At 33.0% G+C, this 144,179-nt stretch overlaps 1 protein-coding gene and 1 long non-coding RNA gene across 4 annotated transcripts in view; one reads left to right on the top strand and one right to left on the bottom strand.

Moving 5' to 3' along the window:
* Positions 1–5,435, top strand: part of LOC106673434 — an 11,725-nt gene extending 6,290 nt beyond the window's left edge. Inside the window, exons 2-3 of the long non-coding RNA XR_001341388.2 lie at positions 2,036–2,238; positions 5,298–5,435. This is a non-coding gene — a long non-coding RNA (uncharacterized LOC106673434). The remainder of the gene's footprint in view (positions 1–2,035; positions 2,239–5,297) is intronic.
* A 37,563-nt stretch (positions 5,436–42,998) lies between these two features.
* Positions 42,999–126,000, bottom strand: LOC106673435. Of its 3 annotated transcripts, none has more exons than XM_014405539.2 (5): positions 125,891–126,000; positions 109,808–109,980; positions 108,833–108,955; positions 63,806–63,902; positions 42,999–44,741 (listed from the first exon to the last, which is right to left on the bottom strand). In XM_014405539.2, exons 1-4 carry the CDS (start codon positions 125,989–125,991, stop codon positions 63,814–63,816), a joined length of 486 nt encoding a protein of 161 aa, XP_014261025.1. In that variant the 5' UTR covers positions 125,992–126,000; the 3' UTR covers positions 42,999–44,741; positions 63,806–63,813. The 3 variants fall into 3 exon arrangements, 2 of the variants coding, with proteins under 2 accessions (XP_014261025.1, XP_014261026.1); XM_014405540.2 differs by having other exon boundaries at positions 42,999–44,738; XR_001341389.2 differs by lacking the exon at positions 108,833–108,955.
* Positions 126,001–144,179: the final 18,179 nt, after the last annotated feature.

Here is a 144,179-nt window from a genome sequence, read left to right as displayed (position 1 = left end):
CGCCGTGCTCAAGGCGGTAAATCGCGATTACGTCCCTAAGCCTGTAAATAAATTATGGGTGACGACATTGAGCCAATGATATATCAGTGACACAGTTATTAAAAAAATGCCGATAAACGGCAACTCTTTCTCGTCCTGAAAATATTAATTCTGTCTAAATAAGTTGGCAAGAATTGTACTAATAAACAGTTTATTAAACATTCGAGTGGATTTTTTGGAACTGAGATAAAGAAAAAAAAATTCTATCTTTACCGACTAGTAAATTCTAAGCCTCTAAATATTTTAAAGCAATTGTAAACCAACAAGGAAACACGATAAAGGAAAAAGTCGCAAATAAGTAAGAAAGTTAGGAAAAAATGTTAACACGACTACCACGGCACACTGCCGCTTTTCGACGGCTCGAAACTAACAACATCAATTACAAGGAGCACACAGACCTGCGTTTGCTCTCCCTTTGGCCCATTAATTATATATCACACTTGTGCACACTACCCTACCCCTTTCTAAAATATCAGCCCCCCCAACCGTTTCCAATTTTTAATAGAAGAGGAAAAACTAAATTCACCCATTATGTAACAACCTTCATAAACTTATTACTTTTCAATCCGACAGACTCAACATTTTCTGTCAAATTATATAATGATAATTGAACAATACAGCAAAAACTCAATTTTTTGTTTTTAAATTGTAACTACTGCACAAATTGAGAAAGATGTAACATTTTCTGAAAAATCCCGTCAAAACGTGCATGTTGATTAAGAAAACATGAAAATTATAAACAAAAATGAATTTCCTCACAAACCTGATTAATATTCATCATATGGGAATAATGATAAAACAACATTCGACACAATTTTGGTCGATATTAACAACTGGCAAATACAGATGTGTTATTTTGAAGGCTAACAATTAATTACCATTAACGCTTATATGGGTAAATATGTTAAGTGAATTGCAAATTTGGGCTCGAGTTATCTACGCTATTCTGCCCCTATTTTGCTCTGAGGCAATTATGGAAAACTGAATTCGGCAAATCAGTACAACAAAATATTATTAAATTAAAGTTGGTTTTTATATATACATAATATTACATTTGTCTCTTCATTTAAACATTTGTAAAATGTCTATCATGATTTAATGTGATTAATTATTTACTTATGATTTTTTTATGGTTTTAATAACTAACAAATTTTAAAACAACTATTCTGCCCCTATTTTCTTCTGAGGACAATATGGAAAACTGAATTCGGCAAAACAGTACAATATATATTCAATAAACAAAAAATTTATATTCACAATATATATTCGACAATACATATATTTAACGTGTGTTTTTATATATACATAATGTTACATCCTAATTTATCTTTGCATTTAAACCTTTGTAAAATCGCAATGATGTTTATCATGATTTACTAACTAACAAATTTTTTTAAAACTACTATTCTGCCTTTACTTTCCTCTGAGACAAATATGGAAAACTGAATTCGGCAAAACAGTAGAATATATATTCAACAAACGACAATATATATTTACAATATATATTTACAATATATATTAACAATATATATATTCTTTTAATGTGTGTTTTTATATATACATAATATTACATCCTAATTTATCTTTGCATTTAAATATTTGTAAAATGGCAATGATGTTTATCATGATTTATAGTGATTAATTATTTATTTATGATTTTTGTATGTTTTTAATAATTAACAAATTTTAAAATAACAGTGATTGGGACAAAGTAAGTTATTTTTAATTGAAACATAGTAATTGTCTTAGTCCCATAGGAACGATTTGATCCTGCCTAGCGGATATTTTTAAAGATATACTCTATGAGGATATTTTCACTTGGTTGTCAGGTAGGTAAATTCTAAGTAGAACATAATCAAAATAATGTCCCTTTCATAATTAGAATCATTACAAGCATTGGATGTTAGATAATTTAAAAAAAAATTAATTTCAATAAGGCATAAATACAGGTTTTGTTAAGAATTTTTCATTATTTTTAATCGCTGAATGCTTTCAGTGATCATTCGATTCTCGATGTGGTGCGAGAAGCAGTGAGTATTTTCAAATCAGCCAGGAAAGAAAGCTTTTGTCCTAATGGAGTCCCAGAAGGGAATTATGTTGGAAGGTTGCGGCTCCTCTGCTTTTTCCTTCCTTCTGGGCCTTAATGGCATCTGGAAACCAATAACCGCTCGAATCAACTAAGTGACGATTCAACATCAGGTGAGTATCAAATAAGACGGGTTTAATTACTTCCTATTTGCTATGAGAACGACGCGTGATTGATAAAAAGGATTATCCTCTGGGAATTCTGTACCATGTTTTAAACGGTCCAATGACTAAGTGTGTTCGTTGACAGATTAGGCGATACGACTGTGCGGAAAACAGAATGTTACGGTTATCCGAAATATTTTTCAACCTAAAATGTACACGCGAGATTCGCGGGAATGGCAGCGAAAGAGGACGTAAGAAAGATGGAACGAGCGAGCGAGAGAGAGAAAACGAAAGATAGATTGATGGATAGATAGATAGAAAAAAAACACTGTTTTAAATGGAAAAAACCATAAGGTTTTAATGAAACCTATACGTGATGAAAATATTTTATTTATGTATCGGTTTTTTATGATATATTAAAACAGTAAGAGTAAAATTGAACATCAAGAGTCAACAACAATGAAAAGAAAACAGTATTATAAACAGTTACTAAACTAAAATTATATTAACAGAACTCGATTTATTTGAGTGAATTTACCAGTTTTTTAATAAGGGAAACATTTGTGTCTACATGAAAACATGAATAAAACCTTAGTTTATATAAAATATTGGTTTATGTAAGGTTCCAATCTTCGTACAGGTCATTAGTATTTTTTCTCTATTTCGAATGTAAATATAATGCATGATATGAGTTAAAACGTTCCAAATTTTTTTTTGAAATGTTCCTTTGGTACAATAGCTAAAGGTCGTCCACGTACTTAGTTAAAACTCCTATGGTGTAAGGGAGTTGGAATACCAACCATTCTAACAAATCGGTCATCACCAAATCCAGAATTGGGGATAATACCCCTCCCATGGCGACACCATTTTTCTGCTTATAAACATCATCTACGAATTTAAAATAGCCAGTCATGGATGTGTTGGAACATATCTCAAAAGGTAAACTTGGAAAGCACTTTTCCAACTCACCCCATTTCTAATGTACCATATACGTGATAAGACTCAATGGCACTGAAGTAAATAATGATTCTACGTCAAAGGAAACAACATCATTTTCGGTTAAGGTTAAATTTTCGAGTTTCAAATTTAGCTCAAGTGGATTTTTCACAAACTTATTATTTAATGTTAAGCGGCCCATAGACGGTCAATATTATTGTACAACATAGTTTGCACAATAATGTGACAGTTGCCCCTTAACGTTCAATAATATTGTACAAAATTTTGTTTGTGCAATGAACTTGAATAGTTTGATATTGAAGTTTGTGCAATATTTTCCATTTGTTGATACTTCACAAACTGACTGATATTGCGCAATAATGCCAACAGACGGTGCAATATTTTCCAGGTTGTACAATATATTTTCAACTTTTCGTCAATCATGCTTTCAATTTCGTCTACACACGATCAATTAAATTGCACAACCCAAAATATTGAGCAATAATATTGATCGTCTATGGGCCGCTTTAGGACTACCAAAACTTCTTGTACCCATTTTGATAAATTGTAGGCAGGAGATTGAACACATGAAACAATAGGGCGAAATAGTACATCCGATTTATGGACTTTCGGGAGTTCATAGATTTTGGGCCGAACAGTTGTTTTTATGCAAGAGCCTTTTGCCATTGAAATTAAATTTACATTCACTGACTTAAGTTTGTTATTAATATTTGGTAATTTTCAGTAGGATCCTCACTCCAAATTTCATATTTATTTCTTTCCTTAAATATTTGTTACCAAAAAATATTTTTCCGATCAGAATGATTTTAGCATATGATTTTAATATTTTTTGTTTAGTATTGTTTTAATATGAAAAGCAGCATTATTTCCCTAGATAATTAAGCTCTATGATAATATAGCATAAACTATGATGAAAAATTTCAATTTTTCAAAGTATAAAGAACAATACACTAAATATTTAAAAGATGCTCAAACATTTTGGACGCATTCAATTTCATGTTAAATTACTGACAACTTCACATTTCTTGTTTATTATTTCGGTTTTATTATCTAATTTGTGTTAAACTAGACATAATGTTAATTTAACAACGTGATACGAACGGACACTTAAATATAAAAATTTAGATAAACTGCAAAAAAAATAATTTAGTCTACAATTTAACTGTACTATCAAGCATTTAATTTAAAATCGTTTAACAAATATTTAAATATGCAGTTAAACGAAAAAGTCTAAAAGAACTTGCTAAACTGAACCAAATTTAATTTATGCCGCCAGATTCAATAAAGAATTTTTATCGTCATAGAAAATTCTTTTAAACCATGAAACTTTTAAGACTATTTCTTAATCATGAAATTAAAATTTTGTAAACGAAATAATATTTATTATCAACTGAAATTATAACAAAAAACCGTCTTAAATTTTTCCAGTGGCCTCATAACGAAATGTTTATTAAGAAGAAGTGTAATAGGTGAATTAGGGAATTTTCTCAGGGTTAAACAATTTTTTATGTTCTAATTTAACCTGTATTACTTCCATTCTTTCTACCCCACTAAGGACGAAAAATTATAAAAATGCAAATTTACGGGGTAAACTTGATAACGTAAAAAAGTCCTCCATCTTCCAATTTCTTTAGTGATTTATTAAAAACCGCCGGCTTACAAATCTTTCACACCTCTCTGCCTGCATCCCCCAAATACTTTAACGTAACGGAATTATTATGATCTTAATTTATATTGTTCAAAGTGGTACTGGTTGCCATAAAAGTCAAATAAATAAAATTACAATAAAAACACATAGACGGTAGTTTGGTTTTTAAATTATATTTCTTTAAGTATATAAAGCAAAACAATAATTAGAAATAAACGATTTAAGCGTTGTTTTGATAAAATCGATTTTTACTTGGAATTTACTTAAAGTATTAAAAAAAAACTAAAACGCCTTTGATTTATCACTAACAACAACTTCATCTTTCTTTTCAAGCAAATATGTCACGTCACTGTTAATCTGATGTAATATTATTTATACACTAAATTCACGAAAGAATTTCTACTGCAACTCACGAATGCTTTTTGCTTTCCTTCTTGTGTAACTTTCATTACTCTTTCTCCAGGGCTGCCAATCATTTGAGTGTCAGGAAGATTGACGAGATGGAGAGATTGAGAGAAGGAATGAAATGCTTGCGTCAACAGGTCCCAACAAAGTTGTTATAACTCTCTTTTTCTGCACCATTTGCTTTAGAAGAAGTGGAACTTATTGATCTAGTATTTACTAACTAATTCACCAAATAAGAAAATAAAACGTAGCACTTCGTTAAAAAAATTATGTTAGAATTAAAAAAAAAACTTTAAAAAAAATTCATACTAGAAATATTACTTATGTTTCGTTTAAAACAGAATCAAGGTTAAATTTTTTAATTCTGTACATAACGATTTAAGAGCAAAAAAGAGGTAGTTTAATGATAACAGTGAATCACAAAATTACAATCTACGTTCATTTTTAATGGCAGTAGTTTTATTTCGACGCGTCTTTTGCTATTTCTGCCCGAAACTATCCTGTATCTTAAATATTAAGATTTTTTAACTATTTTACTATTTTTAATTTTTTAGACTATTCAGATTAATGATTATTTGCTATGTTAGTTATTCATTAATCTTTAAAATTACTTATTTTTGAAAAATCTTGGTTTAACGGCGACAGCGAATGGCCAAGTCGATAGTGCATTCGACGCATTTGGCACGATAACAGTTGTTAGTTCGGATCCAACAACTACTTTAACGAGACATTTATTTAAGATTCATTTAAACAAATATTACTTATAATAAAAGTGACATAAAGACATGTCATGAGACATAAGGCATGAGAACATAAATTTTTTATCTATTATAATTTTTAACCCTTACTACCCAACTGTTGCCAAGGGCCAACACCAATTTTAAATTGGCTAATGCATCTTTCCGATCGGTATGTATTTTTTACGATGTGCTTAGCCACATTCTATGATAAAGTTTTAAAGTCTTATCACATCAGGCACGCCTTTTAATAGGTTTCATTTCCGGTATTCACACCTTTCCAGTCAAGTGGGATTTTCTTTGACCTCCTTGGGCAAGTAAATTATTTTTTATATCAATTTTTAACTAACAGAAATTACGTTCGTAATTATCTAACATATAAGTATTGGAAAATGGCGAATTGGCGAATGTAAAATTTATTGGGAATGAATAACACCTTTTGAAACGCCTCGGGTCAACGTTGGGAGTTAAATGGAACGATTTCAGTTGTTATAAAATTTCCTTGAATTTTATTCTGTTATTATTTCTCTTATTCGTAATTTTGAAAAAATGAGGATTTTTATGGCTGTGTAGTTACGAAAAATTAAAGAATAATTATTTGATTAGAACAACTATACAATATACTAATGTTAATGAACATTTGTTTTTGTAGTTATTATAATTGTTCGTCTATGTTTTACGATGACGCTTATTAAAGCCCATTGGAGGGGAATGAGTGTTCAGAAGTTATTTACCAAATACTCGCCGAAAAGGGTTTAAAAAATTTCGATGGTGATGATGGTATAGAATACTAGATCGATATCTTCCTCGAGAAAAGAGTACCAATAAAATTTAGTCTATATTATCAGGTTAAACAGACCGATTTGTCCAGTTTTATGTTTGTACTTTATATTTGTATATTATTGTACATTGTATATTATTTGTTATTCAAAATCGCTATATCATTTTGTAACCCGATTTGTGTAATTGATACAAAAAAGTAAACAAATAAAAAATGTTATTTCATTCTCTTGAGCAACGCAGATCTCTTGTATCCGCAGGGTAAATTTTCACATTTTTAAAATAGTGAGTCACAAAAACTGACAAATAAATTCAACCATCTTGTGACAGCCTTACAAGATTTGTTTAATCAAATAATAATTTGAAGTTGAAAGGGTTGAAACTGGACAAACTAGTAAAACTATTAATATTACATTGATAGTCTACAGTAAATTAGTTTTTCCTCTCCGGAGGACGCCTCACCAAACTCCGCAAGAGGAAGCCCCCCGACCCACCCCGAAGCAGTAGATTAGTATTATCCACATGTCTTTACTAGTATATTTAATTTCATTCGGAAATCTGGGAAGCAGGTTCGTAGGGCTTGATCTTTTTAAGACGTCTTACAGAGTGTTGTTGTCCCTTTATCCAGCTTGCTGTGATGTTTGAATGCCCTGAGAGACGGGATTTATGCTTTAGGGCATATGTCGTAACCTCAGTAATGATGTCACGTATTCTTACATTATGATAATATCACTCTTCGTACATACACAGAGGCATCAACCATGTTCTTTGATTATTTGTTCTGTAATTTTTGTAACAGATTTACGTTACACTTTTTTCCACAGATCCACTTTTGTAACCATATATCTACATCTGCTTAAGGATTTGATTGTTACTATTTTTCTTCTGGATTGACAATTGGGGATTTATTCCAGAAAACAATCAGTTGCCTATTTTTAATTGAGCAAGTGTGTTTGGATAAATATATTTTTAAAACGTGAAAAATTAATTATGGAGGCCATCACCGTTTTTTGATAAAAATGGTAATTTCATAATTAAAACTGATTTTTGTAATTATTTTAACAGCGTCAGCCTCACGGGTGCATGAACGAACATGTATGCTCCTCTGCTAGTTGGACAAACTTGATTTTGTATGTCTCCCAGGTCACCACTACCCGAAAATTCTTTGTATGTAACGTAATTTTGTGAATTTTTAACGAATGCTTTATAAAAATAATACTTTATAGTTAAATTCAATAAATTTATAGGGGTAACCAATTGAGAATATGCTATTATAACGTTTCAAAATACAACTTCTCGCTTGGAGAGATTTTTCAACTCGTGAGATTTACCTAGTTTCCCAAATAAAATCACGTCGTTGGGTCCTTCTTTGAGATATGCGGTATCGCGCTCCCGTTTGCTGGTCGCGGGTTTGTCTTGTGATTTTATGAAAGCTTTGAACACAAGCTATGAAAACAGTTTAATTTTTTTTAAAAATAAAATGGTATCTCCCTTAGAGTTGAAGCATCTCACTACTTTAAAGTGGGGAAACTGGAAGGAGGTTTGTTTGAAGTTAATTTCACTGTCATATTGATGGTTTACCGGAACCACCTCGCCAATGACCACTTCCTAATCCATACAGGCTTACGGGTGTTTTACCACCACGACAGTGACCTTCTCATACCTTACCCAACACTCACACACACACACACACACACATACAGAGAGAGAGAGAGAGAGAGAGAGAGAGAGAGAGAGAGAGAGAGAGAGAGAGAGAGAGTGAGTGAGAGAGAGGGAGAAAATATTTATTACAAAATACAACAAAATTATATGCATTAAAATTATAATCAAATGTAAATCTAGTTTTTTTTAAATTAAAATGCCAAATTTTCATCCAGAATATATAAACTTAATTTTAAACTGTTAAAAAAAATATTCATTTCTCTACTCACATTTGTTTTACCTTGATAAATAAAGTAAAATTTCTGTAATTTTGCTTGGTCAAAGGGTGAGATTGAAAATGTGTACAGATCGAGTGATTATGTGTGAGATAAAGGTCCGAAAGTTCATTTAATTAAAGTCAAAGTTAAATCAAATAAATTTTGGATTTGGATTTACATAGGCTCAAATCCGCACATGTACGTATATACCTACAAACATGTGCCGAGTTAAGAATATTCTCTTCTCGTATCCACCGGCAATTCCAGCTTTTACTATTTACAGTAAACTTCCAGCAGACTCGAGAATCGCACATCCGCAAGTTGGAAGACCGGGCTTAAACCTCAGTCTTATCCGTCCAGCCACTGAGCCAACGACCCATTCGTACTAACGTTCATTCTTAACTACATTCACTTCTGTAAACAAAACATTTATTAAATTAGGGGAATAGAGTACCCGATTCATCATGCTATACTGATATTATTGTCCATAATTGAGGGTCGATGGGATACTTGATATTCCGCCATCAAACCTCTCACATCACACATGCGCGCTAATAAGTACATTCTTTCTCAACACAAAGTAGGCACACACCACTACTATTACAATACTACATACAATAGAACACCGGGGGGGGGGGCCAATGGTTTGGGCGTTGTCACGGCGCTCATAACTAAGATAAAGGTCCCGGGTTCAAATCCAGCGGCCCTGCATTCGAAACCGACATACTTACAAATAAGCTTTTTTTCAAAAACACTGGCACTTTGAAGGTTTATATGACCTCTGCTGTTGCGAACCTTCGTAAATAAAAAACCTAAGTGCTAGCTGCCGTGCTCAAACAAGATTCTCAGTGGCATTCCTGTCCGCCCTCTGTATGGTGGCAAGGAATTGCAAGGAATTAGATGGGACAATTCGGGCACGCCTCACTTTTCTTTGCATGCCAGTTACATACGCGGGCTTTGGCAAATTAATTGATTTAAAAAAGTTTATGAGTTTAACGGTACATTAAAAGCGCTAATTCCGAATGAAAAACAAGATAATGTTATATTTGTGGGAAAATTTTTACGGATAATGATCACAGCCTTCAATTTTAGTCACCTCAATGGAAGCTACATTGGAGGAGCTCATAATTCGTATAATTCTAAATTAAAGCCTCCAGGTTTATTTCGATTTTCATACACAATTTAAGCAAATATGATAAAAATTTTGTATAAAAGCTTTAGACATAGATGGTAATAGAATTTAAATAGTGCCCAACTCTGAGGAGGTGTATATCATTTTCTCAAAACGAATAAATGGAATAAGAATTCGTTTTGTAGGTTCGTACAGATCATTGTCCAAGAGTTTACGATCGTTAGCATATAATCTGACTCGTACTCAATTTTACAATGTTAAAATGTTTTTTTAAACAATAATTTGTTGAAATTTGTTACTAGAAATGGTATTTATTGTTATGATGTTATTGTATCGGTCTGAAAAATTTGAACATCCATTTCTTCCGGCAAAGTATCACGTTTTACTTTTTTTGTCAACCTGCGTCTGATGAAGATTACCAACAGGCTTCTAATGTGTGGATAAATTTCATAAAAAAATTTACGTGAATATTTAATCCTCTATCTTCAAACTGAAGTTTTAATATCAGTCAACGTTTTATTATCATCGATGTTTGCACGAGAATATTTAAATGAATGCTGCATATTGACGGCGCCAGGATTAGACTGGGATGCAGCGCTCAAACATACTGATGTTGGATTGAATTGCTAAATATTATGTTATGCATGTGATGATCGATAGAGGTATGTCAAGTGGGGTAAAACAGGAGATTGCAAATAACCAATATTTACCGTTATACGATAATACGAAAGAAACTACATTTTTATATTTTAACGTTAACTATCAATTTGGGTATGGTCCAAATAAATTATATCTACAAACATTATCGAGGAAGGCGAAATGGGTCCGATTATGTTTTTCGAAGCACATGTCAACTACCCTCAGGATTTACATAATAATCATAAGGACCTCACTTTCTTACAGGAAACAAAAATCCCACCCCATGGAAATTGTAAACGAATAATAACAACCTAGAACATAAAAAATTATTTTGTTCATTACATAAATTAGAAACATCCATTCGTTTTGTTTGAAAAATTAATATGATTCATCTTATTCTTAGAATCAAACAAAAAAAATGATTAAAAGGTTATAGTGAATGTAATGTTAAAAAAGCAAGTTGGCTAAAATTAATTGTGAAAAGCCGCTTAAATTGATGATAAACGAAATTTTCGGAAAATCTGTGGAAAATGTCAGAGTACTAATGAAAATGAAGTTGGTGAATAACGAAGCAAGAGTGAAAAATTAATAGCAAAACCAGCTTTTAAAACCAAAAAAATTTTTTTTTCTGAATATTTGTGCATTGTTCACTGATTAGAGAATTTATATTTTTAAATAAACCGATATTTGTGGGTATGGTGATTCTCAATTCATGAAAAACTCGAATGGACGATTTCCACTACCAAAAATAGTGACTAAATACATGTAAAAACGGTGACGATTTCCGGCAAATAATTTTACATGCAAAATTCAAACATATAATTATCCAAATATCCTTGGTCAAACCCTCTTTTTTCAAAACTTACGGACCCACAACCGGCGTTTTTCCTCTACTTACAAAATTTGTTTTCGTTGGTGACAGGGCACTGATGTAAAACAGTTGAAGGATTGTCCCTGAACGTCCTAAGGAACACCATCTCCTTTTTCTAAATGTTCGTAAAAGTCTCTGTGTGAAAAACATGTATTTATTACGATTATAACTGTAGAACACAATATTTCACTCATTTCTGTTTCATTATTGATTTATTTCCCAACAGTAAATTTATCTTGTAAGCTAGTTCATTTAACATTATACATTTTACATTAGAGCGGACTGACCCATTTGCAGAGGATGATTTGAAAAGCGTGAGTATTTAATCATGCAGGCTACAATGCGCATGGTGCATTTATATCTTAAATAATTTACTTTATTTTGTTAACTTTAGCTCTTCAAAGGTCAGCTTGAAAATTTATCTCTGAAATAAAACAAATTAACGATTCTAACAATCAAAAGAACGAATTTTACTTAAATTTATTTACTGGTTTTTTCTTAATAACGCCTTAAAAGCAAATCCAATAAATGCAATAAATAGTTAAAATTTAATTTGTCAGGAAAGGATTTTCGTATGTTTTGTTGAATTTTCGTTCAAATCATCACAATTAAATAATTTTTATTAATAGTCATGAATTTCTGTTTTCGTTCAATCTGGTTTCCATTAAAATAATTTAATTATTATAATGACAAAAATGTATACAGTTTGCAATAAACCACAAAATATGCCCGTCTTTTCCTTTGAGTATATATTGTAATTAATTAGCAACACTGTTTCAATTGTGGCGTTGAAAATAATGTGAAAGCTATATTTTCTCATAATCTTAATAAAGGATAAGTGACAAATCATAAAACGTGGTACCAAAGCGCTTAATCTATATATATACATATTTACATAAAAATCGTTAATATAAAATAAGGAAATCAAAATCTTTTTGGTCTGCTAAGCAAGCTCTTTTCGAAAATGTTTTTACATAAAAATCGAAATAAAAATTATAACAAAATTGATAACGAATTTTGATGATGAAAGGATGAATGAATGAAGCATACACACACGCGCGCGCGCGCGTGTGTGTATGTGTCTGCGCGAAGATAAAGTAAAATATCTGTTGGAATCTATCAGTGCCTGCCCTTTCATTGGAATCGAATTAATTAGATTTTTAATAACGATAACAGTAATTGTATCCCTCTCATATAATAAAACTTTACTAAATTTTTTACCTTATGTTTTTGTATAAATTGTATTTGTAAAAATAAAATCCAAAAATATTCTAATATGAATATAAGATGCATGCAAATGTGCAGTTTGAAGAGCAATTTGTTGCATTATGGGTTTATTATAAATTCCCAGTTCTCTAGTTTTGTTGGCCTTGTGAAAAAAAAAACTCCAATTCGGATACAATGGTGCAAACTAATTTTTGCGACTATCTGATACCAATATAAAATTTAAAGGATATGATGCCCTCCCTAACAACCCCTCCTTTTGTAAGCTATACATTCCCCCAGATATGTCTCCACCATGCTTTATGGTATATGTAACATTTAGCTCTTTAAGTTCTTGATTTGGTTTCTGCCGGATATTTTTCCTATATCTTTCAAAAGTTCAAAATACTTATTGGTAAAAATTTTCCTTTTAATACTATGCATGCATAAATCGAACTTTTGTGTATATTTTTAGTAGTCAAATTACTCTTTACTGTGATTATGAGGAAAATATTGTCTATGCAAATTATTGTGTACATATGTGGAAGACGCCTCCGAACTGATTGATATCAACTTCACTCTAATGCGATACATGAACCAATCCGTTCGGTACATCTTGCAGCGTTTGCGATCGATTTTTGAGCGTGTCTGCTTTCAGTGCTCAAAGTTGTACTTCTAACGCTGGAGATATCGAAAACCAAGGCATGCTCAAGCATTCCGACTGCATCGCATTATCCAGATCCACCTTCTTCCAACTGCAACTAGCGCGAGTTTCTGAAAACAGAGGTTCTGCAAATTACAGAATCCTACAAAGTTTCAAGAACTAAAGAGAAATCACCGTCGATGCCAAGAGTGTGCGGCCATTCCGTCTTGAATCAATTCAAAGTAGGTTACATATGCGAGGTGGATGTGAAAGTTAAAGATCGTACGATGTTTATCCTTGGTGCCGTAAATACACATCACAAAGCAGCTGCCTAAGATGTCCAGTTTTTATATTTATCATCCAATCCTGACATATTACTTTACAAACGTATCATCGTCGAAAATTAGTCGGAAAACGTCATTTGTATCTATCATTGAATATCTGTTTTTATTAAAATAAAATTTGGTGGTTAAAATAAAATACCTCTCGTATTTATTTCCATACCATACGCTAAAAGCGACTTGTTGACACAAACGTTTCACGTTAAATGGCCGTGTCCCCTGTCACAGACCAACCTGATTTTTTTATTCCTTGATATGTTTTTGAGCTAGAAAACACAATTTGTAAATATAATATAAACATTATAAATGCTCCAGAAATAGAATAATTATAGTATTTTATGATAATAAAAACAATGCAATAAATTAATTTAAACAAATTGTAATTATTTAAGTTATGAAACAATAATTTAAAATATTTGAAAAAAAAATTGAATATAGGGTCGGTGGAGGAATATCAAATATTCCACCGACCAAACGGATTGAGTGCATTGTATGAATGTATTTATTTGTATGAATGTAGTGTATGAAAGGGTAAATAGAATATAGACATAGTTGGGGGTTGAAATGACCTAGATGTCGCAAGCCCCAGTCAAAAAAAAAAAAAATTAAAAGTTTGTAATTGCAGTTTTAATAAATGGTTTTTATTGGTATGCTGTATTAAAGTTCGTTCTGTAAAGGTGACAGTATTTTTTGACCTTCAATTCAAAACTACACTAAATTTTGTTCTTAATCATTAATTTTTTTAAAATTATATTAAAATTATTTTATCTGGGTTTAAAATAACACTTTGCCAAATTAAAATAATACTTCTTGCTTTATTTGTATTTCCAAATAATGACTATTTGACTGATAGTATTTCTGACGAAGTTTAGATAAATTTTGTACCCTTATCGATATCAATATGATTCAGTCTATCAATTCTAACATTTTTGTGTAAAAACCTTATCAATAAAGATTATTTTAGTTGTAACGTTTTTGTAAAGAGTCTTTTTCCATAATTTAATTAATCAAAGTGGACAATAAAAGAATATTCAAGTACTTTTATTGGGAAAAATTTCTATTATTTTTTCTTATTTACTAAATGTTAATATTGATACGAAATAAGAATTATTTCTGCAAAGGGCCGTTAAGGGTATACATCCGTTGTTGATATACAAAGATGACCCGAGGGTGTACCTAAATACACGTGGATATTGATGGCTCTACAGGTAGTATAAAGAGGAGTGGCAGGTCGTCCGTCTTTGCCGGGCAAACCAAGGCACAGGCAATTACCTACTTTCCGAAAATCCACCACTCTTTCCTCCAATTAGACCACTTGTGCTTCGGAACAAAAAAAGATTTGAGTTAAAAAAAGTGAGTGCTACCATTCTTTTCTGACCATATTATATGCATGGTTACGAAGCAATTGGTCCGTTTGTAACATTTAAAACGTTTCTTCAACACTGCACGTTTTTAAAAAATAATAATCTATTAAAAATGGGTTTAATTTTACTAAACTACAAAGAACCAAGTTTTGAGATCGTCTTGTGAAATGGCATATTTTGTTTTACAAGTGCTTTATTGTAAAATGAAATTTGTAAAATTTGAACAATGTTTATAAATCCCAGACCCTGAAGATGATCTCAATAAAGTTCGAAACGTTGGCACGATAAAGAAGATGTTTTCCTAAAACCTACGCCACACCAGACCACATCTCACGATCTCTGAATAATCATTATACCTTATATTAATTAAGTAAAGAAAATAATATTAGTAAGTTAAGTAAAGTAAAGTCAAGTAATTCGTTGCAGTCAAGAGGCTCAATGTCTAACCAACTGATAGATGTGGCTGACTAGAGTTTGGAACCACATTACAATTGTTTTCAAAATTAACATACACTAAAAGGTAAGACTTTTATTTTGTAGTTCATTTCAAACTATATGTACTTTAAACCTTATATTAAGTAATAACATTATTTTAATTCTAAACTAAATTAAACGCGATCGGATATTCCCCAGTTTAAATATAAATAATTTAACTATGCTGGTTTAAAAGAAAGATCACCCAAACAACGAAAAACCTTTAGTGTTATTATTACATTCCTGTGCAAAACATTTTGACAAATTATAATTTATAATGCACATTATAATTCCATTTTTTATTCATACGATTATGGATAAAGCGTATTTTCAAATTAACCTGTTTATATATTTGTAAGTTAAAAGTGAAAATAATGAAAATGTACACCACAAAAACACTTTCAAATCAATGTATTCAAATTTATTCAAATTTAATGAAGTGACTAAAACGTTATCTTGCATAATTATTTATAGCTTTACATAATCGAGACAAACGGACATTATTGTTTGTTTATTTTTAATTTTTCAAAGATTTTTCAATTTTAAAAATCAATTTTCAAAGGCATTTCAATTTTATTCTATTTTTTCTTTAATTTCATAATAATGGAAAGGGCTCTAGCTAAGAAATAGCATTACAGGTTAAAATTACAATTGAACCATCCATTAAGTGATTGAAAGGCAATGTCGCTTACTATTTTTCCTAAGGAGGTAGCTATTTTTTATACAGGTAAGTCTTGAATAATCCAAAAGAGACTTTAATTGACATAGTCAAAAACTTAACTACAAATTAGCATTTGACCTGATGTGTCATTTTTTGACATAATGATCATCTAAATAAATTTTAATAGTGTGTTAAGGAAAAATAACTAAAATGGAATTATTTTATTTTTAAAAACATTAAAAATTGCCACATAAAATTATAAAATATAGTTGCCAATATATGATTAAAAAATCACATAATTCTCACGCAAATGACAAAATGAGCAAAAATATTGCTAGAACTCATAAAACTCTCACGTTGTGTTAAAAATAAAAGTTCAGATTGAAAATGTTTGGCTGGAAGGCTGGACAGTGTTTGAATAACTGACAAACTATCCATTAATTAATTTAAGATTGTGTTGAAAGGCCGACTACTTGTAGAACGTCTTGGACAAAATCGCTTATTAACAAATGAATTTACACTCTGAGGGGTTGTTTTCGAGTTGAAAGTAGCTTTAGTTTGGCCAAGTTGCGTTCTTCGGGCACGCCCTCTATTCGCTCAGTTGTTGACATAATATAGCTGTAAATTACTTGAAGTAAGTACGTTAACTGTGCTCATTACTTAAATACTCGGGGAAAATAGGAAAGCCTTGTGACACCCTGGCCCCTCGTGTAGCGTCTGTTATGATTAAGCCGTACAACCAAGTTCCCCTCAACTTTGATAATGAGCATTGTGTTCTCTGGCAACTTTGTTACGCATATCTGTACTCAAGTTCATCTCTTATCTTTAAGTCGGGCATTCTTCGCCCATTTCGTCCGTTCTTAGCACAGTTGAAAACATTCAGATTTAATCAGCAGGTATATTACACCATTGCGTTCCGAGAGTAACAATTTTCGACTATTAAATACGTGTTTAAATTATTATGAATGAGCTTTGCAGAGCTTTTGCAGTAGCCATCTATCAAATGTTAACTTAACGTATATGAACATGGTTATTGTGCAATTGTTTTTAGGCTTTCAGTTCCAATCCTTTATAACTTATGGAAGTTAAAGTTGTTTTTGTAAAAGCATACTCTTACGGTGCAGCACCTGCATTATATTAACTAACTTTTAACTGAGACATTTTCTAAAATTGAAGAAATAACAAGTGTTAATCATATTTCATGCCTCTTTCTGCCTTTATATCTGACTGACTGTCCGTCGTCTTCGTCTCTTGGTTTCACTCATTCTTCCTCTCTCTTCCAACTCCAAAACTCCATTATTTTATTTACATATCCACTCTTCTTACCTTCTCTCTCCCTCTCTCGCACTCTCTCTCTCTCTCTCTCTCTCTCTCTCTCTCTCGTGTATTTGATAAATTATTTTTACGAAATTTGTAATTTAGTAAGTGCCGTATTTATATAATTATTAGTAGAAATACTTTATGTAGGACTATATAACAGTTGGTGACTCGAGAAACTTTGTTTCAATAGTGTGAACTACTACAGTAATTATACAGAGAAAGACAAAATAATCTACTTTTTTCAATATTACGGTCTAATCGTTTTTGTTCATATTTTACGGCGCACAATTCTTCAGTTTTACAACAACAGAGTGTAATGATGGTTTAACATAATGTTCGCCGTGAAGTCGACGGTCAATTTCTACTTGATGACTACGAATGCTAGCAATCTAAGGAGTAAAATTTAATTACTACTAAATTTATTATATAAGAAGAATATTAAAAGACACACGGAGGTACAAAAATGTCTGTCTCTCTGCCTCTCTCTGTCTGTCTGTCTCTCTCTCTCTCACTCACTCTCTCTCTCTCACTCTCTCTCTCATTCTCTCTCTCTCTTCTTTTATCTATCTATATATTTTTCTATTCTGCTCTGTTTGATATTTTAAAATTATAGTTAATTGTGTGATTTTTTCCATGCTTGGAAAATAATCATTAATGAATCATAAACGGTGTGTCAAAGAAAATCTAATTGTTGATGGAAAAACTAGAAACTGTGATTGACAGTATACAAAATTGATACGAAACGGTCAACTAGGTAAATACTGGAACTTCTGTGCACATTATTGCAGACGGGCCAAAATATTATAATTTACTCAATTAGATTGTGATAAAACAATGTGGAGATGTCATCAGATTTTTAAAAAAATTGTGACTACTACTTTACTCTGCCAGGCATTTGAAAAAATTTGTCTTGATGCACAGTAATTTTTTTATAATTGCGAATGGTTGTATTTTACTTATAAATCAATAAACAGACTTTTTTCGTGACATCTACTGACCTATTCTTACTGACTAAGTATTGATTTAAAATTTTAACAGAAAGGTTCAATGAATGAATCTTTCAATATTCGATAGCACGTAAACAATTTTATTATTTAAAGAATGTATTAAAAATCCTTTGCCGTTAGAGTAGGTGAATTATTAAGAAACGTCAACATTCCAAAGAGCTAGAATTCTTTTTGTGAGATGACAATGGCCAACATCACATCGACTCAATGACCTCACATTTTATTCTCCCCTCACGCTCACCTGATCTCAACTCTATTGAAAACACGTGCAATGCATTGAAAACAGTGTTTTTAAAGCATCAACCGCTGTCTAACAGTAACTAGAAAAGATATTTAAGATGAATGAAGGATATCATTAATCAAATTTCAGTAGTTTAAAAGTAAAGGTTTGAAGTTATTACCTTTATGTATGACCATTTAGAAAATTATAATAAACTTATAAATTGTTATAACCATACTGTAAAGCTATAAGTCTAAAATGTTTAAAATTATTATAACAGTTTTTAAGAAAAATTGCATATAAATTTTCGTGCAAAAAAGTGTTATTATTTGAATGGTGTACCTCACAAATGAATTTTACCGATGTTTTAAACTTTTCACGATCTTTCCTCTACCACATTGCCAGACAAATAATTCCACTCCAATTAAATCTTAATAGAAAGAAGAAAGAAAATAGGACGGCGAGAATACAAAGCAATAACTTGGTCGATGTGTATCCAGCTCATGTATTTTATAGAGGGTCCGGGAGCAATCTAATCCCAACGTCTTCCCAAGAGCTTCCGAGGATATAATTAAGTTATAATATACCGCAACTTGCAGCTAAGATAACATCTCGCCTCACAATGTCTTGTTAAATATTGAATCCGGCCGCAAGAGCTCACTCGCCTTTTATATAGAAGCATCGTACTGGGTAGTAAAACGTCCAATCGTCTGTTGGTATTAAATTTTCAATTCGTAAATGTTTATTTCGATATTTTTTTGTATGTGATAAATTATTTTTACAAAATTTGTATTTTAGTAAGTGACGTATTTATATAATTATTAGTAGTAATACTTTCGGACTATATAACAGTTGGTGACACTAGAAACTTTGTTTCAATAGTGTGAACTACTACAGTAATTATGCAGAGAACGACAAAATAATCTATTTTTTTCAATATTACGTCCTAATCGTTTTTGTTCATATTTTACGGCGCACAAGTCTTCAGTTTTACAACAACAGAGTGTAATGCTGGTTTAACATAATGTTCGCCGTCAAGTCGATGTATCATTTCTACTTGATCGAAGACTACGAATCGTAACAATCTAAGGTACAAAATTTAATTGTTACTAAATTTATTATATAAGAAGAATATAAAAAGACACGGAAGTACAAAAACAATAAAACGATGCGTTAAAATATCCAATAAAAGTACTTTCTGTATCTAAATATACTTTTCTCTCTTCTCTCTCTGTCTGTGAGCCACTCTCCCTCTTTCTCTCTCTCTCACTCTCTCCTCTCTCACTCTCTCTCTCTTTCTCTCTCTCTCTCACTCACTCTCTCTCTCACTCTCTCTCTATCTCTCTCTCTCTCTCTGTATATTTATAACTATTTATATTATTTATATATTATTATATTAATATATTCTTATATATATTATTATTAATTACAATTAATTAAGGTTTTTAGTTGAGATAAAAAAGTCAATGGCACGACCGGGATTCGAACCCACGATCTTCGGCTTGATACGCCGCTGCTCTATCACTTGAATATTCGTGACCTCGATCCACTCGGACACCAACTGATCCATAGCGGTTGAGATGGGAAGTTGGTGTCCGAGTGATACAGAGCAGCGGTGTGTCAAGCCGAAGATCGTGGGTTCGGATCCCGCTCGTGCCATTGACTTTTTTTATCGTTTTTATCAACTAAAATTAATTGTAATATATTAATTGGTCAAGCGGACCACGAAATTAGTGAATTTAATTATTATTAATATTTATATATGTGTATATATATATATTTCTCATTCCACTCTTTTTATTGACATATATTTTACTTTTATTGTAAAAAAATCGTAGCCTTGAGGCTTCTAAAACATACTACAATATTTCAATAAACAATGTGTATTTGAGTGATTGTGCAAGAAAAACATGATGTAATTGGTGGACAAAACATCACTGCATGTACTGTAATATACGACAGTTCTATGAATTAAGTTACATGTTGATTATGACGCGCCATAATTTATTACGTAATTTATTACATGTATAAATTTAATATCATACAACAAAACACTTGCAGATTAAATTGCATTCATCATAAAGAAGGACTTATTTTTCTTGTATAGTTGTATGTTTAAATGGTTTTCAACGAATGTTGAAATTTCTGTTTAGAGCATTAATTAGCAAAACTATAATTGGTCTGAAGTTTCAACATTTAAGTAATATGCAAGTGTCATTCATTGGTGTGTCAATGTATTTCCCGGAAAAATAAAATTAATCTAATTGTCCATAATTAAATTTATGAATTTAACTTTATTTCAAAAGAAACAATTATTAATATTTTCCATCTAACTGATTTTATAACGAATTATTAACAAAATTGTATTATTACCCTTTAGGTCAGCCTTTTTGAATAGAAACTCTACAAGTGACTTTATACATTTTCGGCATTCCAGTTGGATGGCGAATATTAAGTATGGATGTTTTCGGATTAGGGCCAAGGGAAGATCTTGACTGATATTCACCATCCGTACAGTAAGGCGGGGTTGGAAATTCTTCTGAATTTCTAACTCATTGGACACTAGAGGAAGTGGAACGAAATAATGCCAAGACTTCAGACGCCCTTCCTCCAGGCCGGAGCTGCTGTTTGGTGGAAATAAGGAGTTAGCGAAGCATGAAGAGCCTCATCTGTTATAGACCAAGCTTTGTATTCCCACAAATTTTCCGAGCGGCAGCCCATCCGTCCCGAACGTCACAGATACATTGGTTTCATTCCGCTGATAATTAGCCTTTGAAATTTAGTTCAAAACTAACGGTTTGTATGGTATCTCAATGTTGGCTTTGCTAAAGTAATTTGTTTGCTAAATACCAAATACTGGCGATTATGCTGACAATTAAATATTAACAGGTTGAAATAAGTTGAACTCTTACAAACGAAACGCTTTACTTTCGTTTCGTATGAAGTTGAAAAATAAAATCCCCTAGTTGTGTTAATACAATTGACGAATATACACGCTTGAAAATTAAATCATATAGTAAATTTGTTTACTTTACAAAGAGGCGATTTTTTCAATATTATTATATTCCGTTTAACAACTGAGTAACTGGACCAGTATTTATAGAACAAGACAATCCAATAAAACGTTCTTTCAAAAAAGTAAAAAATGTTTTATCTTTATTTTAAGATCTGTTTTATCTCTATTTAAAGAACTACTGAAAATTTAATGAATTATACAGAAATAATTAAATAAAGAATTTGATATTTAAATTTTGGAAAGCGAACCGTAAAAAAAAACTTACAAATAATTACAGCATGGACTTGCAAACATCGGAGAGCATCGTACGCTCGGTTACGAGGTCGGGTTCTTGGCCAAGCCGTGGCATCCTCTCGCTATGGCGATTCTCGAATGCACGTATAGAAATACCAACGACATGTTTTGCAATCGGACGCGATCTCTCATGATGCACTTCGATGTGGCTTTAGGGAGGGTTGAACGAGTCCTGGTGTTACAGCTTCCTTACTGTGGCTGCACGTACGTTGGCGTAGCTCAGTGGTCAAGGGGGGGACGTTTCAAGGGAGAGACAAGTGTTGGTCGATGAGGAGGTGAAAGTTTATTTACAGGTGTTATGTTGAGCACCACGGTATTTTTGGAGAAGGATAATTACTGAAACCAGAGGAAAAAAGGAAAAGAAGGGTAGAACAATAAAAAGAAAGGGAAAAGGAAGGACAGATACGGTTTCCGTGTTACGCCCCAGACAACCGATGTAGCGCTTCTGGCTCTCTTCTTTCTGCTGGTGCTTCCACCCAGGGTTATGATGGGAGCTAAATGAAGAAGTTCTTCCTTCTTCTATCCGAGTTAATTCGTTAACACAAGAAACATATCATAGGGTATTTAGCTTACTCAGGGTTTAAAACTACGATTTAAAAGAAAATGAATACTAACCACAACTATTATATTTACAATTACATAGACAAATTCTTTTAAATTAAAAGCTAACAAAAGGGCGAAACTTATACCTTCTTATCTCAGGCCTGATAAGAAATTGGAAATGAACCAACTCAGATCAGCACGAGTAGGATCACAAGCCACACCCACCCACACACACACACACACGCGCACACACACACGCACACACACACACACACACACACACACACACACACACACACACACACACTTTTTTAAAAATATGTTCTTTTCCTCGCTGAGGCCACCTCTTCCTCGGAACGTCTATATCGAACTGACTCTCCTTGCTTTTTTTTCCAATCTCGAATCCACTGCCCTCCAGATCGGGATTTTGCAGGCCGCAAATTGCTTCCTGCTTCTCGTGCTTCTCTTCTCGGTTCGTCCCGCCACTATTTAATCTTTATTAATTTTATTTTCCGAGAAGAAGAAAAAAATGTAATACTGGAGGGTGCTTTGGCTAGACGACCGGCCGACACCCTGCAGGATGCTCGTCCACTACGATAGTTGTATAAAATTTAGGTATATGATGAAATGATTAATTTTGAAAAGTTATATAATGGAGCAATTACAGTGCTCATGACTAAATAGAATGTAAATTTTGTTAATTTGCATACTCCGTACATGTATAATAAAGAACCAAAAAAGCCAAGAGCCACAATAGAAAATTTTGAAAATAATCAATAGACGACAGTGTGGCATGAAAGTTCATAGAGTAACGACGCCTTTCTGTCCCTCTCTGTTTTTCTTGTCAAAGTGTGTAGTTTAAAGTGATAATTTTGCTTGAAATTTACGCGGTACTATCTCTTATTACACTTTTATTTCAAAGTATTTTATGTTGATTGAACCTGAGTGCACGATATATTATAAATAAATTTTAAGTTGGGGTTAAAAATTGTTGAAAGTACTTCGGTCGGTCGGTCTATAAACGTGAGTTGCAGAAGAACAAAGTAGCCGGCTCACCAAGGAGAGAGGCTAACACTATTCTCATCATCTACGATGCATTGCAACTGGGCCTCCTTAGTTCTGTATAGTTTATTGCTAAAAGAAACAAAAGCCAAATAATTCGCCAAAAATGACCAAGAGAACCAACGATGGGAGTGCAGATTCTACATTTCGCTCTCGTTCTGCAGAAAAGACGAGAAGAGCAAATATGCCAACACTACGTTTTTTACCACGCCAACAGAGGAAATTTACTTTTCACAAGCGAATGGCCAAAAACTACTCTAACCGACATGCTCCAACCCTGCAGACAGCAACTGGGTCTGTAGATACTGCTCCTTCGGGAGTTCTTTAACCCGCCCGTTTGCTGCACTGTCAGTAACAAATAACGATGAAACAACCGAGCGGACCCTAAAACCGCTATTCGTTATTCGCTTTCTCCACTACAGCACCCATCCAAAAGTCATCAAAGAAGAGATGGCAACACTTGGGTTTGCGATTGGTCACATTGCGAGAAATGTGACAAATGTGGTCTAACCAGCTACCGGCAAGCCACTTCCTCTGTTTTTCGTTGACCTTGAGCAGCACTATTATATTAGAAATGCTCCTATGTATGTGTCCAAGCATACACTTTACCATGATATCAACATCCCTTATGTTTCCTATGCCATCCAATCAAGATACAACTAATTCCACTCCTCATTCACAGGTCATCCAAATGCCTTAATATTCCAAATTTCCTCTACCACACTTCCCGATACGGCACTCGACTGATACGCCAATGGCTTCGTGATCTTAAATCGAGTGATAGCAAGTGACAAATGTTTACCTTAGGTTTATCTACGTTGGAGTGTCACTACTGAGTGACTTCTCCGCTCATGACAATACAGGCCAATTATTCTTTATCAACATTATATTTGCGTGTTTTAGGTAATTCTACAGTTGTAAATTTCAAATAAAACGAAAAAAGAAGATAGAAAAGAAACAGAAAAGAAAAATAGAAACAGAACAAAATAATGATTATTTGGAGATCGTGAGATGTGGTCTGGTGTGACGTAGTTTTAAGAAAAACATTTTCTTTATCGTGCCAACGTTTCGAACTTTATTGATATCATCTTGAGGGCCTGGGTTTTATAAACGTTGTTTAAATTTTACAAATACACGTAGGAAGGAACATTTTTTCAAATCCTATGGGTATTTGTAAAATTTAAACAATTCACTAGTTTTCGTGGTCCGCTTGACCACTTAATAGATTTTAATTAATTAAGTTTTTTAGTGGAGATAAAAAAGTCAGTGTCACGACGGGATTCGAACCCACGACCTTCGGGTGGTTACGCCGCTGCTCTACCACTTGAGCTATCGTGTAATTTAAACAATGCTTACAAATCCCATGCCCTGACTATGATCTCAATAAAGATAAAAACGTTGGCACGATAAAGAAAATGTTTTTCTAAAACCTATGTCACACCAGACCACATCTCACGATCTCCAAATAATCATTAACTAACGGTCACTAAACACCACACAGAAAAAAATAATATTATAATTTTATGTTAATTAATTTTATATTCAAATCAACTCAAGCTTTGGTCTTATAATTATTATTTTGTGCATATATCTGATTTTTTGATTATAATTAATAATAATTTTTCAATTGATTCAATCTTTGTTCCTGCCATACTACGGGCATAAAATAATTTTGGGCCTGACGGCTACTACACAAAAAAGAAGGCGGTTGGAATTTAAAGTAAATACGATAATAACAATTTTTTTGTGAGGTATTTATTATTAATTATGAAAAAATACGTTCAATTGAAACTTAGACGCCGTTGCGTACAAATACAAAATTTTTCAAAGAGGCGTGGAAAAAATGCTTCGAAATATAATAATTAATTATCATTTATAGTTCAATTAATTTTTCCATAACTAACCTAAACATTTCGACGGTTTTCACAAAAGATTCATATATCAAGAAACAATGAATTTATGTGTCTAAATGTCTAAAGAACTAAACTTTATAGTTTATTACAATTTATCATTTTGAGAATGTGTTTTATTTTGTCTATAATGTGATGTTGTTTACTTTATTGCCTAATTTTATTGCAGAACATTTTACCACTATGTCTCATTAATTAAAAATTTTGAGTTAACTATTTTAAGAAAAAAATTATTATGGACAATAATATTGAAATAAGGCTAATTAAATAGACAGTTTTTTCTTTTAAAAAGTATATCTAAATCAGGAACGGAATTAAATGTAAACCACCAAAGGCAAGGAGAGTCACCAAACTAACGGGAAGCCACTTGTTTTGAACTGCACAATTTGCGGAAGGCCGAGATTGGCCGTGCACCTGGCAGTTGTGTCTGAACAATAAAAAGAGAGGAGGTAAGAAAGTGGTTGATCCCGAGGGTTAATGGCAACATCCACCCGTTCGCCGGGGCTCTCAGCCTGATTGTATTCCCCGGCTATTGTATGTAAGCAACCGGCACCCACTAACAAATTCTTCTTTCCCTTACGGGCAAAATCTAACGCGATGTGGAATTGGAGAAACCTATTAACGGATACCCGTTGAAATAACGATTCTGACCTTTCCCCATGAAAAGAGAAAAACAAGTTGTTTAAAGTAAAACCTTTTAAGTTTATTTAAAAAAAAAAAGAAAAAACAACAAAAAAGAAATAGGTACTTAGTTTAATTTTTTATTTCATGTAAACAAGCTCTAAATCTGACATAAATCTGATCGTCTCCTTACAATATACGAAGTTCTGCGTGTGCATTCATATGAAAATTACTATATAAGAAATAATGATACTATACCGATATTATAAACTAAAAAACCGTTTTTTCTGTGAGCCTTTTTTTAAATCATGGGATTCGTTGATCATTATTCTATCAATTTTTAAATTTCTTAGGATTTTTCCTCTTTAGCCAAAATAGTTTATAAAAAGGATAGTTTGAAATAAGAAATAAGTTAAGTTATAAAAAACATTGAAATAAACAGGCAATAAAGTATATTCGGTAGTTCCTTGAACAATTGATTTATTATAAAATTGGAGATTAGTCGTGAGAGGTAAACTCGCTGCGACGGAATTACAAATAGAAATGTTTTAATTGCAGTCATGCATGATTATCAATAAGAAAGATAACGTGAAAATAAAGTGCAAAATTAATAACGATACACAACTTGATGATTTGTTTATAATAATTATATTTGTAGAAGGTAAAAAATGTTTAAAACAAAATTATCTTTGAAAACCAATAAATAGCAAACCCTGACGGCTTACTAAACCATCTTGTATTTCCACTTATTTAACACGAATATACACGTTGAAGAGGGAATTACAGGTCATTTCAAATTAGGCCTCCCGGGCTCACTGTTCAGGCCACAAATCTGGTTAAATTCCACCACAGGACTGGACTGACTGATCGTAGCCACGCATTCTTTGATCTATAAATTAACTTAATCCTTCGTACGGTCCATTTCTCTGGTCTGTGTTAAAATTAAACCCAGAGGCGTCTACTCGTAGTAAAAGCCTAACTAACCTTTGAACTACAGTCATTGTGATAAATTAATCTTTTCGTTTATTTTCCTCAATAAACAATTTATTTGTGACATCAGGGCTTAATACACAAATATACAAGGTGTAACATGCTACCAAATCAAAAGTATAAATTAATAAAGTAAATTAAAATAATATTGCTACATGTTTGGTTTATGGATGATATAAAATATAAACAAATAAACCTATAAAAAGTACTATAATTTTGTGGAAGTTTATTAAATTTTTGACTTGAGTTTAACGTATTATTTGTTTTTATGGAATCCAAACAAATCTAACTCATCAAGTGGTTATTTAACAAATAATCAACGTGAACAAATACTTCCAATTTACTTTCTTCAAGGCCTATTTTTATATGGTCTGGATGCTGTTTTTGTCTGTAGGACATGTTTTAGGTTGTTGACATTAGGACTTGTTGGTCTACGTGACACTGATGACACACAGAAGGTAAAAAGAAGCCGAAACACTTCTATCAGGCAAAAGCAGCTGGGTAGGCCGACAAAAGTAATCAGCTAAAATGTTTCATGCAAAAGGCTAAAAAATAAATATACATTAAAAATGATTTATTTTTAAATTGTATATTTCAAACAAAAAAATGTTATAACTACCATTTCGTTGAAACATAACTAATTTAAATCCATTAAATTTAGTGGTCTCTTGACCAAATTACTTCTTTCGACTTCGATTCTCTCGGACACCAACTCTCCATCTCAACCTACAACCGTTCGAATTTTCCCTCCTTCAGCCATTTTTAAGAGAGTTGCAGCCCGAGCGGATCGAAGTCACGTTAGCTCAAGTGGTAGAGCAGCGGCGTATTTAGCCGAAGGTCATGGGTTCGAATCCCGCTCGTAAGACTAACATTTTAATTTCAACTAAATAATAAAAAGATTAAGTAATTGAAAGAATGTATTAAATATTTAGTCATAAAAATATCCTATTACAACCAAATTCGTAAACAATCTAACAAATATGGTAAATTGGAAATAGGTAGAAATTGAAAAAAAATTCATTTTTGTACTTGTATTTTCGTCATTTCTTCTATGCATGCCATACAATTGAAGGTCACCCTTTCTAGAATTCCCATGGACTAAATTGGCTTCATTTAAAAATTTCAAGTTTTATTTTTTATAATTTCAAATAATTTCATATTCATTAATAATTCATTTTTCCAATCAATTGATACATAAATGAAACAAATATTTCTCTTTATCTCAAGTTTTCGGCTTAAACAGCATGTTAAACTATTATAATGATAAACAATTGTTCAATACAGATGAACCTCCCTCTCTGTCTGTCTGTCTGTCTGTCTCTGTTTCTCACTCTCTCACTCTCTCTATCACTCTCTCTATCTCTCACTCTCTCTCTTTTTTCTTTATCACTATCTAATTTTCACAGCTTCCCTCTCTATTGCTCACACACACACATACACACACACACACACACACACACACACACACACACACACACAACTCTCTCTGTCTATATCCATTTATTTTTATATCTTTCTACATATCTATTTGTCTGTCTATCTCTCAATGTATTTCTTTATTCATCTATTTCTAATCTATCCCTATATTTATCATTCTTTATCTATCCTTTTTTAATTTCTCTATCTCTGTCCCTCTCCTTCGTTTTTGTATATAGTACATATTAATTTAGCGTATTTTCTCCAGCATGAAATACTAACAAACTAATACTGCTTAATATAACATTTTTAGACCATAAATCATTTTAATATAATAATTACTGAAAGACCTGTACTTCACTGCCATCTCCCCGTGGTTCCTTCAAGTTCCTCGAGCATCCAAACGATCCAAACGATTACAGGTAATTTGAATGTAACCAAAAGGAGGGGAATTTGAAAAAGTTGTACATTATGATGATGAGTTGGTGTCCGGGGGTACCGAAGTCACGCTAGTTCAAGTGGTTGGAGGAGCGGCCGGTATTGAGCCAATGGTCGTGGGTTCAAGCCTTTCTTTATCTTTTCATCTCAACCACACTTTGCATAAAAATTATAAAATCTCTTTCAATAATTGTTCTTTGGTCAACTAAGACCAACTAAAATATATTAATTTAAAAATTATATTTGGAAAATATCTAAAGAGTAATTTAATAATTATTCAGAAATCGTGAGATGCGGTGTGGTGTGATGTAGGTTTCAGAAAAACATTTTCTTTATCGTGCCAACGTTTCGATCTTTATTGAGACCATCTTCAGGGCTCAAAGTATTTGTCTTCTGTGTAATCGTGTCATTGTTGCGTGTCGTGTTGAGAGTGGTGGGGCACTATAAAACAAAGAACACTATAAAACACTAAAGATGGCACGATAAAGAAAATGTTTTTCTGAAACCTACATCACACTACACCGCATCTCACGATTTCTGAATAATTATCGATTAACAGTCACTAATCACCACACACGTAATTTAATAAATTGATTCAATATTCTTAATTGTCGGCCTACATTCTGAACCTGAAAGGTTTGTGGCAAAAATAAATTTACTCCAAAAAAAGGCCAGCTCTGACAAAAGTGGTCCTTTTGTAGTTTTATTTTTCATTGTGTCCTAAGATACGAAGGACGAACCCCTTCTTATTGTTAAGGACAAATGGAGAGGAGAAAAAGAAACCTGAAGGTCGTTTTGAATCGCCCATTCATGACTTGGCTATTGTAGAAGTCACTGCCTATCTTTTTAAACTCTGTGCCACTTCCATCCTGAGATCATTTTGTTCGAATTTCGTAGGAAAGGCTTTGTATCATTAACCAGCACCATTTTTTAAAAATAAATATGCACACATTGTTTGCAGTACAAATGAAATTGATATCTGATTTATTTTGATTGTGTTTTTAGTAATTAACTCTTAATTTAATCAGTTTGATTTATTATAGCACAGTAAGTAACACTAGATTGATAAAATACGGAATAAAACGTAAATTCGTCTGCTTTAAAGCATATTAGTCAACCTCACATAAACAAAATGAACAATCTGGATCTCCGATGATGTTGATGAAAAGAAAAATTCAATTTTTGCTGCTAAGTTTTCGACTTATTGTAAGGTCATTATCAGGATGAATACATATTTGAACAGTTAATTCAACAATCAATAAAACCAATCTTAATTATGTCTACAAATTTGGATAATTAAGTTTGTAATAGATGGGTTTCCAATTGTTTTGAAGACAACTAAGTCCCAACATTGCCAATGACAGTAACACTGGAACCCCCCCATCTTTTTTAACATTAATTAGTCTTTCATAAATTATACTTAAGCGCATAGTATCTGTCTGAAAGTTACAATTATTATTAAAACTCGGAGATCGGGGTGAATCCATGATGGTAAATAACGTGTTTTCTGATGTCGACCTTTCTCGGGTGGTTTTGGCGCCTTCCTCGGTACTTTGAAAACCTATTTTAACAAAGTTGATGAGTTACAATTATTATATTCCATTTTAGTATGAAGAGCCTCTTTTATTCTTCTCTTATTCTGAGTAATCCAGACTCTTTGTCAGTTATTACAATATTTGAAAAATCAAATTGATACCCACTTGTTAGTGAATGAAGGTACTCCAGTACGATTTCTGGATCTATTACCAAAATCAGAAACGTGATCGTAAATTCTGTTTTTCATGTGTTGTATGAAAAATTTATTTTGTTGGCTACTTACTACACAAATACCTATCTTCAACGATAAATTCCACATTTCGTCCTTATCCTTGAATTTAGTAACAAAAAACTCATTACATTCTTATACCTGAAACAACAATTTTCGGTCTGCATTGTTTTACCTATTATTAACTTGGGCCAATTCACTGAGTTAATGCTATTGAAAATGATGAAGGTTTGAAGTTAAGTTACATACTAAAATGGAAAATAATAATTGGAATGTTTTGCTGTCAATTGTGTTTGTCAATTGATCAAGTTACTTCTTTCAATTAATTATTATTTTTATGTAAGGTCTTGGTTGAGATAAAAAAAGTCAGTGTAACGAGCGGGATTCGAACCCACGACCTTCAGCTAAATACGCCGCTGGTCTGCCACTTGAACTATCGTGACTTCGATCCAATCAGACACCAACTCTCTTAAAAATGGCTGAAAGAGGGAAAATTCGAACGGATATAGGTTGAGATGGAGAGTTGGTGTCAGAGAGAATCGAAGTCTTGATAGCTCAAGAGGTAGAGCAGCGGCGTATTTAGCCGAACGTTGTGGGTTCGAATCCTCCTCGTGACACTGACTATTTTATCTCAACAAAGACCTTAAGTAAAAAGAATAATTAATTGAAAGAAATAATTGTAACGTTCAGAAAGACACTCCGGATTTAAGTGCAATTTATAAAGTTATTATTAATTAAAAAAAGGCAGTGTTTGATAACAAGAAGAGAATTTACGGGATAATGTTGCAATGGTGTTGTAGTCCTTTGCAATGTTGCGACTAAGTCGTTTTCAAAACAATTTGAAACCATATATTTAAAAGCTTAATTATCCTAATTTTTAGACATATTTAAAATTGTTTTGAAAGATATATTACTTATATCGATTTTTGAATTAACTGTATAAATATATACTCATCTGTGTAATTAAGATATGCTCTAATGGTTCTCTTCTAACCTTAAAATAGTTCAGAAACATAGCAGAAAAGACTGAATTTTTTTTTCATGAAGAGCATACCGAGATACATATTATAAATAAGAAAGTGGTCAATACATCTAACAAGTTAATCAGAAAAACAACCGACAACAATTAGTTTTCGATATTGGCAAATTTTCGTTTTTGACCGTTTTTACGTTTGTCGATGAAAAATATGTAATTAAATGAACTCACTGATAGTGTTATTGAGTGACGACAATTTGTTATCACTTACCACTTAATTTGCAAACTTAGTTAACAAGAGGTAATTAATTCTACCGTTGGATCAACAGAACCGACTTAAAATTATTATCTGACGAAAACTTCGATACTAACGTCAATCTAAGAACAAAGATTATTTTCCTACATCACGAAAAATGTTGGTTGAATCTTTAAATCAAACTAATTTGGATACACAAAGAGAATTTGGAAATATAAATTAAATAAACATTTTTTAGCCCAATATTTTTCATTACATACATCTATTAAAAGAGAAGCAAATAAATGTTTTGGTTGAATTATTCCGTGTGTATAAAATTTATAAAAGACATGGCTTCTTTTACGCTGTCTATTTCTTGTAAAACTAAGCATGGTTCAAATGTTAATTATTGCTAGGTTTTTTGAAGATTCTGTAACTCATTTTTGTTATTTAACGTTATGTTTAAAAGTGGCATTTTCATATTTTATTCAATTAAATTTTAAATGTACTTCTTTTTTAAACCAGTTACGCGATAAAATGAACTTATAAAGTTCTGAAACAAGGCTTCATTATTCCCGAACGAGTCGATGAATTTATCAATAAAATTAGCAATAAAACAAATCAATAATCAGGTCACCTCAACATACCAACTGCTTATATTTCTAATATCACCAGGGGATTGTTCATGACAAGTTAATTAACTTTGTAAAATGTTTATGTTACTTTTTCAATAAAAAAGGCAGCGGAACTGTAATAGCCAAGTCTTAAAAAAAAAAAAAAGACAGGGTATTTTGTGTATTTTTTAACCATTCACAAACCCGCCGTGCCATAGGGAGACTCTATACCAGTGAATCACGCCCAACTAAAAACTGGGTGTGAACCATTAAAAGGGGAACATTTTTGACCTTATCTTCCTCCTCGGGCCTTCCCTCATGAAGGTGAGCTTCGATGAGGGAATGGGGATCTATTTTACTTGAATTTAACTTATCCTACGCCAATGTATAAGGCCTCCCCATGCTGGTTTCCTTATTAATTTTTAAAATTAAAATTATATATACACCTTTTTTTCTAGCATGATCACAATGTTTACAAAATTGAGGAGGTGAAACCAGCCCGGACTAACCTTTTAACAATATAATTTAATATGTACGTGAACATGGTAGGTTTAAAATTTAATTTACTTATAACTAAATTATTTACATTACATCATAGAGGAGCAAACCTGTGAATCGAGATCAGGTTTGGTCTATTGTGCATCTCCATTTTTTATCTAAGGTTCCTCGTTAAGCTCGAGGCTTTTTACAAGACCCCAAAAACTTTATCGAGGGCTCCCTTGTGCATCCTTCATGCTCTGGCTTTTCCATTCCCAGGATTAGAAATCTCAGCCTTCATAGGCCTTCGCACGAACAGAGGACGGGTTCTGCTGTTTTTTCTTCTTCTTGGCAATATCTACGCAGTCTTGTCTTTTGCCACTCCGAGTTTACAGACATGCCTCCGGAGTCTGCAGTCCGACTATTATTTCATTCCTAGCACCTCTTAGATTTAATAGTTTTGACGTTAGTTTCTAAGAATGTCCGTTGATAAACATTTTCGCAATGCCTCTGTCCCGGGCTAGATTCCTTTTGAGCGGAAGACTTATTGTCCATTGTCTAATGAACCCGCGTTTTGGCATTTTGGTAATCCACAAAAGTGTTCAGGGTCAATAGGTGTACTCATTGAAAATCCTTGGCCAGTTTATCGGCCTCTTCGTTGTCCCTCTGCCCTGTGAGCACGTATTGCTCCCACCCTGTAATGACTTTGGCAAAAATTCCATTCACCAGTACCGTCAGATCTTCTGCATATCATAGGAAATTAAAGCCTTCATCAGCCTTTTCATGAGATCATCAACCAATCCTTGCCACGGTAATGGTGACAGAACGCCACGCTGCGTCTGGTTGTTCTCGCCCATATTTTAGTGTGGCCGAGGGTTAAGATTATTCTCTTAGGATGATTTAGCCTGAAAACAATGGTGCCATCGGATTTTAAATTGCTCAAAAAATGTCAAATTAACGGTTAAAAGTTCGAAAAGAGAACAGTCATTTGGTTGGCTATTTATTAACCATACTGTATGTTCCAATTGCCTGTTTTGCATGACAATGCAAACATCGGTTGATTTTTAATGGAATAATGAAGGTAAAGAACAGGTACTATTATAAAATTTATTTATTTCCAGGAATTAAGATTTGCCTCATATTGCGCGTTTAACAAACAATGACAGAATGTAAACAATAAGGCATTTAATCTTTACTTTAGTGAAGAAGTAGATGATTTGAATTAACAAGGAAACAAACGAAATGCGTTTTTTCAAACTATTTGCCGTAAATTTGACAAATTTGATCAATTTAAAATCCGATTTCACCGTTGTAAACAATCCTTTAAAATGATGTGTCACGAAGTATAGGATCATATTTGAAGTTTTAAAGTTGAACTGGGCCTGATATACCCTGAATAATTTATCTCCAAAAATTAGTAAAAACTTAAAATTATACTAAAAAACATGAAAAACGTTTTTTTTATAGTGTCATTGGTTCGAGAGACATTTAGCCGGGCCATCTAAAAAGAAAACCCTGTAGGTATACAATTAAAACTGGTATGCACAATTAATTCAATAGTATATTTTTATAATCAAAGTTTAGAATGGATGTAATAATTGGTCTTATGAGAGTTGAGAATTAAAAAATGAGAAAATAAAAATACTTGTGAGCCAGATGAGAATAAAATATCTATTCTATCACTCGTACATTATTTTAAATGTGTGGTGTTTAGTGACCGTTAGTTAATGATTATTCGGAGATCGTGAGACGCGGTCTGGTGTGACGAATGTTGTACAAAAACATTTTCTTTATGGTGCCAATGTTTTGATCTTTATTAAGATCAAATTCAGGGTTCAAAGTGTTTGTTTTTTGCGCAATTGTGTCATTGTTGTGTGTCGTGTTGAGAGTGCCCGACGTTTCGATCTTTCTTGAAATCATCATCAGTGTCGGGCACTCTCAACACGACACACAACAATGACACAATTGCGCAGAAAATAAACACTTTGAGCCCTGAAGTTGATCTCAATAACAATCGAAACGATGGCACCATAAAGAAAATGTTTTTGTACAACCTTTGTCACACCAGACCGCATCTCACGACCTCAGAATGATCATAATTTTAAGTTTGCACTACAGTGTTTTAAAGTTTTCTAAATGGCTTAAATAAATTAGATAATATTATACGTGGTAAAAAACCACGTTTTCTGCCTTGCTTTGAACTGTCAAGTTAACGAGGAAATAAATAAGGTTTCCTTCGTAATAATAAGAGAGGATACAGTGTATCTCTGACTGTACCTGGCCTCTAAGTTCTCCACCTTCCAAGTTTAAACCACAGACTGGGGGAGATATTAAGAAAGTGGCCGGCTCACTTATCACTTACCACTTAATTAGGAAAGTAGGTGAAATATAGTACTAACGGAATAATACTAAAAGTGAAAACGTGCTTTGATACTAGATTAAAGATAAATACAGTTTGCGTAGATAGGAGGAGAAATGAGGAACCACGTTCCTGGCTCAAACTACAAGTCCTTAATGAAAGTCTCGTTACTAAACGCCCTTTAATGTTCAGCCCATTAGCAGTAATTCTTCGTCTGGGTCATATGGGCATCTTGTTTCTGTAACTTCCCAACTCAGTCAAGTAGCGAATTTGGAAATGATGGTAATTTTTACTCGTTCCACGATCGAACAGAGAAAAACATTGTAACCCCTTTGGGTATTTGCTTGACCTCAAAAGGTGTACCAAAAATTTATGGTCCGGCTCTTTCGCCAGTTTTAAATTTAAAAAAAATAACAAAACAAAATCTCAACTCAAAATGTATTTACAAATAAAATTTCAACTTCAAATTTTAAAGAAACAAAATACGTTTTCTGGGACAAATAAAAAAAACCTTGAATAACTAAGGGGGAGCCTTGACTCACCTTGAAAGAAAATTTCTAATTAAAATCGTCTGGACAGCACCAAAGACAGGGCAGGAGTGAGTTCCCCCGCTCTGATCATAAGAGACGGAAAAGATAATCCGCCCCCGCCCATCGGTACTGGCGATTAGAGGCGTGACANACTTAAAATGAAAAGACCCTTCACATTTATTACAAACGCACCCTTCATCTTTTTGCACAAACTTGGCACATGTTAAACACTGAACTGGATCAGACATCTTTCCTGTTCCTTAGAGAAAAAAAATTAAAAGATCTTACTTTAATAAGTTAAAATTTTAGTTATAATCAACAGCAAAGTTTAAGCGCTATTTGTTCGCTCTGCTACCATGTAACCCCTTTGGGTATTTGCTTGACCTCAAAAGGTGTACCAAAAATTTATGGTCCGGCTCTTTCGCCAGTTTTAAATTTAAAAAAAATAACAAAACAAAATCTCAACTCAAAATGTATTTACAAATAAAATTTCAACTTCAAATTTTAAAGAAACAAAATACGTTTTCTGGGACAAATAAAAAAAACCTTGAATAACTAAGGGGGAGCCTTGACTCACCTTGAAAGAAAATTTCTAATTAAAATCGTCTGGACAGCACCAAAGACAGGGCAGGAGTGAGAGTCCCCCGCTCTGATCATAAGAGACGGAAAAGATAATCCGCCCCCGCCCCTGCCCATCGGTACTGGCGATTAGAGGCGTGACAACATTCTGAAACCTACATCACACCAGACCGCATCTCACGATTTCTGAATAATTATCGATTAACGGTCACTAATCACCACACATTGAACAGAGATTTTTTTTAAATTGTATTTTTGCTTATATTATTTTTTGGTATTGCTTCAAATTTGCAAGTTTCCAACTAATAGAAAAAAAAATTTATTTAAACTTATTATAAAACAGAAGGATTTAGAAAAGTCTTTATAATTTTTTAATTATTTTCTATATTCCGTAAACAATTATTTCCAATTTCCAAGATATTGCATATTAAAGTGATCGTTTACAACATCTTTTAACCATAGAAGTATAGTTGTACAAAAACAGAGATTAATTTCCAAATATTCAAAGAAGATGCTTGTCGCATCTTGATGGATAGGGTTGCCTTGTTGATGGATGTCCTGACGCAAGAAGCATACAAGCATGCTGACCAGAAGAGTAAACCAAGATTACACATTACACACATTAACAAAATACATCCAGTTTAAATAATAAATTCACTTGGCATTTTATTTTACGCGTCGCTTAAAATACATACAAACAATTGATTTATAAAGTGCTTATTTAATTAGTCATTAAACTTACATATACATTGTCTTTTTCTATTTCAGTAGGAAAGAGATGTTCCAAATGTGTTTTTGTGGGATTTGCCAAGGGGTTTCCAAAACCTTTTAACGCTGCTGAAGGAAGACAGGACCTAATCCTTTCTAATGTAAATGTTAACATTCAACAGGCAGAAAATTACTAATTGTGCTAAATTTTACACACGTTTCTGAAACTAGACTCATTATAAAAAGTATTAAATAGAATTTCATAATGATAATTTTTATTTACGAACTTAACCGACCAATGAATATTTGTAGATCGTGAGATGCGGTCTGGTGTGACGTAGGTTGTACACAAATATTTTCTTTATCGTGCCAACGTTTCGATCTTTATTAAGATCAACTTCAGGGTTCAAAGTGTTTGTTTTCTGCGCAATTTTGTCATTCTTGTGTGTCGTGGTGAGAGGGCACTCTCAGAAAACAAACACTCTGAGCCCTGAAGAATAGCTCAAAAAAGACCGAAACGTTGGCACAATAAAAAAACTATTTTTCTAAAACCTACGTCACACCAGACCGCATCTCACGATCACCAAATAACAAAATGTATGTTAAATTGTTGACAATGTATTTATGAATCTTTAATATTAAGTTACGGCGATTATAATTTTTTGAAGTACCAAAAAGGCAGTTTTTTATATAAACTGCTCAAACATGAATAAAGATATTTGTAATCTATTCTTATTCTATAATTTTAATTAAATTAACCGATATATATATTCGATAAAACAAAATAGAAAATGCAAAAAAAAATTGTCAATCTTAATTTTTACGGATTTATTTAAGGATAGTAAACTTGAATTTTAATCATTTTGTAAACAAACAACTTTTCTCGACTTTTCTACATTTTAATGCGGTTGTATTCTCTTTAACCACGAAAAGAATCATCATGAACCAAAAGTTCGCAATATTATTGTGAGAATGAATCGTCTAAGTCACCGCCAAGTGGATATCGCACAGGCCCTTGGTGTTTCTTAGAGCTTGGTCTTGTGTCTAATGATTAATGTGTTATTAAAAATGAGGATTTTTTTGTTTTTGGCTTGTATTTTCTATTTTGTTTTCTCCAACTAACAAGAATATATCGGTTAATTTAATTAAACGTATTACAATAAGAACAAATTATAAATATCCTTATTCATTTTTGAGTAGTTTATTATGACTTTTTAATATTTGTACATTTTTTGATGTCTTTTAATTTTGAGGGTAGAGTTAATTTATTCTTAAAATACATTATTATTTATTTCAATTTTTTTAAAAGCAATCATAAATTGTAATTAGATGAGGTATAATTATATTTACAAACTTAATCGCTTTCTAAAGTTATAAGTCATAACTACGTTGTGTTTTTACATCATAAAACCAAAATATCCAATTAATAATAATAGTAATCTGATGATTATGAAACGATTATATCAGTTAGATAACCAATTAAAAGATAAAAAATACATATATTGTGCACTGACAAAAATGCAAAGATTGACACGTATGATAAAAAAGTATTGTATTCACTAAATTGAATCCAGATTTTAACTGCCAGATTGAAAATCAAAATTCTCTTTGAACAAAATTCCGAAGTCGTTGGAACTTATCAGAGTATGCGTTCATCCCTTTCTTTTTTTATTTCTTTGGCTTGCGTAATCCGAGAATAAACGAAGTTGTGGTACAGTTGCATAACTGTTTACGCAAGAACGATTGATAAACATGGCTGCTATCTGTGTATATATTTTTACCTCGCACCCTGTTTCCCACTCTCATGCTCTATCACTCTCTCTCTCTCTCTCTCTCTCTCTCTCTCTCTCTCTCTCTCTCTCTCTCTCTCTCTCAATTTATTGTACATGAAGGGCTTACAAGATAATTCACAACTTCTGTGAATTTACTTTAAAAATTTGGAATAACAAATAACAACGGTACGATTGATTCCATGTCTTGAGGAAATTTCAGGTGCTAGGCAGCAGAAATACTAGCTACAAAGGAATTATTCTGTGGCATGAACCTGAGCCACACTATAAAACAACTTGAATCTTGAGTTGCAAAAAGACAGGAAATAACTAGAACGTATGTCAATCCACGGGAGAAAAGCCTTTCAAGCCTATATTTACATATATATATTTACGGGTCATGCTCGAGTAAAATTCTACTTCATAACAATGGATCTTCGAATACCAATGTCTACCATACAGAAGGAAACATTGACATTAGAACAAATTTCTATGACATTGAAATGGAACAGCTAGGAAAATATTTCTTTTGTTATTTAGATCCGGATAAAGTCTCTCGATAAAACGGCAAGTCGGCTTAAGAGTTCCATTGAACCGGACATAGCATTTTGCATTTCGTTTTATCTTGTCAAAGGGCTAGATTGGATTGGGTTCACTAGTGTTCTTGTAAGTTACAGGGTGCAACTAATAGGGTAGTGGCAATTTCGCATCCAGCCGTTTCCAATCAGTGAAAATCAACATACAACCCTCAATTTCCAATTTAACAATTATGTTAAATTATGTACCTATTTAACATATAAAAAAATATTTTGTAATACAGGCAGGAAATAATGTATAGTGAAAACTTTGAAATGAATTAATTGTGACGATATTGCTGTGTGTTTTCAAGAATATTTGTTTGAAATAAAACTTCTCAGAGTTATATTATAGAACTTATTTTGCTTTTCAAATTTTAACATTTTAAATTAACGTAATTAGTTTATGAGAGTTTTGTTCTTTTCGAAAGATTTAAGAAAATACCACAAATCGTATTACATAAAAGATTTTTATTTTTATTACCTTTTCAATAGCCAATATAGTTTTAGAAACTGATTTAGTTTGTTGATATTGCTTTTGCTGGTCAATACAAATTTTAATTTTACACCACTTTTCTAAATTTAAATCACGTTAGAATTTCAATTCTCTGGTCATTTTGATACAATACAGAAGTACATTCAACAATAAAATCGAACGTCATCCAACTTAAATATTCTAATAGTAAAACATAACAAAATATAATATAATAAAATATAAGATTATTGTAAAAAGAAATTATTAATAATTAATAATGATCATTATCTCTTATATTCAGAAGGAAAGAAGACGAAGCGGCTAAGGCTGAGACGTCTCAACATCCGGATTTATCCACCGCCATCTTTGACACAAGAAATGCAATAAAAATATGATTAAATATAATGTTGCAGCGACAATTGTCGGGACAGAAGCATTCACGTTTCAGTGCGTTGTCTATGGGAGGACCTTAGAGAATCTGACCTGTTGAAGAATTGTTCATCCTCACCTGGATAAGACATGAGAGGTTTACCCACGGACACTTCTTTTTGCGGCAAAGCCCTCGTATGTGTCCTGCATTTATAGAAAGGCACCTCGATGAGTCCCACCTGTTTGAACGATGCAATTCCTTGTGTACATATAGAGAGCTCGTAAGTATGCCACCCGATTTGATAATTATGCTTGAGCACGACAGCGACTATTTGGGTCCCCTTTTCCGATTCTTGGAGGAAACAGTTATATTTTTGTATACAGTTTTGTGTCGTTAGCATGTGTTGAAAAATGAATACATTTATTAGCGTGAAGTGTAGAGTGAGAGGGCAGATGGTGGAACACTGAATATACTCCATCGATCATCAGTTACTTAGTTATACTAAGTGATTGTTGTTTTGCATATGGTAATGTGAGTTTTGTGTACCTAGCTTGAGTTAAGATTGGATGTATTTATTAGCGTAAATGTATATTGTGAGATGGACTATGACGTGATGTTAGTACCCCATCGACCACCAAATAGGTTAATTGTATAATATGTGTATTGGGTGATGGAGGAATAGCTCTACCACCCCAATTAAACGAATGATATGTAAATAGAAGAGAATGTAGTCAAGAATGAGTGTGATTGTGGATGTGTTTGGAAGTGCTTGCAGTGGGTGCTATATTAACATTTCTGTTGACAGCTTCCGGAGTCCAACCCCGGTGGATGGTCGGATAAGACCGAGGTCTGCCCCCGGACTGCCAACACTGGTGGGTGATTCTCGAGGTAATTCATTCTAAATAGCAAATGTTGGAATTGTCGGTGACTGCGAGAAGAGAAATGCTCAACTTGGTACATGAGTATATATCCGTACACATGTTTGCCAATCCAATCATAATGATAGCCTAAGAGGATTAGGATTTACCATAGGAAAATGGTCCGTTTTTTGGCATAGAAAAAAATATTGCATGAGATTCCGAGCTTCAAAAGTGCTTCAAATAATGTTTTTTTTTTATTTTAACAGGAATGAATTAACTGTTTTCATTAACTTATTACATTAACTATTAACTTGCAACTCACGAATCCTTACGCTGTTTGAAGATGCTGATATTTTATGTATATTTTGTGGTCTAAATTAACATGGAATTCTATACATCGTTTATCAACTGTCTACTAAAGAATAATTGGTCTGTTTTTATGTCGTAAATTTGGCTGCCGCCGGGAAATTTATGCTCGACCAGAAAATATCTTCTCCTGAAAAATATTTTTTCACTTTTACCTACATTTTTCATTATCTTTTATCATATTAAAAAAAAAGTATTTTCAGCAGGAGTAATAGGCAAATAAACGTGGTGAGCAATAATCTCTATAACATTGCTAACCAGGAGCAGAAAAAAATTCTTATTGATGCGGGTCTTGTTTTCACCAATAACTAAAATTAAGGTAAGTTAAATTTTAAAAAAATAAAGTGAAATAATAAAATTTAAACAAAGAATAATAAGTTTGGAGCATAAGATTTTCCAATGGTACAAATATACATACAAGACTTTCGGGCGCGAAATTCCTTGCAGCTCGGCGTGCTACAGCGTACGGATAACTTATAATGACATCTCTCTGGTAATTTAAAATAAAACTTGTAACTTTTGAAAAAAAAAGATCTGTATTAAACGATGTATATGAGATTTGGAGAAATCGCGAGAGGAAAAATTGGAGAGAAGTTTGTTATGGAAAGACTTGAAAGTAATATTCAGAAAAAACATGAACTGGAATAGGATAGAGTGATGAGGGATTATTGAGAAAAATAAACAAAAGGTACTTGACGTTAACATTTTATAAAAAAATTTGTAAAATTTTGTCTCAAATTTAGGTTGTTGCGCAAAATTAACAGCCCACTATTTTTAAGTAGTTATAAATTTATCTATAAGGTACTTTGTTATGTCGTAGTTCTAAGAAAAATATAAGAAAAAATATTGATTGTTTCGGACCAATTAAATTGTACGGAAAATGGAAACGTTTTTGTTGTTTGTTTGAGCAAATAACAGATTTGCACATAGTGGTAAAATTTTAGAGTTTATTGCTAAAGTAGAAATTACAGACCCTTTTGGAAAAAAAATTCAGATCAAAATTAAAATCCTTTTAGTAGGTGTTGAGTTGAGTTGAACAAAAATATAGGAATAAGACATCTCACCGTAAAAAATAATAAAAGAGAGAGAGAGGGTAAAAGGGAGAGTTTAGAGAGAGAGAGAGAGAGAGAGAGAGAGAGAGAGAGAGAGAGAAGGAGAAGGAGCGTTTTTGAGGAATCGCTAACCTTTCAAAAGATAAATTTAATTTAATTAAAAAATAGGATAATCTTCATAATAATATATAACATGGTTACCCGTATTTTAATATGTCTAGTAGTCAGAAATTCCGAAATGTTTTATAAATGTATATCTGTACGAAACATATTCCATGTATTAAATTGTAATAAAATGACAGCTGATGGCAAATTGTTAGATTTTGATTGATTCAATGATACTGTATAAATGCTGAAAAAGTCTTTTATGGATGTGTTTAATGATTCATCGATATATGTATATTAAAGGAAAAATAAATAACAATATAGGTAACAAATTAAAAGTAACTACATATTAACATAAATTTATTATAGCTATACACATTTACACGGCAATACAAGTCATACATTTTTTACATATAAAATTTAAACACCTTATTGAGGTTGACAAAAATAGGTAAACATAGGTTATCATTATATTCATTATGAGTTTGCAGAAAACAACAATTAGCAAAGATTGGTAACACTTTAACAAGTTTAGGCCAAAGAATGAAATGAAAAAACAATTATAACATTTTAATAACTTTATAATATTTAACATTCAAGTTTAAAAAATTATTTCAGAATTAGGCTTGACTCAATAATAGCATATTTTTTTATTTTTTTAATCTGACACATCGAAACAGCAATTTATTAGTATTTTAAATTCATTTTTATTTAAATTAACAATCCTTAAAACCACGTCGAGATATGCACATTGTGAAAACTAGAGATGTATGATTTTTATATATTTACAATGTCGAATAAAGTTCGTTTATATAATATGTATATTATTTATATATATAGTTTTCATAAATGATAAAAAAGATGTGTTTAAATTTTCTGTGTTTATTTTACATTTATTTAAAAAATCTGATCACTTTGGCTCCGTTAAAACAACCCCTTGGGTCTAGTTTGAGCATTTCTTTGGTTTTGTGTTTGTCGTCTTTGGCTTGGCCGTTCCAAAGGACACTTTTTCAATCGACCAGAATAACAATTAAACCAACGCGTCCCTTAAATTTAGACATATTCACGTAATGTAATTATTTACAAGTGGGGTTCATTCTAACCCACAAAACTTCAAATTTTTGTACAATGTAAATTAGAAATTTTGATAAATAAACATTTTCGTATTGAGTTATTATTATTAATCAAAATCTATACATATCTATGCTGATCAAAAATATATATGTTTACGCTTCTGAAATATATAATAAGAAAATAGCGAACATTGTTTTTTTTAATTTAATTCCAGCCTTCAATGTGATAATTTGAAATCATACACGAAGGTATAACAATTTTTTTGTCTCTTTACAATTGTAATTTTAGTAAAATATCAACAATAGCAAAACTCTCTCGCTTTAGTAATGACTAGCACAGCCACGGTAAATTGCAGAGAAAAAACTTTCGTGGCTGTGCCATCGAGAAAGTTTGTTATTATTTGTTGTTCCTGCTAAGAATAAACACTCAAAATGGAAAAAAACACGACTAGACAAACACAAAACTATAATACAAATAACTTTATAAACTCTGAAATAGACAATGATTTTTTTGTGATTTTAAAAATTTTTAAATACGCCATTAATAAATACTAAAAACTAAATTCACGAAAATTAATGTTAGTAAAATAAGCGAAATATTATTTTGAATCTGAAAGAAACAGGTCAGGTGGTTTTGACGTGTTTCCTCGCTTAAACATCCTTAGTGCAAAGATATTAAAGTACACAGACAAATATTTTACAGAAAATATTATGTTAAAAGAAACAAACTATTATGCATTCAGGTAGCCTTGGAGGTTCCTCAAATGTGATATATATTATATATCTATATATATATTTATTTATTTTTTAAAAGTTTTAAATGACCCTGTTGATTGGTTGCGCGCACGCCGGGATCCTGGGGAAGTTAATAGTGCCGTGTGTTTCATTTTGCAGTGTTGCCCCCCAGAAATGCGACGCAGTTCCGACGACTCGAATTGTTCCATTTGTGTATATATATTTATTTTAAACTGATAGGTCACCGGACGGGGGAAGACACTCCTTACTCCTCACTTCTGAAACAAAAACAAAAACAGTTTTAGTTCAACATTAAAAAAATCATATATAAATATTTTTTGCAAACATTTCTAAATTGTTGATTTCAAACATAACCAATCTAACCTAAAATTCTGAATATACATGTATTAATTGTAGAACATAAGAGAAATATAAATAAATGCACAGAACAGTAATGAGTTTTTCATCCAGATCATTAACGTTTTTTTATGATTATGGTATTTAATGAAGGAAAGTTTTATACGAAACTAAAATTTAAATTCCTGGACTAAATGATATTGTACTTACAGGCGTGGTAAGCAAACCGTATGAGAGCCCAGGGATCCTAGACATTCAACAGCTCAATGATTTGGGCACATTCGAGAATAGACCCGAGGTGTAATAGACGAATCTCTCCTAAAATCGAACACTCAGCTAGGAAGTGAAGAACTATCTCAATAGACTGCGCGTTGCGGATTCCCTCCCTCTTATCCAAATTGAGTTCAAATGGAGGACCTCGCAATGAAGTTTTAGAAGCCAACGCAACTCAGAAGATTAAAACCGACGAAATTTCTTTCTTTTAAATTAAATGAACTACGAGAATGTAGAGGTCATTAAACAGGAAGAAATTATCTGAGGATAGAGCACGACTCATGCATCAGTGCTATGATGCTCTTTTATTGCCTACAACAAAGCTGAAAAGAGATCTGGTCATTTATCAAGGTTATCAAGGGTTGGTGTGGTTAGGGAGAATTTATGGAATAGATATAGCCAATGTGCAAACCAGAAAGTCTTCAACCGTATGATTTCTAACGCTGTTATTTATACAAGCCTGGAATCAGAAAGATGTGAGGTTATGCGGATGAATGAGAAGTGAAGCTGTAGGGGGTTGAAATTGGTAATACAAATAATTTATGGACAAAATATCTTAGAACTTTTTCTAATGAATGAAATTGTTGCTAGCAATAACAATTATACCTGGCAACCGTAACTCCAAATCGAACGGCACACTGAATTGAATACTTGATACTTGAATTTTAATGGAATGACCTCTTGTGTGATTAAAAAGGACCACGTGTAGTTGATTGCAATCTGGGGGAGAGAAGAGCACCAAGATATTTCTACACATTAACCACCTTTATTCTTTCCCATTATTAATACCAATGGTCCGAAGACTTAAGTCTACCACATTTTCTGAACACCATAACCTTTTGAGGTTCGCCGTTTAATTCCATTGGACACAAAAAGCTTTTAGTGGCTTTATATTCTTTTGTAGACCATGTATTGAGTCAGCCATTATAACTATGTCGTTCACGTAAATTAGAATTTGTGTTGCCTATTCTCACAACACACTCAAGAACGGAGTCAAGGAACAGGGCGAACAGAATAGCGCTTAGCAAGCACCCTTGCCTAACCCCACTAGCAGAAAATAAGAGAGGAACAAAAAGCGGCAAAAGATGAAAAAATAAAATAGATTGATAGTTGGAGAGAAAGAGAGAAGGAGAGGGAGAGAGAGAGAGAGAGAGAGAGAGAGAGAGAGAGAGAGAGAGAGAGAGAGAGAAAGAGGGAGGGAGAGAGAGAGTAAAATATTTACAGTATTCCCACAAACAATGGATAATTTTTTTTTAGTTGATTGAACCAATTTATCGTTTTCTAATGTTACGTTACATTACACATAAAATAAAAATGTTAATATAATGCAAACTGTATATAACACTTATTTAATAAACCAGCCCTTTTTAGCCTTTCAGTAGTTTCACTTGGATGATATTTCATTTGAGTTAATGTATTACAAAGAGGGTTGAATAAAAGTTTTGTACACAAAACTGTACACTGATAAAATTGTACAACATTTTCAAGCAAGTAATGTAAAATAAGTAGATTTTTTAACATATTTACTTGATAATTGAAGCAAACTTATAAGTTGAGTAAAAATGCGAAAAATTTTTATCAGGCTCTTAATACTAATTTGAAATTACAACACTTTTCCGTGAGAAGTACCTGATTTCTTGTACGTGTACCAGTTACTGAAAAGGGAAATAAGATTCTCTTTTAACTTTGCGATTCTTCATTTGTGGCATTTTCTGTTATTTCTGAGCGGATTTCTCTGCAAGACACAATAATCCGTTGTTCGAATTCTAAGACATTCAATACTGGAGATGGATTGGCATACACTCAATTCTTCAATGCCCCCCTCACTCGTTTTATTCGGGGCATAACTCAGAAATGGTCGATCCTATCAAAAGTTTCCTTTCAGTAAAAGTGGCGTAAAATAAGGCCTAGAATCGGATTGTACAATAAAAATGTGAAATTTTTATATAAAATAACAAATTTAGTGTCATTTCCCAGCTGAATAAGAAAGCTATGTTAAATCTGTTACCACCAAGCGATTCATAGCCAAAATTAACTTGGGGTTTGTATAAGACCATTTTTGCTAAAGTCATTTCCGAATTAAATTGGTGGACTGCTGAAGTTGATATACCCTGAATATGATTGGAAGAAAACGAATCCTCCAAAGCTGTTTCATAGTTTAAGTATATATAAATGTTTATAAATTCGTGGTCAAAAACGATAAACATGATAAAAACGATTATGTCATTTCATGTCAGGCAAAAACGTCGGCCGACGTTGGCAAGCGTTCGCCGTCCGCGGCTGTATTTTAGGGCAATTTCTGCCGCCGCTGGCAAACTTATGAAGCCATTAGGTGATTGAAATTGTTTAATCTTGCTTACGCAACAAATGGGCGTGGGGCACGACTGGCAATAAAGTTAAACGTGACAAAATATGCAAATGGATATAACACTTATGTGGGGGTGGGGAGTTATTTACTTATGTCTAAGTCCTTCCCCTTCGCTAAAATCGATCAAGACCGTTTATCCGTATGTGTAGTATTATGAAAGTACTTCAGTCTCCAATGAATATTGATTCCCACTCGACACAGGTTCGCAATCGTTGGGCTCAAGGCCTCCCTTCGTTCCCAAGGATTTTCGTTTAGCAATTTATCAACCTGGATTTTACGGTGAAATTCGTTCAAGAATGACTTTTATTAAATAAATAAACCACTAACTTCTAATGATTCAAACTGTCAAATAATTATGGTATTTTGTTCAACCACTCCGGGAAGAAATATTCCTCTGGGAAATTTTTTTAACGTCCTCGTTAAATACTTCCTCCAATTAATTATAAAACCCTCCAAATTATGTTGGGAATCAACTTAGAAGCAAATTAACCCAGAAACAGTATTTAAAAAAATTACCTATAAGGATGTTTATTTTGGGGAAATAATAATTAACATTTATTTATTTTCACTAACTGTTTGATTAAAATTTTGAATTTTAGTACCGCTGATTTATTGACAATATGGCAAACGTAAGGGTAACCAAAATAATAACGATAGGTACATAACAACATTGTTGATAAATCTAAATATGTATTCATAGTCATAATTGACACTATTAATTATATTTCTTTTTTATCCACTTTTATTATAAGTCTTGGTTGAAATGAAAAGCGAGTGGGATTCGAACCCATGAACTTTACCTATTAGATGATATTTGGAAATGTGGCCAAAAGGGGGAAGATTCGATGGTTCAGTTTGAGATGGGAAATTGGTGTCCGCGTGGATCGAAGTCGTAATAGCTCGAGTGGGTTATAGCTGCAAATTGAGCCGAAAAACGTGGGTTCGAATCCCGCTTGTGACACTAGCTTTTTCAACTGAACTGAGATCTTAGATAACATGTATAACTAATTGTTGATAAATGACAATTAATTAAGGTTTTTAGTTGAGATGAAAAAAAGTTAGTGGCACGAGAGGGATTCGAACCCCCGACCTTCGGCTAGATTCGCCGCTGCTCTACCACCTGAGCTATCGTGACCTCGATCAACTCGGACATCAACTACCCATCTCAACCCCACCTTATGAGTTTTCCCTCCTTTTGCCATTTTTCATCTCAACTAAAAACCTTAATTAATTGTCATGTATCAATTGGTCAAGCGGACCACGAAATTAGTGAATTAATGATTTAAAAATGAAGTACACTTCACTAAAGCTCTCCGTCGCCATTTCAATTGTCGTCGAGAATCCAAACCGATTATACGACATTTGAAAAATGGCAAAAGGAGGGAAAACTCATAAGGTGGGGTTGAGATGGGGAGTTGATGTCCGAGTGGATCGAGGTCACGATAGCTCAGGTGGTAGAGCAGCGGCGTATCTAGCCGAAGGTCGTGCGTTCGAATCCCTCTCGTGCCATTAACTTTTTTTCATCTCAACTAAAAACCTTATTTAATTGTCATGTACCAATTGGTCAAGCGGACCACGAATTTAGTGAATTAATTGTTGATAAAGTTGATTTGTAAAGTTGTATATGTTGTCTTGCAGGAGGGATTAACTTCCACATAGGGTGTTGCGGTTGAGGGGTCAATTTACAATAAATGTTTCATACCAATATCAACTAAAAAACATTGGGTTCTGCCGGGATTCGAACACAGATATTCTAGCATGGCAAATACTATTCGGACATAGTTGTACCGTGGTCTCGTTATGATATTAAATATCTAGAAAATCACAATCACTCAATAAAATTGCTTTTTATACGTAATGTACATAATAAAAATTGTGATTCAACGAAAAGCTACGGCACTTACTTTGCGGAATTCAATAATGTATTAATATGTGTGGTATTTAGTGACTGGTAATTAATGATTATTTGGAGATAGTGAGATTCGGTCCAGTGTGTCGTAGATTTAGAAAAACATTTTCATTATCGTGCCAACGTTACAATCTTTATATTATTATTATTATTATTATTCTGTTTTGTTTTACGAGGGTTCGCTACAGCAGAGGTTATATCGACTCTCGGGAATCCGGTGTTTTTGAAGAAAAGCCCATTTATATGTATGTCGAGTTCGAATGCAGTGCCGCTAGATTCGAACTCGGGACCTTTACCTTACAGTGATGGTACTGTTCTTCAAACAAGAGACAAATTAATTATTTATTATTTTAATGAGTAAGTAAAATTATAATGTAATAATAACAAACTATTTCATTTATTTGTTCTCGAATCATATAATAAAATATCATTTCACAGATCAAATAACCCTATTCTTGTTGTAAAACCACATTTCTGCTAGTATTTTGAACTTGAACAATGAAAAGACAAAATACGGTGTTTTAACTAAACATAATAGGAAAAGACTAATGAACCGCGCATTATTCGAAAGACTGACTTCATTTAAAGTTCGTCCCACGCTAGTTAGGTAAGTTCAACAAGAGAAAATGTAAATTACTTCTTCTGAAGAACGACTATGATTCATTTGAACGAGTACTTAAGAAACAACTCCCTCCTTTCTAAATGAGGGATATGAACCAGTTCTAGAGATTTCAAGAAAAAAAAGCCGCGTTTTCTTTGTTTGTCGAGACTGGTGGATTAGTCAGTGGTTTTTTTATTGTTCGGCTCGGTTTTAGTGATCGTCGGTACTTTTTTATTTTTAATTTTTGTAGTAATTTTAATGATATAAACGCAGTATATGACCTCATTTAATTTGGGTGTTTTTACGAGTTTTTAGTTTTGAATGTGTTGTCTTTTCGATAGAAAATCGTGTAGATTTTCGAGTTTTCGAAAATATATAGATATTTTTCGACTAGTGCTTACATTGTTTACGAGTTTTATGCTTGTCTATATGCTGACGGCTCGTGATGGTTTTCTATGGGGTGAATCTTCTGATTTAATTTTCCACCGTTGCCCCTAAGTCATATCTATAATCTGTTTTTGTGGTATCATTTCGTTTACTGAACGTGTTTGTGTTATACATGTAATTTCGTGCAATGGTTATTAATTTTTACATAGTATTTTGTATTTCTCTTTATCAGTTGTACTGATATTAGTCGGACATATATATTTCTGGTGCCTTTTTGTGTCGTTGGGAGGAAGGAGTGATTTGAGTTAGCTTGTGCGATGTTGATGTTCTGTATATGCCGAATTGCAGTTTGTTGTCCGTTTTTGTTATTGTTAGGTGTAGGAAATTCAGACTAGTTTATTCTTTTTCTGCTGCGTAAAAATTCAGGTCTGTCATTATGTGGTTTATGTTGTTCATGTCGTGGATGTTGAGTAATATAATGATATCGCGGGTATGGAATATGTCTGAAATTGAGTTAGCCATTTCTCGTCCGACTCTCAGAGGGAATTTTTTAATTAATTTATTTCTTTTTTGTGAATTACGTCGTCCTTCGTTTTCTTAAAAAGTAGGCAAACTCAGAAGGATAGCCGGAACAAAATGATAGGGAAGTATCTACTATCGAACTATACAAAAGAACATAAAGATTCATGTGTGCAGAAGGAGACGACACTTGATCGGCAGTATTCGATTTTTAAATTTTAGTTATTTCATAAATTTATTTTATTTATTTATTAAAATATTTTTTTAAGGATTGTTGACGGAATATGAACAAGATATCACAGGAAAACTTGTTGTATTTGTTATCAAAATTTACACATTTTTATCTAATTGTATGATTTTAAGGATTTGCACATGTTTTACTAAAAAAAATATTTATACTAATTTGTCAAAGATTACGAAAAATTGCCAAACGAATCTTTTTTTAACTATACGAAACAAATAATTCCAATATTATAAATAACACCAAACAATAATGGTATTTTTTCTGTTATTTTTATTTTGTGAATTTTATTTATTTATTAAAATATTGTTTTTTTAAGCATTGTTGACGGAATATGAAAAGATATCACTGGAATACCTATTATATTTGTTATCAACATTTACACATTTTTATCTGATTTATGATTTTAAGGATTTGCACATATGTTTTATTAAAAAAAATATTTAAACTATTTTGTCAAAGATTACGAAAAATTGCCAAACGAATCTTTTTTTAACTATACGAAACAAATAATTCCAATAATGTAAATAACACAAAACAATAATGGTATTTTTTCTGTTATTTTTATTTTGAACAATTGAATTTTATGTATTTATTAAAATATTGTTTTTTTAAGCATTGTTGACGGAATATGAAAAATATCGCAGGAATACCTATTGTATTTGTTATCAACATTTACACATTTTTATCTGATTGTATGATTTTAAGGATTTGCACATGTTTTACTAAAAAAAATATTTATACTAATTTGTCAAAGATTACGAAAAATTGCCAAACGAATCTTTTTTTAACTATACGAAACAAATAATTCCAATATTATAAATAACACCAAACAATAATGGTATTTTTTCTGTTATTTTTATTTTGAACAATTGAATTTTATTTATTTATTAAAATATTGTTTTTTTAAGCATTGTTGACGGAATATGAAAAGATATCACTGGAATACCTATTATACAATATTTGTTATCAACATTTACACATTTTTATCTGATTTATGATTTTAAGGATTTGCACATATGTTTTACTAAAAAATATATATTTAAACTAATTTCGCACAGATTACGAAAAATTGCCAAACGAATCTTTTTTTAACTATACGAAACAAATAATTCCAATATTATAAATAACACCAAACAATAATGGAATTTTTTCTGTTATTTTTATTTTGAACAATTTAATTTTATTTATATATTAAAATATTGTTTTTTTAAGGATTGTTGACGGAATATGACAAGATATCACAAGAATACAGATTGTATTTGTTATTGAAATTTTCACATTTGTATCTGATGTATGATTTTAAGGATTTACATATATGTTTTACAAAAAAAAAAAATGTTTAAACTAGTTAGTCACAGAGTACGAAAAATTTGTCAGACGCATCTTCTTTTTAACTATAAGAAACAAATAATTCTATTATTATAAATAACACAAAACAATAATTGTACTTTTTCTGTTATTTTTGTTTTGAACAACAAATTTTGTTATTTTAAGTAAAATTTTCCTAACTAAAACCATTTATAATTAAATCGTTCTAGCTTTTAAATCGATTGGGAATGAAGTGGCATCTGTACGTGAAAATGTAAGTTTCTGCAGAGGGATCATGAAATTGAATTCCAGCTTTCTCCTGGGGCCTGTGAAGATTTGACACTTTGAGCCAATTAGTCGCGCCGAGCGGCGTTTTAGTCTTAAATGAGCCTGGTAGGGATTATTCTCGGATGATAATGATTTGTCACCCCCGAGCACTGGGCAAGACCACCCACTGGCCCCAAATTGGTATTGAACCTCCCCAAAATATAACCCTGTTGAAATTAACTGTGGGGGTAGGTTTATGTGTACGCGAAGGGAGGGAGAGAACGATAATCCCTCAAGCCTTGATGAACAATAAACGCAACCCCTAGCGAGGCGAGGTGGACCAAAAGTAATCACTGATAACCCCACTGATTTACTCATTAAAACCCCGAATTTATGAAGCTATTTAACAGAATGTCAATACACAAAGTTCCCGCTTCGTATTATTTTGTGTTTATTTACCTCTTTTTTGCACAAACAAATACTTTAAAAAATGTACTTAAAAATGTGCAATAATTATCCCAGTTTTGTTTCTAAGGGAGACGACTTGGACCAATATTACAAAATAAAAGGTGACTGTTGGAAAGTTTCATAATAAAATTCTCATATTCCGGGTAAAAACGTCAATATACTCAAGTGATAATATTTTCTTACACTAACGTTATTAAAGATAAATGGACCAAAATAACACCACACACACAAGTCTATCAAAAGCACGTTCATAACTATGGTTCGACACTTCTGTATTAACGGATATTTTACATATAACAATCAATTTTACAAACAACTATTTAGCATAACAATGGGTAGGAACATAACAATTATGACACATCTATTAAACACAGTTATACCACGACTTCCTTTTACATTACCCTTCCACACTAAATACGTAGATGATATATTGACAGCAGTTCCCACAGATCAAATTAAAACTACATTAGATACATTTAACAGCTTTCACCCACGCCTACATTTTACACATGAAATCGAAAACAACAAAACAATACCGTTTTAGATACACTCTTAATAAAACATCCAGATGGCAAATTAATCACAGATTGATATCAAAAACTAAGAAACACAGATCGCTATCCAAATTTTACATCTCACCATCCACTTCATACAATAATAAACACGGCCAAATGACTATTTCACAGAATTATTACCCTAAGACATGAGTCTTTTCACTACAAGGACATAATGATATACAAACATATCCTACATAACAATCTCTACCCTAACCACATAATCAACAGAATGATCAGCAATACAACTCAGACAATTCAGATTTGTTTTTATTGGTTCTTACTTCAATATACACCATTACATAAATTTTATTGCTCAATGATTGTTGTTAATAATTTGCAGTAGAGAGAAACAGGACGCTGTAAAAACAACGAAGACCTTCAATAAATTACAACATTAAATTGGAGATTGTAAAGATTTAACAACGAATGTTCAATCTTCAATATAATTTGTAATGGTCTCGAGGTTTATATTCCTTGTGAAATTTAAATGAATGGTACGAAGTTAGAAGGACAGAGATTATCAAGAAAATCTGCTCGGATATTACAACATTATCCCAATTGATAAGTTTGTTCCAGTGGTAAATCAGACGACATAAGATTTCTGATGACGTGAATCAACCCTACATGTGTCGCCCGTTTGTCGTAAGAGGTCTTGGAATTTCTCAATTTCCCCCTCGCCCCATCACCGTCGTAGGAATCTTACAAAATGCGATAGTTGTCTTAATTCAAGCGGGAGAGGAGCGATATATCTTTTTCACCCTTCAGCCTAAACACGAAATAATCTTTCATCCTCATTCCTCACAGAATGATGTCAGAGGCGTTTATGCTTGTATACTTCCATCAATTTCATCTATTGTCTTTGATCATTACACTTCACTTTATACATTATTCAATAATAAAGCGACAAATATTAATTTTCAGCAGGATTTGAGTTATTGTTTTTTGACCAACTCGTGTTGTACTTATTTCCGATCAAGAAATAACGGAATTATTATATATACCCAATTTCCAAACTAAATGGTTTTTAATTACATAAAAAGTAATGAAAGAAACATAAAAACATATTAATAAATAGCATATATATGTCAATTAAGCTCCGACAATATTTTTCTCTTACATAGTCACTCCTAAACTGTCTACAGTCCTATCAGTCTTTCCATGATTTCGAAATTTTTGAATATTTTTTAACGTTTCTTAACTATAAAGTATTTTCAAATTATTTTTTGAATTAATTGATGCTCCCATTTTCCGACAGGTTTCTGAAGTTGTTAATCGAATTTCATCTAATAAAGATAAGTAATTGTACCGGTCGGTTTCTTTCCCAGATATGGCCCTTTTGTGTTTTGGTGCCCAGAAATCATCTTTAGTACTAGTTACTAAATTATTTTTCCTTTTTAGGGATCTCGTTTCAAGAAAGGTTTGTAATATATTTAATTCTACAATCTTACCGCTGGTTGAAGCAATGTGATAGCTAGCATACGTACTCAGAGGTATATTCTATTTATACTGGTTTCTTACTTATCGCAATACCACATAACAGCCAACGCAGATAAATATTATATATAGTTAAAATTAACAGTAAACTTGTGACTAAGAAGGCCATTAGGCATCAGGATGAAGGAGATACTGGCCTGCAGGAGAGCTACAATTCTTAAAGTTAAGGAAATCAATGAATCCAAGAAGGAACCTTTGATGCTTTCCTCAATACCTATAAGGGTAGATATGGCGGAATGGAAGAAAGAAGAGACCCCCCCCCATATGTATTCAAAGCTAAATTCCTGGCCCTCAAAGTAGAATACAATGAAGGAACCTTCATTTATACAGACGGTTCGAGGGTCAGTGAGGGGGTCGGCAGCGCAGTTTGCTGGGAAAAATAGGCTAAAACAATTCCTCTCCCAAAGGCTGCAAGTATCTTTTCCGCAGAGTTGACCGCCATATCATCCGCGCTGAGTGAAGCTGAACACATTGGGTGCAACCAATATGTCATTTGCACCGACTCACTCAGTGCAGTCTTAGCCATCCGTAATATCTTCACCATGGACCAATCGAAGTAATACAAGAGAAAACCAGGGAAATACACGAACAAAAAAAAGAGGTAGTTATTGCCTGAATACCGGGCCATGTAGGCATAGAAGGTAATGAAAATGCCGATCAAGCTGCCAAACGAGCAGCGATAATGCCACATGACCCGGAAACTCCCGTGAGCTCAGCGGACGTCAAAAATACATGAAGAATCTCTGTCGGAAAGAATGGCAGAACCGCTGGGACAAAATGACCGACAAATCAAAAGAACTAAAATAGTCGGTCAAACCGTGGGCCATGGATAGTATGAGCAAAACAGAGAGAATAATGTTGACCCGACTGCGAATAGGCTACACGAGACTGACGCATGGTCATCTCTTGGCGAGAAAAAGTCCACGGAGGTGCCCATTGTGCGACGCACAAATAACTATTAAGCATTTACTAACCTAATGCAAGAACAAAGTGTGTCGTTTCCTCGAGTTTAAAAGAGGTTTTACAACACAGTAATGACAACAGCAAGAAAGTAATCGAATATCTGAAGCAAATAAATGCATATGGTCGCCTTTAATGCTTCTCCGCACGTGGTTTCCTTTCCCATTCCTGAAGTGAGTGTATTTATTGCCGAGAATGTGTGAGTGTATGGGTCGGAATATCGAGTACCCCACAGACCCACCAAACTAGGATCGATATCTCTTTGTATGTTTTGGGTAGAATGAAGGTGTTTATTGGCGCGAAAGTGAGTTGTATGGGTGGGTTGTGCTGGAATATCGAGTGCTCCACAGACCCACCGTTTTAGGTTATTATTAGGCTATAATATCTTTTAGAGTGAGTGGGCGGAGGCACTGTTGTAATATTAAATGTAGAATGATCGGTTACAGTTTGAGTGAATGTATTTATTAGTGCGATAGAAGTGTATGCATGGGTGGGTCTATGGTGGAATATCAAGCACCCCATAAACCCACCAACCTAGGTTAATATTTTAGATTAATTGTAATTTTAATTGTATATAATGTATGGATGTATTTATTAGCGTGAATGAGGGCGGGTCTTCAGAGGAATATCGAGTACTCTGAAACCCGCATATAGGATAGGCTAGGATTGAATGTTAGTGAATGAGATAGTTTTCAGAGCCTTTTCACCACGTGTGAGAGAGCTAAAAATATAGAAATAACGTCCCAGAACACAACTAGAAAGATCGCCAGTCTTCCTACATAAAAGCTAAGTTAAAAAAAATATATATATAAATAAATAAAAATAAAATAAAATACATTTTTAAAACGTGAGGTGGAAGGAATGCGAGGTGCCGGCAATAGCCCAGGCAGCTAGCCGGCCGAAAAAAAGGCGTCTCGGACCAAAAGCAGTTATGCCCAACAAAACCCAATTAACTGCATTCAAGAAACTACTGTGATCGCTCTGGACACGCATGGACAACAGTGGCCAATTGGTTATGGCATCCGAGTCGTATTTGCCATTCCAGCGGTCCTGGGTGTGAATATCGACACAGCCCTTGAAATTTTGTGGCAATAATAAGTAAATATATAGTAAATTGTTGTGATCACTCGTCCACAAACCTATAGGGTAGTTCGTCAAATATTCCTTCCCTTCTGGCAATGTAAAATTTTCATACTAATCTTTCGATTAGTCATCATTGTCTCTCAAAAAATCTTGATCTCAACACCTCTTGGTTTATATTTAATAAAAGTATATTATGTATTATGTATATTGTAAAAGTATATATATACAGTGTCGTATATTGTAAAAGTATACATAAAGTGTAGTATATTGTAAAAGTGTGTATATATATATATATANTTATATATTATTTATTTTTTATTTTTTACTAGGGTTCGCAACAGCAGAGGTTATATCAACCCTCGGGGTGCCAGTGTTTTTTGCCGCGGCCCTGCATTCGAACCCTGGACCCTCACGTTACAGTGATGAGCGCCGTTTTAACGCCTAAACCGTTGTGGCCAGGGACGCCCCCCCACATTATTTATTATATATTATATAATGTTCACATTTTATTAGCACATTTATTCTGATAATAAACGTTTATAAAGGATAGAAAAAAATTTGTCGGACAGAAATTTGGTTTCTTTTATGGGGGAAAGCTGACAAAACGTTGCCATCTATTTCAACTGTATTGAAATAATTATATTTCAACCGTTTGAATACATTCTTTAATTGATATATTGCCGAAATAAGTAATTAAAAATCCAGCTGCCCTGGTTTATTGTTAATAAAAACTTATGACCAATTTATAATGAAGAGGGGGAATTGTCTCACTCAATTATTATTCAACCATAAAAAGTGATAAACATGGAAACATAAAGGCTTATGGGTAAAAATGTGGTAGTGTGGGAAAATACTGACCTTTTTCTAACAAAATTCCACAATCTTTACACACACAATTGGCGACACTATGATGTTTAAAATTTTGTAAGTTACCATGATAGTATGTATAATAATTATAATTTTTTATTATAATTAGTAAATTAAGTGACATAGTGCTTTAAGCGACAAATTGGCCTCATATTTTTGGAGGGGGGAACTGGCTAAAAATTTCCGGTTCAATAGGTTCAATAGTGGGAACCTAATATACGAGTGGGATATCAAGGAGCAGTGAGACTGACATGCTAATCTCTCGGCTACCACTACTTCAATAGAGCATATATATATATAATATAAATCTATTATTATTATTATTATTTTGTACGAACAGACAGAGGGTGTAAAAATGGTAGACATTTCAAAATAAAAAATAATTGCATCTCACGATCTACTGTTTAAAAGAAATTGTAATTCCTTGAATTAAAAATTGAATAATCATATATTTTATATGTCCAAATAGTACATTAAATGTATAAGTTATGTAAAATTTTATAAATGGAAGATTTATAGAAGATCGGCCAAAACGTGACAGATTTATGTATTTAGCAAATATTGTTTTATGCGTGTAATTGTGTATATATTTATATATATTTCTTGGTCCTAGAAGGGGCACAATAATTTATAATTTATTATTATCGTTTTGGTGGTGAAATTATAAACAAAATGAATAAATAACCCACCGGCTTATGTCATTTTTCCGAATAGATTCCCTGCAGACGTTGTCATTTATCGGATCGATTACAGCCAATTAACCGTTTCCCTTAAGCCCAGTTCATCAAACTAAATTCCAGCCACCGTTAAGTGTTTAAGTCGGGGTTGTAGGCCTTGTCGGCCAGAGGGGGCATAACTAAGCCAGTTATGCAGAAAGTTCCGTCCAACCAGTCAAATGATGGCCCGACTGCATAAACTAATTTCACTGTTTAAACCAATTACGGGATTAGTTTATCAATGGATATCGGCTTAACAATGCATAGTTTAGGTTCGGTTCCTTTGTTTCTGGCTTCGATTTTCGCCTAAATATTGGCAATTTAATTGAAAACTGGGTCCCATTTCATGTTCATGGGAATTGAGAATTCTGTTATAAACCATTGCAAATATTTTATTAATATAACTGGAGTAACGTTCATAACCGGTGAAGTGGGTGTAAAAAATGTAACTTGATTGAAAATCTGTCGGTAGATTGGAAACTGAATTAAAAAACAATACAATATTTATTAATAACTAATTCCCTTTACTAACGCTCTTACTCTAAATTTCTCTCTCTCTCTCTCTCTCTCTCTCTCTCTCTCTCTCTCTCATTCGTTTTAAATTTTCATTGTGATTATTCTTTCATCTTTATTTTTAGGATCTACTCATATGGAAAAACTTCAAATGGGCTTCGCCCTGCAAATGGATTTATTACAGGACGCAAGAAACTTTTACTTACGAGAAAGAGGCCTAAGCAAGAAAAAGAGGTGGTTAGTCACTTTTCTTGTTACGTTCATCCAGCGAAATGTTTCTCCTCGCCCACCATGTAGAGAACATATTTTAGCCAAAGAGCAGCCGTGGAAAAAAAGAAGAGAAAAAATGGAAGAGAGAACTCCTCTTGAAACAAAGACCTTCCTAAAAAGCGTTCTCTTGCCTGGCGAGGTGCGCTCTAATACTTGACACTTCCACACATATTTCCATATATATATAAACTGAACCTTTCATCTTTTATGTTGTCATTTCGCACCCGACACTTTCCATCGGGGCCAAAAGTAATCTTTCGTCGTCTACTTTGTGTCATAAGTCACAATTAAGACTCCCCTCAGGCTAGAAGTTTTTCAAATCACTCCCATGAGATCCATTAGAAAAATTATAATACGCAAAAATAAATTACATTGGAGGAACGCCTTTTACAATATCTGTATGCATATGAAATGTGAGATAAAAACTCTTCCAATGTTTTCTTTTATTGTTTGGGGAACGGAATGACTAGGGACTGGTGTAATTGTTGTTTATAGTAAATAAATTTAACCGGAAAGAAACATTAACTTATTATTCATATTTTTTCTCACGAAACAGAAATTAACTGTATATTGTTAATTTCTGTTTCTTGAGAAAAAATATGAATAATAAATTAATGTTTCTTGTGAATAATGAAATATGAATAATAAGTTAATGTTGTAAAAAATAGTAACTTTAATAATATATATTAAAATAGTAGTTTTGTAAAGCAAATTCCTTTTAAAAAAGTGTGATCTGAAGAAAAAGATTCCTAATGTAAATCTCGTTTGAAATGACAAAAACCCGAAAACGTGCATATCAATTTCAATTTTTGTTATTATTTTTTTAAACAAAGCAATAGGGATAAGGTAAAATAAAGTTTTGAATGAAATTAAATTATAAACAAAGACATCGATATTTATTTTTTATTTATTTGTTGAGTTAATCAACCTTTCTTCATGTAAGATTAAAGACATTTAAAAAAATAATTATTATGAAAAAATGATTTTATTTAGTATTATTATTATTAAAAGCAATGATATATAAGAAGCACTAATTGATGAAAATGTTTTGCAAGAATATTTACCTAATTAGGTTATTAATTATTCAAAGTTTTTAAAAGTACTCTGTAATTAAAATGTTATTTTTCATTTTAGTAAAAAATTTAACTGGTGAGCTTTTATAATTGGGTTAATGTACTGTTTGTCTAGTTACCACGAGTGTCTTGGAACGTACATTAAAAACTTCAGCGACTTTTAACTTTTATTAACATTTCTATTAACATTAAAAACTCGGAATGCTTTAATAAATTTAATGTTTTCCTAATAAAATACACATGGGCAATATGTGTTCCGACAACTCCTGTTGCTAAATCATTTCGTTACAAAACAATTGATTCATTGTTGGTTTGCCTTATTTTAAAATTAGGGGTAGTCCAAGAGGACGTGGTTTTTATAAAGGTTAATTTATTTCACATTCATTCTACGTTTCGGACTATTTTTTTCTGTCCATCAGGAAACCCTAACAAGGAGTACAGTCAAATTAATATACATTGTAGCATTAATAATTTACATAATTTACATTTTTATTTTTATTTTATGTTTAACAACTTGTTACTAAATAATTGATTGACTGTTTGGTAGAGGATTAAAATCTGTATGTGTCCAACCAATATAACATCAAAACAAATAAAATATGAATTAGGTGTTTTGGTGGTCCAGGATAAGACATTGCTCTTTCTTACCAGTCCAGCCAAGAAAGTTAGATTCCAGAGGCTGTAAACAGCTTGGTTATTTCAGCCCATTAAAGAATAAATTTTTCAGTTAACTATACTACTCAAACCTGAACGCATTATTTCTGTTTTACACACTTTTCATTCATGTAGATGGTATATTCTTGATATTCCTCCATTACCTTACACATACTGTCTATTTAATATCCTTCTCCCATTAAAAATGCACCCTAATAAACTCATTCACTCCAAATATAGACAAAAAGAGATACGATAAAACTATCCAATCTTGTCGACTAAATGTTCTCTGTAAATGCATCTTACTACTAAACTCAATTTCCAGGACGGCCTCAACATTTCATTTGTCAACGAACTGATCCGAACCTGCTTCCAAACGTCCTACATCAAGCTTTCGATACGTCCTAACACCTTTAATGACGATGACTTTTGAGCTCCTCAACCTTCAGAAACAGGGGTTTTCTCGAAAAGTTGAGTCGTTATCAAACGGCTTCCGTATATGGCCTACAGATTTGTGAGTCGTTTGAGAAAGACGGCCGAAATATTGAGTGCCAAAGTTGGCTGGTTTCTCTCAACATATCGCACACCCACAAGAAAAGTGACACAAATCGATTTTTATTTTTTTAATAATTCAGGAGGGTAGTACTACAGGAAAAATTACACAACTATAGGTGGACTCTTTGCTGCTAGGCGGGAAGGTACTGTCAACATTAAAGAAAGATGGTAAATCTTAATTCTGTGTCGAGCTGTAAAGCATTGGTGTGAGTATTTATCAGGAAAAGTGGCACATTTCGAATTACACCAGTTTTTTTCTTGTTCAGTGAAGGATTTTTAAGCTGTCCTGGAGTCACGGTTTCTCATTACGATAAACAGTTAAATCAATTGTAGAAATATGGTTTTCGTAATGTGACATTAATATAGGTCTTGATGATGACTTTAAAATAGGTCGAAAACTAGGCAGTAACAACTAAATTTCCCTTTTTCCTTCAAGACCATATCTTGATCTACAATGTTCGTGAATTATTTTAGTTTCATTTGTTTTATTTTAATAGCATTCTTACTTATAATATTTTTCCATAATTTTTTAACAAAGCTGACTTTTAACTGACGTTTCAGCGATTTTTTGATGTTTTAATTATAATATTTTTAATGATAAAAAAAATCAATAATTAATTTTGTATTTTAAATAACTAATTTTCTCTGACTTTATGAGGAAAGCATTTTTGGAGCACTTGCTACATGGATAATTATGCTTGTTTGTTAGGTTTGCCTGTTACTTTCACCAAAAATTAATACCCTTACTAGTCATGAAGTGACGACCATTATTGCTAGAGCAAACAAACTACCTTAAATTACTGAGAGCCAATATATGCAAGAAAAGTGTCACAACTGAAAAAGGGCTGGTTTTTAGAGGTAGTAGATCTGGATTTTTAATGTTTTGTGTTTTCGCTTAAGCCTTGTCGAAACGAAAGCCAAAATCGATGGATCACGACAAAACGGTGACGGCTTGTGCTTAATACATAAGTCGCAAAAAATTATCCATTTTTCTCTCCTGTAAAATTTTCTTTTGTTTAGATGTGTCACTTTTCTTTTGGGTGCGATATGTCCTCCGAGTATAGAGCTGGCTATATTATCAGCGTTGTAACCGAAAAAACACATATGCGCACTTATTATTAATGAATTTTGTATTAATATATGCATGATACAAATAAACTAGGTGCATGAATATATTGTAAAAACTTTAATAATGTGCCAAAACTTGTAGTAAACGCTAATTGGTTCATCAGATATAACCGTCAGAATGTACAAATAACAATACAGCTTTTAATTTATTAAACAGAAATACTCAAAGTGCTAACAAAATTTAATTAAGACAAAAGAACTAGGTCAATAATGAAATCAGACACTAACAACGGTTGACTGAAATCAAGATTAAACTTGCAACCACTTTCTAAAAACGAATATCAAACGCACTAAAAATATGTTTGTACTTACTAATTTTGTAATTTATTTATCTTTTGAGATATCATATCATCTTTGACATTGTATTTGATATAACATTTCAATTAATGAAAGCTTATAGTTATTGGTCGAGATAAAAAAGTAAGTGCCACGAGCGGGATTCAAACCCACGACCTTCGGCCGCTGTTCTACCACTTGAGCCATCGTGACTTCGATCCGCTCGGACACCAACCTCCCATCTCAAATTCACCTTTTGGAATTTTCCCTCCTTTTTGCCATTTTTCAATTTTTGACTGAGAATCAATTTCTGACTTTTTTATCTCGGCCAATACCTTATTTAAAGATTAATTATTTGAAAAGAATTTAATTGTTCAATTGGACAACGAAACTAATCGATTTAGTAATGTGTTATGTTGTTAAATCTAAATGACATTATGTAAAACTATTTGTTTTGTTGATCTAATAAAATAAAATTATTTAAAACACACTTACCAAACAGCTCACAGCCTATGTAGTAGAAAACAGAGTACCCCGGCAATAAATGCAAACGCTGGTTTCGCCGTCGGCTCGCTGTAACTACTCGTTCCTTCTGCGGACAATAAAAAAATCAGGATTAACACTATTTGAAAATAATCACTTTTACAATGTTAATCTACGTTGTCCGGAATTTGTAAATTTCTTGAACGGCTGTCGCCCAGAGGCGAGGTTTTTGCACGAAAAAAGCCGGCATTTAATCACCATTTTGTAATTAAATGTCATAGACAGACTTAAGGGCACTCAACTCGTAATTATTTAACAGACAGAGAAGCGTAATAGACAGCGGCTCTGGCGTGCCCGGGTCGAAGGCACGCTAGCGTCGCCGCCAGTTACGGCTCCTGACAAAACCACCTGAACTTCACACTTCACGACACACGTCTATGTCGGTGTTCTCTCGACCGACGGGAGAATGTTTAACGCCCACGGCTGCCCCAAATCGACTCTTGTTAAACTAGTTGGTAAATTTAATTTAAAATATATCAGGATTCCCAATCACAAAACAAAGAAAAAAGTTAAACCTTGCCAGAGACTAACAAATATATATCAATTTTAATTTTCCCTGTACCATTTAGAAAAGTTAAAAAGTTGAAAATTAAAGTTAATCCATATATATTTGGCGGCTATAACTGACCGTATTAATTACGTCACATAATTATTCTTTTTATCTAAGGTTTTGGTTTCTTTTGTACAAGAGGCTTGACCGAAATCTCGATGTGTTCTGCCTGACGAACGAGAAACATGGATGAACACTAAAACTGAGGAATTCCGTTGACTCTTCAAATTCCGAGGTGAATTTCTGTTCTTTAACTCTAGGCTTTTGATAGGCTGCCAGTAGTGACGTGTGATACCCATCGATATGAGTAAAATATCGACTATTTTCTTTCAATACCGAGAACTTTTGGTATCGAATATTGTCAATCAACACAAGTACTGCATCGAGTACGTTTTGCAGTATCGGTAAAAATACTCAAATAGATTTTTCATCAAGTGCTCAAATAATATTGCATTGTTATTTTCCGTTCGAAACATACCTTTCAGCGAACTGGGAGTTGACTAGTTACTGTTAGGAGTGCCTACAAGCGGCATGTGTCAACAAAGTGAATCGAGATTTCGAATGTGTGGTTGTTAACTCTGTTGATAATTCTTTCCCGCGTCGCACTTTTAATTTAAGTAATTTTAATAAAGTATTTTTGTCTTCAAGTACCTAAAAAGTGTTCTCCTTCCTTCTCATAGGTAGATACTTAATCATGTCTCCCCCCAAAATTAAGTCATGAGGTTATTTTATTAAGAAAACTGAATCGTCGCCATATTGTAAACTGGGCGAGATTAAGCATAATCTTTTCAAACATTTGAAAAGAAAACACCCGTTGATCAATTTTCTCAACCTCGATAACGATAAAATTGCAATATCAATTTTGTTGAAATGTGTTGACAGCTTTTCCTTTCTTACCTACGTACCCACTGTATGAAAAAAATGTTTAAAAATATGAACAAACTGCGAATTTTTGTTTATTTTCACGCATGAGCGTATTTTACCCACAAGTCGGTAGTGAGTAAGTTGATCATTTATGAATAAACGGCAAAGTACTCATATGAATAAGTACTCGTTAGTATTGAATAAATTCTGTCGATATTTGAGAAGTATCGAGTATTTCTTTCGTTATCAGTATCGAGTACTGGTATCGAATATTTTCGAATACAAGGGAAAAGGAAACCATCGTGCCCTTTTTGGCTAAATGCACCATTTTGTCCGAGAAGCGTGCTTCATATTTGGGTAGTGCTGTGCTCTCGGAAGAAGGCCTAGTCAAACTTTTAATTGAGCCAAGCCGGCAGCGAATACTATTCGCTCGTACGCCTGGTTTACCACTGAGAACTGGTAGAAGAGTTCAATTTTTTATGCATTATAAGAAATTTTTACTTAATTAATGATATATAAATCTATCTTGTTCTTTGTTCACCAGATTATTTTATTTATGTAAAAAAATTATTTTTGTTTTTGGTGTTTTTTTTGTCTTTCTAATTATGTTATAAAATATAGAGAATAATATTATATTTTGTTGGCTATTTTATTATCGTTTATCAATATTTTGACAGTATTCTCGCCTCCAAGCAGACAGATATTCCACTGCTGTAAATACTTATGTTTTTTAAAATGGTATATTTTGTTATTTCAAATAACTGTCAAGTAAAGTATTATAATTATATTATTATAAGGTCTTAGTTGAGGTGAAAAAAGTTAGTGTCACGAGCGGGATTCGAACAACTTGACAAATTAAACATAATTTAAGTTTTTCTGAGCAACTGTTACTTTTTTCAAAAGCCGCACATAGTTTTCCAGGATGCGTTGTGCACAAGCAACCTTGACGGGGTGTTTTTAATTAAAACAGTTGATTCAGACCGTCTTTGTTTTATTATTCAAGAGCTTCTCTCCTCGTCTTGTGCTTTAATCCCCAGGCGAAGAGGTCTCTTGAAAATGCAAAAGCTTGACTCTGACAGGAAGGCGGGGAAAGCTTAAAGTTTAACACTACTTTTAACTTAAAATCGTTAAACAGAGGCAAACACGGTTCAACCGGATTGCGTAAATCCTTTTATTTTTATTTTTTAAATCATAACCCAGATCCTTTATTAATGGGCTAATTGTAACATTATGTATAAACATTCTACAACGAATTCCCAATATATAAATATTGTGAAATAATTTATTATTATGTTATAACTGCCCTAGAGTAGCTACATGCAGCTTTTCTGTCGGGGAGGGTTTGGGATGAAAGGTGTTTCACTACGATAATGTCTAGGCTTTTGTATTCTTCCGTATTGACTTCTTGCGGTATGAAGAACAAATGGGAAAGGTTAGATAAAAAAGGTTCTTGCGTAATGGTTCAACGAATTTTGGACTTGTGTGCCGGAAATCTGCTGGACGCTTGGGGTACCGAAAATTTCGATTCCGCTGGAGTTATTATTTCTAGATGAGGTGTTTTCATTGCAAGTTTAGTTTTGTTTTGTTTACAAGTGGCCTTTCAAGCGGATTGTATCGTCTGTTCCTTATTTAAGTAAGACTTTTTCCTAAACAGCAGAAGGCATTGTTTGCTGGGAAAGGAACAGAGCTTTAATAGATGGGAAGAGCGGTAATATGAAAAAGGTTGAACGGTGATTTACAGTAATTTGATTTCGTTGAGTCTGAACCTCCATTAAACCATTTTTCCAGGCAGGAGAGATGGTCCGGTAGGTTTCTCAAGAACACTGCCGCACCTGGAATTGCTGAAGAATGGGTGATCGTCTGCATAATTATGTCAGAATATATTTGGATTCGACATAGAAGATAGGGGAGAGGAATTTCCCGAATCGTAATTGAACGTACTTATGTATCGGACTTTAAGATGGTAAAATAGTTGAATGGAATGATGTCCTTGAGCAAATCCGCGTGCCATGCCTCAAAGTTTTATGTTATTATCGTTTTAATTTATTAACAAAATTTTATTGCTCTTAACCGTACTGCTAGGTGTTTTATTGAAAAAGAAGATTGGCGTTGTTATTGGCCTATGTCTTTTCATAAATATAACACTTTTATGAGAGCCAAAAAAGGGTGGGCTAATCACATAGGAAAGTAGATTCGCTAATTATCAGTTATTTATTTATTTAACCGTTCTAACAGTGTCATGAAATGTATTTTTTTCCATGTTCTTGTAATTCAGGCCATGAGGTTTCAAACAATGTCGAAAGTTGGCAGTACTGTTTTTGAAATAAGAAACAGCCAAACGTGACATCAACCTCAATCCACTACATCTTTACATTTACAACAATTGATCGATCGTATCAAAAACTTTAACAATTATAATAATTATGGTGATCATAATGAATAAAGGAAACCAACGTCGGATGACTTTTAATAACATTTTAATGAACTAAATCAGAATAAGCATAAATTACCTCATATTATGAATTTACATTTCAAAACTGTCAACACAATTGAACGGTGAAAGAGAACGGAGAAAATTTGGTAAAGTGAACAAATTATGTATACAAGTGTATTCGGTAGACAGTATGTTGAATGATGTTTTTGTCTGGTCATTGTTGATTGATTTTTGTTAGTTAGAAATAACGGATATTTGGAAATCCAAAAGGGTTTAGCACGTGTTAATTTTATCGATTTTTGAGTTTAACAATAAATATTTAATTTTTCCAAGTTGAAAAATAACAGAGACAATTTTCTGGGAAGAAACTTGTCTTTCGATGAATATGTTGTCGATCATTAGTACATATTTAATAAATATAAAATATAAATAAATATATAATAATAAATATAATATATAAAAACAAATAAGAGTTCGCCTAATGTAATTTTTTTTATTTATAGCATTCACTATTAAGGTACTTTCAGATATTTACTAATTTTGGAACTTTATTTTTCAGCAATAATCCGATCACGTTTCTATCATGTATAGGAAAAAAGGCGCATATTGTTATTTTAATAAAGGCCGGCAACAATGGCCCAACTGATTTCGCGTTTAGCGATCCAAAAGCAAGAAGAGAATGAGTTTACAGAAATTAGAAATTAATTGATGCCAGCACGAAGGGCTAAATCATAAAACCATTAAGCCCTCTCCCCCATTTCCAAACGTTCTCTCGTGAGCAAACGCGTTTGACGTATTTTATATATGAAGAGTGCCGGCCCGTTGAAAATATATTATTTACCAGCCGCCCCAAACTCGACATGCAACTCACAGCCGAACACACACTGAATATTTAACCGCTGTGTTCAACACCGATGGCGAGGGCGAAAAGTTTCGAACCGCAAATATCGTTTGAAGAGTTCGCTCGCCTTGCGCCTCTGAGCCTTTCGGGATTTGGACTTGCTTCGATTAGGTGATTTATAATTCAATCCATTCGACGATTGGTTATTACTTGTTGGGTGTGAAAAGCTGCTAGACCCGATTAGGTTTACCTTTCTCAAGGCTTGAAAATATTATTTCTTCCCAAGACTCGCCAAGTTTTTTGTGTTCTTTTCAATTAATAAAAAAGCCAAATGTTTAGCATAATGGAAAAAAGGGGTACAGCAAATATAAATAATTAACACACTCGATGACTCTTTGGATGTAAATATTATGAAAGGTTATTAGGTAAATACCTGAAAAAGGTTCCAATAGACACTTCAACTGACATTTTTCATATAAAAAGCTATTCCCAATTCAACAATTATTTATTATTATTACATAATACCAATTACAGAACGAAATACTTTGTAATGTTTGAATTTATTTGCTCAGTATTATTTTTATTTCTTCAGTGTTTTAAATTGTCGTTAGTTAATTAGATTTCCTGGTCCGATTTACCAAATAACATCTTTCAATTAATTAATCTTTATTGGTGTTGGTTAAGATAAAAATGATAAATATAGATTACACGACATTTGAAAAATGGCAAAAAGGAGGGGAAAATCGAAAGGTTGGGTTGAGATGGGAGGTTGGTGTCCGAGTAGATCAAAATCAGGATAGCTCAAGTGGTAGAGCACCGGCGTATTTAGCCGAAGGTCGTGGGTTCGAATCCAGCTCGTGACACTGATTTTTTTATCTAAACCAATACCTTACATAAAGATTAATTAATTGAAAGATAATATTGTTAGTATTTATACCTACTTCCTATGACCTACGTATAAAATCAGTAGAAGTTTAATTTTAATGCGATCTTCTGAGAAAACATTCCTTTTGGTTTACAAAATTATTATTTGCCTGTTTTTTTCTTTCAACAAGTACAATATTGAAATTGACTCATGTACAAATGAGACTCATATTTCATTATTTAAATTTATTTATTTTTTTATTTTTTAACGAGGGTTTGCAACAGCAGAGGTTATATTAACCCTAGGGCTGCCGGTGTTTTGAAAAATTCCCATTTGTAGTAGGTAGGGTTCGAATGCAGGGCCGCTGGGTTCGAACGCGGGACCTTTACCTTAAAGTGATGAGCGCCTTGTCAACGCCTAAACCGTCAACGCCAAGTTACAAAAAAAAAAAAAAAAAAAAACATAAAGGAAAAAAGAAAAAATGAGCAATTCACCATGGTGAAGACATTTAAAAAATAATAACAACCCTAACTACTTATTCGAAATAATTTTGTTCAAACAGAGCATCCAGAAATAAATTATATAAACATATAATTTATTATAGATTAATTTTTAGAGAACTAATTTTTGAATTTGCGAGGATTGCTGGTTTGGTACTCAACTTATAGCACTCCAGCTCGAATATTATTACAGTGTAGAAAAATAATAGTATAGTGGTCTTAAAACATGTCTTAGTTCAAGACACTACATAGGACAAGTAGTCACATTGTATGGTAGTGCTTATCAAAAAAACCTAAATCCAAAATTGTCTAGATTATATCAATCGCATTATAATTTATTATAAGGCGGAGCACGGTGGCTGATTGGTAGCGACATTTGTATTTGTCGTGTTAGCGGCTCTGGGTTCAAATCCTTGAAAAATAGAAAAGTTTACCCTCTCTTATTACAGGGATTTGTTTACGATCTTAATAATTTAATATAATTTGTCTAGTAATGAACTAATAATTCTTTGGCAGGCAAAAAATTCAATTCACTTGATTTTTCAATTTTTTCGACCAATAAATAAATTTTACTCTTGATTTTTCTCCTTTTTTAACTGGTTATCTGTATACTGTGTTCTAAATTAAGATGATCAAGGAGAGGTGAATACACCTAACCATTTCTCTTTCCTTTCCTTAACTTTTATCTGTTTTTTCTTTGCTTTTGATGGAATTTAAACATTTTACTCAGTCGCATTTGAGGTCTGATCCAATCCATTTATTAGATTTGTGCTTCCGTGGTTTAATTTCAATTTTGAATTAAAAAATGCATTTTAATGATAAGGATATTGCGCGTAGTATGGTATTATCGATGATGGGCATTCCATTAGATATGCGGCTAAGACAATGAGTTTGACCATAGAATGGACGATTCTGGACGCTGAATAGGAGCACGAGATGGTAGTTTTTCCAATATGAGCATTTACGAAACCGACACGTTACGGTTATTCAAGCAAATAGTTAGAGCAGCAGCGTATTGAGTAGAAGAGGGTGGGTTCGAATCACGCTCGTGACACTAGCTTTTACATCTCAGCCAAAACCTTAGATAAAAACATATAATTAATTAAAGTAATTATTCATACATATATGAATTAATAATTTTTTAAAGAGCTCAAAAATATTTTTGACCGATGCAGCCACTGATGCCTCCAAAAAATAAATTAGTGTTGTTATAAATAATACAGATACTCTCGCAGTCATTAGCATCTAATTTGCGTTAATTATCTTTCGCTCAATAAACCTACTCGTCACTGATTAAAACGGCTTTCGCGATGTTTAAATAATTGAAACTCAGTCACCAACAGCTCTGTTGGTTCGTTGACATCGTGACAGACGTGTCATGTTTATTAATAAATAATTGTAATAATAAATGATGCCGGATCGGTTGCGCTATTTGAATAGAATATTTCTTCTCCACATAAAATAAATGTCAAATGATAGCTAATTACGAAATATTTTAAGTAAACACTACATATCTGTTTAGTGGTAATCATTGACCATATTAATTATGGCAATAAATTGTTCTTTTTATCTAAGGTTTTTGGTCGAGATGAAAAATGAGCGCCACGAGCGGGATTCGAACCATGAGGTCTCAGCCATTAGCTCTCAATCTCAACCTTCTGTTGCCATATTTTCAATATATATAGCAAAAAGAAGGAAAATTGGAATGGTTGTAGGTTGAGATGAGGAGTTGGTGTTCGAGGGGATCGAAGTCACGATAGCTCAAATGGTTCGAGCAGCGTCGTATTGAGCCGAAGGTGGTGGGTTCGGATCCCTTCGTGTCACTAATTTTTCATCTAAATCAAAAACCTTAGATAAAAAGAATAATTCATTGGACTATGTTAATATGTATAAAGTTTTAATATAACGTAATCAATAACAGTGCATTTCTTTAAATTTATTATTTTTATTATAAATCTTTATTTACAATAATGTTGCTGGAATGCGTAAACGAAAAAAATTGAGTAAGAAATTTTCGTAAAGGGTTGATCAATGAAGCGTTGATCAATCTCGTGTAAACACGGAGGGTACACATCCATATTACACCATATTACAGATTGAAACTTTGTATGAGTAACTTCTTCCGCCTTCCTGACATTATGAACGGGGAAGTTGATCTAAATTCAAAATGAGAGAAGTTTCTTTATTAAGTGCAAAAAGGATCTTAAACGTACATTTACTGCAATGTTTTCGATTTATGAAATACTTTCACACATAAAATGCATAGGTGATTAATAAATTTGGTTAACAAGTTTAAAATAGAAGCATAGAAACAAGTGAAAATGTAAAGAAGCGATAGAATTTGGTATGCATGAACATACTGAGCATTAAAATTGTATAGAACTTCTTTAAAAGTCAGACTGTCTCTTGAAAAATTACCATGCCTAATGCTAAAGTCGGCTTGGGATTTTCTGAGAAATTGCTAAATAATTGAATTTATCAAAGTTTGTCTTACGGGCAGACACCCTTCTTTAATGAATTCGAGGAGTACCGAAAATGGGCAAAGAGGGATGAAGAAAAACAGTCCTGAGCCGGGGGAATGAGGCAATTGTTTATTCGCAGGGTCGCACTTGTAAGTTCCGGAGATGTCTCACTTCCCGTCCTCCCACTAAAGCAATTCCCGGACAAATTGCTTGTGATAAAGTATTTATCCTCCGGGGAAATTTTTCTGGGAAGTTGATGTCCGGCCTAGGGATTAAGGGGCGCCGTTGCGTTTTATCACTCTAGATATGGAAAAATTAGCGAAAGAATATTTTGTCGAATATAACGAAAACCGACAATGTTATATGTTGCCTTTCTGCAATAAGTTTGCTCTCCTTCGCTTTGAGTTTGTACACAAAGTAGAATACTGACACACGATAAAATGTTTTGATGAAAAAATGTACTAAAACTCTGATAGCAACCTACATAGTAGAAAATACTGATAAAGTATAGTATTTTCAGTCAAAATAAAGCATAATATGAAAAATGTGGATGCCGAAAGGGAGAGGAAAGAAAGAAGTGTGATACATAAAAAAGGTAGTGGAAGTGAGAGAGAGAGCGGGAGGGAGAAAGAACGTAAGAAGGAGTGGTTGCAAAAAAGAGAGTTTGAGAGAGAGAGAGAGAGAGAGAGAGAGAGAGAGAGAGACAGACAGACAGAGAGACAGAGAGAGACAGAGAGGCAGAGACAGAGAGAGAGAGAGAGAGATAGAGAGAGAGAGAGAGAGAGTCAGAGTTGCAACCTGTTACAACATAGTAAAAAATAATGATAAAATATAGAATTTTCAGTCAAAATAAAGTATAATATGAAAAATGTGGACGCCGGAAGAGAGAACAAAGAAAGAAATGTGAAAGATAAAAAAGGCAGTGGAAGTGAGAGAGAGTGGAAGGGAAAAAGAATAAGAAGGAGGGGATGCGAAAGAGAGAGAGAGAGAAAGAGAGAGAGAGAGAGAGTGAGAAAGAGTGAGCGAGGCAGATTGTATGGGGGAGTAAGGACACAAACGGAGATGAGAGAGAAAGACTGTGGGGGGGAGAGAGAGAGAGAGAGAGAGAGAGAGAGAGAGAGAGAGAGAGAGAGAGAGAGAAAGAGAGAGAGAGAGAATATGAGTAAGAAGAAGAAAAAAAACTTTATTCTGGGACTGGTGTCCCCTAAGAATGACTAATAGACTAAGAAACTAAGAGAGTGTGTCAAGGTGGATAAAGTGATAAGAGTAAAGGCAAAAGGGAAATGAGTGAGAGAATACAAAAAACGAGAGAGAAAAAAAGAAAAATAGTGTGAGAGAGCATGAGTATGTGTGAGGTAGTGAAGATGAAAAAAGGGAGTGAGATGGCGTGAGTGAGAGAAAGATAGAAAGAAATTAATTTGTGTATTACACAGTTTATATTTCACGGCATATGGGTGATCACTTTTTACAACAAAATCCAATCATGTCTTTTTAGTATAACAATTGTGCCGTTAATTTCAATGATCTGTCTACTTTTTAATAATCGAATATAGATAACGCTAATGGATTGATTAAAAGGTTACATTTAAACACATAAATGTAATGTTGCACTCACATATGTAAACCCTTATGTTTGCAATTTATATTCGGTTCTATACTTTTGAAATTATCATTGAATAGTGTAAATTCAATTCTATATTAGGGAAATATACATTCACTATCTGACGGACGAAATGAAGCGGGAGAATACATCACCCTTTGCCAAATTAATTAAAGGAGGTACATCGGAATTGGTTGAAAAACCTTTTGTGAAGTCCCCGAGTTCTCGTATTTAGACAGGCTGTGTGACAAGGTTTTAGGTAACTCTCCCTTTAAGCCCTCGTACGCTTCTCTTGTACTCGATGCCAACTGTGACAGCTTTATGTTAAGACGCCCGAGCAACCCTTGTACAGGAATTAATGGTTGCTTTTCCAGCATACCCGTCCCTAATGCCGACGACAGCTTGGCCAAGATCCCTTTCGATTATTATGGATGCGCGTAGAAGGGCTGGACAGACGACAAGGTTCGCCTATTTAATAATAATTCCAAGTGTTAAAACGTTGCTTAAGTAATTACAATCTAGGGATATCTGTTTTAATTGATTAAATTATAAACGAATATTACATCGTAAGAGCCGTCAAAAAATTAACTACATGAGATACCATCCACGGGCAATAATGAATAAAATGAACCACTGCATTGGATATTATATTCTACTTTTTAATTAACATGAAAATAATCATAGTAATTATTTGAAGTAGGGTGAGTATGGCATTCATTTTTTTGGAAAAAATAGTACTACTCGCAGAAGTTTTAGGCAGCTCTCCAGAATTTGAGTAAAAATGCTCATCATCAGGCAACTGTTGCAAACAGGTTTCTAGATGTGGATTGTAGAAATAGATTGTACAATAAATTCAATAAGTCTTACAAATTCAATAAATCTAGCGCCATTTTACAATGGGCAGCTAGTTTTTCCTGCTGCTCAATTGTGAACATGCGAAAAACACTGAATTTAACATAAGTAAATATTACCCTAACATGTATCTACTGAAACAAATGTAAATCTAATCAAATAAACTACACGACATTTGAAATATGGCAAAAAGGAGTGAAAATGAAAAAGGTAGGGCGGAGATGGGAAGTTGGAGTCAGAGTGGATCGAAGTGACTATAGCTCAAGTGGTAGAGCAACGACGCATTTAGCCGAAGGTAGTGGGTTCGAATCCCGCTCGTGACAGTGACTTTTTTTATCTCGACCAATAACTTACATAAAGATTAAATAATAGAAAAATGTTATTTGGTCAATCGGACAACGAAATCTAATGAATTTAACAATTTAAATGAAGTATATCTTCACTAAAGCTCTCCGTGGCCATTTCCTTTGTCGCCAAGAAGAATCAAATAGATCACACGACATTTAAAAAATGGCAAAAAGAAGGGAAAATTTTAAAGGTGGGGTTTAGATGGGAGTTGGTGTCCGAGTGGATCGAAGTCACGATAGCTCAAATGGTAAAGCAGCGGCGTATTTAGCCGAAGGTCGTGGGTTCGAATCCCGCTCGTGACACTGACTTTTTTATCTCAACCAATTATCTTTCATAAAGATTAATTAATTTGTATGTTGAATATAATTATGTAAGTTTTAAAATTGCAGGTAAATTGTGCATACTTTAGTTTACATTTTTTATTTCAAATTTCCAAAAACAGTCTAGTTCTCTACCTTTTTTGAACATGTGTAACACTGTTTTATTTAACTTTACATTGAAATTCTGTATTGTTTCATTTAAATGGTCCTTAAATTCTAAAAATTTGATTGATTTAGTCATCATTTTCTATTATTTCTATGATTGAACTATTTTTCCAAAAAATGATAAACAAATAATTTCAATTATATTTGGTTTTGTACTACGAAACAACATAATTGCCTGATTTCTCTTAACTAAACTGGAAGGACGTAAAATATTTTTAAAACTTTCAACACAAAGAACACGATTAAGTTCAACAATTACATTAATGACATAAAAATATATTTATAGTAAAAGTAATTTTAAAAATAGCATTCATCACGTAAAAGATGACAAACGAAGACCGAGATGGATTATACTGTTGATTCGTCATTCTTAGTTTAATTGCTTTCTCTTCTCGGGTAGAAATATCAGTACATTCTTTCCTTTTAATCTAGATGATGGATCTACCACTAACTATATGAGTTTGTCGTAAAATATTAACTAAAAATTTCTTGTATAACCGTTCCTTACATTAGTGTAGTAATATTTAATTTAAGTTCGATGTAAAAAATTACCGTTCATTTATTCAAATGTGGCTCGTTACAAATTGAACATAGTTTTTCAATTCAATTGATATATATTATTCATTCCCCGACTTAAAATATTTTCGACGACATAAAATTGAAGTTTTGTAATGTTTAAAAATACGTTTGCAATCTGGTTTGAATAGATTATTTATCCATTTTCTAGATAAAAACAAAATAAAACAGCGTAATTTAAATAAAATATAATAATAACAAAACTAGTTTTATTTAAGGTAGGACAAATTCAGTAAAGGTAATTGCTGATTTATCATATTCAAACATTTCCTAGGGGCTATGTGTATTTTGCAATATCATAGATCCCCAGCCAAACCCTTAAGTTTTCTATACATACTATGAAAGGTCTTGTTGTATCTTCTTGCGTTTCTAACGAATGGCCTGTTTATTTCAAACCATCCTTAAAAATGGAATGTTGTTTTGTTGCGGTTAATTTTGTACTGATGTGGTAGAAAATATCATTCAACTTGACCAATATTCGTTGCCCCGGAATCTATAAGAACTTCTGTACACAAATGTGTGTGTGTGTGTGTGTGTGTGTGTGTGTGGTGCTCATTCATCATGTGGTGTTTAGTGACCGTTAGCTAATGATTACCTAGAGATCGTGAGATGCGGCCTGGTGTGACGTAGGTTTTAGAAAACATTTTCTTTATCGTTCCAACGTTTCGATCTATATTAAGATCATCTTCAGGGCTAAAAATGGGCCCCTTCAACACTACACACAAAAATGACACATCTACAAACGTTGATTATATATATAATTATTTGGAGATCGTGAGATGCTGTCTGGTGTGATGTAGTGGTGTAACTCTTTCTCTCTCCATATATATATATATATATATATANCTCCGGACACGCTCGTGATGGTGTGGCCGTAAACAGGTTATACAAAAAGAGCTCACTTACTGAACGATGTATATATATTATATATATATGTATATAAAGCGTAATAAATGGCTATTCTGTCAAATTGTCATACAACACCATAAACCGGGTAGATATGCAAAAAACTTAAAATGGCTATGATTAAAAGCCTTCTCAATTAAAAGCTGTTCCTTAATCATCTTTATAAAGTGCGTAAGCACGTTAAACAAGTCCGGATGTGGCCTGAATCCCTGCGATAACAGGTGAATCTGTGTAGGAGGTTGAGGTGTGTTCGCCGAGCTGGGTGATATGATTTAGCCAAGAGAATTAACTTGTCCCCAAACAAGTTGCTAAGAGGAGTGTTGTACATAGTTAGTACTCCTCAGCCCCTCACGGTTACGTGACTCTTGATGAATGTTCTGACAGGGCTGCCACGTCAAATAAAACTCATGCGCAAAGACGTGAGATCGGCTAAAACTTCGCCGACGAGAGATGTCGCTCACCAGCGTCAAAGAGAATTACAATTAGCTAATTCGTTTTAATTTTTGCCCCGGGTGTATTTGTATTCTTCCTATTCTTCTTCATCACGGCCCGGAAAATGTCGCTAGTTTCAATTACTGAGGGGTCTTCTCATCCGACGTTTCCTTTCCCGCTGTCGTGCCCTCTGTTTAACGAAAAGTTGTCGCTGGCGGATTTCTTCCGCTCCGTCGAAGGAACTCTTAATTGGATAATTTAAAAGACGAAGACTTGCCCAAAAAGTTTAATAATTGTGAGCATTTACATTGTGATGCACCTTGGTGAAGAGAATGTTGTGCACTAAATGCAATTTATCTAATCTTTAATATACTAACAAAATTCTGTTTCTCTGTATGAACACATAAATTTATATTTCTATGAGATTTTATAAAATCAACTCAATAATGTAAACATCAATCAATTTCAAGGCTCATTGAGCTCAATAATTATGATAAATCAACATTACTGGCTGCATTTGCGAAACTGATGAACGATGCACAATTTAATTGTTTGGGAGATTGTTCAACATTTCACTAATTTTCGTAAGCACAATAAACTCACATGATTAACACAGGAATGAAAAACTCATTCATCAAACGATCCCATTCATTAGAAAAAGAAAGTTGTTGGAATGTATTGCTGTTGTCTCTATTATATTCAGAAAATGTGTGGTCATTTGGGCATTTAAACAAAATGAACCGATTATTACATTTTAAGCATCTTTACCATTTATCCGCAAATACACTAGATCATTTTGTAAGGATCGCACATGAACTTGAATCGCAAAAGTGTAAGTGCATAAAATAATAATAAATACGTGGATATACGTATTAGACGGAGATATGGTTTTGTTTGGAGAAAAACTTTTCATGTCATAAGTAGGACCTATTAAACAGTGAACTTGGGTTTTGTAAATTTCAAAATTTATTAGTTGGAGTGTCTTAACAATAAAATCAAAATTTCGCCAAATTTATCGACAAATTATCTCTTGCAATAGTGCAAACATTATTTAGGTCAAATTATTTCATAGTAAGTCCTATTCATTCAACAAGGCTTCCAAGTTGTAAAGATATTTTCCATGTGACTTCTTATCTCTTTCCTAACTCGTAAAAGCGAAAAGAACATGAGTGATATATTATAAACATAAGAAAACTAGACAAAAAATATATAATCCACACACAATCAATCTCGTCTGCCTTTCATGGCTTTGAAGAGAGAACCTATAACATATTATATTTTTGACCAATGTACAATGCTTAAATATACTTCTATTACTTTTACATAAAAACATACAGTGACATTTGCGTAAATAAAAATTTGATAAACTTGAATCGTTGTTGAAATATTAAGAAGAAAACCACTCAATATTTGTTTCTAATTTTATTTATTAGCTAATGAAATTGAGAGCTTTTCTGAAAAGAATGATGTTTATTCAAGGAGGGTTAGCAATTTTTTAAGATTTAGTATTTATTTATACTTATATTTACTTAGTCTATTGATTTTTGTTGGTTGTTACTATTTTAACCAAAGTGACATCGTAAATATGTAAGTGTAACTAATAACATAATATAACTACTGTTGAAAAATACTGTAGTTATATTACGAATTCACATAAAACTAAGTCACATGCAAAGTAGTTAAACAAAATTTTAAATACTTCATCAGTTGAATGATGATTTTTAAACGTTTGTCTAATTTTTTTTATCTGATAATGAAATTGAGAGCTTTTATTTGAAAAGAATGATGTTTATACATGGAGAGTTAGCAATTATTTAAGATTTAGTATTTATTTATTTGGTTATATTTAGTTGGTCTATTGATTTTTGTTGGTAGTCACTTTTTTAACCAGTGTCATGGTAAATTTGTATTAGTAGGTAATAAATCGATTTACGCTGTATTTTATGTACTTATTTTTATTGATAATCGTATTTTTCTCACCCTGTAATACCTACTGCTGAACAATACTTTAATTATATTATTACATCATGTAAATCTAAGTCACACACAAAGTAGCTAAACAAAATTTTAAATACTTCATCAGTTGAATGATGATTTTATTTGTCAATTTTAATAAACAAAAAATTTAATATCCTCAGTTTTTTTTATATATATACTAAGTACAATACAAATTAATTTTTCCATGTGTACTAAAACAAAATTTTTAAGCCGTAAAACTTTCTTATCTTTTTCACAAATAACTTGCGAATTTGAAATTCAGGATTACAGAAGCTCGTTTGAACTTTGACGGAATAAAAATTTTACACCTTTTATTATGCAAATTTTATTTCAGTACATAATTCAGTCCGTGGTGTATATGGCGTAATTATTTACAGCTATAATTGCGCAACACGTTTTTTAATATAATTTTTTAAGTATAACTTATTTTATAGACGTTTGCAGTTTTAGCATGTTCCTTTTTTTTTAAGATAAGTCGTTTAAAGTTCAACCTACCCTCTTTTACTTTTATGACGGTAAGTCGAGAAAGAGGATTTGAGGGCTGTAAGATGACATGAGTGCCCTGGGCGATTAGAAGGCCCCCCGCAACTCGCACTGTGTATATATATTGATCTCAAACATCCAATGTATTTCTAAACTTTTCTCCAAAGGGCCGGGAGAAAAAAGGCGTTAAGAGAAAAAAGCGCAAAAAACAATGGGTCGCAGACAAAGGGCCTAATGTGTCTAGAGGCGCCATATCGAACCCTAAGGGACAAAGGGCCATTAACCCTGGCCAATTACCTAGGGCGCACATTTGAATAAGACCTCTCACCAGAAATGTCTGTGATCTCAACTTCTACACATTTTTTCCTATTTTCTTTCATCTCTTGGATGGAAACATGAAACATTGTGCTATCCCACTCTCTAATTGCGTGTCGGTGCCACTCTATGGTGCGCTAATTGAAGACTCAATTAAAACATGAGTGACGGCCCCGGCCCCTTTTTGGTACTAACGGCATCAACTCTGGAAACTTGTTTTCATTTAAAAGGAGAAACGGCTTAAACCTTATTCACCGACTAACAAAAGTATCTTATGAAATATGAAGAAACGGACTAACTAGTCTAATTAAAAATACCCATTTATTTTCCACTAGCTGAAGTAATGAGGCAAAACAATTAATTCAATTCAAATAATATAGGAAATATTTGTGAAACTTTACTTTCAGTATTATCACGTTATCCATTAAAACGTTGACGGATATTTTCTTTATTTATTTTAGTGCTTGAAAACTTTTGATTTGCATAACAATTTAGTATAATACAATTGAAAATCTCATTATCTTAAATATTTCAAAAAATCATACATGCATTATATGATATATTATTAGCTGATAAAACAAAGAATGGTAAGTAATGAAAAAGAGGATAGGGAATGGGCGAAAGACAGCAGAGCCGAATGTTTTACCATTCACCTTGATGAAATGTTTAAACCAAATTAAAACATCAATGGCAGCTTATTTCAATCCGAGCTTCAGCGAGATATTGTTAAAAATGTTTGGCTCGCTGCTTTATTTGAGGATCTTATATGGATGAATGGCTTACTCTTCGACCCGGAAAACGCGAGTTATCTCGGGAGCGTTCAGGACCTGTGCTATGAACTTCGGGAAAATACCTCTTGGCCAAGCCCGAACACCCTGTCGCTCGGACGATACCTGACTACTCCTCGGGATTCGCTTAAGTGAGTCTTTAGGAGGGGCGACCGACCGACACCCCCACGCCCCAGGACCATTCTGGCCGTACTCGTCTTAGAACATCTATGTAGTTAGAGATCTTCCTCGCACAACTAATTCGGTGCCGGGCAATAGTGTAATTTTCAATAAGCCTTCCTCTTACAGTCCTATAGGAAATCGAAATTTATCGGTCTTGTCTTATAAGAGTTCTGTTTCATTTTCCGTAAAGCTCCAGTTTCGTAGAGCCTGATGACGGTTGAATCTTCTCTTTAGTCTGTCGACCTAGGTCGACTCGGTTCTGGTCTTATAGGGTGAAGTCCTTTTCTCTGAAACGCCGAAAAATCTTTCCTATTGTAGAGTGATTTAAATCACACTTCCTGGCGACTCTGCGTTTGCTACATCCTTTCTGTAATAATGTCACTGACAGTATCACTCAACTGACTGACTAGGTCCATTGAAAAGGTTTAAGAAGAATGGAATGGGAAAATGCTACGTTTTATACATTTGGGATTGATCAATATAATCGTAAATAAACGAAGTTAACTAAGCATTATTTACTGTTTATTTTGTTTACGACAGCTCTTAAATAATTGTAACTAATACAGAAAGATAACGGATCTAATTTTAAACTAAATGAATTGATTGGTCGGATAAAGACTTAAAGAAGTCTTAAAATATTCATTTCTTAATTTAAAATGTATGGTGTTTAGTGACCGTTAGTCAAAGATTATTCGGAGATCGTGAGATGCGGTCTTTCATCCTTTCACATATAAATCCCAGTCCCTGAAGATGATCTCAATAAAGATCGAAACGTTGGTACGATAAAGAAAATGGTTTTCTAAACCTATCCACCAGACCGCATCTCACGATCCCCGAATAATAAGTATGTATGGTAACAACTATTCAAATGAGAAATTTAATTCTTTCAAGGATCTTTGTAAATGTTGCGTGGTACAAATTACGTGTAAGAATTATTGTATCATCCGGAAAAATACGTTTTAAAAGATAAATGTATGTACGAATATGTGCAATGTATATTGGAAAAAAAATCAGCCGAGGATTAAGGTACACCTGCCTAAATGCGAACGTAAGGTGAAAACTCAATATCCTGTCCGCAGAAATACTACAATTGAAACAAAATCCACTAATTTCTCTCTCAAAACTGCTGGCCTTAACTTAAAATTGTTCACATCAATACATCTGAGGAGTTTCCAAAGAATCGCTTGTAAAACAAAGAGTATTTTCTTTAAAAAATATTTAAGTGATGTCAATAAAGCCAAAAACAAATATTTGAAGCCGACAAAGGATAGCAGAATGCATGAACAAAACGATTTAAAAAATTAAAAATGATTTAATGTTTTATTAAATTCTGATGTAAACAAGATGTTTATAAAGTATTTCCTAGTGTTTATTGGTGTCAAACCAATATATAAATTTAGTTGCGTTGACAACATCCCCGAAGGGACAAAATTAATATTACATTACGGCTTTTACTACAGAGAACTGAAGTGACATGTTGAGCTATTTTATGGTTTTATATTCTAGTAGCTCTATTGATTTTACCTTCACAGAAATGAATACAAACCAAATTTCCCTTCCATAAACATGACTATGTTCTAGATGAGCGTATTTGAACAACAAATATTTCACAATATATAAATACAGTGATATATGTTGACGTTTACAAAGGCGTATAAACTAATAACCAAACAGACATTAAATTCGTTAGGCATCGATGTGTTTAGTGAAATATTGGCGGCCCACATATTTACTAACGGTTAAATCAACATTTCAAGTTCAACAAACTTCAACAGGAGGTTATGGACAATCATACTCAAAATTATGTTAACACATTACGATTTAATTGAACAAATCAAGCTATTTATTTAAATTTCCAACTTTTAAAACATAATAATTAATAAATGTAATAAATTGAAACTGTAAACTACTGTAAATTTGCAAAATATGCTTTAAAAGTAATTGAAGAAAATTTATTTATTGTTTGGTAGATAAATGGTAATATAAGAACATAGAATTTCAACGAATGGGAAATGAGAAACATGTTATTATTTTGAAAACGCTCATATTGCCCAAAACTTTTCAACCAAGTTAAGATTGAAGATGGTTTTAAAAGTTGTAAAAGGTTTCTGAATGTTTCTGACAGTAGATACTTAATTCTACATATCACAGATATTGAAAATTTATTTTCCTTGCTTGCATTTGGATCAGTTTTTTTTTGTTTTGTTTTTTTGGAGATATATATAGCTCGGTCGACCTTTTATAATGTGATAACTTTAAGCTTTATGTATGATACAGTAGGCGATAAAACTGTATTCTTTACAATATTTTTGTCATTCATTCAATGATGCCGTTAAAATTTCCGTGGGCTTCCCAGACAACAGAAGGGACAAAATAATAACAAATAAATCACATAAATTAAAGTTTACGCACATACGAATTTTATCAATTTTCTTAGACGGATTTTCAATTTACTCAAATAAATATATCGTTGTAAGATAAAGATATGAATAAGTAGATAAGAAGGGCGATAGATGGTACTTTGGGAAAGAAGTTTAATAATAGAGAGTAGTGAGCGTAGACAAATAGATAAAACGGTAACAAGTAGGGTGAAAACAGTGAGATGATATAGATATAACCGAATTTTTTTTACTTTCAAATAATTAATTAATTAAAAAACTTAAGCAATGTTCCGCCTATCGTTTCTAGCTATATTGCTTATAAAGAAATTTGTTGTACCTCTTTCACCCACTGAGTTAAACACTACGATTTTGGACTAGCTAGTTTGAGGATTCTTCATAATTAGTCAGGAAGAATAGATTTATAATTTCGTTATTAAATTATTTATAGAGTGTGAGAACCAAATCTTATTCTCGTTAGAGGCATGTTAGATTTGTATACGACACGTTGGAGCTAATTGAAACCGCGCAGCTGCAGCCCACCTGTTACCGTTGCACATCGGAGGATCAGTTATTTACGCACATGTGCAATAAACATGTGAGCTGGAGGGATAGCGAGGGCGGCTCCTCCGGGAGTCGTGGCTGTCTGCTATACAATATTTATAAATGCGACGGTAGAAAAATCGATACCTACGCCTCTTCTTTTATAGAGAATTTAATAACAAATAAAAAGGCGCTAGTGCGTGTTAGCTCACGATGGATACCCCGCCATGATGGAGTGAGGGTCAAAGTTGATTTTTTCCGATCTCCTACCGAACTAAACAGGCATCGGGTAAATACGCGTCATGTGTCACATCCTAAATATTGTGACAGGCTCATCGCTCATACTTACGTCTTTGCAGATAAAGGCGGTCTTATTAATAGCTTTTTTTATAACCTGGAAGACCTAGAAGATATTTCATGTTTATAGTAAAATCTATCATCAACTAAAAGAACCAGTTTAAAGGGGTAAAAAATCCCGGAATAACACAAGGATTAACAAGTTAATGGAATAATATAACTATTTTGTCGTGATATGAAATATAGTTGGATAAAAATGGGTAGAAGAAACATCAAAGCAAATAAATATTTTGAACTAAACACAACAGATGTATTATTATTGAATTCGATGAATAATACATTTCTAGTGATTTAAGATGTTTTAAAACGTTAATAATTGAAATTATGTGCTATCATTTACATAACTACAACAAATATAAAACAAAACAAACGCAATACCGAACACAGCAAAATGCTGAAACGCACCTGACAATCTTTTAAGGTCAAATATTTTAATGTTCATTCATGTAATGTTAATGTGAATGTAACATTATATTTGAAAATTTATACTAAATAAGTAAGGAAATGGATAGTAAGATGCTGCATTTCGTGTTATGCAATTTTATTTATACATTTTCAATAACAGTTTATACTGACTTATAAAAAACATATATGTTCCAATTAAAAACCATAACATTTATATAATTTATTTAATTATGTTGACAATGGTCAAACAAGAGTTGTAACACTAAGTCAACCTTCCATATTTGGGGCAATTTGGTTTGTTAAATAATTACTCCTTGTTGTATTTTACAACAATCGCAATTACAACGGGCAGTATCTGTTCAAAGGGAATAATAACTTAGTAACTTCATTACGCCCAATTGTTTCTAAGGTCTGACAGATGCTAAACCGAGTCTGTTCGTAGGATGTGCGGTTTGGTTGTCAACCCCTTACTCCCGTTTAAAAGTTGGAAACAAAGCCACCTTTGTGCCCGACCGAACCAAATCCTCCAACCTGATTTAAATCCTTTCCAACTCCCTCTCCCCCATTTAATCTAGAGTGTCTTCTTCAGTTGAAAACGTGTAGTTTCGGCGACTACAACTTCAACATAGCCAGTTTGATTTGTAAATCTGTAAACCGGAAACTATTGATCAGTAAATTTTAGAAAAAACCCAGCATTCTTTAGATATATCTATTTGTTTTTATATTAACATCCGGTAAAATATCAGTTTAACATATCAAAGTAAAATTTGTTAAAATAATTTCAGATATTGCTATATACTGAAATGATATACATAATTCCAATTAATTATACCTTTTATCTAAGGTCCAGTTTGGAATGAAAAAGTTAGTGTCACGAGCAGGAATCGAACCCACGACCGTCGGCTCAATACCCGCTGTTCTAACCACTCCAGATATCGTGACTTCGATCGACACGGGCACCAACTCCACACCTCAACCCACTTTTCGAATTTTCCCTCTTTTTGTCATTTTTTCCGAAGGTCGTGGGTTCGAATTGACCTGGTGATCCTAGCATTTTCCATTTCAACAAAAATAAAAAGAATAATTAATATGGCCAATTATGAGCGCTAAAGATATACATACGGAAAATATAGATCATTGTCGTGATTATTCCATTAGGTAGAAACCGTATTTTTAAATATATTCGTTGGCAAGTACAACCGTTTTTGTGCACATAATACATCAAGACCCATGCTTTCGACCATTTTGATCTGGAGATGTTTTATAAATAATTTTAGAAATTTACCATCAAATGTTCTGGTTTACCAAACTCGTCTTGTCTTATGTTCTTTGGGTGTTTTCATGTGTATTCTGCGCCACAAACAAAATTTCTAATTAAAACATTGTCTGTCAACTCCCTCCTGTTAGCGAAATAGGTCAGCAACGTTTTTATTACGTAAATTGAATTTCAATAAAAAACATTCGTGTTCGGTCAACAAAAACCAACCAACATTTTGCATTTTTACAAATATACTGTTTTCTACAAAACCATTCACCGTAGTATATAATTATTTTCCACTTTTTGAAACAATAAAGGCAAACAACCAGCCTTAAATAAGATTCCTGTTTACAAAAACCAGCCAGAAACAGAAAAACATTTAAAATGGGGTAAAACTTTATCATAAATTAGACTCTTCCCAAAAATCAAGGATTCCATACTTTTTAGGACCTGTAGTTACAATAAAAAATAAGTGTTATATGGTTTATTGCTTATGGTGTACTAAAGATATTTTAGGAAAATGAAAGTGTTTTGAACTCTCGTTGAACAATTAAATGAGTTTAATGAATTACTGAAATACATGAAATTTTCGAGTTTTAATGTAACAGAAGACACAGGATTATTCTAAATGAAATGCACTTCTAATTGCCATCCATCAATCAAGTGAAATTTAATTACAAACAATTATAAAACTACAATCCGACTCAACACTGAAGAAAGAGAAATGCCGAAACTAGTTAGCTAAACTCTCTAACTAATGATATGTTCATTGCCAAATGTCAAAGCTTCTGGTAAGAATTCTTGAATTTAGATTCTAAAATATGTTGAAAAAGAATTGTTTTAAAATTATCATTTTTTTAAAATAAAACTCTCGTTATTCCTATTGCTTATCATTAACTCTAGAAGGGGCGTCGGTGGCCGCAACGGTTTAGCCGTTAACACGGCGCTCATCATTGTAAGGTGAAGGTCCCGGGTTCGAATCCAGCGGCCCTGCATTCGAAACGGACATAATTACAAATGGGCTTTCTTTCAAAAACTCCGGCACCCCGAGAGTTGATATAACCTCTGCTGTGCGAACCTTCTTTAAAAAAAAAAATCTACTTTCAATAATGGTCCAAACCGGGATAGAGATAACACGCATAAAACTGTTCATTTTATAATGGTTGTTTGTTGTTTCCAAGGTGAAACAACGCCAACAAAATAAATATTTCCATTTCCCAATTGGAAGAAATATCTATATTTTTGACAAAAAAATAACCCACCGTAACGTTGGGAAAAATTTTGAAAGCTCATTACAAAACTTGATTTTTTAAAATTATTTGTTTTGAACATAGTGTGGAAAAATAAATTCATTAACATAAAACACGAAATAAATATTTCACACAATCGTAACCTGAGTAGTTTTTTCCATATGCTCGCGTCGTCCTGTTGTATTTCAATGGGAGGTTTTTTTATGGGTAACAAAAGGAACCATTTGGCCCTTCAAGAATATAAAGCGGCGCTCGTGGCGGGAATATTTGGTTGGGATTTTAGTTTTGCAAAAGTGAGAAATGATGGCCATTCTCCGACTTCGCTCGGTTCTTCCAAATGTGACGTGTGTTTTCGGCTCTTACTATCATCAAAGATGGGCCGGTTTTTGTTTTTAGGTGTGAGAGGAAAAAAACACCAAAGTGTTGAGCTTGTAGAGAATGCGCCTCAAAAGTCTTTGTTAACATCGGTCCTTTAATCAGAAGCCTTTTAGCATCTTCCTTTGTTTTGTACCATGTGGATCCTCATTAGTAGAACTACCTTTGAAATTATCTTTTGAGCCACTGCCTTTTCCGGTTTTCTTTGAAAGCGACTGCGTTCGATCTCGTTTACCCCTGACAAGGAAACCACATACAACTTTGAAAAAAAAAAGGATAAAAATAAAAGCATAAAAATGCACAGCCATTTTCTTTAATCACTTGTACAAACGTCCACTCTTTGAATCCAATTCCTATGATTATTCTCAAACGCACTTAAAGGTAGAAATTACATTGTGTGTTTTGCGTTTTTAGAGCAATTGTCCTTAATAATTGCATTCATTAACAACACTCTAACCAACCACATTTACGTAATAACGAAAAATATAAGCAATGTGTTTTTATCCGTAGATCTATTCATCAATGTTTTAAATTTACTTTAATTTCGTAATGGAATTTCTATCACTTTCAATTTGGCAAATTAGTTTTTTACCCTTCATTTTTAGATTAGTACAGACATGTAAAAAATTTATCTTACTAAAAGTACGCCATATCTTGTAATTCATTATCATTAGCACAAATAATGTTTCAAACGATAATTAAACTGAAACTTATGAAAAGGTTTCATGTTATCTGTTAAACTACGATTGAATATTTTCCGGTTCATCAAATATGTGCTGTTTTTCTTATGTTTAAAATATTGATGCATATAACTCACCAAAAGCTTGCAATTTTGTATCACAAATCTATAACTGCTTGAATAGGTTAAGAATATTATATGTAATTTAATATAAGGTATATTAAGAGGTTAGAAACCCTTAAGATTAATTTATCTTTTAAGTTCTTGTAATTAAATAATAAGGTACGTTTTCTGATGTGACATGAGTTTTTTGATATGATCATAAACTACAAGAATTCCATAAACTAAACAACAATAGAAAAATTTGCGTTTCCTGAAATAATAGTGTGTTTAAAAATTACACTTTTTACGGGTGTTTAATTAGTGTTGTTTTTTTAATATTTTCTCAACTTTGCTCGCTAAGTTAAAAGGTTAAAAACAAGGTCGTGATCTCGTCTTGATGTCATATCATTACCGGAAGAAAAAAAATCACAGGCCCTTTGTTCCCTTGAGTAACTTTCCACCCCATCATCCCGTTAGTTGATCATTAGGGATAACTTCCGTGGATAAATCAATGTTCTTGATGAAAAGTGTGGGACCGTTTCGATTTAAAAAGGAACAGAGACTTCCTTATGAAAGATTTTCTCCGGGGAGAAAAATGCACACCCTTGTTTTGAGCGTTATTATAGCCGAAGTATCAAATTATGCAAATTGTAGGGCTAGTGTCTTCTCATTACTACGCTGTATCTAGTCCTTCAAGGGTGTGCCCTAATTGACTGAGTCTATTATAACTTCCGACCGCCAACTTAAAAATTCGAACAACTTTTTAATGAAACTTTCGCCAAATGACTGCAAAAACCGCTTTTAAGTCACGCCTTTGTTAAATCCGGTTGAGCCTGCCGAACGGATCTTGGGTAGAACTGGGGAAAAAAATGTGTGAGGAGGAGTGAGTTTTCTTTTCGTCATTTGCTAGCAATATTTTTCCATTTGCTAGGTGTTAATATAAAAACAATGATTGTTACTTTATACGTTTTTTTTTAATTTTTATACGTTGGTAATTATTCTGTAAATTATTAAACTTACTAAAAGTATTATGTTATGCTCAAGATTTAATTCATTATAATAAAAAAAATAAACTCTACTTTTCATTATAAATCTTCTCTATTTTAAAACGTTTTTTCGTACGTTCAAGTAAAGACAATGTTGATTTAGCAAAATGCACATTGGTTGATTTGCACTTGTATTTTACAAATTGACAGTTGATCATAGATTATAATTTAATAGGATATGGTTTAAAAATGCTCCTAAATCCGGAAATTAATTATTTTGATCAAGTACGATTACTTTTTTGTTCAACAGACGGCTAACGAAATGGATTAGGCTCTCGTCTTTAGTTATAAAATTATTTTTAAAAAATTGAATTTCTTAATTAAGGCTACTGATTTAATAACTTTTAAGAGACAATTACAGCTCTAAATCATAATGATTCACAATTGCTAAAATTTTTCAGGCATTTTGATAAATTTTAAATTTTACCTTATTTTGTAACTTATTTTAACACATATTATAAAACAGCAAGAGTCACTACGTTTTTTTTAGGCTAACATCAAGGAAAGTTCAATACTTAGAACTTGACAGCAGGTGAGGTAGATTGATATCAAATGGATTGACGAGAATCCACAATTTCGTTTTTTATGCTATTCAGGATTTCACGATAGAATGGCTGATCGTTTCCTAGTCATGCTTCTTTAAAAAATGATTTCTTATAATCTTTTTAATTGATTTGATTAAATTTGATTTTGATTCAAACGTTATAAAGTCTATAATTATTCTTGATTAAAAGTAAGTAAATTTATGTGAAAAATACCCTTGTTTTGTGCACGTATATATTTTTGCAACTATGCATAAATAGAAACAGAATGTACATTTTTTTTATATTAAAACTTTGTTAATTAATTTTAACTTTTTTATATTTTTTCATGGTTCTGTAAAGAATGATTTATTTTAATGTTTTCAATAATGTGATTAAATTTAGTTTTAATGAAAATGATATTAAATCTATAAATAGTCTTTATATTTTTATGTATTTATATGAAAAAATACACTTGTTCTGTGTACGTATATATTTTTTACTATGCATAAGTAAAACGAAACGTATATTTTTTGCAAATATTTTCTCATCTTGCTTTTATTCTAAAAAAAATGAATTTTTCTTCTTGTTGAAAACAAAATGTGTAAATTGAACTTTAAAAACTGTTCTTTCTGTTAGTCCTAATTATAAAATGATAAAATACCGATTTTTAACAAGCAATGTTATTCCGTTTATTGGTTGTGTCGACCTATTTTTCTCAGAAATATAAATGTTATGAGATTTCTCCATATTGTCCGCGGGTTTAAAAAAAACCTAAACATTGGCCGCTACTCATCATTTTTGTCTGTCTATCTTTGTGGAGTTGGTTATCTGAAGCTTTTCTGTATTTTGCCTTCTTTAGGGTTGATCTAAAAGAATCCTCTGAAGTTCTTTGTTTGTCCATGTCTTTGGTGGATTAAGTCTCTGGGTTTTGGGTTCCGGGAGGGCATTTTTTCTTCTTAACTGCGTCGTTGTTTTGAATGGTGTATACGAATCATTTGTACTGTTGTTATTTTGTGCGTGTTTTCAATGCACAATGTGTTACGTGAAGATAACTTCAAGTTTTCGAACATTTACAGTTTTAGCCTTTGTTATACGTCAGTAGTTTCATAGTTCTCTTTATTGTTGACGGTTTGTAATAATTTTTTAAACGATAAATCGCGAAAATAAATCGTAAATGTTGCTTCTATAAGTCTTTTATTTTTAATCATACCTGTCAGATAGACTTGTCTATATATTTACATGTTATATCGTTCTATGTTAAGGTACGTGTACAAAATTATTATTAGTCTTTACAATGTGCTGTGATATTCAGTATTGCTTAACTTTATATTATTTCAGCAGACCAGTTTATTCGTTTCCGACCCTATTCACGTCAGTGTGGTCCAGTTAGTGTATGGATTTGTGGTGTAATTTTATGTTGTATTCATATTGTATATTATTTCGTTGAACGTGTTTTTGCGAGTAATATTTTTTATCATTTTTACATTGTTTTTTGGATATTTCGTTTGTCAGTTGTGATGTATTAAATCTATCTGTAGATTTTAGTGCTGTTTTCGGTCGGTGGGAGTGATTTTTGTGAGTTTTATGCTGTTTTGGTTAATGCTGATATATTTTAATGTCGAACTGTATTTTGTTGTAATTTTTAGAAATGATTAGGCTCAGAATTGTGTGCTGCTAATATTTTATAGTTCTGCCATAAATTGTATTTATGTAAGGTATGGGTTGAAATAAAAAAGCCAGTGTCACGGGCGGGATTCGAACCCACGACCTTCGGCTAAATACGCCGCTGCTCTACCACTTGAGCTATCGTGACTTCTATCCACTCGGACACTAACCTCCCACCTTAACCCACCTTTCGAATTTTCCCTCCTTTTTGCCCTTTTTTTTTGCTAAAGCTCTCCGTGGCCATTTGATTTGTCCCCGAGAAACAAGTAGATTACACGATATTTGAAATATGGCAAAAAGGAGGGAAAATTCAAAAGATGGATTGAGATGGGAAGTTGGTATCCGAGTAGATCGAAGTAACGATAGCTCAAGTGCAGAGCAGCGGCGAATTTAGGCGAAGGTCCTGGGTTCGAATCCCGCTCGTAACACTGGCTTTTTTACCTCAACCAATACCTTACATAAAAAGATTATTTAATTAAAAAAAGTTAATTTGTCAATTGGAATACGAACTCTAATGGACGTAAATTTTATGGTTTCCTATAAAGAGGAAAAATATATTAAAACATAGCCAGCGGGAATGGTCGAGCAGCAAAAAATTTGTAAACAAGAAATAACTATAAATGGTTTGATTTGACATTTTTAATTATTGATTAAAACTATAATTCTTTTATACAATGTTCATTTATTATTTGCAATGTGAAGGCAATTCTTATACAATATTTGCCAACGATCTTTCTGCTTACAATTATTTCAATTAAGCACTAAATTAAATTAAATTTTTTATTGTTTGACGAAAACGTGATTTATTTTCTCTAAAATCGTTATAAAATAGTACAATAAAATAATATAATTGAAAATAGACTCGATAGTCAGTAGTATATAAGATAAATGTATTATAAAAAGTTAAAAAAAATTATTTGAAACAATTTGTAAACAATTAAAATTCTGTTATAAAGTGTGATAAAATGAACATTATTTAACTTTATAAAATCAAATATGTTTATTGTAACAGAAAAATAATGGCAGACGTTCTACATTGAAATATTAAATATGCAAGCTGATTTAACAAGTTTACTAAAGCTGGGGTAATTGAAATATTAAAATTTAATAAATGTTTTCTCGGCTATACAAACGTGAGAACATAAAAACCGTAGTAACTAAGAGAAATGTTCCTGTGGGTGTATATCTGTCTCTAGGCCTAACCCGATTCAATGTAATATGTATAAGAGGCGGGACCTTATATTTCCATGGTAGACCTTTCGGCCAACACCAATTTGGTTAGGGGCACGTGCCCCTGGAACCGTCCTGGAGAAACAATAAGTTAAGGAAAAGTAGCCATCAGAGTAGTCGGGAACAGGCAGCGCGCGTGCTTGCCTGCTTATGCTGATTGAGCTGAACGAATGGGGCAAAGAAAACGATCTTTCACCAAAAGGCAAATCGTTTATCATATGTTCAGAGTCGGGCAGTAATTTATAGTACGTCACGGAAAAGAAATTCGGCCAAAATGAAAATATCGCCAGGCTGGAGCGTGAGCCGGGGGGGGGGAGGCAATGTATTTGATGGAGGGAAGACTTAATTTCCATAGTCGTCCTTTAGATATGAAAAATCTCACGGGTCATGTATAAATCGGAAAATTTAGGCTCTGTCCGAACCACTACCTCAAGCTTTGATTGATTATTCTAAGAAAAGAACAATATATACGTCAGTAAATTTAAGAAAAATTATTACGAAGTTATGTCAAACATTTGAAGAAAAAGATGTTAAATTAAAGTTCATTATAAACACTGTAAATTAAAAAAAATTAAATTAAATAACACCTATTAACCTTTTTTCTAAACATAAATTAATACCGATTTTACTGGTTCTGTTCACGTCTATGAAGCTAAATCAAAGGACAGAGTTTTATAAACAAATAAAACATTTTCCATAACCGTACTAATCACAAAAATTCATTTTTAAAATCGAAGAATACAATTAATTCAAAAAACAATTATAATTTTATTAAGAATTTTTTCGACGAGGCTATTTTATTGAATACGTTATAAGAAAAATGAAAAATGACCCAAGACCAAACCAACTATGAAAGATAGACCAATATAATCGTTAACGATTAAATTTCAGATGTCAAACAGACGAACGATAATTATAAATTATCCATTATTTAGGTTTAAAAAAGGTTTAAATATGTTTGATAAAATTACATACGTATTTAAATATGTGCTTGGCAGAAATGGTCCAACTGGTTTAATACCTTCAGTTATTCAGTTTTTATACGCAAATTGCAATTGTGCAATTTCAAAATAATTTTAAAGTTTGAAAAGGTAACCACATCATAGCGTTTTTGCCAATGAACGAAATCAGCCCAGTAAAAAATTAAGTTTTGGTTTTTACAGTTTTTACATAGTTCTGTTGGTGTTGTTGTTTTCTCCATTTTTCTAACCTAACATATTACATGTGATCGCATTAAACGAGATTATACCTATAAAAATTTACAAAAGCCAGTAAATTATGCAAAACTCTAGGATCACTAAATATTGAAATACAAAACCCACATAATTTGAGACGTAGCTAAGTAGTATAAAATATTTTCAGGAAAATAATAATGTTGATATTTGGTTTTGCCACAACAAAAATCTTGAATAAATGTTTTTGGAAAAATCGAAAATTCTATGTTTTCTCACATTTTAAGCTTTACAAATGCTTTAGATTTTTTTTCTATAAAATTCATAAAAATGATACCTTTGCAAAACACAACTGATCTTCAGTAAACTTTACTGGACATAAGAACCCTATTCATAGGACTCAAAAATTGTCCCCTCGTAAAAAAAGAACTGGAGACATGAAATAAAATGTTTTAAAAGTTTTTGTTTAATTTACTTTTTTTTCTCATTTATAACCTAAACCTTTTTGAAATTTATCTGAACAATTAAAAATCTCACCTTCCAACCATTGTAATTTAATTTTGCATAAACTCAAGAGAAACATGGATTTTAAGTAATCCACGATACATCGGTAAAAATAAAATTGACTCTGGAATAATCCAGTGATAAATGTTTTTCTTTCTTTTGATTACTGTAGCAATTCGTATTCATTTGGTTAATTAAAGAGTACTTAAAATTAATTCGGAATAGTTAAAAAAATGTATTTTTGCTTGCTTTACTGGACGAGCTTTTCGATTTTTTTTATATAACTACAAATCGATTGATATGATAATAACCATGGCCCATCATCAAAAATAAAAAAAAATTAAGTCACAAAATTCTCACGACATCCAAATAATCATTTTAAAACGGTCACTAAACACCACATTCAATATAAAGATTTTAAAAATATTATGTACGTAAATATTACCTGCACGGAAATGTTTGCTTGATGAATGAATTTAAATAACATACATTTATTATCTGTAATGTCATGATTACTCTTTGGTAAAAAGTTGTAAAACTATGTTACAAATAAGAAAAGGCTTATTAGAATGGTGTAAAGTGATTAGCCGTTAATCAGCACAAAGAATCTGCCGAGTGGCATATTAAAAGAGGCCTATCTAAATTGAAATCGGTCAACCCGCACTGTTTAGATAAGTGAGCCCGACCAAGGTGTAATCTCATGTTAACTACCTTTGGGCCCCTTAATTTTGAGTGATCCTGTAAACACACGCCCCAAGGTTCATTATAGGGAGGATGCGTAAGCTAAGAATTATTCCCGCGAAGGATGTGTTGACACTGGCCGACGGCGGCCCAAATATTGAACCAAGTTAATGGATGGCCCGAGATGCGGAATGATGGATGGTCGGGTCAAAAGACCAGTATTTACACTAGGGCCCTGTTAACATTGCCCGTATTGTCTCCTCGGCTTTTTAAACAAATTACAAAAGGATTACAAACAAAACTTTCTACGGGAAAATTTTTCACACTTTTTCTCTCTTTTAAATTTAAAATCAATGTTAAATTATACTAAATGATATAATTAATTATTAAAGTTAACAGAAAACTTTTTCAACAATAAGGAAATGATTAAAGATTTTTTTAAAATACCATTAAATTTATAAGATCTTTCTTATCAATTTTGTAAAATAGTTTTGTTAATCCGTCATAAGGCTCTAGTCTTCGTCCTCATTGGTCATATTCATGCAAACCTATTGATTACTTTATGATTTTTGAGCATTCAATAATCGAAACTACGGAGTACATTTTTACTATAATTTTATTCTATTTTTTTTTTCTTGCATATTGTGCGTTATTTCCAGAAAATTCGCGAGTTCAGAATGATAGTAACAAATTAAAAGGTAAAGTAATGTAAATGATACAATTAAAAAGTGAATTTTACACACTATCGAATGTTACTTTATTCATCTTATATTAAATCTTATCAATTTAACAAAACGAATACGTCTAAATTATTTAATAGAATGGTACATAACATATTACTTCGGAAAATGTAAGAAAGTATCTTTTTTACATAGCAAAGATATATTATTATGCTTTTAGAACCCACATTAAACTTTAACAGATCAACTTACATATTTTTGATAATTTTTAGAAATTTACAGTTTGAAAAAAAAAATTTTTTTACAATTGAAATATATTGGATTAATTATTAGTAAAGAATTGCTTAAAATGGTTTAATTATTATTAATTTATTCGTATAAAAAAATGTTGAGTAAAAGAAAAACTAAATCTATTCATAAAATTAATTAATCTTTATGGAAGGTATTGGTGGAGATAAAAAAAGTCAGTGTCACGAACGGGATTCGAACCCACGACATTAGGCTAAATACGCCGCACTACTGTACTACTTGAGCTATCACGACTATAATCTACTCGGACACCAACTTCCCATCTCAACCCATCTTTTGAATTTTCCCTCCTTTTTGCCATTTTTCAAATGTCATGTAATCAGGATTTGATTCTTGGCAACAAATGAAATGGCCACGTAGAGTTTTAGTGAAGATATACTTCGTTTTACTTATTAAATCCATTATATTTCGTGGTCCGATTGAACAAATAACTTCTTTCAAATAATTAATCTTTCATTAAGGTTTTGGTTAAAATGAAAAAGTTAATGTCACGAGCGGGATACGAACCCACGACCTTCGGCTAAATACGCCGCTGCTCTACCACTTGAGCTATCGTGACTTCGATCCAGTCGGACACTAACTTCTCATCTCAACGTACCTTATCATTAATGGTATATCGTCATTATTATTAATATTAATATAGCTCATAATAACCATCTCTATTCATAAAGTTAAAAAAGCACTAAATTCGTTGAATTTTTACCATTTATTTTGTTATAATTCCATAATTGCCATTAACGGCTGGAAAATTAGTGCAAATAACAATTATTTCGTGTCATGATATTTTCAGTGCCCGGTTTGGATTTCCCGCCCTCTGTGCGTGTTATTAAGCGACTAAATTTATTTTTCTCATGGGAGCGCTTAATAACTTACCCGTTTAACAGTGGTAATTCGTTCAGAAATAATAATATATTTAAATTAAGGGACCAACTGCACATTTCATGCTTTGCGAACGTCATAAATTACTTATAACTAAAATTAAAGCTCCCCTACCTGGCGAAGGGTAATTTGTAATTATGTACAATGCAGACCCGATTTTTTCCTCATTCAAAGATAGGAATTTGTTTTTTCGCAAAGGATTTTGTAAACGTTTATAAAACATTTTTAAACAACGTAATTACATAAAAACAATTAAGGAACGAGAAAAACATTCCAATTAAAAATTAATTAAGATAACAATTGTTCACTTCAATTTCTGTAAATTATTGTTATATTTTATGTGAAATTTTTGAGAAACAAATTATGTTACATATTGAGTTATTATTATAAGTTGAAAATTGAACAGTTCACGTTTTGAAAATTAACGTAATTGACAATGTTGTAATTTTCTCGGAAATTGTTTTTTGGTATTGATTTTGTTTGTTTTCATGTTGTAAAACAGGTTATTACGACCTATTTTCTTTAAGTGTGATGGTTATTTACTTAATTGTGTATATTGATAATTAACTTAAATTTATGTATTTTTCATTTACATTGAATTTAGTTTCTGTACATATATATATTTATATATAAATAAATAAATACATATATATATATTAACGAGGGTTCGCAACAGCAGAGGTTATATCAACCCTCGGGGTGCAGGTGTTTTTGAAAAAATCCAAAAGCCCATTTGTAAGTACGTCGGATTCCAATGCAGGGCCGCTGGATTCGAACACGGGACCTTTACCCTAGAGTGATGAGCGCCGTGTCAACGCCTAAACCATATTATTAATAAAACATGAGCAATTTGACCTTCATTACAAAGTATTCCTAATTTTTATCTTGACATTTCCAAGCTCTCTTTCTTCTGATAAATCAATCCCAACCTCTCTTCGTTTAAATGACTTATTTTCATATGCGGTAGTAGGACATCACAGATCCCCTAGCACATCAGTAAAATATGGTACATGATTGTTCCTAATATCGATTGTAATTTATGGTTAGTTTGAATAATGGCCCAATGCATAGAAATAAATTTTGAAGTTTTTTTATTATCACAACCTTTTTTCACTTACTAATAGTAATGCCCCAAATTCTCCCACAGCCTTTTCATAGTTTCCACAACTTTGCCCGGTTCCATGCTTCTACTTTCGAAGGTGAACTTTAACTGCAAACGTTTTTTTATAAGACCGTTGTTATTATTTATTATGGCTTTATATTTTCTGTATTAGCCAGAGATAAATATGAGGAATGGTGAGCATAATAGAAAATTCCATGGATTACGGTTAGAATCGAACACAAGACAGCGAGGTCTACAAGAGTATACACTAATCATTTGCCTACCGAGGTTTAGTTTATGTTAGTTCTAAATTAGCCGTAAAATCCATCGAAATCGTATTAGTAGAAGAAACAATAGCAGGCGCACCCAGATGTAATCAGTACCACTCAAACGGCTCATTAGAAGTTCACCCACTTGCTGACTCTAGAGGATAATCTACGGGAGATGATTGCTTTCGAAAGATTTCCAGTCATTAATTTGATGTAGGAGATGCTGTCAGTAATTGATTAAACACAGTTAACTGGAAGTGTAGCCCCGTTCTTTAGCGTCCTTTCGTCCCCGATTTTGTCATAAGAAAAGCTCGCCCAGAGAGGTAATTAGACACGGCCGCTATTCCATTACTATTTGGCCGAGGGGGCGGCGTTTTTGCCGGTAGTCAAGGTTCGCCGCTGGCCTGGGCCCAACAATCGGCAAAAACTTGTGTAGACATCCGAGGCCACCACCATCCTTGTCAACTGGCAACATATATCATTAGATGAGCCTTAATTCAAACCCCGAGGGCCTCATGAAATGTATGTTGCAATTATTTTAAAGTCATATCCCATTACTACACTCTAATGCCTCGATAAATCAGAGTTTATTGTTTTCCGCAATACTTACCTCCACGCTACGGTCTGGTAAAACTCCAATAAATTATAACTTGAAGTCAAGTAATGAGAATTAGCTCTATAACGATTCTACGGTTAATATTTCTTTTCGTTCCTTTTAATCGTCAATCATTTTTTTGAGTGGAAATCGTAAAATACTTTTCTTGAAATGCAATTTGGATTGGGACATATTTACCGTTATGCATATTTAAGAAAAAATATGGAGAAAACTCTATCATCCTACTCATTCTGTAAATACTTGAGTTGAAAACTGATTACTCTTTCACATTACACTTTTCGTACAAATTTTCGTCTAATATTTGAAATTTTAGACTGGGTAAAATAATCCGTAACAGATGAAAAAAGATGGCCCCACGTCTCAGTCTCACAATGAACCTGTAAGAACTGTCCAAAACTCTCCACGAAAGGTTAAAGGATTTGCCGCGGACGTCTTAGAACTTCCAGCACGGAATTGACTCAGTTTAATAAATTACGACAGCCCATCCTATAACAAATTAGTAACTTGCCACTTTCGAAAATCAACCACGGGTAAAGCCGTTGGGCGCAAATATTTACCAATGCCATAAGACATTTATAGGGACTAATATTAATGCTTAAACAATTGCCTAATCAATTATATTTTCAAAAAAATGTTAAATTAAAATTACATTTTTATGATTTAACCAAAAATAATTTTTATTTTTATGTTCTATAAATTAAAGTAGACGAAATTAAGTTTATATATAAATGACGATTTTCGGTAAGGATTAAACTGATTTTATTAATCTCGTATAAATGTATTTATAAGGTGTACATATTAAGTATTTCAGGTACATTCCAAAATATCCGACGGCGCATACTTCATCAGTTTTGCAAGAACTGCCCGTCGTGACGGTTTAGCATAATCATTGCCTTGAAATACATTTAACATGATTTGTATTAGAAATTGGGTTACAAATATGTTTTAATTCGCATACCACATCAAATTATTATTCGGTACAATTGTCAGAGTACGCGCCATCTCTCAAACAGTAACACCGTCTACGTCATTAACTAAATTACCCTTGTACTAATAATTAATTAAGCTAGGGACTCACTAAACCGAATCGCTCCAAATGGCAAATTTAGTTGTTCAGTCCTTTCTTCTTTGTTGGTCATTTGTCCGAGTGGTAAAAATTATGAAAATATGTCTGTCACATTGGAACAAAGAGTTTAATTAATTAATATAATTAATCAAACATCGAGTAGTAGTCGATTGGTATTAGAGCAGACACTAGATAAATCCATAGGGATTCACGCACACACATACACTTTCTCTCCCCATCTTTCTCTCACCCTCTCTCTCACACTCTCTCTCTCTCTCTATCTCTCTCTATCTATCTATCTATCTATCTATCTATCTATCTATCGATTTCCCTCTCTTTTCTTCTCTTCCTTGCTCTTTTTTTTTAAATTTCTCGCTTACTCTTTCTCTTTCATTTACTCTATTCCTTTTCAAAACACCACGTTTTATCACAACATAAATTCATATTTTTTCATATTTGAAATAGATCTTAAATTATAGCCGTATTTGTTGTTACGTTAGAAATTTTAAAAGTTCATGTATTCTTAAAATAATATATATATTTTTTATGAGGGTTCGCAACAGCAGAAGTCACATCAACCCTCAGTGTGCCGGTGTTTTTGAAAAAAAGCCCATTTGTAATTATGCCCGGTTCGAATGCAGGGCCGCTGGATTCGAACCCGGGACCTTTATCTTACAGTGATGAGTGCCGTGTCAACGCCTAAACCGTTGCGGCCAACGACGCCCCTAATAATATAGTTAAAGCAAAGAATTATTTAATACACTTCTAACAGAACTTCGACAATTATCGCTATTTCCATGAAGAAATTAGTTTTTTAAATTATATTTTTATAAACACCTAATTTATTTAATGACTCGAATAAAAGAAATTAAAAGGTACGTAATTTAATAGAATTCTTTGAGTTTTCAATAAACCCGGCCAAAAATAATGAGAGAAAAGGAACGGCTGGTAATGTATAATTCAAACAGATATTGTCACAGGTTGGCATATCTTAGGCAAATTTCCAATTCGGTTTTTCTCATAATAAGCCACCAGCCTTCGCCTGTAATTCAAAACGCTTGCCAAGAAAGAGCAAAAGAGCTAAAATTCCCCACTTGAGTTCCCGCATCTTGGAAAACGCGTTCTCACAGTTTCAGTTGTACTCTAATGTTTACCGTCTCAAATGTTCTGCGGATATCCAAGGCATCTTAATTTAGCCATGCTTTTGATGATAAAAATATAGGATTAGTTTAATCGCATAAATTGCAGGCAATGTCACATTTCATTGTACGTTGGTAAGGAACTCTCACTGTATAAAACAAGATAAAAAAGTTAGCTTATCATTTTTACCTGTAGGTGTACTGTCATTGCCGATGGATTTCAATAACACGTATTGGACTATTTTAGCGACGGCAAATGGGTTCAGCACGAGCCTATTCTTCTTTTCATTTCCTTCTTAAGTTTATTCTCTCTAGTTCATTGCTTTGACGCAGCAGCCAATTTGTGTTTGCACCTAGGATTTGGTGATGTGGTATCCGACTCTCTTGTTTTTCTATCGTTTACCAACCCCTACCTACTCAGGGCCTCTTCAGTCATATACAAAAATATACATACCATAAACATACAAGCATTACACAATTATGTATAATAAATACAGTTAAAAACTTGTTAGTCTGGTTGGCATCCATATCGTCCCAGAGTACTAATTATTCCTCAGGAAGGAGCACCCACAATTCACGCTGACGAACTACATTCACGTACCAGACATCACCACACTGATTTGTAAAGATGACCCTCCATTCACGCTAATAAATTATATTCACACACGAGATCTCATTATTAGCATTCTTTACTGGTAAACTAATAAATTAAATTCAATCAGTACATTGTTACAAATAAAAATTTATTCTCATTAAGTATTTTTATCCAAGCTAATAATTACAACATGTATGTTATTCATTCCTGCCCTAGTAATCGATATCCTTCAAGGATCGTGGAGTTCGACAATTTCATTCTCAATAAATACATTCATCTATAGGACTAAAAATTTCCAATTCTCATTCTCAATTGTATTTAAGATATATCGCTTTGAATCGCAATAATGGCAAGCAATGTCACATTTCATTGCACGTTGGTAAGTTGCTAGTCTTCCTGTCAGCTACATAAACACAGATAAAAAAGTTGGCTTATTATTTTTAAGTTTTAGTTTTACATTAAACTTCCACAACTTTTACCCATAAAGCACTTGTATCTCAGAAAATAATGAAATGTTTAAATATTGCACTGCCCAGTCATTTCAAACAAATTGGTCGTATTTTAGCTAAGTTCCTGGACTTTGTAATAATTTTCAATTGTAATTAACATTATCTTTAATTTAGAAAAAAATTGACACTTGCATCGCCAGCCGTAGGACCAAGGGGCTTAACGCACGAGTTGCTAGGCTACAGACGGCCTCAAGGGAACCCCTGTTCGCAAACACAGGCAATATCGGTGCACACCCTGACCCACGGATCTAAACAATATCAACCCCTTTGCGCTCTGGCGCTATACTTTCATTTTGCAGGGGTATGATTCAATGCATATACAAAGTGGATTACGACACACTTGGTTTGATTTGCATATTTAGTATTTTTCGTAATAATTTTAGTACAATCAAATTGTAAAAAATCGTAATTGTAATATTTCCGAAGTGGATCGGAACGACATGAACGTTCAGTTTGGTCGTTCACAATAACTTTTGGTCAGTCAGTCTTTGCTGTTTTGATGCATTGCTGAAAGGAAGAAAGTTAAAATAAAAAATAGAGAAATTTGCCAGATAAAAAACGACCAGAAATGATCCAAATCAATAAAAAATGTCAATCAAGGAGCAGAAATTGTTCTGCTATAAACATATTGATATAAACATTATTAAATGGTTTTTGAAACAATTAAATAAGTTATTAGTTATGTCATTATACATTTCAATAACATTTGTTTTCAATTAATTAATCTTTATGTAAAGTATTGGTTGAAATGAGAAAGTTAGTGTCACGAGCAAGATTCGAACCCACGACCTTCGGCTAAATACGCCGCTGGTCTACCACCTGAGCCAACGTGACTTTGTTCCGCTCGGACACCAACTTCCCATCTCAACCTACCTTTCGAAATTTCCATTTCAAAAATGGCAAAACGGAGGGAAAATTCGAGAAGTCCTGAGTTCGAATCCTGCTCGTGATACAAACTTTCTCATTTCAACCAATACCTTACATAAAGATTAATTAATTGAAGAAGTTATTTGGTACACAAAATATAATGGATTTAATTTTTCTTAAATTTTTTTAAAAAGTATATTGGACAAAAGTGCATATACAGTTGTATAATGAACAAGCATGAGTACTTCACGAAGTTATTCTAGATGTCAAATGGGACTAAAACGTTCCTATTTTACGAAGTTTTATTCTTCGTTGTATTCGAGATATTTCACTTTTCGTGTTACTTCAACCTTTCAAAACTTTACACATCAAGCACCCGTATCTCATCAAATATTAATTTTACTATAAATCTGATTACTCCATTGGATTTTTAAAACTTGTGTTACAATATGTTGAAAGTAATCATTTGTCCAAAAGTAATTCAATGTGAACAAAAACTCTTTAGTATAAAATTGAACTTAAGAAAATACGACAAGCTTAGATTTAACCCCGATAGATTTTACATAAGTTGTAAAATTTAAGTTTATGACGTACCTATCACAATTAAGGACGACATTATAAAAAGGATTCTGATATCTTGCGCTCTTAAGTGCGACGGGAAAGCAGGATGAACTCTTGAAAGCAGTTTAATCCGTCAGGAAACTATGTCAAGATTCTATTATTCAAGAAGGCGAACATTTTGATAACTTAATTGAATTTTTAGGTGGTTTCTATTTACTTTGTATTACTTTCATTATTTTTCACAGAAGTTTCAACAGCTTTATAACTAACTTTACTAAACAATTTAGAACGAGCAATTCATTTTTTAGCAATGAAATATTAATTTTATACTGGCCTGTGAGGAATTAAGTACATGTGTTCGATTCTCACTAGTAGGAGCAAAATTTTCTGCAAGTGCCATATCTGTCATTATTTAAACAGCGAAGAGTATCTTAGTTAAATTTCAGACAAGAATTCTGGAAGAACTGCAAAAGATTATGCTATAATTTTGTATTTTGTTTTCGGACAAATTAAAAAAAGAAAAAGAATGTAATATCAGAAGAAGGATGTTCACCAAATTTTCCATTAATGTAACCAAATTTATAGTAGAGTTATTATTATGACATACATGGGCTTTATGAGAAAAAGTTGTGGAAGTTCAATGTAACAATAAAAGCGAAATATCTTGGATTCAATTGACAATTAGAATAGGAAATTTTTAGTTTATTTGACATGCAGAATAGTCGAAGTCTGTTCATGGGACACTTTATAGTCATGAAGTATGTGGTGTTTAGTGACCGTTAGTTAATGATTATTCGGAGAGATTTAGAGGAGGTTCGGTGTGACGTAGGTTGTAGAAAAACATTTTCTTTATCGTTCCAACGTTTCGATCTTTATAGAGATCATCTTCTGGGCTCACACTGTTTGTTTTCTGTGTAATTGTGTCATTCTAGTGTGTCGTGGGCACTCTCAACACGACACACAAGAATGACACAATTACGCAGAAAACAATTACTTTGGGCCCTGAAGATGATCTGAATAAAGATCGAAACGTTGGTACGATAAAGAAAATTTTTTAAAACCCACGTCACACCAGCCCGAATCACACGATCTCTGAATAAAAATCATGAAAGTAGCATGCTGAAATACGAATATATAAAATTTATGAGTTAAATTGTTTTTACTTTTTTTATTTTTATTTTAGATTTTTAAGTCACTGTAACAAATAGTATTTGCTTAATTTCAATCCTGTTTTTTCATGAAAGTACATGTAATAAAACAAAAAAATTATCCTAATAGTAGCCGTTAATATCTAAACACAACGCAATCAACCTTGCGCCTCTTTTTTAATTTCATTGCCGCATACAATACGTATAAATAGATGTCACGTATGTAGGTTGAAAGTTTTTTAAACGAGTTAAAATGTTTTCAATTTTTTTACGTTAAGGGATATACATTATGGTGGATACCACATTGCAATATGCAAGCGTGATGTGACACCTCGTCCGTCAGGTCGCAATATACGGCCGCTATCGCCATTGGCTCATCAGTGGAGATATATCGTGCCCCATTAAGACAATATATACATACGCAATCACGTATGCCTGTAAATTTACGTTTCTATGAATGTTTGTTTAACCAAAAGAAAGAAGATTTTTAAAACTTTTCATATGGGCTGTCCCCCACAAAGTCCATAACGCAAGCTGTATGTATTATGGTAAAAAAATTTATTTCATAAGAAACAACTTTTTAAATAATTTATTATTGATCTTTAAAGCTTGAGCGTTTTATTGTTATAATTGTTTAGTACACAACTATTATAGGAACGAGAAAGTAAAATGTTTTCGAAATGAACTCTGAGATCCGAACTGAGATATTTCTCGTTCGTTCATCATTAGCCGATGGAATGTTTTAACAGAGTCGATGCCATGAGTCGGCAAGTTATTCCATTTCAAACGACATCTCCGCGAGGAGTATTTAATTGGCTCGTCGGCCATCGAGGGTTGGGTCATGGGGCAATAACGCCTTCAAAAAGGAGGCATTAAAAGTGAATTTATGCCGCAGAGACCATCGAAACGTACTTTTTTTGCCTTCCATCGTTCGCTATCCGTGTGCCTCCCTTGTGGTCCCGTTAGCGCCGGCATGAAACATTATAATGCTATAAGGACTTCCAGACAAGAGCTAATGTCCCGTGAATATTGTGCTTACGGGGGTTCATTAGCAGCCAGTCCAGTTATCTAACCGGCAGACACGCTGGAAGCCCTTCTGAATTACCACGGTCTCTAATCACAGTTAGTTTCGAGTGCCGTCCCCTACGAGGAGCAAAGTGACACATAAACATGCATATTTGCACACAAACACGCACCAGCACACAAATAGTAACAATCCATCTTTAGAATTATTTAACCAATATCGTAGTTTTAAAGTTACAGAAACGTCTATATTTCATTTGTATACAGCTTATTACAGATCAAATCTATCTATACGTATTTTGACAATTACTCAAAAAATATATAAATTTTGGATATCTATGAAAGCGTTCAGAATTGTTAGTAGTATAACCGCTAGGGAAAGCAAATAGCCGGTTAAATCGTTAAACAAATACAAATGAAACCACTTTTGTTTCGTTTACCAAACAACAACAATGAATAGAAACATTGTTGTAATTTTCATTGGAACATGTTAAATAAAACATTTCGCGACTTTCTTAAATCACTTGAGAATAAAGGGTGAGCTGGGTAGTCATTCTGCTTTGATACTAGTCTAATTCAGAGGACAGTGCTGCACAACCCACAAATTTTTTTATTTTTATATATTTCTTTAAATTCGTATAGCTATTTAATGACAAAAAATAATTTAACTTTATTTAATGTTTATTTGTAGGCAAATTATTTTTCCCCACAGTTTTAACCTTCTATTTCACTCAAATATCACTGAATTTGGTAAATTTTTCAAAAATTTCAATAGGTACAGTCTTTTACAAATTTTAACGTTTTTTAATCCTTTTAATATATTACATATTGACGAAGATTCTCAAAATATAATAATCAATTTTACTTGTCGGAAATGTTGGAATTTTTACGCCGCCTCTAGGTCTGTTTCCACTTGTTCAGCATCATTGACAATTTGACTTCGCGGTGAACATAACATCCCACTTGGCAAAACATGAAGAAAAGACGAAAGGAAATTAATTATAATTTTAATTGTGTGTTATAATTCAATTGTGGATTCTCAGCCGTACTTATCTTTCTGTAAGTAGTTTTTAAAGTAGAAAAAATGGTAAATTATTCCATTGTATAACAATGTATAAAAATTACTTCGCCATTCGCTGTGGTCCTTTTGCATTTTGAAATCATTAACAGTATACAATTCGACAGAAGAAAAACATGAATACAATTGTGTTGTGTTTAGTGACAGTTAATTAATGTTTTGTTTGGAGATTGTAAGATGTGGTCTGGTTTGACGTAGGCTTAGAAAATTTTTTTTTATTGTGCCAACGTTTCGATCTTTATTGAGATCATCTTCAGGGATCAAAGTGTTTGTTTTCTGTGTAGATGTGTCATTATCGTGCGACGTGTTGAGAGTGGGCATTCTCTACACGACACACAATAATGAAACAGTTTGAGCCCTGAAGATGATCTCAATAAAGATCGAAACGTTGGCACGATAAAGAAAATATTTTTCTAAACCTATGTTACACCAGACAGAATCTCACGCTCTCCAAATAATCATAAATACAATTATTACTAGAGTTTAATAAAATACTATTTACCTTTTTTTTATGAACATAGCCATTGCGCATTTTACGTAATATGTATGAGTTATCTATTCACTGAAATAAACCATTGATACATGTCCAAAAAAAAAAAAGAATTATATGTCATAACGCTTTGTATGTTATACATTTCAAATCACCATGTTAGCCCCATTTGTATTGCATGCAACCCATTACAATCCAACACACGCACACACATGCCAGTTATTTGTTGAATAAAACATATTTTTCTTCTCCCTTTGATTGATTAAGTGATTTCGTAGATCGTGTTGGTTTGGAATTCAGCAGCCGTAATTGAAGGAACCCATTTTCCTAACCTCAGAGGAGATTGCTTTCGGCCTGACTACAATAACACAAGTTATTGAGCTGCATGCCACTCAAGAGTATAAATGACATTTCGCCAGACTAGCGTTTTGCCGGCAAGTGGAAAAATAAATGTTAACGACGGAACGGATTTTGAAGGAGGTATTTTAGTGTAAGATCACAGACTGGCGGAAATAAATGTTGAATAAATGCAATCAAACGTCTACAACAAACCAAATAATCACACAATTCTCGTTCACTGCTAAATAACAGCAGGGTAAAAATTCGTAACACAAGTACAAATCAATCATGCTCCTTCATGCTGTAACGAGATGGGGTCGAGAAAACTTTCCCCGGCAAAGATGGGGCACCTTTCAATTCGGCAAACGAGGAACATCCATCTTGCGGGGGGAAACCGGCCAAAAGGAAAGATTTTCATTACACAAATAAAATACCCTTTACTCATCGTCGACTACTTTGAAACTACATGAAGCAAACCAAAACGGGATCACTCCGAAACTACGTCAGAAACGATGCAAAATAAAACAAAAATACAATGAAATAAAATGTTTAAAAACTGAAATCAAAACTAAAAATGATAATGACATGTGCGATAAATGAAAGTGGTTGAAGAGACGATGCAATAGTTCTGACGAGCCCATCACCGGTCAACTCTACGAAGAAACTCTTGTTTTCTTACCGGAAAAAAGATCTGGGTCCAAATAGTGGGTTCGCTGTGTCGCTGTCGAAATCTGCTCTGACCTAGGCGTTGTCCTGTAGTTCCTGGTTGTTAATGGGGCTCGCGTTGTCGTTGTAGTGACCGCTGAACAACACAATATGTTAAACCTACTTGTAGTGCCAAGAAGAATGAATAAAAAATAAAATTAACAATGACAGTGATTAATAATGAAAAATAATCGACGATCGAATGAAATTTTCAACCCGAATTGATGAACTTTTCTCAATGATGATATTACGTCAATTTCCGATTTTTAGACTAATTGTTAAAGACGTCTTGTGATGTTATCTTCCTTCTTCCCCCATATTGTCGTTCGCTCGGCAAACGGTCATTACGGTCTGTTAAAATATTTATAAACTTTTTAATATTCATTAGCAACTTCCAAGGAAATAATACGCAAAGGGAGATAATTGTGGAGGGAGGGTATAATTGTGAAAAAGGTGAATTTCCCTAATTGAATTTTAATTTCATTTCTTGGTAGCTTACAACCCCTGGCTTTCTTAAACGGCCTAAAAGGCTAATGCCTTTCCTTTTGACTTGTGTCCCGTGTTTTCTCCACAGTGTTTCCCCATTTAACTCTCGGTGGTGTAAAGAGTGAGGCGTAATGTCATCTCATCAAGGGGCATAAAGCCCCATTAGCCACGTATACCGTAAGACTTCGTACATTATACAAGTTCATCCCACAAACTCACAACGACGCCAAATTTATGAGGAGAACATGACAGGACTGGCAAAGATTTTTTTCAACAGCGTTGTCCTCAGTTGTATTAGTTGGTATTAGTTTGAGCGTATTTAACAGCAAAAGAAAAGGACAAAATTAGAGTATCTAAAACCATTCTGTTATGGTGTTAGAATAATTAATAAAAGCCATTCAAAAATAAATGTAAGTTAAATATAAAAACACACACACACACCAAACGACTCTTTCATATTTACCTGGATAAAAAACTGTAGTTCTTCGGACGGTATAGTTCGCCGACGGAATCCTAAGAACGCAGTCGAACGTCGTTGGATCTTTCAACTCTTCATTGGAGAGTGTCATAACGGCCGATATATTGTAGGCCCCATCTTTCGTAGACGTTTCGATTCCTATCTGACGTGTTTCTTCCCTGCAAAAAATATATATGATGTAACCAACTGGATAGGCATACTGGAAACTGAAACTGGCTCTCTACAGCTGAAGAACAAAAGTTTACAAGATATTTCGTCAGTCATCTGACAAATTACATTATTTAATTACCCAATATTTTTTGTTTTTTACTTTTCTTGACATTCTTTGTTTTACTTGATTGAAACAGTTACACGAGTTTTAGTCTAGCCTACTCAGTCTGGTTGTAAACAACTATTAGTTTCTTTGCGATTTAATCACAAGGTAAGTATTTATTTTAATATGTTAAAAAAAATGTTTTTGATATGTTGTATTGCAGACTTTTATGTCAATCATTGCATTGTGTTTTATAAAAATGGGACAAACCATACATGAAACGTTTAGTTTTACATTTACATTACACTTTATTAATGAGTTGTTACCAATCAATTTAATTGCGTTACTTAAGATATATCGCCGTAAATCAAAATATTAACAAATTCAATTTAGTAAAGAGATAATTACAGTTACAATTTAGAGTATAGTTGTACGACTATTATTTTCTTACTTTATGTGACTCATGTGGCGTGTTTTGCAGTGTGATAAAATGTTAATATGCTCAACACGCTATTTTTATAATTCCATTAAACAGTATAGTTTATGCTGTTAGTGAAGAATAAAACATTATGAAAACAAGTGCAAGATCGTTTAAAGTGAATTTTTTTTCTACATACAAAAGTTTTAAATATATGGTTTATATTGCGCTTTAAAATAGATATTTTACATATTATTAACAGTAGACTAGCTAATAATAATAGTCTTTATAACTCGTTTCGTTATATATATATATATATTTACTGTTAGACTCAATTATTCTAGTAATTATTATTACCACACCTCATTAGGCAAAAAACGTCTTTATTTGGGAGAGCACATGGTAGATAAGAGTTCCGTTGTACAATTAGCAAATTTTTTTACAATATGAATTTTCATAGCAAATAAAAAATAAGCATTTGTGAGCTGAATTAGGCCGGTGAAATTTGTTGTCCGATTTCGTGTTGTTCCACCTAAAAATACGAAACTCGTTTGGATTTTTCCCAAATTACTACGTTCTGACAAACATTATATTTAATGATCTATTGATCAAATTACTTCTTTCAATTACTTAATTTTTATATGTAAGGTATTGGTTGAAATGATCAAGCCAGTGCACGAGCAAGATTCGAACCCACGACCTTCGACTAAATGCGCCGCTGCTCTACCACTTGAGATATCGTGACTTCGATCCACTCGGACACCAACTCCCCATCTCAACCTACAACCTTTCGAATTTTCCCTTTTTCTATCATTTTTCAAATATCGTGTAATCAGGATTCGATTCTTTGTGACATATGATGTGGCTAGCTCAAGTGATTATTGCAGCCGCGTATTAAGCCCAAGGTCGTGAGTTCGAATCCCGCTCGTGACACTTTTTCATTTCAACCAAAACCATACATAACAACATTAAGTCCTGACAATCGTTGAACGCTGAAAGTTGATTCTTCCACTTTCCATCTTTGTCATCAATTTCCATCAATTGTATGTTATTATAAGCCTGAAAAAGTTGATCCAATCTACAAAAACACACCTTTTATTTTATATATCCTCTTTTAATTTATTTACGGCGTGAACGTGCATGCTATTACGTGGAATTTTATATATGCGCGTGTAAAATTTCTAGCAGATCGACAGAATCGTTTAAAACATCATTATTTATGGATTTTGGGGGGAAATCGATGTTTGGAAGGCGAAATTTTGAAGAAAAACGTATTTTTATATTTTTGAAAAAATTTGTACCCACTGGGTGGCTGTAAATTGTTTATTCTGTAAATATAAATTGGTTGAATTTGCACTGTGTCACACACTAAAACGCGTTTCGACTTTGCGCCATCTTCAATGGGAAACCTTGTCGCGCCTGACCAATAAAATTCAATCAGTATTGTATGCATTACAATAAATTATGTGTAATTTTTAAATATATTAAAAAAACTTTACAACGTTTACTACCATCAACCATCATTTTACAATAAATTTTATTTATAATCTATCTAGAATTTATTATATTTACAAATCAAACGTTTGTAATGTGTATCCGCACATATTTAAAGCAGAAAAATTTATGACCAAGTTCTGAAAGTTGTAAAACGTGATGACGTAAATTAATCCCTGTTACGACACGGTTTTAGTTCAGTTGCAAAAAGGCGGCATTTTCTACTGGGTTTAAAAAAAGAGTTGAGGATAGTAGCAAGTTAAGCAACGAGATGGGAAAGTGTATACTCATTTAGGGGTGACCTCGACAGCAATTTGTCCGGTGGGCGTGGAGTCGCATTTACTTTATTTTTGTGTTAGCCCTAGGCGTTATCTATTGTCCCACAAATAACAGGAGCGGGTGTGTCGTGGACTTAATCAAGAGGCGGTGTGAGGCACCTGATGAATGCCGGACCCGCCATCTTGGTAAGGACCCTCACTTTATATTTGGTGCTAAATTCTTGAAGGAGGGCAGCCGCCCCCATCGCCACCACCCTTCGCCGCCTATACTCTAAAGTTAATCCCATGCCTCTAACTCACCCGCCCTTCCCGCAGCTTGTTTACACTAACTCCGCACCGACCCTTTACTCACTATTTACCACACACTTTATTTAAAAGTGAATGAAACTGAACCCAAATATATCAGGAGAAGGATTTGATTGTTAAGTTCACATTCATATCTTTAGTTAATGTATTATTCATCAGACGAAAAAAATCTTTTCGTACCTCAACTTTAGAATACTTAATAGGTATATTTCACTTTAATTCAATAACTGTTAAAAATTGAAAACAGTAGGTTGAAAAAGAATAAAAATAATAAATATGATAGTTGTGTTTACCATCTCTTTCATTTATATCAACCAATAAATGTTTAAATATATCTGTATTTTTACACAAGTCTATTTCTTTACATTTTCTATGTACCTCTCTTCCTCGAACTTTTCTTCTATGTCCTTTGACCTTTTTATATCTAATTTCTCTTGCACTTACACCCTTACTCTTTTACTTTCTATACCTCCTGCCCTTGACAAATTCCTCTCTTTCTCTCCTTTAACTTTCTCGCTCTTTCCTTCTGCACTTCTCTCTCTCATTCTTTTCATATTATCAATCATGTTTGTCAGCCTATCCTGGGAGGTTACCAGTATATACAAAACGCTAACACACATGTGTGGTGTTTAGTAACCGTTAGTTGGCAACGTGGCTCTATCAACTCGACAAACAATAATCACTTTTATCCCTGAAGATGATCTCAATAAAAATCAAAACGTTGGCACGATAAAGAACACGTCACACTAGCCCGCATCTCACGATCTCCAAATAATCACTAACATACATATTGTAATCCGTTACAATGATTGGGTAAATAAATGTTGGTTTTGAACATTTGTTTTATTTTCGCAGGTGCTTGTCATGTAATCAAAGCAAAATCCTCAAATCCAATTTAAGTTAATAATAATAAGTACTTTTAACTGTTATCTTTTATCCAAATTATTTAAACTGAATTCCATAAGAGTGAGGACCTGCGAACATAAATATGTCCACACTAGATTTTTGTCAAATTTATTTGTACGAATTAAAACTTGGGCGAAGCGCGGCCAAAACCGCGCGTAACACCAATTCAGTTTGAAGGGAGAAGATTCCGTCTTGGAGATTTCGATCTCGACTTTCCGTTGAAAACTACGACCAATTCATAACGTTGATTGAAGAAAATTCACGTAAGACAATACGGGAACTTGCGGAAGAGCTTAGTGTTGACTATTCAACCGATGTTCGCCATTGGTAAATTAAAGAAGCTCGACAAGTTGGTAGCAGCACGAATTAACTGAAGCCTAAGGAAATCGAAGCTTTGAAATTTGCACGTCTCTTCTGTTGCGCCACCAAAATGATTCATTTCTCGATCAAATCGTGCGACGAGAAATGAATGTTGTACGATAACAGGAAACGTTCAGACAGGAAGGTGGTTGGACAAGGATGAAACGCCAAAACACTTCCTGAAACCAAATCTGCACCCAAAAATGTTATGGAGGCTTTTTGGTGGTTAATGTTGGGGTTGTTCACTTTAATTTTCATAATTATGATGAAACTATCACCACAGAGGCATATTGCCAAGAAACTGACATAATGCAAGTGAAACTGCAACGTCTTTGTCCAGCATTTGTACGCCTTAAGGGGCCGATTCTCATCTCAACGCTAGGTCCCGACTTCTCGCCCACAGAATTCCACTTTTTAGGCACTTCTTAAGGAATAAAACATTTAGAGAACACGATTCTGCCCAAAACGCCTTCCAATACTTTATTGTAAGTGGAAATAAAGATTTTTATATAAGCGAAATAAAAGCTCTTATTACACATTGGCAGAAATATATATATATTGTGATGGATGTTTCGAATACATATTCTTTATTTTATAAAAATTATAAGTAGATTAGTTTCCTTTTCCAAAACCTGCACTATTTTTACGCAAGCCCAATAGATCTATATCAACCAATATGTGTTTAAATATGCATCTACATTTTTATGCAAATCTAGTTGAGAATTAAAATCTCAAAGGCTTGCAAGGCTCACTGTTATGTTAAACCATCACGACTCACCAGCGTTGCACTACTGTGTGACGCCGTAAAATCATACAGAGCCATTGTAAAATTCTCAAATTTTCCCTTTTTCCCGTATTTTAAATATGAAAATGCATTATTTATCCAAAAGGTTTTCTCGTTATATCTGTTTGTTACCGCTCTCTTTTTTTCTACTCTCACTCTACTCCTTCTGTCTTTTTTATGTCCTTCAGATTTGTTCTCTCTTCCTCTCACTCTCTCTCTCACTCTCTCTCCCTCGCTCTATCTCTCTCTCTCTCTCTCTCTCTCTCTCTCTCTCTTTCTCACACAAACACACACACACACACACACACACACACACACACACACACAAACACCCACTTTTTCTATCTCACTTCTTTTTACATTATTTTTTGTCGGACCTTCAAATACTAAAATTCTCTCTCTCTCTCTCTCTCTCTCTCTCTCTCTTTCTTTCTTTCTTTCTTTCTTTCTTTCTCTCTCTTTCTTTATCCCCCTGCCTTTTTCGAACGAACTCTTTTTTCTCTCTGTCTTTCTCTATTCTGTTCCTTCACGTAGACAACTCCCTCTCTCACCCCTCCTCTTACTCCTTCCCCCTCTCTCTTTTTCTATCTCTCTTCTCTCTAACTATATAATTCTTTATCTATCTATCTATTTCTATCTTTTTTATTCCCCTTCCCTTTTCATACTCTTTGCATACTCTCTTAAACTTCCTACGCCTCCCTCACTCTCTGCGCTCTCTCATTTTCTCACTTTTTTTTCTGCGCTCTTCGTACACCCTTTTTACTCCAATTTTTTTCTTTAACTTTCTTTCACACATTCTTTCTTTACCTCCCTATCATCGATCTTCTTTCTCATTCAATTTGGCTTAATTATTAAAAAGAGTTACAAATTATAAATTAAAAAATGCGAACGATATGATAGTCGTAGGTCGATATATTTACGTAAATTTTTTCTCGGCGAATTCTACTGTTCTTAAGGTGCTTTGGATGTTATGTGTCTATTTGTCATTTTGTTGTGTTTTCTTTCTATTCTTATTCTGGTCAGTAATATTTTATCCCATCTGCTGCTGCAGTATGAAGTTAAATGTGATTGATTTTTTTTTTGTTTACGCCATTTTTCTCATACAGCATTTCTGTAAGTGCTTTTAATATGATGGTTGGGCGTTTTCTGTAATTTTTCGTTCTCTTTCATCCCTAGAGTAAGCTGGTATCCAAATAAAGTAAACTTGATGATATCTTATCTCTAACGGTTTTATGACAAAAATAATCTTTTGAATAAATTTATGGTTGGCGTAGAGATATTTATTGGAGTTCATACATGCAAAGTATTAAAAAAAATACGAACATTTATTTTCTTCTATATGATGTTGGGTTTTGGACTGCGAGTCGTTGAACTCATGTTAACATTTATTTGCTTTCTTGGATTGTTGTGTTAAGACGCTTTTTCGTTCTGTAGTTCTATAGTTCGTTCTATGGTTAATCAAGCTTCTAATATCTTTCAACTAATGTTTATTAATAGTATTTCACAAGCGTATAAAGGTTATTTGTGAATTTCAGTTTTTGAACGGCGACAGTAGATGATATGGAACTACGTAATCAATATAAATTGGAAAAGATTTAAAAAAAAAATATGATAGATGAAACGGTTTTCTGAATTTGTTGGTAGGTGGCTACTTAGCTTCGGTTGAGTGAATAGCCATCTGAAATGCCCTTCGCGTAAAGAAAACAGGCATTTATAGTCGGTGAGGCAGAGCTTTCCCACCTCGGAGTCGCATCAATAAGACGAAAGGGGTTTCTGTTATCTCTTTCCAACCCGGCCACCGTCGTCTTTTATATTAGCCTGTCTATCAAAACTTGTTCACTGGTTTTTCACATTCCCGATGGAATCTGAGAGTAAAACTTCAACCTACATCCCTACTTTCCGACGAGTTATTTAACAATTCAACTTCGGGCGAAGATGTTTCTGATTGTTTTCTCACTTTTTGGATGGGGAAATATCAACCAGTGTTATTTTACCTTTGTACATATTTGTCGGGAAGATATTTTGGGCATTGACAAAAAATGATAAGAATTGGGTTAAATTTCAATGAATAAAAATACAGTTCAACTAACAGATAAATATTTTCATTATTAATAGCTACAGAGAAATCACGAATCTAAGGCAGAAAAACATCTTGTCGATGAGGGTAGAGGATTAGGTGTTGGTTATTCTTCACACAAACATAATTGTGATGGTCTGAGTTATTTGAGAATGGTATTTAAGACAGGGTCATACAATTTCACTTAATATTTTTGTAAAACTTGCAATCAATGATTCTTTTTATCTAAGGTTGAAACTTATATTGCTTAGTTGTTTTTGTCAGCTGTTAGTTAAAACGTCGAATGACTCAAAAACGAGTTGATGCCGGTCTGAAACGTTAATTTTTCAACGATTTTTTTTCTGTAACACATCTTCCAAAAACCTATTTTTGGACCCAAGCTCATACAATGTACTTGAAGCATTACTTGAAAAATTGAAAAAAAAGAACGCACCAAGCATTTTTCTTTAATTTTTTTTCGGCTTGAGAAACAAATCAATACATGTACAGTTTTAATAAATTTTACAGTTGGTTCCAACGATTCAGCTAACTGCTTGTCTTACCTAAGAGAAATACCTTTAGTGGAAAGAGTAATCGAATAGCTATTTTTAGACTTCTATCCATTAATCCTAGGCAAGTGACCATTTCATACCAAAAGATAGGGATTCTGTTTAGCTTAATTACCTCCTTTATATGGGAGCATCTTTTTGTGAATAGAATTGCTTTACATTTGGGAACAGCTATCTTTAATTGCTACTTGCAATTGTGAGGGGAACTAGGAAAGATCTTTAATTTAAGTGTCAGTGCAATAGCTGGGAATTTACACGCTATCAACCAGTACACTCCTGCCAAATAGTATTAAGTCCAAGAAGACAATACCAGTGTGCTATTTCGTGTTAAATTCCTCGGTGATTTTATTTACTACTCTAGCCAGTCGTGCTGTTGTGGAGAGACAAGGGCAGACCCTAACTGCTCTTCCCGCATGACGCCAGCTAAGGAAATACGATTTTCCATTCTGCAAAGTAATAAGTGTTCGGATATCTTAGCTATTTGACTTATCCTGTCGTTATTTTGTTTGTTTATAAACATGAGTTTTGAGACTACATTTTTTATTTTTTAATGACGTGATAAAATTAATAAATACGGGCTACAATTTTCTCGAATTGTACATGCAATGCTTGATTTCTTCTTCTTATTTTTTTTCCTAATAAATTAACTAATTACTTGCAGTTTTGCCATCGGATTTTTGTATGATGAGTAGAGATTGTCGCTAATCTCAAAAGTGTATTTGTTCTATATCCATCATTGGAAGACAGTAGTAGCTTGCTCGCATGTAAAGTACAATGTTGCGAATTGCGCTCATACACTAAGTAATGAAAATGAAATAATGGTTTAATAGCAATTTGAGGATCAAACCCTATCACATTTTTGGTCCATTCTTTACAGGGCGACTTTTTTCGTGTGCTATGTAGTCAACAGAGCTTTAAGTTTTAGTGCGTTATCTTTAAGTATCGCTTACTTACAAACCTCGGGCATCGTAGGCTGAAGGTCCCCCTCCCCGACAATGTAAGGGCTCGGGGAAGGAAGCGGACTACATAATAAAGTGTTCTGTTTATGCAGGACGTATTACCAACACGGGAAGGCTAAGGCTATATCATTGCTACTTTGTGATGAGTAGGACTATATAAAATCATCAACGTAGTCCAGAACACATTTATTCAGCTTAAGTAATTTATCAAGGATAAGAGAAAAAAGAGTCGAAACGACAATTTATCTCTAGAGAACGCCAGCCGCTATTTTACGAAGGGGTGACATCGTATTACGAACCACATTTATGAAAGAACTGTGCTGTTGGGAGGAATGAACGAGTTTTTTTAAGTAGGCTGAGAATTTTTTTTCGATTAAATTGTGAACTAACCCATCGTGCAATACTGTATCAAAGGACCTCTCAACGACTCATCAAAAGAATAGATCAGCAAAACTGTACTTCCTCAAAATTGAAATGTTAGGTGATCACCACAACTTTCTGTTGCTCTTGTGTTTTCAGTCCTAGGTGGAAGGCAAATTGATCGTGCTTATTATATTATTTACCCTTATGTATTGAGGTAGTTTTGTAAAAACCGAGGATGTAAAAGTTTTCAAAAAAACATTTGTAATTGAAACAATGAGACAGGGTTTTTAGTAGGATTGATGCCAACACGTTAGAAATCCGTAGAGCTTCCCCGGAATTAAAAACCGGGGAGCATTTCCCCACTTGGCCGAGGGGAATGTGGGTATTGTCGAGGGCGTCAAAAGCCCTCAGCCTCAAAATATCGCCTCCATAAAATTTAATTAAAAAGCCCGCGGAGGGCTGGCGAACCACCGGGCCGGGGATGTGTATGTGCGACGGACGTGGGAGCTGTCGGCGATATGTCTCCATTTTGGCTGGGCCAGAGGGGAAAGTCGCCTTAATTAAGTCGGAGGTCATCTGATAAGTGAATGCTTTGTCGATTTGCCAGTCAGTGGAAAAAACAGTTTTTTTAGAATATATATATATATCTATTCACAAGTATTTCCGAATGACATTTTTGGATCATGGATTTTGGAAAGAGCTTCTCTGCCCCAAAGATATTATACTAAATATGGACCTTCTGCTTTTCATATTTACTTATCCTACATGCATTACTCAAGGAGGCCTTAAAGTATATTTATTGAATAGGATGGATTGGAAACTTTAGTTTTCAATACGTTATATGTTTGTTACGAATGTACTTTTTCAACAATAGTTGCAGTCCTGATGAAGGAAATATTTTGCTCAAATGCTCGATGAGGAAACAATGTATGTATGTTTGTGTGTGTTCTTTTTACCCATCTAATACGTGCGAAGAACAACTTACATAATTTACTCCATTGGATAACCTTCATGCTATAAATTTAAAATGCACATAACAATATCATATCTAACCAGAACAACGAAAAACCCAGACTTACTCCATCAAGCACGCCGAAAGATAACAACCACATTTACCATTAAACACGGGTAAAAAGAAATATACTAAGCAAAATAACAAGCAAAACTAAAGATGATGAAATGTCAAAACGTGTATTTGAGTACATACCATTGAAGATAGGTAGATCATTATGACCAGAAACGGCCAAACTACAAATAATAATACAGATAAAGGGGCTGAATTTAACTGTTAAACAGATTGAGGTGTAATTAATGTCCAGGTCAAGTCGTTAAAACCTAATTTATGATTGTTGTAGAAGTCAATGTTTGCTCAACGACTTTAGTATGTTTCCCTGCTAGAGAAATATCGATCGTCTTATATTATAAAAGATCTTTTCTATTTATTTTCCATACAAATTACTGAAATTTTAGTTCTCATCGTGACACAATTTGTTTTGTATAAATTCTAATATATAATATCAAATTGAGTATTGATAAAAAAAAATATTATAATTTCAATGGGTTGTTAAATAATAGGTTAAAAATGTGTAACCCTTCCTAACATCCATAGGCTAGCGTACCAAGTTTATTATATTACTTGTTTTATTAAAAATAGCTCCATAAAAAACGAACAACATTCAAGTAAGCTGTGAAATAATTAAATATGCTATACTTACTTTTTTATATTCAGCAGTGATTTACGACTTAAATTATTATCTTATGGCGTTTTATTTTTATAACATTTTTATTTTTATTTCACGTCATGAAGCGCATTTTCCATCGTTAAAAAAAGGGTAAAGTACGGAGTTTAATAACAAAAAAGTTTGTAATTTAAAATGCATTCCAACTTTTTAACGTGAATATAGTATATTGTTTAAACACTGTATTATTAGACAAATTAGAAAATTTAAATTCGCACACAGAAAAAGGAATAGCAACAAATAATGACGATAAACTTATAAATTCGATACAATTCCCATAATGTTAGCAATAATAAATATCTGTTTGGTTTTGTTAGTCGTCTTCATTCTTTTCTATTATATTGCATATTCTATTATTCAATATATTCTATTACATCGACATACTTTTCTACATTTGATGCTTCCAAACTCTCACTTTTGAAGAATCCACAATCTTATTAACTCCGACTACGTTTTTTCTTTCTTTCATTTTCTCTTTTACATAACCTAATTATTCGGGAAAAAGTAAAAATATAAAAACATAAACACACACAAACACACATATTCTCTCTCTCTCTCTCTCTCTCTCTCTCTCTCTCTCTCTCTCTCTCTCTCTTGAATTTTCCCTCCATTTTGCCATTTTTCAAATGTCGTGTAATCGGATTGGATTCTCGACGACAAATGAAATGACCACGGAGAGCATTAGTGTAGTATACTTCATTTTAAATCATTAAATTCACTAATTTCGTGGTCCGCTTGACCAATTAATATATTACATTTAATTAAGGTTTTTAGTTGAGATAAAAAGTCAATGGCACGAGCGGGATTCGAAAATTCAAAAGGTGGGGTTGAGATGGGAAGTTAGTGTCCGAGTGGATCGAGGTCACGATAGCTCAAGTGGTAGAGCAGCGGCGTATCTAGCCGAAGATCGTGGGTTCGAATCCCGCTCGTGCCATTGACTTTTTTTATCTCAACTAAAAAAGTTAATTAATCAAATAATAATAGTGAAACTAACGAACATTCGGTATTATATAATATTCAAATAATTTAAGTAATTGTCCGATTTATTGTCGTTATTTAAGATTTTACTTATTTACATGCCTACTAAAATCAACTAGTTCACGCAGATAGGTATAAACATGTGTCTTTTTACATTAAAAATGTATGTTTATATGTAAAATCCATTTTTGAGTTAATTTACCCATAATTGTAGTGGGAGCCGTTCATTGGTTAATTATAATTTTCAGGCGGTAAACGTGAGTGAAAAACGGTTGTACCTTTGCGTTAAAACGCAAATTACAGCAAATTGATTAGGGGGAACAAGCTACAGTGGTCGGGGATGATGTTTTCCACTCGTTTTGCATATTGGAGAACACTATCAAATATATTCTATTTCGATACTGGGTTCTGGTGGGAACAAAATGTTATTTCAACCTGACCTCCTTCCTAAGTAATTGTTTGGTGCTATCATGTTGGTGTCCCTCAAAATGTCATATACTCAGAGAGCAACGCTATATTGGTTATTTAAAAACAAGAAACGTTACAAATTGGAAATTTAGAACATCCTATTTATATATTTTTTAATTTGTTTAAATTAGTTTTTAGTTTTTAATTACATAGTTGTATTTATTAATACATTTTTATTTTGCGCTTTACTATTATTCAAAAATTCGTAAGTATGTTGATTTCCAATATTGGGGTGCTGGAATCGTACACGGGACCGTTATATTAATGTTTTTTATTATGGTTTATGTTATCTACGTGACGATTCTATGACCGGTTCAATGTCATTTCTACTTTAGCGATTCGAGATAGTTCTACATCAATTAGTTATTTATCAGAAACCCAATGAAATCCCAAATGTTCAATAAATACGTAAATTTATTATCTAAAAATCAATTAAGCCAATATGTAAATGTAAATATTTAATTTGTTTTAAATTCAGGCCTGGCGGGCACTAAAGTTAATACAAAAACCCATTTAATTTTGTCGTCTGTCGGAAAATTTATTTGTTCTGACATATGTTTCACTGTTATTTATTATGATTATGGGTTAAGTGTTTACGTACTGCCAACGGCTATTAATTTTTTTGTGTATATTTTTCATTTCTTCGAACATCCACTCACTTTCAAAACATTCACTTTTGCACCTTTACACAAGTTAGGTTTAGGAAGGAATAAGTTATTCAACTGAAAACGTCAAAACAATTGGTTATTTGAGATTCAGAGGAATATAAATTATTTAATTTGTTAATTTTCCTACTCTATCTTAAATATAAATTTCCAATATGATAAATACCAGTCATTTTGATTTTCCTATTTTCCCGGGGTTTGCCACTCAGACGTATTTCGGCATTTCCCCAATTTCAATGAAATGAGTGTGTGTCGGTTTTGTGTTTGTTTCATCTCATTGGTAGTTGGGCATATCACAGACCACAGAAGGAAACATTTTTTAATCTAGACCCAAATTTTTACATTTTTTGTAGAAAAATTATACTGGTTACTTCAGACCCAGTTCAACTTAAAATTTCAAATACCAGCGAATATATACTGGCAAATCTTTTTAAACGACTTTTTACACTGACAAAAATGGTACAGCCGGTTTTTAAATTGATCAAAATGACGGAAGTTATGGAAAAAAAATGGCAACGTAATTTCGACGAGGAGCTGAATATTTTACTGTTTTGTACTTTATGTTCGCAAAAATCCAAATTCCTCTTTTCAAAATGTTGGAAAAAAATTAGAGATGTACTTCGGATTTACAATTTTAAGCCTTATCGCTCTCATCTTGACCACGGGCTTCGGCACTCTGATTATGACAGGTGTCTAACGTACGTTGCACAAATGTCGATTTGGGAGGCCTCAAGAAAACATTCTCCCTTACATCCTACGGACTGATCAATCCAAGTTCACCTCTAATGGAACAGTTGGAATTTTCGAACGTGGGCAGAGGAAAATCCGAGAATTTCGTATTCTTGTCGTCATTAGGTGGATCACAGTATCAACATTTGGCGTGGACCTCTCGGAAATAAATTAATTGGGTCTTATTTCGACGAAAATATTTTAAATGGAGCTGAGTTCCTCAATTTTTTGAAGGAGGTTTGACCAACCTTAGATGATGTTTCTTTGCGACAACGACCAAGAATGATTCATGCTGATGGATGACCCGCACACAATCTTTTGAGGTGAAACGTTATTTAAATCGTCACTTCCGGAATAGAAGGAAAAGACCTCATGCCATCTCTTGGTCTGCTCTGTCACCCGATTTAACTCCACCTGACTATTTTGGAGGGGCCATTTAAAAAACAGTGTCTACGCCAATCATAATCCAGCAACATCAGTTGAAAACTGCGACAAAGGATAAAAAAATGCTTGTCAATTAATCTCTCCTGACTCCATCGCTCTGAGCACAGGTGAAGAGAGGTTAAAAAGAGAAAATCCTTACATCGTTGCATTTCGAACATGAAATGTGTGTAAAACGTTGCAAATCAATTTTTTTCAAACATTTTGCCATAACTTTGTTATAATTTGACCAATATAAAATCAAATTGCACCATTGTTTTCAACGTGAAATATCCTTCAAAATGATTGGTCAGGATGTACAAAATCGTAGTGGGACTTTTGAAGTTGAAGTAGGCCTGAGGTACCATGAATAATTTTTTTCGTAAAAGGTAAAATTAAAACTAGATTGGACAATATTGATCACGTAGTTTTTTTTATAGCGTCATTGGTTCAAGAGAAATTCAGCCGGGCCATCTAAACAGAGCACCCTGTATAATTTTTAATAAATTAAGGTTTCAGTTGAAATAAAAAAGTCAGTGTCACAGGCGGGATTCGAACCCGCGTCCTTTGGCTCAAAACGCCGCTGCTCTACTGCTTGAGCTATCGTGACTTCGATTCTCTATGACACCAACTCTACATCTCAACCTACAACCGTTCGAATTTGCCCTCTTGAAGGCACGTTAGCTCAAGTGGTAGAGTAGCGGCGTCTCTAACCAAAGGTCGTGGGTTCGAATCCCGCTTGTGACACTGACTGTTTTATCTAAACGAAAACCTTAATTAATTGAAAAGAATTTATTTGGTCAAGCGAAACACGAAACCTAATAAATGTAAACCCTGTATAATTTAATTTTTAGTTTTATATATTTTTTTTTAAATTTGTGTTCGTTTTATTTATTTATCTAGCGTCATTGTTTCAACAGAAATTCAGCCGGGCCATCTAAAATATACACCATGTATAGTTCAAACATTTCCAGTCGGTTGGTATTTTTTTAGGAGGTATATAAAAAAAGTTGTTACGGCATAAAACTTATACATGTATAACTGATTTTTTGGATGTAAGTTATTTTTAATTTTTTGAAATATTGTATGAAAAAATATTTAAAACATTTTCTAGTTAAATCATAAAACAAAAATATTGGGTTGCTTTGAAATATCGATTATATCCATCTCCTTATCTTCCCTGAGTTCTGTCAGACAGGTTTCGGCATTTCGCCATGTAGTGTGCTTATCTCAGAGACGCAGTGAAGATTACAAAATGCAGAAACTCCTCTGAAAGAACACCCACAAAAAACCTCGGCATAACAAATTGTTTTGTAAGTACCGAATTTCAAATTCATCACCACGCAAACAACTTGGAAAACTTCACAATTTGCTTAGCTTGCCTACCATTTTTGTATTAGACAAAGAATAGACATATGAATCATTTACAATTTATTTATTGATAATATTTATTACTGTTGTGCTGTCGTTTGCAAACATAATAAGAATGATTCAACACTTAACAAAATTATTAGCAAAAAATATTAATCCTTTATTGATACTGTTTTAAATGTTGAACTACCAGGCCATACAAACAGGAACAAAATTGGAGAATTGTAATAAATGTGCGCATTTACATTTTGGAATCATTTTTAAATTGGCTAATCAAAAATTGCAACCAATTCCGTTTATCGTTTTTTATCTAAAAAATGGTTTAGGTTAAATGAAAACCACACAAACCAAAACAATTATCTACGAATTTTAAAACGACGACTGAAGAGTCTCAAAGTTACACATCCCATATGAAACAAAATGAACAAATTTGCAAATTTATTATCACATATCCTCTGGTTCGCGGTATGGTCCTGATAAGAACGCATAATCAGTTGTTACTGCCAAGCTTTCGACTTAAGGTCATCATTAGGACAAAACAATCTCAAAATTTTTGACTGTGGGCTTAAATAATTTAAATAAAATTCAAGAGAACTCTGTGTACAGTTGTTCTCTTTATCCTATAATTCGTTAGGTACTATAATTCTTGTACTTAGTAAATTGTATGACCATCATATACTAACATACTAACTGTACCAACTGTCAATCGGGAAAATTGTTCTGACTTCTCCTGTTGCGAACTCTCGCAAAAGATTACTTAAAGAAATAAGCAAAACCAATTAAAAATAATAGATACACAAGTCGCATCTCCTGTTGTAAATTACCAAGGACTCGTTTGTCAAGATATTCTTGTTTGAATACAAATTGCCTCATTAAAGTCATAAAACGATTATTTAGTTAAACTTACACAGACATTTTAAATAATATATTTTCGACGAAAATGAACACTTACATATCGCCAGCTGAGATGGTCATATTTGGTTCTGGGTACACGCCTTCAGCGTAGCATTTCACCATGACGTTGGATTCATTTTGCGTAAATGTTAACTGCATGTCTTTTTCAGGAACTGCAACATAAAATAATCAATGAACATTTCTTGAAACAATATTTCCTCTAAACATAGATTTTTTCATGTGTCTATGTTTCTAACGGTATATGATAGGATAGCTACACACACACACANCATATATACATACATATATATATATATATATATATATATATATATATAAATGTAAAATATGCACGAGGGTTCTCAATATTAGAGGTCATATCAACCATCGGGTGTCGGTGTTTTTGAAAAAAAAAAATTTGTAAGTAAATCAGTGCCACTACATTCGAACTCGGGACCTTTACTTTACAGTGATTAAGCCGTGACACGTTTACCTTTGCGACCACGGACGGTTTTTGGTTTTTTATCGTATATCTTTTATAGCGTAAATCATAAGTGAAGTAAATTTTATAAATTACTAACTATTACATATTAAAAAAACCATATTGTGGTGAATAATATTTGAAATGGTCGAAGTTAAATTTATAAATTTATTTTCTAAACCGAAGGAAAAATAATAATAAGTCCCATTTGTTACAGTTAAATGACCCACCCTTCTGCTGTTACAGCAAACCTACCCTCTGTAGAAAAGCAGGGATATTACCGTATTTCAACCAGGTCTTCTGTCACTGACGCAAGAATATTCCATTTGAGAGGGGCTAGTCGGATATACACTGAGAGGCAAAAAAAAAAAAAAAATGGCCACCCTCATTTTTTAGTAAATACTTGCAATCGTTATAATGTTTATTTTTGGTTGTTTACTGGATATTAAAATATATACGAGATATAACTAAATAAAAAATTAATTTGAGTAAAACAATTTTACCAAAATTGTTGCTAAGGAAAGAACGAAGAAAATATTCAATTGAGTACTGAGTTTTTTTTATCCCCTCGCGTTGATTATAGCTTGCTTTCGACATGGCATTAATTTTATGAGTTTTGAACATAGTCCTGCGGAATATTTTTATACTTCTCCAACAGCGCCATTCTTAATTCCAAACATAGAATAAAAGCCCTTTCCAAGAAGCCACCGATACTATCGTAGCTGTGTGGCGCCTTGTATTGTCATGAATAAAAATAAACCTTCGTCAATGGGTGTCATACAAAAAAACCTCTTTTGATAACATAACATCAATGTATCCCCTACTGTAATGGAACTCGATGAAGAACAAGTTTGTGCGAACTTCCATACAAGGGCCTGCCAAAAACATAACCTTCATGGCTTCTCCGATGTGAAGATGATGCCGGGATATATCGCTCTTCTGTTCTTCTCCAAACCCTCTCTACGCCGTCAGAAGGACCTGTTACAAAACCCTGCCTCATCCGAAGATTGTAGTCCAATCTTGCTCAGACCAATTGATGTAATTTTTTGCGTAACTGAAATGAGCTTTTATGCGCCCTGTCAGAGGTTGTGGAACAGTGGCTGGCCTTCTCCCACCTAATCCAACTTCTAAAATTCTTCGCCTTACACGCGAAATTTACGCGTAAATTTACATTAACATTTTTAACATGTTAAAGTCTTTGTTTGATCGCACCAGCGAACATTAGAAACAATTACAAGATCATCTCTCTGAAATGTGACACGATGCCGACCTGATCCATGCCTTCTTGACTAATCTCCATATCATGGTAGCGATGGAAGACACTTTGAACAAATATTCTAGGAATATTGCTTGCTTACGATAATGCTATCCTTATAACCAAATCTATATCATTTAAAAGCATCTCTCAACCAAATTGGAAATTTAAAAATGAGACAACTTTAAAAAAATCGAACCACCGGAACGTTAAAAAAAGCTTGATAGATTTACTTACAAAATCCAATTGTAAACAAAACTGGAAGATTTTATCTTACCTCTAATCTTTTAAAACTGTCCAAATATTGTTATAAGATAATCGGGAGGAATGTCTAAGGGAGAATTACAATATTAAGGGTGGCTACTTTTTTGACACTCAGTGAAGCGCAACAGAAAAACGAAAGGGGTGGACGAAATTTTTGGAATAGAAAGGAGTTGAAATTGCATGTAACACGATCAAGTATATGTTTTTCGAATGATAAAAACACGTTTTAGAGAGGAAAGAAAACCACTTATTCGTAATGTGATAAGAAGAAATATAAATTTAATTTTAAACATTACGTCCTTTCTTTTTTGTTTCTGCATTGCAAGGAAAATAAGAAAAGGAATCCGTTTGACAATATCGAGCTAGGGTAGAAGAAGAGACGTAGACTTAATTTTCTATGCAATTCTCCTTGATGGCATAGCAAGAATGAGGCCTCAAAGCAATTCTCGAGTTTACTGTTCCTCCCGTGGAAGTGAATTCCACATTTAAAGCCGGCATTTTTCTCCTTCTCTTCCTCTTCTCTAGGAGCGAGCAAATTGAAAACCCGAGACAGCCGTGTTTATAGAAATATGCAGAACACGTGGAAACCCAAGCGATTTCGAATTGATAAAATTTGTGTTTTATTTATATTATTTTATTTTTTATGGTTAGTTGAATTTATTGAAAACGGAAGCATGTGGATATTTCTACCAACAAGGCTATGTTTTGAATAATAAACATGTGGTCGAGCGAAATAGAGAGCTCGATAGAGAGGGAAACGAGTTCAGAGAAGGAGATGATAAAAAAAGGTAGAAGAAAAGAAAAAAGAGAGACTGAGAGGAAAATTAGAGAAAAATATGGAAGAAGAAGGAAAAAAGACAAAAAGAAGTGGGAGAGATAGAAAGAATAAGAGAGAGATATAGGGAGAGAGAGAATAAGTGAAAGTAAGAGAAAGAGAAACAAAAAAGGCAGAGAGAGGAAAGAGCAAAGGTAAGCAATTCAAAATTTGATAAGGAGGAAGAATTGAGAGAAAGGTAGACATAATAATGAGTGAGAGTGAAAGAGAGAGAGAAAGAAAGAGGAGAAAAGAACGGTAAAAAGGGAGAGAGAAAGAGAGAGAGATGGATAGATATAGAAATAGAAAGAAAGGTAGATAGATAGATAGGCCAATAGATAAATAGGTAGGTATATGAATAGAGAGAGAGAAAGGAGAGAGAGAAAGGAGAAAGAGAAAAGAGAGAGAGAGAGAGAGAAACTGTTATTACAATTATAAGATGAACATAAGGTTAAAAGAAGCAACAACCACATTCAACTTTTATACTTGTCTACTACACTATATAATAGTGTATATATATATATATNGTGTGTGTGTGTGTGTGTGTGTGTGTGTGTGTGTGTGTGTGTGTGTGTGTGTGTGTGTGTGTGTGTGGTGATTAGGTCTTTTCTATACCGAAATCCTTCCCCACCCCTTCAAAATCAACGTATATAAACACAAAATAGCAAAATCTCATTGGCACTCTCGACACGACACGCAAGAATGGCACAATTACACAGAAGACAAACACTTTGAGTAAGTAGAAATACTTTGATTGAATATATAAAAAAATATATTTTGCATTGTATAAATTCACTTTTCCACATCGAAAATATAATTGTAATATGTAACAATGTTTGTAAATCCCAGGCCCTGAAGATGATCTCAATTAAGATCGAAACGTTGGCACGATAAAGAAAATGTTTTTCTGAAACCTACATCACACCAGACAGCTCACCAAACATCCATATAATGCAATAAAATTAAACTCATTATTTTTCTGGGTTTACGTAGCAAATTACGTTCTAATTAGATCTTTTTTTAATAACACTTACGGAAAAATATTTATTTTAAGAATTTTCAAGAATGTAAATTACGTGCCAGGAAGAAATGATTCCAATTAAGATTAAGTTTAACTTATTAACGTTATTAATTAACTATAGCAAACACATTTAAAACAATAAATTTTTTAATGTAAATGCAATTTAACTGATAACAATACTAATAATAGTAACAGTATATTTCCAATACAATGTCGTCTAATTGTTCAGCAAAATTATATACGTTACTATTTTTTCCTTTTTTGAAACGTTCATATTTAACTCATCACACAATTTTTTTAGTTTAAAATTAAATCCATTATCTTTCTACATTAGTTACTGGTAATTAGGAGCTATCAAAATGCGACGTTGATGTTTTTGAGGTGGTATTTCCATGGACACCCGCACCGAATTGTTTGTTGTGCGAAGAAGATTCCCATAACTTCACAGAGGTACTTACAAGGGATAATCGAAGAACATATAGATTGGTTTTCCTCTCATATCGGTGAGAGATCCCTGGTATTGCAGGAACATGCCAGTCCACATAGAGCACGTGGATGACCACTTGAATAAGGTGGAATTGAGTGTTTAAAGTGTACAGCTCGAAGCCCTGATTTCAACCCAACTTAACATTTGGGACCAACTTAAGCGACAGAAAACACTATAGAATAGTTGGAAACCGCTAGTCATGATGATTAGGAAAGAATTCCTCAGGATTTTACCAGAAATCTTTACTCTTTAATATTTTTGTTAAATTTTTTGGTTATTTACTAATACTATTTTGTTTTTTTGGAAATAGGTAACAAACATTTTCTTTGTTAAATGTTCATTTTTGATATGGACAACATGAATAAACGTAAATAAATTCAAATTTAAAGGTGGTGCGTCCATCAGTGTTTGTATAAATAATAACCTCGTTATATTTTCTAATATTGAACGGAATGAACACCGCTTCAGTCCATCTAAAATGCAATTAACATTTATGAAGCCAAATGAAATTGAGGACGTACTGCAACATTGACTATTCCGACTAAAAAACAATTATGCTTAGAAAACTCGTTCGAAACATATATTTTTAACAAGGTAGGATATACTAAATGATATCAGGTTATCAAGAAAACCACTCTAAATTAATAACGGCCGATTATGCTTGACATATATCAGCGTTATTGAAAAAGCCGTTTTAAGCGCATATATTTTTCACAAGAGCAGAGAATCAATATGGAGAAGTGATATAATTTATTCCTAAAAACAAAATATTCTATCGATCGGAACGTATATGCAGTTTGAAGAGACACGTGACGATACCACGAAAGCATCGCCCTTCCTCCCCCGAGAACGTTTTGTTTTTACGATTTCTAACCAAGAAACTCGTTATTTTTTCTGATAATTTAATTTTTAATTTAACTTTAATAAAAGGATAATTTACAAATTAAGTTTACCAACAATATTCCACGGATCAATGGTTAAATTGGAAATTATTTTAAATTATGGTATTAAACTGTATATATTTAGAAATATTCCAGTCGATTTTCTCATAGTATTTTCCTTTTGAAAGAAAAGCATAAGGATTGAAAAAAATCAAAATGGTGAGCTACAGTACTTAAAATTTCAAAGAACCCCTATTACATTATGTAATGAAATTTTTCGAAATATCAAAATACAAAATCTGGAAACAAAACTTAAAAAAATATTATATATTTAAAATTACAAATGAAGGAAAAAAGTATCTAAACATTGATTGTAGGTTTACATTAAATCACGGACGGTAAGGTTGAAGAAACCTAAGTGTCAACAGTATTTTCTTTTCATCTCACGAATAACGAATAGATTATCGCATCTAAAAATATATACCATTTGTTAAAATATAGAGAGTATAGATCTCATTTTATTTCAAATTTCGCAAATTCCAAAATGTTAAACTACAAATGTAAAAATTATTATTAAATAATTTAATTAAGGAATAAACAATGATAGTTAGAAAATGACCCATATTTTGAGAAAGTTAGGCTAATGTTGAAAGTTAATAGAAATGGAGGTTTTGGTGTCCGGAAGAACTGCAGCCTACTGACTGAAATATTTCTTTTACAGATTCTATTTAAAAATGCTAAAAGAAAACTATGAGTATGCTTCGCTCTAATTAAATTTTTCAGGGCAATGTTTCTTCTGATTGAGAACTAATGATGATCTGAATTGGTTTTCGTTTGGTAGGATAGAAAATTCAAGCAGCTTAAAATTAAATTTAAAGACACTTGTGAGAATGTTTTTAAGGGTTAGTTACTTAGACATATTTACACACAAATACATTTTGCTCGTTTTCATAAGTTTTATTTTTATTTATATTTTATTTTTCCCTTGTTTTTTGGAATACATATCTTTCATATTTGAAACGTTATTACTGTCTTTTACTCTCTCACTCTTTCTCTGTCTTACTCGCTCACTCACTCACATGCTCACTCTCATCTCTCTCTCTCTCTCTCTCTCTCTCTCTCCTTCACTCACTGTGCATTTCTCCATCTCTCTCTCTCTCTCTCTCTTTCTCTCTCTCTCTCTCTCTCTCTCTCTCTCTCTCTCCTTCACTTACTTTGCATTTCTCCATCTCTCTCTCTCGCTCACTCACTCTCTCTCTCTCTCTCTCTCTCTCTTCTTCACTCACTCTGCATTTCTCCATCACTCTCTCTTTCTCTCCCTCTCTCTCTGTTTCTTTATATTCACTTGCTCATTTTGCTCATTTTCTTACACTCTTTATCCCTTCTCTCCCTTCTCACTCTCTCTCGCTCTGTTTCTCTATATACACTTGCCTTTCATTACACCCTTTATCCCTTCTCACTCTCACTCCCTCTCACTCTCTCTCTCTCTCTCTCTCTCTCTCTCTCTCTCACACACACACACACACGCACATACAAACCCACACTCCCCTTCTCTCTCTCATTCTCTCTCATTCTATTTTTTTTCACTTTAACCTCTTGCTCTCTTTACTGTTAATTTTTTTATTATATTTATCACTTGCACTCTCTGCCTGTGTTTCTCTCTCTCTCTCTCTCTCTCTCTCTCTCTCTCTCTTTTTTTTCTCTCTTTACTGTCTTCGTTTCTTTTCCTGCCCCACTTCTCTTTTTTCTGTCTCTTTCTTTTTTGTTACAAAATACAAACAGTAGGTAGTGTACGGCTATAATTAATATGATAATGTGCTTATTTGTTATATTAAAATACACGTTATGTTTTCAGTTACTGTAAACAGTAATTTGGTAACGACCACTAAACGTAATGGATGTAATGATTACTGTTTATAATAATGTTTTAGTTTTATTAGCCGGCCGTCTAAATTATTTTAACAAAATTTAATTTAATGAATTTCATACTTTTAGTGAAGATAAGTAATAATGCATAATTAAGTTTATTCGAAAATGCACAATTATTATTTAATCTTTTGTGTATTACATCTTCGAAAGGCTGCCCACCACTTTTTTGTCATCCCTTCACTATTTTGCAAAATTTGTGGATCTCATGTTTTTCTTTCGTCTTTCTTGTTTCTCATGTATAATTACCCCTTCATTTTTTTGGCTTTTCAGCTGTCCTGCCCTATTATCCTTAACCTAATAGTTGTGTGTTGATTTGTGAGCGTTTCCCCAAGAAAGAAAGACTAAGTTAGTGCTCAAAAAGTTAAGTAAAAGCTAAGTCCTTCTGTTTTTAGTGCAACTTTCTTCTTTTTCATAACAATTAATTAATTGTCATGTATAAATTGGTCAAGCGGGCCACGAAAATAGTGATTTTTTCATAACAGTTTTCAAATTCCAGTACATTTTTTATGAGGAACCATTGTTCTTATTCCTCTTTCCGTTCTATTTTTAAGATTGCAAGTCCAATTCCACAAACTCATTAATGCAGCCTACCAGCAATCTATTCATACATTTATCCGTTGGATATTAGGATTATTTTTTGAGATGCAAAGCCCTGCATAATATTCTTTAAAGAAATATTAACCTAATCTCAGTAAAGAGTTTCGGCAAATAATAATACTACAAATAGCTGATTAGATATTCATTTTACTCTTATGCTAATTCCTACTTTTCTTTTTCTTTCCAAGCAGTAGCATGTTTTGAAAAATAATCTTCAGGTCTATTAAAGAGAATTAGAGAAAGATCGCTTCTTTGAAGTGGGAAGTTCTCGCCTGGTTTAAACTATGTAATTATTTGACTGTATACGTTTCATATCCTTCATTAACTGGAGCTTTGTTCTCATTTTATATATTTCTTAGGCTAAATTTGTTTTAATATTTTTTGTGCGTAAAAGTTAAAGCAAATTCCATATTATATTGAAGCGATGTACTTTGAGGACAAAATTTGTCATAAACGAACGTTGGAATATCAAAGCATAAAATCGGAAAAACCATTTGTCCCCAGAAAACCGATACACTGAGAGGCCATTTCGACGCTTAAGTCAATAACGATGTGAAAACCTAGGTGTTCGGCCCTGAATGGCATCGAGTTTTATGCTTTATGTTCGCCAATAATTTTCTCCTTTTAAATTATTTTCTAAACAATATGATGCTGTATTATTGTTATATGTATATTTTTTGTCGTTGTATTGTACAATCTGTTGAATAGAATGACGTTTTAAAAGAGAGAACTGCAAGTACACGGTCCGTGGAGAAGATAAAGGCTCGTGCCCGACACGCTCCACCGTGACCACACCTGCTTCCTCCAACGTACTTCTTACATCTGACAATTAGCCGGAGCGTTCACCCTTTGAGACCTTTTTATTCTTCAGTTACCGATAGCGGGTGTTCGATGTAAACCGCCAGTTAAAGTACGAGCAGATGTTTTTGCAGAAAGAAGACCAGATGGTTTTACCATTATTGTTCGGTCAGAATGTCTTATCATTAAAAATCAATTTTATTTTCGGAAATATTATATTCTAGTTTCGTCAGTTTCATGTAGTAATTAGGATTACATCTATCTCCCCATGAACAGACGTCAATACTTCAGGAAGTTAGTTTGCATGTCAAATTGGACTATAAATTCTTTATTGGCCAAAGTCTGATTCCCAATTGTATTCAAGGTATTTCGCTTTTTAGGTCACTTCAAACTTCCAAAACTTTATTCCGTAAAGTCCTTCGTATAATGTTCATCCCACTTAAATTTGATTACACCAATAGAAAAAACATTGAATTTTTTTTTTTTTTTTTTTTTTTTTGACATCAAGTAAATAATATATAATCACTTACAGGCTTTTATGAGTTTCCGAAGTTATCGACTAAAGTTTAAGAAAGATTTTCTTTGTTCTGTAAAAACTGACAGGTATGGCACTTAGAAAAACGTTTCACCCACTAATGAGCTGTAATCGTATGCACTTAATTTCTCAAAGGTTAATTATAACTATTCTAAAATTAACATTTCAAATTTGAACACACATATACGAATTGTCACATGGCTAATATGCATAGTTCATAACGCCAAAAAGAAAAAAAAATTAACATTTAATTATTAAAAATCTGACGTTACAAAGGGTTAAAAAACAATCGTTAAGATTTCGAAACTTCTAACAACAAAATAATAATAATAAAAAATAAATAAATAAGACTCTTCAGTATCAAATTAAACGTAAAAGTAAGACAAACTTGTGAGCACTAATATCTGTCAGAAAACGATGTCAGTCTTCCATTTTTTGAAGATGAACATTTTGAACATATAATTTAATTGTTTTAATGTTTTTTATATTCAGTTTTCTACAAAAGATTTTTCAGTTCTTTTTGTTTAATATATATGAAAATCATTTCTTTTAACAGAGGTTTCATACCTTTAATGATTATACGTTATAGGTAGCGTCGATGGCCGCAACGGTTTAAACGTTGATACGGCACTCGTCAATTGAAAGGCTAGAGTCCTGGGTTCAAAAGCACGGCCGCTGGACGGTATTTTTTATTTTAAACATTTGTCCACAAAAAATCAAATTTTGGTAAGTAAACGTCAATTTTGCATTGTTCATAACCGACCATGGAGAAATTTATTACAAGTACATTTTTCAAGCCATTAGTAGAGGCAACACTTCTGTAAGCGCCACTGAATATTACTTATTACAAATATTACTTATTACATGAATCCGTTTTAGAAGTTTGCAAATTCATAACAGTTTATATTCTAAACAGTTTTCTATTTTGTTTGCTTAATATTACATTTAAAAAAAATCTAATAGCAATTGTACTTTTGTTTACAGTAAAATTAACATTACAAGTTTGAATTTTGGTAGTAAAGATGAGAACGGCTGAGCATACCTGAAAAGTGAAATGTAATGTCGAAATTGTTTGACAATCAGACTTCGAAAAAAGGGTCTTTTCGTACAATTTGACTCGCAGGATAATCTTAAGTATTGACGTCTGTTTACCGGACACCCTGCAAAGTGGAATGTAAATATACAAAAATAAATAAAACTAAATTTTCATTGCACACCCGAGCCAAAACTATGTTTATTTATGTCGATAAAAATTAAATACCAAACCAAGAATATTGTAACAGTAGAATCTAGATATGTCTCAGGGCAATCTCGATACTTCTGATGTCGACTTAAAATTAGGCTCTACCGTTACCCTACCTACTCGAATTGCGTACGGGAGATTATTAATTGTAGGGAAATTTCTGTTTCCTCAACTCCGCATTCTGTCAAACTAATTGAAAATTGACACCTATCGAAAATGTTATTACGTTTATTTTAATAAAATTACATGTAACCATGGGACTAATGGCATGTCAATACAGATAAATTTTTACAGAGGTAACGGTTTTAATTGTATTTAATAAATGAATATGTAATAAATGAATTGGCGTGCACATTAAAAGCATGTTTTTAAGTTATTTCAAATCATACAATATTTTCTTGGTTATAATATTACGATTTATTAATGTATGCAATTTCCTAATAAAATGGAGAATATCCTTTACAGATGTAATGGAATTAGTTTTGAGTGTCGTTTGCCGAAATAGTAAATTTACAAAAAATTTTTTTTTATTATTTCATACACGAAACACCTATTGTTTTTTGATTACAGCGAGAAAAAAACCAACAAACAATCGTTCAAAAATTATGAAGACTTTACAAGAAAAAATCTGTTTAGTACAGTATAATTGATTAAATAAAATTAATTTTCAACTTAATTTGAAAAAACTATTAATAAACTACAAATGTTCACCGGAATCAAAAAGTTGAAATTTTTTGGATAGATAGCAGGGGCCAATTTTATTTTTCTTTCACGCCAATGTTCGGGGTTTGACTTAAACATCCATACCTCCGCTGGAGTTTATAAAAATTCGACATCGTCATAAACGTTGGAAAGCTGAGACATGTTTCTTTCAGGTTATATCAAAATGTTTAAATTTCTGGATATTCGAAAAAAATCGAAGGCATATGGAAGGCGAAAAGTCGAGAGAGAGATTTTTTCCCAAAATCTTGTATTCTGGGATTTTATGAGTGGCAATGAACACCGCCTCCTACAAACTGCACTGAAGGTTGCCCGAACTGGGGCATTATACGAAACCCCCGTATTCGGTTTACTCTTCGGCATCTGCTACCACTGTACAGACAGGATTCAGGTCTGAGGAAAATGAGGGAAGGGTCAAATGGAAAATTCCAAGTTTTCACAAATATTGATAAACAACTCTTTCTGTATGAACTGTCATCGCCATCCATAAATCGAAAATCCTTGCCAATGAGATTACTGGTTTGAGGGGCATTATACACATCCCCTGTTCTCAGTAGACTCTTCTGCACCTGCTATCATTGTACAAATAGAAACGTGACTAATTAGTAGACATAACATCATTCCAATTGTTGTTATTTTCTAGGCGATCCCTGCACCAAATTCTCCTAAGTTACTGGGACCGGCTGTTGCTGCAAAGGGCATACGAAGTGAAATTAACTTCCCACAAACTATTACAAACCTTTTGTGTTGATAAAGGCCTTTCCTCTTGTACTTCATTTAGGATCTGGTGAGCACTATGGAAAGTGTTCAGTCTTGCAGCAATGGCTATATTTCTGTCCTCGCTTAGCGTCCAAATGTGCTGAGATCCCTACCAGGCCTCATATTGGCACGTGCAGACTCTCGTATCGGGCTAAAGCCCGGGAGACTCTTTGAGAGACGCCAACTGCCTCTGCGATATCCAAATGCCTCATTGACAAAATACTATGACGAACTTTTGGTTCAAGATGATGTCTTTCCATGGTTAAAGAAAAAATACGAGAAAAGGTGTTTACTATTCTCAAAACATTCAAAAGGTGTCTTCATGTTTACTATTCTAAAGGAAATCCGTTATTAAAAATGTGGATAACATTTGTTTGTTGGGGGCGTCGGTGTCCGCCATTCAAAAACCGGCACCCCGAGGGTTGATATAACCTCTGCTGTTGTGAACCCTCAGGTACAAGATGATGTCTTTCCGTGGTTAAAGAGAAATACTACTAGATTAAAGTAGAGAAAAGACGAATCCAGGGTTTGTCTACAAAATGAGTACTCTTCGTGTTTACTATTCTTAAGTAAATCCGTTATTAAAAATGAGGATTAATATTCTTTTTTTTGGTTTGTATTTTCCATTTTGTCTATTAAATAACAAGAATATATCGGTTAATTTAATTAAAATTAATAGAATAAGAGTAAATTACAAACACCCTATTCATTTTTGCGTAGTTTATACATCTATATTCAGATAGGCGATTTTGATTTGCCCTAATAAATTCAAAAGGGATTTTCGTATAATAAATCCAACTGCAGTCGCTGTGAAACCGATAAGGATCGCGGTTTTCGTTTTTCCAGCTTTCTAAGCACCTTTTCCATCGAATTTATACACGATTGACCGATCATAATCAATTTCTACTCTTCGGCAGTCAGCTCGACCTACAAAAGGGAAAATTCGTCGCCTTGGTCAAGTGGAAGGCTGGCCCAAATGGTTTGCCCACAAGGCTGAGTGGAGCTCTCTCGACTGAATCGGTTCCGTACAGCTAGTCCCCTTGATCGAAATGAACATTTATATCTTCTGTCTTTCGCCATAACAGCAGGATTGTTGAGCCCCAGCTGGCGGAAATAGCGTTGAAACGGCGAAAGATTTACTACATTCAGCCATCGCATAAATTTCATATTGATCATACACTATGTGTTTCAATGAATAGCCACATTGCACTAAATCACTTTTGTTGTAATTATTACTATCACTTTTCGATGTGGATAGAATATTGAATTCCGCTTTTCAGAAAGTTCTTACGTCGTTAAGGCCTGAATCGTGTGAAGATAAAGTAGAAAACTTTCTATTACAGTGGTGAAAAAGTTTATGGATTTTTTTCGATTGCTTTTTTAGCTCATATATTTTGTCTAAGCCTTGATAAATTTATGTTATCTTTTTTATGTTTTAGAAGTATAATTTAACGTTTGTCGATATATTACGTTTGTTTGTTTAGCCTTCAGTTAATAATACAGAAATACTATTAATAATACCATTATATTTCGTGGTCCTAATTGACCAAACATCTTCTTTCAGTAAATTAACCTTTATGTAAGGTATTGTTCGAAATGAAAAAGTTAGTGTCACGAGCGGGATTCGAACCCACGACCTTCGGCTAAATACGCCGCTGCTCTACCACTTGAGCTATCGTGACTTCGATCCNTTCTTCTTATGATTTGTGTGCTTCACAGCTATTTCGTGATCCGATTGACCAATTAACTTCTTTCAAGTAATTAATCTTTATGTAAGGTATTGGTTGAAATGTGAAAAAGCTAGTGTCACGAGCGGGATTCGAACCCACGACCTTCGGCTAAATACGCCGCTGCTCTACCACTTGAGCTATCGTGACTTCGATCCACTCGGACACCATTAGATATAATAGACCGTACATAAAGATTAATTAATTGAATTAAAAATAGCGTTAATCACTAGTAACATATTAACACTGTAATAACAGATTTGTTAATTGTTAATTAATTTACCTATTCTTGCTCGTTTTCCGTTACATAATTTGTTGTGTAAGTTTTTTGAAATAATTCTATACTTAGCACCGCAATTTCAGAGTAATGAAACAATATTGTATTAAACTTTCCCACATAAGTTTTCAACCTTCCATGTTTGATTAGTTTGTAACCATTAGTCACTATACCTTCGAAAATTACTATTCGTCCTTTATTAAATATTAGTTTAATATAAATACCCGATAAGGGAAACCTCTTCCTGGAATGGTCAGTAATGAGAATGGTATAACAAAAGATTTCGGGTTTGAATGATGTTCCAACACTTTTTAACAACAATATACAATGCCGGCCCTCCTGGCAGTTCTGTTTCTATCTAAATAGAATCTAAATGGAGCCTGGAATTGCAAGAAGGCAATGATTGACAGAAATTTCGGCAGTATTATTATTATTACGCGGAATTGCGGTAACAAATCCGACTGCTTATTAGAATGGAATGTTTACAGGACAGTTTTCCCAGCAATGTTATTATTAGGTGCCATATCAGTTTTGACATATTCCTTTCCCTTGAATAAGCAGTTTTTTAATGAACAAAAAAGTGATTAAACAATTTTTCTTCGTTTTAACATCTAGTTTATTCTATTACTTTGAGAATTCGTTAAGTTTGTTAAATGATAATTTCCTCATAATGACAAAAGAAATATGTTGAAACAATTTTACATTTAAAAGAAAATTCAATCACAGCACAAATAGACGTCACAAATAAATTGGATTCGTGCAGTGCAAGTGTTGAATGTGTAGATTGATCAATATCCAATATTTTGGCGAAACAAAGAAGTAAGTCACGTCTTTCAATCTTACCATTTTTCCATCCCATTTGGAGTCTCAGGGTTTTCTCCCTTCAGCGATTAAGCTTTCGTCTACTTGTGCAATGTTTGCTAATGGTTTTCCTGGATAAGATTCGATTTTTCTTTTAAGTAAATAATCTTACTTAGCAGACGTTTTATGCTATACTTAAAATTTAGCCGATCTATTATTTTCTTGGAAGGAAAGTACTTCCGACAAACAGTTATCATATCCACAACATCTCAATTAGTTCATAGTGAGGAAGATGATGTCGTACGGCATGTCAAAGATTCATTACAAGACCAAGTCATTAGGTGCAGAGTACGAACGCCAGGAATATAGTGACGTTATTGAGTAACTAATAATGAGTTAAATTCTATGGTGAGAAACGGAAAAAACGTGGAACGGTTGGAGCTTGTTTTGGATTATCGAAAACAGAGAAGAAGAGAAGTATATTTGACTAAATATTTACATATGTACAGCTTTATAACCTTCTACTACCTTAATATAGAAATCATTTTGTATTGTTTAGCCTGTTACTGCGTTTAGCGGGGAAAACTGATTATTAAAAAAACCCGCTGTCTATTGAAAACAAAAACTAATGAAATTAAATATAAATATATTTTTTTACTGATGACTTGTCAGGACAGACAGTGCCTCCCAACATGACACGCAAGAATGGCACAGTTACACAGAAGACAAACACTGTGAGCGCTGAAGATGATCACAACAAAGATCGAAACTTTGGCACGATAAAGAAAATGTTTTTCTGAAACTTACATCACACCAGACCGCATCTCACGATTTCTGAAATGATACCACTAACCTTTTTTTAAATAGTCTCATAAATAGTTCGTTTTATTAAAAAAAAAATAAATGTGTAAAATGTGATTTTTAGACTGAAGAATTTTTTTACCTTGATCATTATTATTCCAATTATGAGCTGTTCAAAGATTAAACAAGTTACAAATGCCGTAAAACTTATAATGTCATTAGAATGATAAGGTCATTTAAATTAATTGAAGAGTTTATTTTTATAGGAACGTTCGTTTATATGTTCCTACCTGGTAGAGGAATGCAACAAGTGACCACTTTATAGAATCTAATGAAACTTTCATAAAATTGCATGATTTGCGTCATTAAAGGGTCGTTACCGTTCTTTTCCAAAGGGTTGTTCATGTATTTTTGTATAGCTCAATTCCGTCCACGTGGCCCCGGAAGTGCAACAAAGATCGTGGACCGCAATTAGGCCGGTTTCACGTTACGCTCTTTCAACCAAGCGTTGTTTCCGCCAATATAGCTCAAGAAACAGTATTTTCCGGTTCCTGAGCTGAATACAAATCATTTGGCATGATTGGACAATTTCCCAGAGGATAGTATATCGGAAAAGGTCCTTCTTTTGTTTGCTCTGTTGCTCTTTTCTCCCTGGCACCGTGCTGTTCGAGTCGAATCTAATTACAGAACATGAAAAGAATCTCCGAAAAACGGTGTTTTACAAACAAAACAGACAGCGGCAAAGCGAAAAAGAAAAAAGTTGATTGATGGTAGACCGCGGACCTTCCTTGTGCTCTTCTCTAATATAAATAAGGACCATGTTTATTTTCTTACTCTTTTCAATCCAGCCGAAACTGTCTTTCTTTCTTTATTCCCTCTTACAGAAGCTCTCTCTCCAAACAAAAGGAGATTGCCGGAGGGCTGTGTCTTACAATAAAGGGCCTGCCTTTTGCAGACACGATTTTCTCGATAGACATTCAGGTCCGGCATGAAATATGTATAAATCGCAAACATCGATATATGTATTTCTAATTATTTCTATTTATTCTATTGTGTAACTACACGTGCTTTTTCCTCGATATTGTCAAAGAAAAAAAAAACAAAGTAAAGAAATTTAAGATAAAAATAATGCAACGTTAAATTGATTCGTTTTAACGATCGTATTGGAGGAAAATACATTAATATTATTATACCAGGTCTAAAAAATGCAAAATAAACCAATTTTTCAAAGGTTTTTCTCGTCTGTACTTGTATGAATATAATTTTTTTCATACAGTTTTAATGGATGTTTTATTATAAGTATTTCTTTCAATTAATTAATCTTTATGTATGGTATTGGAAAATGAAAATGAATGTCACGAACGGGATTCGAACCCACGATCCTCGGCTAAATACGCCGCTGATCTACCAATTGAGCTATCGTGACCTCGATCCACTCGGACACCAACTTCCCATCTCAACCTACCTTTCGAATTTTCCCTCCTTTTTGCCATTTTTCAACGAAATTTTCATTTCAACCAATACCTTACATAAAGATTAATTAATTGAAAGAAGTTATTTGGTCAATCGGAGCACGAAATATAATGGATTATAAATATTGCTGAACTTATTCATATTGACAAATTCTTCTTCAATCAGTAATATATATCATTTCTCAAACCCGATCACATTTTAATTACCACTCGTTAATAATGTTTTCAGTATTAGAAGTATCGACCACTTTTTCACTCTCGGACACTCGGGATCAAGTTAAGGTCCCCAAGAAGAAAGCAAATTCAGTCGTTACTTCCAAGCTTTCGACCTATTTAGTCCTGTCGATGACCTTAAAATAAGTCCAAAGCTTGGCAGTAACAACTCAATTTGTTTCGTTCTTCAAGACAATTCCTTGATCCAGTGGATTCATTAATAACAACAGTAATGAAGTCATGAATAATTTTAATCATTCTTTTTTTTTTCAGTTTAACTATTAATACTAAAGTTGGCACAACAAAAGAAGGACTACTATAAAGGAATATCAACATTTCAAAATTGTAAACAGTATTACTTTCAATTGATCAACAATGCTATTAAAAGCATCAGTTAAAATAAGCACGCTATTAAAATCAACTTGCATAAATGTCCTTTTATTACAATTAGTTATATTAAAATTCGTGATTTTTTCTAATTATATATTATGTCGAACTAAACGTAAAAAAAGTTCTTTTTTATTGGTGCGAAACTCGTGATTAAATTTCCAAAGAACCACGTTATTTATTTTTATTCTGTATCAATCGAATCATTTTATAATGACCATCGTTTCATTTTTTCCGATTTCAGAGTTCAAAAATTTGTTCTATATATTATATATTAAGTAATTGAAACTAATTACTTTATTAGGCAAATTGTATAAAAATTAATCTACTATACAATATACTATTTACTTTTACCAATATACTAATTAATTTTAATTCACTAAAATGGAATTCAATATAAAAACTGTGTGCATTTAAGTTGTATTCATGTAAAAGGGCTTTGTTTTCCATTTTTGTTTATTGTTAGAATGCCATATTTAAATAACCTTAAGTTGCGGGCTAAAACTGTCTAGCTCGGAATGATATGTACAGTAAACATACAGTAAAATAGAAACTAGATTGGGTTCCAACTTCGTCTGACAGTTGATAATGTTACTTTTCCTGAAGGGCATGCATGAGGGTTTCAGGTCTTGTAAATAAAAAGAAGCGCTTGAAAAAAGATGGGTTACTTGATATTGTAGAACTCAACTTTTGATCTAATATTTGACAGGTCGTGCGTGACTCCTCTTTCCCGAGGGTGGAATTTCACGACGCCCAAATAACACAAAACGACGTTTGTAGGCGGCCGGGAAAGCTCGCCTACCGCCCTCCGCAGGTTGTTAAACAAATAACACCTCCGAGGCAAATGTTCTTTTATCGCCGAATTGAAAAACAAACTGCTTCAAA

The sequence above is a fragment of the Cimex lectularius genome, unplaced genomic scaffold (genome assembly GCF_000648675.2).
Source record: "Cimex lectularius strain Harlan isolate CLEC.00 unplaced genomic scaffold, Clec_2.1 scaffold399, whole genome shotgun sequence".
Classification (NCBI taxonomy): Eukaryota; Metazoa; Arthropoda; class Insecta; order Hemiptera; family Cimicidae; genus Cimex; species Cimex lectularius.
The sequence above is the reverse complement of the archived record's forward strand: the minus strand, read 5'-3'. Positions and strand labels throughout refer to the sequence as shown.

Bases quoted from the DNA above. Each gene is read 5' to 3' on its own strand.
- LOC106673435 (XM_014405539.2), bottom strand. From the start codon at position 125,991: ATGCAGTTAACATTTACGCAAAATGAATCCAACGTCATGGTGAAATGC. The intron at 109,981-125,890 runs GTAAGTGTTCAT...TATTTTTTGCAG, and splicing joins ACCATCTCAGCTGGCGATAT to GGAAGAAACACGTCAGATAG. The intron at 63,903-108,832 runs GTAAGAAAACAA...TATTGTCCGCAG, and splicing joins GGACCCAGATCTTTTTTCCG to AAGGAACGAGTAGTTACAGC.